Source organism: Microcebus murinus, chromosome 5 (genome assembly GCF_040939455.1).
Source record: "Microcebus murinus isolate Inina chromosome 5, M.murinus_Inina_mat1.0, whole genome shotgun sequence".
NCBI classification, from domain to species: domain Eukaryota; kingdom Metazoa; phylum Chordata; class Mammalia; order Primates; family Cheirogaleidae; genus Microcebus; species Microcebus murinus.
This window is the reverse complement of record NC_134108.1, coordinates 112,118,236-112,256,254: the sequence shown is the minus strand read 5'-3', so window position 1 is coordinate 112,256,254 and position 138,019 is coordinate 112,118,236. Positions and strand designations below refer to the sequence as shown.

The 138,019-nt window shown below is 52.3% G+C and overlaps 6 protein-coding genes, 1 long non-coding RNA gene and 1 other non-coding gene across 14 annotated transcripts; 2 read left to right on the top strand and 6 right to left on the bottom strand.

Moving 5' to 3' along the window:
• Window positions 1–51,023: 51,023 nt before the first annotated feature.
• LOC142871001 (uncharacterized) lies at window positions 51,024–56,050 on the bottom strand. Its single transcript, XR_012919351.1, has 2 exons — window positions 54,577–56,050; window positions 51,024–51,671 (listed from the first exon to the last, which is right to left on the bottom strand). It is a non-coding gene; the product is annotated as an uncharacterized LOC142871001 (long non-coding RNA).
• A 15,913-nt stretch (window positions 56,051–71,963) lies between these two features.
• Window positions 71,964–73,375, bottom strand: C5H6orf15 (chromosome 5 C6orf15 homolog). The gene is made up of 2 exons (XM_012740982.3): window positions 73,237–73,375; window positions 71,964–72,977 (listed from the first exon to the last, which is right to left on the bottom strand). The coding sequence occupies exons 1-2, from the start codon at window positions 73,301–73,303 to the stop codon at window positions 72,145–72,147; spliced, it is 900 nt and encodes a 299-aa protein (XP_012596436.2). The 5' UTR covers window positions 73,304–73,375; the 3' UTR covers window positions 71,964–72,144.
• A 3,217-nt stretch (window positions 73,376–76,592) lies between these two features.
• Window positions 76,593–84,281, bottom strand: CDSN (corneodesmosin). 2 transcript variants are annotated; one of them, XM_076002756.1, is made up of 2 exons: window positions 83,683–84,281; window positions 76,593–78,231 (listed from the first exon to the last, which is right to left on the bottom strand). In XM_076002756.1, the coding sequence occupies exons 1-2, from the start codon at window positions 83,991–83,993 to the stop codon at window positions 76,782–76,784; spliced, it is 1,761 nt and encodes a 586-aa protein (XP_075858871.1). In that variant the 5' UTR covers window positions 83,994–84,281; the 3' UTR covers window positions 76,593–76,781. The 2 variants fall into 2 exon arrangements, with proteins under 2 accessions (XP_075858871.1, XP_012596601.1); XM_012741147.2 differs by lacking the exon at window positions 83,683–84,281 and adding an exon at window positions 80,158–80,355 and having other exon boundaries at window positions 76,593–78,235.
• LOC142871182 (U4 spliceosomal RNA) lies at window positions 81,607–81,745 on the top strand. Its single transcript, XR_012919447.1, has one exon. It is a non-coding gene; the product is annotated as a U4 spliceosomal RNA (small nuclear RNA).
• Window positions 84,282–101,520: 17,239 nt separating the features above from the next.
• Window positions 101,521–105,771, bottom strand: PSORS1C2 (psoriasis susceptibility 1 candidate 2). Its single transcript, XM_012741157.2, has 3 exons — window positions 105,636–105,771; window positions 102,906–103,006; window positions 101,521–102,280 (listed from the first exon to the last, which is right to left on the bottom strand). The coding sequence occupies exons 1-3, from the start codon at window positions 105,677–105,679 to the stop codon at window positions 101,925–101,927; spliced, it is 501 nt and encodes a 166-aa protein (XP_012596611.2). The 5' UTR covers window positions 105,680–105,771; the 3' UTR covers window positions 101,521–101,924.
• On the bottom strand, window positions 105,699–117,853 carry CCHCR1 (coiled-coil alpha-helical rod protein 1). Of its 4 annotated transcripts, none has more exons than XM_012741146.3 (18): window positions 117,741–117,853; window positions 116,643–116,709; window positions 116,353–116,566; window positions 114,812–115,115; window positions 112,739–112,902; window positions 112,497–112,632; window positions 112,232–112,342; window positions 111,861–112,010; window positions 111,207–111,317; window positions 111,006–111,112; window positions 109,151–109,263; window positions 108,918–108,963; window positions 108,612–108,754; window positions 108,327–108,515; window positions 108,134–108,235; window positions 106,517–106,668; window positions 106,232–106,403; window positions 105,699–105,984 (listed from the first exon to the last, which is right to left on the bottom strand). In XM_012741146.3, exons 2-18 carry the CDS (start codon window positions 116,656–116,658, stop codon window positions 105,866–105,868), a joined length of 2,349 nt encoding a protein of 782 aa, XP_012596600.2. In that variant the 5' UTR covers window positions 116,659–116,709; window positions 117,741–117,853; the 3' UTR covers window positions 105,699–105,865. The 4 variants fall into 4 exon arrangements, with proteins under 4 accessions (XP_012596600.2, XP_075859642.1, XP_075859641.1 ...); XM_076003527.1 differs by lacking the exon at window positions 117,741–117,853 and adding an exon at window positions 117,009–117,648 and having other exon boundaries at window positions 106,232–106,361; XM_076003526.1 differs by lacking the exon at window positions 117,741–117,853 and adding an exon at window positions 117,009–117,648 and having other exon boundaries at window positions 111,234–111,317.
• A 224-nt stretch (window positions 117,854–118,077) lies between these two features.
• TCF19 (transcription factor 19) lies at window positions 118,078–122,261 on the top strand. 2 transcript variants are annotated; one of them, XM_012741152.2, is made up of 4 exons: window positions 118,078–118,306; window positions 118,740–119,308; window positions 120,497–121,025; window positions 121,517–122,261. In XM_012741152.2, the coding sequence occupies exons 2-4, from the start codon at window positions 119,071–119,073 to the stop codon at window positions 121,755–121,757; spliced, it is 1,008 nt and encodes a 335-aa protein (XP_012596606.2). In that variant the 5' UTR covers window positions 118,078–118,306; window positions 118,740–119,070; the 3' UTR covers window positions 121,758–122,261. The 2 variants fall into 2 exon arrangements, with proteins under 2 accessions (XP_012596606.2, XP_012596607.2); XM_012741153.2 differs by having other exon boundaries at window positions 118,667–119,308.
• A 1,290-nt stretch (window positions 122,262–123,551) lies between these two features.
• On the bottom strand, window positions 123,552–137,226 carry POU5F1 (POU class 5 homeobox 1). 2 transcript variants are annotated; one of them, XM_076003525.1, is made up of 7 exons: window positions 137,041–137,226; window positions 131,694–131,825; window positions 131,451–131,483; window positions 125,081–125,201; window positions 124,665–124,795; window positions 124,239–124,397; window positions 123,552–124,078 (listed from the first exon to the last, which is right to left on the bottom strand). In XM_076003525.1, exons 1-7 carry the CDS (start codon window positions 137,167–137,169, stop codon window positions 123,812–123,814), a joined length of 972 nt encoding a protein of 323 aa, XP_075859640.1. In that variant the 5' UTR covers window positions 137,170–137,226; the 3' UTR covers window positions 123,552–123,811. The 2 variants fall into 2 exon arrangements, with proteins under 2 accessions (XP_075859640.1, XP_012596603.2); XM_012741149.3 differs by lacking the exons at window positions 131,451–131,483; window positions 131,694–131,825; window positions 137,041–137,226 and adding an exon at window positions 127,842–128,258.
• Between the last annotated feature and the right edge of the window lie 793 nt (window positions 137,227–138,019).

The following is a 138,019-nucleotide window of genomic DNA, read 5'->3' as shown; positions in this document are numbered from 1 at the left end:
GGCACACCGGGGCCAAGGGAGGGTTATATGGGAGCCTCCATGTGACTGTCATTAGTCTTTTATACACACCGCTATACTAACAAGAACCACGTTTCTTTCAACTCTTCTGTAAGTTTAAAATTATCTCAAAATAAAGTTTTAAAAGTTCTCAAGTAAAAAAAACAAAAAAGTCTCATAGATTTGTACATTAGGAAGGGTGAATTTTACCACATGCAAATTACACCTTTTGACTTACAAAATAATGTATTTTCCTTATGATAGTCTTTTGAAATATATTCATTAGCTATATTAAATACATACAAGTACTTTTTTTTGAGACAGATTCTCACTCTGTTGCCCAGCCTAGAGTGCCATGGCATCAGCCTAGCTCACAGCAACCTCAAACTCCTGGGCTCAAGCAATCCTCCTGCCTCAGCCTCCTGAGTAGCTGGGACTACAGGCATGTGCCACCATGCCCAGCTAATTTTTTCTATATATATTAGTTGGCCAATTAATTTCTTTTCTATTTTTAGTAACCAGCTCAGGCTGGTTTCGAACTCCTGACCTAGAGCGATCCTCCTGCCTTGGTCTCCCAGAGTGCTAGGATTACAGGCGTGAGCCATCTCGCCCGGCCTACAGATACTTTTTCTTTTCCTTCTTCTTCTTTTTTTTTTTATTTCGGCATATTATGGGGGTACAGATTTTAAGGTTTCAATAAATGCCCTTTCGCCCCTCCCCCCACAAGTCTGAGTTTCCAGCATGACCATCCCCCAGATGGTGCACATCTCACTCATTATGTATGTATATACCCGCCCCCCTCCCCCCTGCCCAATCCCCTATTACTATAGTTCCTATGTGTCCACTTAGGTGCTGCTCAGTTAATACCAGTTTACTGGTGAGTATATGTGGTGCTTGTTTTTCCATTCTTAGGATATTTCACTTAGTACTATGGGTTCCAGCTCTAACCAGGAAAATATAACATGTGCTATATCACCGTTGTTTCTTAGAACTGAATAGTACTCCATGGTATACATATACCACATTTTATTAATCCATTCTTGGATTGATGGGCACTTGGGCTGTTTCCACAGCCTTGCAATTATGAATTGTGCTGCTATAAACATTCCAGTGCAGGTGTCTTTTCTGTAGAGTGTCATTGGATCTTTTGGGTAGATGCCCAGCAATGGGATTGCTGGATCAAATGGTAGATTCACTTGTATTGCTTTAAGGTATCTCCATATTGCTTTCCACAGAGGTTGAACTAGTTTGCAGTCCCACCAGCAGTGTAGGAGTGTTCCTCTCTCTCCACATCCACGCCAGCATTTATTGTTTGGAGACTTTTTGATAAAGGCCATTCTCACTGGAGTTAAGTGATATCTGATTGTGGTTTTGATTTGCATTTCCCTGATGATTAGAGATGTTGAGCATTTTTTCATGTTTGTTGGCCATTCTTCTGTCTTCTTTAGAAAAGATTCTGTTCAAGTCCTTTGCCTACTTTTTAATAGGGTTATATGATGTTTTTCTTGCTGATTTTCATGAGTTCTAAATATATTCTAGTTATCAGCCCCTTATCGGATGTGTACGATGCAAAAATTTTCTCCCATTCTGTAGGTTGTCTGTTTACTTTCATGACTGTTTCTTTGGCTGTGCAGAAGCTTTTTAGTTTCATCATGTCCCATTTATTTATTTTTGTTGCTGCTTTGACTGCCTTTGGGGACTTCTTCATAAACTCTTTGCCTAGGCCGATGTCTAGGAGAGTGTTTCCAACATTTTCCTCTAGAATTCTAATAGTTTCATACCTTAGGTTTAAGTCTGTTATCCAGCGTGAGTTGATTTTTGTGAGAGGTGAAAGGTGTGGGTCCTGCTTTAGCCTTCTACAAGTGGCTATCCCATTTTCCCAGAACCATTTATTGAAAAGGGATTCTTTTCCCCAGCATATGTTTTTGTCTGCTTTGTCAAAGATTAGATGGCTATATGAGGATGGTTTTATATCAGGATTCTCAGATCTGTTCCACTGGTCAATATTCCTATTTTTGTGCCAATACCAGATTGTTTTAATTACTATAGCTTTGTAGTATACTTTGATATCTGGCATATTAATACCTCCCATTTTGTTTTTGTTGCCTAGAATTGCTCTTGATATTCGGGGTCTTCTTTGATTCCATACAAAGCGTAAAATTATTTTTTCAATATCTATGAAGAATGCTGATGGGATTTTAATAGGTATTGCATTGAATCTGTAGATCAGTTTGGGTAGTATAGACATTTTAATAATGTTGAGTCTGCTGATCCACGAGCATGGAATGGATTTCCATCTGTTTACATCCTCTGCTATTTCCTTCCTCAGTGTTTCATAGTTCTCCCTGTAGAGGTCTTTTACCTCCTTGGTTAAGTATACTCCTAGGTACTTTAATTTCTTTGTTGCTATTGTGAAGGGTATTGAGTCTTTAATTTGGTTCTCAATTTGATTGTTGTTGGCGTATACGAATGCCTCTGATTTCTGTGTATTGATTTTGTATCCTGAGACTTTACTAAATTCATTTATCAGTTCCAGGAGTTTCTTGGTTGAGTCTTTGGGGTTTTCTAAATATAATATCATATCATCAGCAAACAGTGAAAGTTTGATCTCTTCTACCCCTATTTGGATACCTTTAATTCCACTTTCCTGTCTGATTGCTGTAGCCAAGACTTCCAGCACTATGTTGAATAGAAGTGGAGATAGTGGGCAGCCTTATCTGGTTCCAGTTCTAAGTGGGAATGCTTTCAGTTTTTCCCCATTCAGTATGATGTTGGCTATGGGTCTGTCATATATGGCTTGTATCATTTTTAGGTATGTCCCTTCTATGCCTATTTTCTTAAGTGTTCATATCATGAAAGGTGTTGAATTTTGTCAAAAGCTTTTTCTGCATCTATTGAAAGAATCATGTGGTCTTTGTTTTTGCTTCTGTTTATGTGGTGAATTGCATTTATAGATTTACGTATGTTGAACCATCCCTGCATCCCTGGGATGAAGCCTACTTGGTCATGGTGGATTATTTTTTTGATAAGCGTCTGGATTCGGTTAGCTAAGATTTTGTTGAAAATTTTTGCATCTATATTCATTAGGGATATTGGTCTATAGTTTTCTTTTTTTGTTGCATCCTTTCCTGGTTTTGGTATCAGAGTAATATTCGCTTCATAAAAGGTGTCGGGGAGGTTTCCGTTCTTCTCGATGTTGTGGAATAGTTTCTGCAAGATAGGTACTAGTTCTTCTTTGTAAGTGTGGTAAAATTCGGGTGTGAAGCCATCTGGACCGAGACTTTTCTTTATAGGGAGATTTTTTAATTGCTGTTTCTATTTCAGCTGTTGAGATTGGTCTGTTCAGGGAATCTATTTCTTCCTGATTGAGCCTAGGGAGGTTATGTGTTTCTAGAAATTTGTCCATTTCCTCCACATTTTCCAATTTCTGTGAATAAAGATTTTCGTAGTACTCATAAATTATATCTTGTATCTCTTTGGGATCAGTTGTGATATCTCCTTTTTTGTTCCTGATGGAGCTTATTAGAGATTTCTCTTTTCTGCTTTTCGTTAGCTCAGCCAGTGGTGTGTCAATTTTATTTATTTTTTCAAAGAACCAACTTTTTGTTTTATTAATCTCCTGAATAGCTTCCCTGTTTTCAATTTCGTTTAGTTCTGATTTGATCTTGTTGATTTCACTTCTTCTGCTGGGTTTGGGGCTAGTCTGTTTTTCTTTTTCCAGCTCTTTGAGTTGTTTCATTAGATTGTCTATTTGTGATCTTTTTGACTTTTGGTTACAGGCATTTGTGGAGATAAACTTTCCTCTCAGAACTGCTTTAGCTGTGTCCCAGAGGAGTTGATAACTTGTCTCTCCATTATCATTCTTTTTTTTTTTTTTTTTTTTGCAATCACACAAGAGGAGGTTTATTTTCTGGCTAGCCAGGGTCCGAGCCCCAGAGCACCAATGCAGTGGCCACTCTCAGGCAAGGACCCCGACCGGAACAACGGCATGCCTTTTATCCCCATGGTGCACAAGCTGCGCACAAGCTGATCACGCATGGATCATGCGTTGACCTTTAAAATGATTGGTTGCCCACTATTGCCTTTTGAAATAATTGGCAGGTTGGTTGCCCTCTATTGCCTGATGGGCCAGTCGTCCGTGCTTCAGTGACCTCATCCCATAATTCCCCCTACAGCGGTGTAGCAAGCAAGCAATGACCAGAAGCAAAGGTTTGCGGTTAGCTCATTGCCCCACCCAAGTAAATTCCCGACAATTGGAAAAATTCCTCTGCCCTTCCTCTGCCCTAAAAATTCCTCCGCCCTTCCTCTGCCCTACATTCCCCCCTTTCTCTAGGTAGCAGACGAGCACTCCTGCTCGTCCTCAAGGTCTCTTAGGTGCTCTAGTTCTATAGCACTTGACCACAGCTGCTGATGTTGTTGTGCAGTACTAGTAGCTGGACAGTGCTTATCCGTTCCTTCACAAAAGCTACTAGTCTATTAATTACACACAGCCTGAAAGTAAGGACTAGGATTAGCATAATGAGTGGGCCTAGTAGGGTGGATAGTAGCGTTGTTAACCAGGGGGAAATGTTAAACCAAGGCTCAAACCAACCTGCTTGCTGTTCATATTCCCGTTTGTGGCGGGCAAGCCCTTCCCTGACCTTAGCCATAGATTCTCTAACAACTCCCATATGGGCTGCGTAGAAACAACATTCTTCTTTGAGGGCAGCACATAGTCCTCCTTGCTGGAGGAACACTAGATCTAACCCCCTCCGGTTCTGGAGCACTACCTCGGATAGGGAGGTTAGTGACTTTTCTAGGTGTGAGATTGAATCTTCTATCCTTGCAATATCTTCATCAACAGCTGCCCTCAGAGTATTAAACCCTCTTTGCTGAGTTGCCAGAGAAGAGATACTAGTTCCTGCTCCTATTGCCCCTAAGCCAAAAAGAGTAGCCAGGGTTATGGCTGTGAAGGGCTCTCTTTTTCTTTCAAAAATTAGGTTGGTGACTCTTTGCCCTACTATGCCCTTATACATTGTCTCTTTAGTGTGGTATATTATTTTTGGGAACACTCACACCATTATACAGTAATCTTTAGACCCATGTAAGGTTATGGGGTTGGTGGGGGTTCGGGGCGGTAAGTACAGCTGTAGGTCTCCATCCCAAAAACATTAGACCCCCAACAACCAACCCCCACCGCGACCCGTCCATGTTTGTTGCCCAGTTTAATCTTTAGATGCCACAACCCCCAGTCTGTGTCAGCAGTCCTGGGCTGTCACCGCCACGCGGGTCAGTCTGGTCTTCAGAGGATTCTTCAGGTCTGCAGTCGCTTTCCACTGGTCCTGGCACCACTCCCGGTCTTTTTTATTAGCAGGTCTCACGTGGGCGTGGTGTATTTAGGTCGCTATTCTACCGACCTTAAGAGCAGTGGGGGTAACAAGAATAATTTGATAGGGGCCCTTCCACCTTGGCTCGAGGGTTCTGCTGTTATGCCGTTTCACCCACACCCAGTCCCCCGGCTGGTGTGGGTGAAACGGGTGTCTGGCACCCTCCTCCTCTGGCCGGTAGATAGCACGGAGGGCCGGCCATACTTGACTGTGGACACGTTGCAGAGCCTGCACCGCTTGGAACACTTCTTTGGGATGTCCCAGAAGAGCCTCAGGGCTCATCCTAGGAACTCCAGGAGGGGGTGTGCCGTACATGATTTCAAAAGGGGTTAAACCCAAGTGATAAGGGGTGTTCCAGGCTCAGAACGGGTGAAGGGAAAGAGGGTCACCCAGTCTCCGCCAGTCTATAGGGCCAATTTAGTCAGGGTCTCCTTTATTGTTCTATTCATTTGCTCTACCTGCCCAGAGCTCTGGGGATTATATGCACAATGTAATTTCCAATCTATCTCCATAGCCTGGGCCAGCCCTTGACTAACCTGACAGACAAACGCAGGTCCATTATCTGATCCTATCCCTCCGGCAGTCCATACCTGGGGACTATTTCTTCTAATATTTTCTTAGCTACTGTCAAAGCTGTTTCTCCTTTCGTAGGGAAGGCTTCTACCCATCCGGAAAACGTATCTACCATGACCAGTAAATATCGGTACCCGTATTTTCCTGGCTTGACCTCTGTGAAATCCACTTCCCAAAATAGTCCTGGCTGCCTCCCCTTTTCCCTTGTACCTGCGTGGGTCCCTCTGGTCCTCCCCGGCTGCATGACCTGACAGGCTCGGCAGCTTCTGACGATGTCATCTGCAACCTGTCCTTGTGACTTGAACCTGAGTTGAGCAGTGTCCAGCAGTTGCAGCATCTTTCTCTTCCCTAGATGTGTGGTCTGATGCAGGTGTTCCAACAGGTGGCGTCCTAAGAGTTCTGGCACTATTAGGCGATGCCCTTCATCCCGAAACCAGCCATCCTCGCCTTGTGTCGCATACAACTGTTCTGTAACCCAGGCTTCGTACCGTCCCAAAGGCATAGCGGCTATCAGTGTACACTGTCAGCCTTTTCCCTTGGGCCCGACTAAGAGCCACTGTTAGTGCTATTAGTTCCGCCTTCTGTCCTGATGTCCCTTGCGGAAGGTGTGCCGCCCAGATAAGTTTGCCCTGGTCATCTACTATGGCCGCCCCTGCGTACCTGCGTCCGTCCTGGACGAAACTGCTTCCGTCCGTGAACCAGGTCAGGTCGCTGCTTGGAAGGGGGCGATCCTTTAAGTCTCTCCGGGCCATCTGGGTTTCAGCCAGGATCTCCAGGCAGTCATGCTCAGGCGTGGCTGAATCGGGGCCGGGCAGAAGCATGGCCGGATTCAAGGCGACACGTGTTCGGAACTCAATGCGGGGGGCGTCCGACAGAAGCCCCTGGTAGTGTGTCAGCCTCACGTTTGTGATCCACCATCCCGGTGGCTGCTTCAGGACCCCCTCTATGGCGGGCGGGGTGGTGATCTGCAGCCGCTGCCCTAGGGTGAGCTTATCAGCGTCCTTGACCAACAGGGCTGTGGCTGCAATGATTCGCAAGCACGCTGGCCACCCCGCCACCACCGGATCTAGTTTCTTTGACAAGTACGCCACCGGTCTCTTCCAGGGTCCCAGGGCCTGCGTGAGTACCCCCTTGGCTATTCCCCTCTTCTCGTCTATGAACAGCTGAAACTCTTTTGTAGGATCAGGGAGTGCTAGGGCCGGGGCTTCCAGCATGGCTGCCCTCAGGGCCTGAGAAGCATCTTCCATTGCACAGTCCACTCCCATGCTCGCCCCGCCCTACACCCTTCATACAGAGGTTGAGCCTTTCCCGCAAACCCTGGAATCCAGAGGCGGCAGTAACCCACTGACCCCAGGAATTCCCTCAGTTCTCGGCCCAGGCTGGAGTGGGTATCCCCAACACAGTCTGCTTCATTGCCTCGATTAGCCACCTTCGGCCACATTTTATTTTATATCCCAAATAGGTGACTTCATCCTTGCAAATTTGAGCCTTCTTTGCACTGGCTCGGTACCCCAACTCGCCTAATACTTTGAGTAAGTCTTTGGTGCCCTCTAGGCAGGCCCGGGGGTTAGGTGCAGCTAACAGCAAGTCATCCACGTACTGCAGCAGAGTCACCTCTGGGTGATTAGTTCGGTACTCACCCAGGTCATCATGGAGGGCCTCGTTGAACAGGGTAGGAGAGTTTTTAAACCCCTGGGGCAGTCTCGTCCACGTCAGCTGCCCAAGAATTCCTCTCTCATCGTCCTGCCACTCAAAGGCGAAAATCTCCTGGCTGCGTGTCGCCACCGCCAGGCTAAAGAAGGCATCCTTTAGGTCTAGGACGGTATACCAAGACAGCGTGGGAGAGAGAGAGCTCAACAGAGTATAGGGGTTAGGGACTGTGGGGTGGATATCCAGGGCCCTTGCATTGACTTCCCTGAGGTCTTGCACAGGCCTATAGTCCTTACCCCCCGGTTTCTTCACTGGCAACAGGGGGGTGTTCCAGGCCGACTGGCATTTCCGGAGAATCCCACTGTCCAGGAGTCTCTGAATGTGGGGCGTAATTCCCACTCTGGCTTCCTGGGACGTGGGGTACTGTCTGACTCGGGCTGGCTCGGCTTCAGGTTTTAACTCAACGTAAAGAGGCGGCTGGTGTTTTGCCCATCCTGTGCCCCCTGTCTCGGCCCACGCCATGGGAAATTCACAGAGCCATTGCTCCATGCCTTCCTCTCTGCTTTTTGTGGGCTGGTACAGTCTATATTCATCTGCCTGTGTCAGGGTCAGGATCTGAGTGACCCGGGGGCTGTTGATGAGATTGCCTTTATTATCAGTTATTATTACTCCCTCTTCTTCAAAATGAATTTGAGCCTTAAGCTTGGTAAGAATGTCTCTTCCCAGTAGCGGCGTGGGGCACTCAGGGTTGACCATAAAGGCGTGACTCACTTGTCCTGAACCCAAATCCAATCTCCGCTGTGTGGTCCACTGATATAGTTTGGCTCCTGTTGCCCCCTGCACCCAACTGGTCTTACTGGACAATTTTCCTGTGTCTTCCGTTAGTAACGAATGTTCTCCTCCTGTATCTATGAGGAAGCTGACTGGGTTCCCCTCCACTTGCAAAGTTATCCTAGGTTTGGGGAGGGGGACCAAACCCCATCTTCCCTATTCGTCTGTCACCTGTCCTGCAACCATGACTTTTTCAGGACCTCCAAGTCTTCGCCCCCCTTTCTTTTGGGGCACTCTCGGGCCCAATGCCCATGCTCCTTGCAATTGGCACATTGATCCTTGCCTAGCCTCTCCCTCGGGGGCCTTTCCCTCTCCTCTGACCCTATCTGCCCCCCTCTTGTGGCGGCTAGCAGGATTTTAGCCATCTCTCTGTTTGCTTTCCATGCTTCTCCAGCTTGGAATTTCCTATCTTCTATCCTGATCCTCTCTAACCTCTCTTCTGGCGTCTCTCTATTGTTATAGACCTTCTCCGCCACTTCCAACAGGTCCTGCAGAGTCTTCTCGCCCAATCTATCTATTCTCTGCACCTTGCGCCTAATGTCGGGGGCTGCCTGATTGACAAATGCCATCATAACTGCGGCTTATTCTCTTGCATTGTGGGATCTATGGGGTGTACTGCCGGAAGGCCTCTATGATCCTCTCTAAGTATGCTGCCGGGCTCTCTTCCGGCCCCTGACGAACGTCTCCTACCTTGGCCAAATTAGTTGGCCTTCGAGCCGCCATACGGAGACCGGCCATCAGAGTCTGGCGGTAGACCCGGAGACGCTCCCTACCTTCAGCCTCATTGTAGTCCCAAAGCGGCCGTTCAAATTCGGCCGATGGTTTGCGGGTTTGTAGTAGGTCTGCCGTTCTCCCCGGGAACCAGCTTCTGCCCCTCCCCCTGAATCCTTTCTCTTTCCTCCTTGATGAAGAGCCACCTTAAGAAACTTCTGGCAATCATCTCAGGTGGGCTGATGAGTAAAAGGAACAGAGTCTAAAAGATTAATTAGGTTTCTCAGATTCTCAGAGAAGTTCGAGTTTTGAGATTTCCAATTATAGAGGTCACTAGTAGGGAAGGACCAGTATTGGCATGTCTGTGCTCTGTCCTCTCCCAGGAATCCCACTGCCCTCAGAGGGAGCGCCTTTAGGTCTGGGTAGAGATTGGAGTCTGGCAACACTGGCGTCCCAATGGACAGTGGACTCCGCACCCCCTCCTTTCTGACTTCTTTAATTTCCAGAACTTCAGCCTTTCCCCTCGGGGCAGGTAGGAGGGCCTTCAGCCATGGTGGCGGGTCTAGAACCAAGTCTTGCCAGACCACAATATAGGGGATCTGATCAGGGTGGCCGTGGTGGCCAAATACCACCCCTTTTACCTTTTCGATCAAGGAGGCATCAAACAAGCCCTCCCTGGGCCACCCCACTCCAAACATGGGCCGCTCGGCCTCACAAAGGGTAACAAACTTTCCCTTCTTGACCTCTAGGGACAGGTTGTGTGCCCTTGCCCTGACATCCTTTAAGTGGCTCACCAGGATGGACAACGGCGTTGTTAGAGCCTGTCCCATGGCTAGTCAATAATAGGCAGATGTGCAAACCGATATTCTGCAGTTGGGGCCCTGGGGACAAGGATCTGAATCCCTAGCCTTTCACACTCCCTACGGAGGTAACGGCCGTGCCTCTCCCGCACTAGCCACTCCTGGCATGGGCGGCAGGAGATCCACTGTGTGCTGCCAGCCCATGCAGGGGAATACTCACCTGGAGGTTCTAGTCGCCCCTGCAGATCTTTTCGTGGGTCCCCTGATTCCATGGCCCCAGCCGGAAAACCCATGCAACCCTGTTGGGTTCTCGGGCTGAAACCACAGAACCCAGAGACTCCAACAAGCCAACGAGAGATGTCACACTCACTCACACACACACAGAAAGCCGGCGACAGACAAAGCAGACAACAGACAAGTGGACAGTGAGGTAAACAGACAACCTAACCTGGTCTGGACCTGCTCCCCGGTCTCCTCCTGACCAAGCCCTTGGCTACTAGGTCAGCTCCGGAGTCCCAACGGGGCCAGAGGATGTCTCCGCCTGGCTCCAACCGGCGACCCACCAGTGCATCCGCCTTGTCCTGTGCCGGCGTCCTGATCCAGGGTCCTGCAAGGGGATTCCACGTCCCTTGCCCAACACCACACCCGGCTAGTCCAGGGGTGGATTTTCACACTCCTCCCTCAGCCCTGAATTCTATCCGGTAGTCTGTGGGGAAGGCAAATCCCGGAAAGAGCCCCCAAATGTTAGGGAACAACCTTCCACAGCCCCACCAGATAGAAAAGCAAGAGACATTGAGGATGCAATCACACAAGAGGAGGTTTATTTTCTGGCTAGCTGTTAGAGACTAAGACCCTCAACACCCCAACAACTTGTCCTACACACGGGCCTCGCCCTGGAAAATTCCCAGGACGAAAATAAGCACGCAACCCTCCAGCTATAGCTCCGAGAAGAATGCATTCCATGACGTGCTTGCTCCAGGGTGTGCTACCTGCAATTGTTTGCTCCAGGGTGTGCTACCTGCAATTGTTCCCGACCCCCTGCCAGGTTGAGGTTGAGTGATCAGTCACAAACAGCTTCGATGCCGATAAGATGCTAATTGGGGCTGATTGACCCAAACCCGAGCCTCATCATCCCCCCACTCTATTTTTCTGTTCATACTTCCTTGTTTCTGTATGATTATAAAACCAGCAGAAAATCTAAGTAAAGTAGACCTTGACAACCATTTGCTTGGTCTCGTTCCTTTCTCTCAGCCATCTCTTTCAGGCAAGGTCCCCCTTGACCCCCGCGAGTAACAGAAGGTCCCTCAGGTCGGGAAAGCTAGCCAGGGTCCAAGCCCCAGAGCACCAATGCAGTGGCCACTCTCACAGGCAAGGACCTCCATTGTCATTTTCTTCATAGAATTTTTTTATTTCCATCTTGATTTCTTCATTTATGAAGTAATCATTTAGTAGGAGGTTGTTTAATTTCCATGTTTTTGTGTAGAAATGTGAGTTTCTGTTACGGTTGATTTCTACTTTTATTCCACTGCGATCTGAGAAGATACATGGTATGATTTCTATTTTTTAAAATTTCTTGAGGTCTACTTTGTGTCCTAGGATATAGTCAATCTTAGAGAATGTCCCGTGTGCTGATGTGAAGAACGTATATTCAGTGGATTTTGGGTAGAATGTTCTGTAAATGTCAGTCAGACCCAATTGTTCTAGAGTTTTGTTTAAGTCCATTATTTCTTTATTAATTTTCTGTTTGGAGGATCTGTCTCGTGCCATCAGTGGGGTGTTGAAATCTCCGGTGATTATGGAGTTGCTATTAATCCATTTACTTAGCTCCAGTAAGGTTTGCTTTATGAATCTGGGTGCACCTAAGTTGGGTGCATATATATTTAAAATTGTTATCTCTTCTTGTTGAACTGTGCCCTTCACCATTATATAATGACCCTCTTTGTCTTTCACTACTTTTGTTGCTTTAAAAACTAAATCATCTGAAATTAGAACTGCCATGCCAGCCTTCTTTTGGCTTCTATTTGCTTGGAATACTGATCTCCACCCTTTTATTTTTAGTCTATATGCATCCTTGCAGGTTAGATGTGTTTCCTGAAGACAGCATATACTTGGCCTGTATTTTCTTATCCATTCAGCCAGCCTATGTCTCTTGAGTGGAGAGTTCAAGCCATTCACATTTATTGCGAGAACTGATAGGTAAGGTAGATTACTGTTCATTCTGTTGGGTTGGATGTTGTTGCTATGATTTGTGTCTTGAGCCATTGTAATATGTGGCCTTTAATCTTTGGGTTTTAGTTGTTTTTATATTCGTGGGTTATTATTATGATGTTCCGTGCATAACACTGTTTTGAGTACTTCTTGTAGGGCTGGTCTTGTCTTGGTGAATTCTCTGAGCCTTTGCTTGTCTGAGAATGTCTTTATTTCTCCTTCATATATGAAGCTTAGTTTTGCAGGGAATAAGATTCTAGGGTGGGCATTGTTTTGTTTCAAAAGAGAGAGAATGGGGCCCCAGTCTCTCCTTGCTTGTAAAGTCTCATTAGAGGAGTCTGGTGTTATTCGAATTGGCTTTCCCTTGTATGTCACTTGCTTCTTTCATCTTACAGCTCTTAGAAGGGCCTCTTTAGTTGATATTTTGGTCAGTCTGATGACTGCATGTCGTGACGTCTTCCTGTTTGCATTGAATCTCCCAGGGGTCCTCTGAGCTTCTTGAACTTGTATATCGAGATTTTGAGCAAGGCCTGGGAAATTTTCCTCTATTATATCTTCAAATAGCTTGTCCAACCCGTGAGTGTTGTCTTCTTCCCCTTCTGGTAACCCTATGACCCTCACATTAGGTTTCTTCACATAATCCCACATCTCTTGTAGGCTTTGCTCTTTTCTCTTGTTTCTCTGCTCTATCTCTGTGACAGTTTTATTTAGTTGGAGGATGTTATCTTCAATCTCTGAGATTCTTTCTTCTGTTTGATCTACCCTGTTCTTGAGACTTTCCACTGTATTTTGTAGTTCCCTGAATTGATTCTTCATTTCCAGGAGTTCGGTTAAACTTTTCTTCATTGTGTCTATTTCTTTAGTGAACTTTTTTTCCAGATCCTGGAGGCTTTTTGTGGTTTGTTTGTGTTGGTTATTGAGTTGTTCTTGCAGGTCAGTGAGTGTTCTTATGATCCACATACGAAATTCGTCTTCTGTCATTTTGGTTGCCTGATTTTGGTTGGTGCCCATTTCTAGGGGGCTGGGGCTCCTCTTTGGGGGGGTGTTTTCCGTTTGGTTCTTCATATTTCCTGAGTTCCTTCGCTGATTTCTTCCCATGTCGATCAGTTGTTGTTTCTTTTCTTTAGGTTTTTGTTTGGGTATTCACACACCTTGTTTAGTTTCTGAGCCAGTAGGTGGTGTCTGTGGGTGAGATTCGACCACTCCCTGTATAATGAGTCAGTAGGTATCTTGAAAAGGGTGTGCAGGATGCTCTCCCTGTCAGTAGGTGGTGCTTGCTCAGAGGAACAGGCTACGCTGTTGTTTTTATGTCCTGTTATCAGCTCTTGTTCCTGTAGAGAGAACTCTAGTGCCTCAGGTGGTGGGTGGGGCCCTGGGACTTCCAGGTGTGTCCTTTTCTCCCCGTCAGTGAGGGCTGGACTAGGAGAGAGTCTGGGTGGAGCTGGGTTGGGTAAGCCTGCCCTCAGGCACCACCAATGTCTTAGCAGGGGTCAAAGTTCTGTTCTCTGCTTCCAGGCAAAGCTGTCAGGGAGGGGCTGGAGTGGCACTGCTCAGTCAGAAAGTCTAAGTGTGGGGTGGGGCTGTCTAAGACCCACAGTCTGGAGCGGGCCTCACTTCTTTCCACCCTCCCCAACTCCGAGGCTACTCCTGGGCCTCTGCCAGCAGGCCAGACCTCAAGCCACCAGGCCTCCCTGGACTGTGATGCCGGCGGGGAGGTTCCCTGCGCAGGAACGCCACCTGGGCTGGGCGTATGGCCTCCTTTTGGGAGGAGTGTTGCTCTCTAGGATGCTGATCTGCCCCTCAGGGCACACACACCTCAGAAGGCTGTTCACGTATAACCCTTCTGTGCCCTGGGCAATGCAAGACCTTGGTGCCAGGATCTGGTCTGCAGGTCTGACCTCTGGGTCCCAGAGTTCAAACTGTATCCCCACCAGGGAGAGGCATGCCAGTCCCAATTCACCCACAGGGAGCCCAAGCTGGGTCTATGTCTCTCAGCCTCAGAGTCTGCCCCATTCTCCTGGGATCACCGTGCCAGCAGCACCTGGGAGAGCTGGCGGGTAGGGAGCTCACAGTCTGAGTTCCCCTTAGTCAGCTGTAGGGTCCCAAAAGGGAAGGTCCTGTTCCCTGTAGGTGCCTCCGGGTGGTGGCTATATTGTCTCTCTGGGCAGCCGTGGGTAGGATCGGCGGAGGGGAGGAGGAGGCACTATGGTGTCTGCCGAGCGGCTCGGGTCTGTGCACATGGAGGTGCCCTGAGGGAGTTGGGAGCCTGGTGCCGCATCCACTACTGGCTTACCACTCACTGGCAGCGGCCGTCGCTGGGCTGGTGTCCGCAGGTCTCTCCACTCGTTGGGGAGCCCACCAGCAGTCCGGGATGCAGGGGAGGAAAAACGGCCGATCCACCTACACTTCCCGCTGGTCTCCAGGCTGCTCCGGGGGTCCCAGCTTCCAGTTCTCCTCCATGACCTCCTCCTGTGGAGTCTCCCGTGGTCTCAGGTACCCCTCCTTCCAACCCTCATCCACTCTATGCTCGTCTGCTTGCTTCTTTCTTCTAATTTCTGCTAGAATCTGTCTTTTCTGCAGAGACACTCTGTCTGGCGGTGTTTGTCATCCGCCATCTTCTGGGCACCCCTTCATATAACTATTTAATTATTTCTCAACAAATACACGGTAGTCTCAGAATAACACCACCAACATTGCCATAAACAATAGAATTAATTTTAAAAGTTTATATTTTGGGGGTGGGGGCGCAGTTCTTTTGTCCTGGGTATAGCCCAGTAGGGATAAACAATAGCCCAGTAGGGATAAACAGTCAAATTACTGTTTTTTTTTAAATTTATTTATTTTATTATAGCGTATTATGGGGGTACAAGTGTTAAGGTTACTTATATTGCCCATGCCCCCCTCCCCCTTGAGTAAGAGCTTCAAGCATGTCCATCCCCCAAACGTTGCACATCTTATCGTTGTGGTTGTATATACTCATCCCCTCCTCCCCCATTTACAGATACTTTTTAAATGTGTCTAAATAATGAGGACTGAACTCTAATTTTTTGCTAAAAACTCCTTCCTAAGGAGGCCAGCTGGGTTAGACTGGCAAATGGTAAGGAGGCCAGCTGGGTTAGGCTGGCAAATGGTAAATTCCCACTAAGCGGCTTTTGTTAACCAAACGAAGCAGTGGTTTACTTCCTGACCTGATTCTGGTATGGCATTAACATCACCTAAAAGATAAGAAGCCCCTGTCTTAACTCAAGCATCCTAGCAGATGCCTATCATAAATTTAAAATGTCTTAACTCGAGCATCCTAGCAGATGCCTATTCTTAAATTTAAAGCATCTTAAAACATCCTAGCAGGCGCCTATCGTAAATTTAAAATGTCCTCCTGTCTGGACCTCCCAGAGTGCCCACAACCTTATCTTAAAATAAGCATATCCTTTCTGGTCTTCTAGATAAAGTCTAACTCTCTCAGCCAATTGCCAGCCAAAGAATCTTTAAACCCACCTATAACCTGTAAGCCCCCGCTTCGAGATGTCCCACCTTTTTGGGCCAAACCAATGTATGCCTCTCATGTATTGATTTGTGACCTTGCCTGTAACCTTTGTCTCTCTGAAAGTGTATAAAACTGAACTGTAACCCAGCCACAGTGAGCCCACTTGCTCAAGGCTTCTTGAGAGTGGCTCCGGGTCATGGTCCTCAAATTTGGCTCAGAATAAACTTCTTTCAAATATTTCAGGGCTTGGATTTTTTCCGTCCACAATTATATGTTAGGCTGGGTGTGGTGGCTCACGCCTGTAATCCTAGCACTCTGGGAGGCCGAGGCGGGCAGATTGCTCAAGGTCAGGAGTTCGAAACTACCCTGAGCAAGAGGGAGACCCGTCTCTACTATAAATAGAAAGAAATTAACTGGCCAACTAATATATATAGAAAAAATTAGCTGGGTATGGTGGCACACACCTGTAGTCCCAGCTACTCGGGAGGCTGAGGCAGGAGGATCGCTTGAGCCCAGGAGTTTGAGGTTGCTGTGAACTAGGCTGATGCCACGGCACTGTAGCCTGGGCAACAGAGTGAGAATCTGTCTCAAAATAATAATAATAATAATATGTTAGAAAATATTTAACACATTTGAATAACATCAGGGGTGAAATAGTCAATTAAGTTTAGTAAACTGGCCATTGGTGGAGCTGACTTTCAGGAAGTCGGCTGCCTCCTAAGAGGGAAACAGGTCCCAACCCTCATGTCACTCCGAGCTCCTCTCTAAGTGAGGAGGACAGGGAAAGAGAGCGACCCCCAGAGGGCAGGAACTCTGAATGAAAACAGGAACCAGCCACGACTTTGGACTTTGAGCAGTGTTGACTGCGCAGCGATGGGGTCCGACGGCCGGAAGGGGTGTGGCCTCCTCACGGCCGGAAGGGGTGTGGCCTCCTCACGGCCGGAAGGGGTGTGGCCTCCTGACCCCGCCACAGGAGCGCTGGGCACCACCCGACTTTGGGAATCCTGCGAGACTTGCTGGGATGGCAGCACTCAAGTAGGCGAAGCGAGGAGGCGGATCCGTGGGCCGGGACAAGCCCAGAAGAGGACTGGGTGGATGGCCGAAGGAAGGGGGCAGCACTCAGACACAGGTGTGCGCGGCCCCTCGCGAATGCTCCTCCCTTCTGCCGAGGACCAAGTGCTCCCGCCCTCTGACACCGGCTCTCCTCCTTTCAGGCACCACCCCCGGGCAGGCCTGGCCGTGCCCTCCTTGGTCACCGGCCTTACCAGCCCACCTGTGGAAAAGGAAGGCAGGGCCTGGGGCTGCGGCAGCGTGTGGAGAGCAGTTTGCCTCTCCGCGACCTGACGCGCTCTCGTTGACGAGCTCGATCCCCTGCTACTGCTTGACTCGGGCTCCGGAGCCGAGAGCCCCTTCTTGCGCGGTGACATCCTCTCCTGCCCTGCCAGCCGCTCCCTGCTTCCCCGGAGCGACAAGCAATGGAGCACGCCCTCCCTGCAGGAGGGAAGACCCGGGGGCCCTGGCTTCCCGGCAGCAGCATATAAACCCACAGCCCGGCGGGAGAAGGAACGAGGGAGAAGAGGGTGAGCGAGGAGGGAAGAAAGGGCTTCCTGCTTCCACCCGTGGATTCTTTTGATTAGAAAAGAAGAAAGTGCGCGGCCGCACCCTCCTGCTGCCGCTGCTTCTCCCAAGGTGTTCGGAGCTGCTGAGGGACTCGGTTTCAGACAGAAGGACACAAAGGTTCCCAAGGCCTGGAGAGATGGCGTCAGGCCCTGGAGAAGGAACCTCCTGGGACTGAGACAGAGCCAGCGCTGCGCGGAGGTACAGACGGTGCCTCCCGCCTGGGGAGGCGGCCTGGCCTCCCCTTCATTCTTCCTCAAAGCCCCCTAAAGAAATGCTCTGCTTTGGACTATGCACAGTTCATTTTAGTTTCTTTATTTCTACTCTGCTTGAGAAATGGATGATTTGAACCCTGTTAGAGGAATTTGGGGCATTAGCACAGGTAGAGAAGAATCGTTTTGCGCAGAGACCCCAAACTCCAGCATGTACGCCCGTAGGCTGCACTTATTCCTAAGGGTATAGACTGCAGCCCTGGCCTGCGGGGCCTGGGGATGGGGATTGAGGGGTGGTGGGGGTGAGGGGTAAGGGTGGGCATGAAGGGTGGTGGATTTGAGGGTGGGGGTGAGCTAGGGATGAGGGATGAGGTGTGAGGGGTGGGGGTGAAGGTGGTGGGGGTGAGGGGTGGTAGGGGTGAGGGGTGGGGGTGGGCGTGAGCTGGTAGTGCAGGTGGGTGGGGCTGAGGGGTAAGGGTGAGGGGTGAGGGTGGGGTTGAGGGGTGGTGGGGGTGGGGTGGAGGTGAGGGGTGAGGTATGGGTGAGGAGTGGGGGTGGGAGGTAAGGGGTGAGGGTGGAGTTGAGGTATGAGGGTGGGAGGTGAAGGGTGGTGGAGGTGGGGGTGGGGTGAGGGGTGAGGGTGGAGTTGAGGTATGAGGGTGGGAGGTGAGGGGTGGTGGAGGTGGGGGTGGGGTGGGGTGGGAGGTGAGGGGTGAGGGTGGGAGTAAGTGTGGTAGTGAGTGATGGTGGGGGTGAGGGGTGGAGGTGAGCTGGGGGTGGGGTGGGGTGAGGGTGGGGGTGCCACTGTCAACCCCGCTAGAGCACCCAGCATCCCTGAGACTCCTCCCCAACCCCCCCAAACCACCTCCCATCTTACCTGCCTCCACCCCTGCCTCTTCAGCCCCACGCCTGCCCCAGTGTCTGGTTTGTAGTCACACATGGAGCCATGCCTGAGTTTAATCTCCACTGTGAATCACAGCTTCTACCCCGCTGGCTGGCCAAAACCCGTCACTGGATGTGAGGGGACACATACGAACATGGGGCCAGTTCTGAGACACCAATTCAGAGGGGTGGGAGTGCGGAGGAGTCACACGTACTGTTCCGTGAGCAGAAAGGACAGAATCAAAGGCCTGGGAACAGGCCCTGTGGGGCCGGGCTTGGCTCTGGGAGCTCAGTGTGGTGCACAAGGATTCCTTGTGCAAAATGTTCACCAAATTAAATAAAAACTAACAGATGATCCTTAACGCAAATAAATCTAACCACACTCCCCTGGGAGAAGTGTCATTTAATGGGAGGAGAGTTATGAAAAAGACCAAGCAGACCAGGTAAGGATAGGAACTCACAAGCCATATTACATGAGATTGTTTCTGAATAGGAATCAGCCAAAACATTTCCACTCATGGCTCAGAGACCAGCACTGAAGACCTGAGACAAGAGAAAATGATGCTACTGTAGACCCAGGGACCACAGAGGATGATGTCACCATAGACCCAAGAACCACTGAGGATGATGTCACCACAGACCAAGGGACCACTGAGGACCATGTCACTATAGACCCAGGGACCACTGAGGATGATGTCACCACACATGCAGGGGCTACTGAGGACCATGTCACCACAGACCCAGGAACCGATGAGGACGTTGTCACCACAGACCCAGGGACCGATGAGGACGTTGTCACCACAGACCCAGGGACCGATGAGGACGTTGTCACCACAGACCCAGGAACCACTGAGGACGTTGTCACCACAGACCCAGGGACCACTGAGGACGATGTCACCACAGACCCAGGGACCACTGAGGACGATGTCACCACAGACCCAGGGACCACTGAGGACGATGTCACCACAGACCCAGGGACCACTGAGGACGTTGTCACCACAGACCCAGGGACCACTGAGGACGATGTCACCACAGACCCAGGGACCACTGAGGACGATGTCACCACAGACCCAGGGACCACTGAGGACGTTGTCACCACAGACCCAGGGACCACTGAGGACGATGTCACCACAGACCCAGGGACCACTGAGGACGATGTCACCACAGACCCAGGGACCACTGAGGACGTTGTCACCACAGACCCAGGGACCACTGAGGACATCACCACAGACCCAGGCACTATGGAGGATGATGTCACCAGGGACCACTGGGGACGATGTCTTACCACAGACCCAGGGACCACAGAGGACCATGTCACTGCAGACCCAGGGACCACAGCAGATGATGCCAGTAAACCTGATGACACTTGCCCTCAGGGAACAGCTTTGGTCAGAGCAGTGAAACCCACCCTGCTGCTGACAACCACGGGCATTGTCCCCACATCCCTGGCTGCCACCACAGTCACTGTTGCGCTCTTTGTTGGACGGGGCTTCGTCGTGGTGGTGTGTGGCCTGGGGACCTGCAGGCCATTGTGGGAATGAGCCTTCTGGGGGCGAGGAGGTGGCCTGAAGCTGACTTGGAAGGCACAGAGTGGCCAGGGTGAGGGCGGCTGCAGGGCGAGTCTGTGGAGACACAGAGAGGCGGAGCGGGGAGGGAGAGGAAGCTGGAGAGACGGGGGAGCCGGAGAAGAGGGGAGAGGACAGGGGGCGAGGAGGCAGGCAGAGAGGTGGCGCCACTCCTCAGATGGATGTACAGGAAAATTAGGGGCTGGGGATCAGAGAAGTGCAGGAAATGGAAACACTTTGGATGGTCCACTCATGTCAGAAATTACATATTTTTGTGTTAATTACTACCCACTCTGGAGTTCTGCAAAAGATTTTTTAAAACCAAAATTGGGTGGATTTATGAGCGTGACTGCTCCGTACTGAAGAGGCAGTTTGTCGCGGCTCTCGTAGTGGGGCTCTGGGTGTTTTCTGTCTCTGAGGGCCTTGCTGTTTCCCCAAGAGGATCCTTTACGGCTTCCGTGCCAGCCCCGTGTGCTTTGTCCCACCGAACCACAGCTGGAATTGCCCCCAAAGCCATGGCGGGGGTGTCCCACAAGACAGTGCCCCAAACCTTGCCGGGATGGGGCCGGTGGGGACTCCGGAGGGAGAAGCACTAAGTGCCGGGCGGCCCTCGGCAGTGTGCACGAGGGAACTTATGGGTGGAGTGCTGCAGTCGTGCTCGCGGGACACCGAGTCCTGCCCTAGGCACGTCCGCAGTGGGGTCGGGTATGGAGTTTACAGGAGAGTTTAAGGAATGTGGCTCAGGGCCACCACCAGTTTCTTCCCGTGTTCTGGGCAACAACCGAGATACCTTTGTCAGTGCCTGCGACTGTTCAAGGCCCTGGCTTGGGTTCAAGCCTGCCTGGAAAACCTGCAGCTGGCTGATCACAGAGCACTCAAGGCACTCTGTCATTTTGGGTCAGGACACAGAAAGAAAGCTGGAGGGAATGGGGACCCTGCGCTGCGGCTTCCTCTTGCTGACTTTGGGTCGGAAACCCAGGCCTTCCACTGCTGGCCTGCTGCTTGGCGGGGGAGGGCCAGCCCTTTCTGCCACCCTGACCTAAGGATTAAGTGCATGCTGGAATTTTAACAAGTGACGGCTTGCAGGATTAGCCAGCTCATGAAGCTCATTAAAGTCTTGTTAATTCTTGTTGGTCATTGATGCCATTGTGCCCCAACCTCTGCCCCAAGAGGCAAACCCACAGGTCTGGATCAGTTTGCAGGTGTGAGTAAAGCCAAAAGTAACACATTGTACAGTTGAGGTGCTCACTTAGTTCCACCAAAATGACAGCATGAAACTAGAGCATTCTGAAGGGTACCAGCTACTGGAAAATGAAACAGAAGCTTCCACAGGACTTGACTCGCATGAGTCATGTTCAATTTTCACCAGCAGAGGGAAGACCTTCTGGACATGGCTGCTGCCCCAAAAGAGTGGATTTCTGGTGACATAGATCATGAAGAAAAATCAGACACCCTTGCTCTAGGTTGAAGGATACTCTCCTTCCTCCAAACCAGGCTCCTAAGCACCAGTGCAGAGTGGACACTAGCAGTGGCACCGTCTTAATCTCTTGTAGAGACTAAAAAGAAGAGATGTTTCCAAAGGCTAGGGTACAGGAAGTGGAACGTCTGTGTTTCCAAACTCGCTAAATTTTTAACTTCTGGCACAAAAAGTTTTCAAAATAAGAATTATCTCTATTACTATCTCTTTCCCCAGTTCCATTTACCAAAATGGGTTTTTTGCCTGCATGACTTCAACATTTTTGGAAATTATATGTCTCTGGGGGTTAGTGTCAGCGTCTGAAGAAAACAGTGACATGCGGGGAGTCGTGGAGTCAGGGAGATGGGCTGGGGCGATCTTGACAAATTGCAAACCAGCAGGGTTAAGAGAGGAACAGAGTCTTAAAATCAAACCGCTTTCTTCCTTCCTAGAAAAAGTGTTTCCTGCGTCCATTAAATACGACCACCGGGGGTTATTTATAGTCCCCATGCCACGGACTGGCATGTGCCGTAATGAGAACCCCAGCAGTGACTGCAGTCGGTTCCGGTCAGACCAGACCCCCGTCAGCCTCTGCAGGACCATGAAGCGTGGCATGTGTCCTCGGCTTCCACGCCCCTCCCTGGCGGGAGCCCTGGGACCAGTGAGGAAGGCAGCTGGCCCTGGGAATGGGCGCACCAGGGACACGCACAGGAGCCATCTGCTCTGAGCATCCCCTGAGTCTGCCTGGCCACGGTTACTTCCTCAGGAAAATTGTCTATACCTGTGTACCAGGTTTGGTCATGAAAATTATTTAGGGGAGTTACACACAGCTCAGATATAACAGATACTCATAAAGTCTGATCAAATCAATAAAAAAAAAGTTTATTTCTGTCTGGACCACATCTCCACATCCATTCATTCAACAAAAGAGTTAAGTGCCTGGCTTGGGCCAGCGCTCCATGCCTCTCAGTCTGCCCACCTCAGCCTATCTGTCAGCTGAAGGATGTGACTCTCTAGCCTCTCAGGAGGGCTGTGCCCAAGCTCTCCCAACACCCACAGGGTGCTGCCAACTGCTCATCCTGCAAACGTGCGCCGAGCACCTCTGTGGCCCGGCCAGCCAGCAAACTGGGGTTGCATCTCAATTATGGTGGGAAACCAGGAACACAAAGTGCAGACCTGACTTCAGACTGAGAGGACACGTGTGCCCCACAGAGGGAGGGTTCCTTCCCTTGCAAAGGCCGTGAGTGACGGCTGAGACTGCTGATGAGGCCAGAGCATTGAATAGCAGGATGAGGAGTTCAGGATGAAAAGCAAAGGAGCTTTAAAGATTGTTGGTTATTGTTTTGCTTGTGATTTATGCTACTATTACCAGCATTACCACCACTGCTAAATAGTGGGATTATAGTGTTATGGTGTAGAGTCAGAAACACAGAATCATAAAATAGTAGGATCCAGCTTAAGTTTGTGTTTCCACACCTTCTACCACACCTATTACCATCCAGGCATTGTGGCTACTGGCTGACTAAGATTCAAACTGCCTGCTGGACAGTGCTGAAGACAGGCACGTACAGCGATCCTGTCTGCAGATGACAAGGCACAGCACTGGCCCATAAGTGCACTGGGGCGCCGAGAAACCAAAGACTAGAGATTCATCACCAGCCAGCGGGGTACCCTGGAGCAAGTCCCTTCACTTCCCAGAGCCTCATTTCCAATCTGTAAAATGAAAAGAATTGATGGATTAAATAAGTATTAAATGGGTATTTCTCAAAATTATGTGATAAACCCTTTTAAAGGAAAAGAGATTTTTTTCTGAGAACTCCCAGTGCTGGCTTAAAATAGTTTTATTAAATTACATAAATATATAAAAACAGAAAATGAAGTATAAATTCCTTATGCTTGTAGCACTACTGTTCCAATAAAGTTAGAATAACAGCAGTAATTTAACGTGATGCATGATAGTCTTTTGCTAAAAATTCCTTCCTCCCTATGGTACCGATTGCTACAGAACAGTCATGAACATCTCCTGTGGAATGCACTGTCTTCTTTCTTTCGTGCATTTTCTCTGTACGAACTCTCTCCAGACCTTCAGTCTCTCAGCCAGCCGTGGGATTATCTGGCCCTCACTTAATGAAAACGCACCATTTAAATTTTAAGGCAGTCCTTATTCTACTCTAACTAGGCTGTGACAATTGTAAAGGCTAGTCATTTCTATTAGCTTCATGTTGGTTTATATCGGCTATCAGTAGAGTCTAAGAATGCTTGTGTTATGGGATTCTAAAGATCATCACCAAAAAGAAAATGTGTGGCAGAAACAGCTCGTTGCCATCCGACTCCCATTCTCGCTCTTCCATGTTTGCGAGCGGTGGCCACGCGCCAGGTGAAGCCGCCAGTTTCCCAGTCTCAGTGCAGCCGGCAGTGAGGAGGGGCAGTTGTGGCCAAGGCCATGTAGGCAGAAGTCTTTGTGGGTGGCGAGTCCCTTCGAGATGATGAGGCAGAGGCTCACAGGGAGAAAGCCCTTACCCCCTCTCCCTGGCTCTTCGTCCTGCCTGGAGCGCAGGTATGCGACCTGGAGGAGCAGCAAGCCATGCTGCGGCCACAGGAGGCACTGGAGGGTGAAGGCCTCCCTGCTGAGGGTGGGCAGGAAGCGCTGGCCTGCATCCGGCCGGCCTCACCACGCCCGAGGCTGCGCCTCCCGGGCAGTTTGAGCGTCTGAGATCCTACTGATGTGACACATCCTTTCAAAACATCATAGAGAGCATGTGACTTCTGAGAATACCTCCATAAACCCATTTGGGAAAACACTGTGTAGGTCCTGTCTAGTGCCAGGAGGTCGAGGATATGTGGACTACTGGTGGTGAGTGGAAGAGTAACAGTAAAATGACCTCCTTCTTCTGCCCCCACGGAGGCAGCAAGCAGCAAAGGAGAGTTCTGTGATTTGAGATAGTGGCAAGAATATCAGTTTACTGCAGGAAGGAAGGGTAACAGAAAAGAGTCGCTTAGACAGGAAAAGTCAGATGTGTCTCTATAAAATCCTGCGCCTGCAGTTCAGTCCGGGATTGGGAGTTGAGCATTCATGAAAGGGCACTGGCAAGCAAAAGTGATTCCAAAGTCTGCCTGGCCTCCCGTGGGGCAGGACTTTGCAGTCTCAGCACACGCTCTGTTTGAGCATAGACAAAGCATTCGCTGGAGCTACAAATTCTAGCTGAAGAAGTCTGTGTACTTGAGTTTCTCCACCTCCAGGACAACTTTGAGTAATTGTAGAGACCATGAAATCTCTAGAAATAGCATAGCTCTGTGACTCTTAGCCTAGAAACTTTAGCATGCAAAACCACTAGCATACCAAAAGCTTTCATTTCATTTGAGTTGATTTCTCCTCCTGTCCCATTAGAGAGAAATTAATCTCAGTCCTTTTTGCTGTTCTCCAAAGATCCCAGAGTCATACATAGGATTGAGGCATAAAGGACACCATTAAAGTCAACAGCACGTAATCTGTGCTAATTACTCCCGAGATACCCATGTCCCTTTGTGTCAGCAGTTTTGCCAAAGGCACAGGATCTTTGCTGAGCTAGTCTCCCTCAACTCACCATGGAGCCTTTTCCAGAATGTGGTACTAGGAGGGAGTACGTGATTTTTGCGTTTGAAAACCCCAGAGAGATGCTTGGGCATGTGGTCTCTGGACAATATTGAAAGTAGAAAAGACAAAGAGAAGAAGCTGCAGAAACATCCAGAAGAAAAAAAAATGAGGCCTCAAAGAATCAGGGAAATATTAATACTTCCCTGACCACTCCTGGGACTTGGCAGTGGGCTCCCAAATCATATTATTCGCATATCCATATAACACTTGTAATTTGTGACACACATCTATGCATGCCATCTCTTTGGTGAATGACACAGCCCTTGCCCTCAAGGACAAGAAAACTAATGATGACAGTGCACACGCTCAGTGCTGTGCTATAGGAACATGCTGGCTGGGCCCAGAGAAGACCTCGCTCAAACTGCAGACCCAGAAAGCCTTCCCCAGGCACGAGGGAGCTGACCTGAGACCTGCGGTGCCTGGGTGTGGCACTCTGTGCCACTTTCACATTTGTGGTTGCTTTTCATCCTTATATCAGCTCTGGAAGGTAGGAAAACTATCTCCTCTTAGAAATGCAAAGATGGAGGCTCAGAGAAGTTAAATAAATTGCCCCCAAATCACAATACTGCTAAGAGCCAGAGTTCGGAGGGAGCAGGGGAGTTAAAGTCAGGTCTCTGGGCTCCAGGATCACTCACTTCTTACCTCCTCTGAGCTGAAGCTCAAGCGATGAACGCTCAGCACCATCTTGGTAAAAATCATTCATAGGCGTGAAAACCGTCACCCTTCAATCTTCTCTTCTTCAGTCTGGCAGTGACCGCGTTGGATCTTTCTCTGTATCTGTTTGGGGTTCTAAGCCAAACAAGAAAAACCAGACACAGTCCCCATGCTTGGGAAGCCCCCAGTCTGAAAACAAGTTGCAGACACACAGGAAACGAATCCTTGTGACATTTATGGCATTTATTTGCCTTTACTAGTGAGTTCTGCTTTTTAAAATATTTGCAACATCTCAGGCCTCACCCTTGAAACAATATGAAGACTGGACACAGCAGAGACGGTTCATTTCCTACTCAGAACCGCGGCCTGCATGTTTGGGGCAGCAGCCCCAGATCCAGTCGGCTCCGAGGTGTTCGTGCGTTTCCCCACCAGGAGAGCGTTGTGCGCCCATCTGTTGCTTTTTATCTTTTTAGTGTGGCTACTAGAACATTTTAAATTACATATGATTTGCTTTAATAGAGAAATATAAAAACATATAGACACATAGCACTCTCATAGATCATAAAGCATTGAGGTCACAGATCATAAGTTGGGATGTTTCTCCTTCAGAAAGTGGTTCATTCTCATTTTGAATCGTCCTAAAGAAGATAGATCCTAGTAGATGGGGCAGAAGCTGGACAGAGGGGGAAAACTTCTTCCCCTTTTTGGACCAGAACAAGGCCAGAGATGGCAGCTTGTATTTTGGGTGGGGAGAGTGGGGGTGTGAGCTGACCCTACAACTCAGACCCTGGGGCGGGGGAGACGCTTCCAGTAGGCAAGTCTTTACAGGGAGTGCTGGGGGCTGATTCTGGCGTTCTGCCTTATACTAACCACTCACTCCAGCCCGTGATGCCCGTGTGCTGCCTGACGCAGTGGCAGTCAGCGTTGTCTTCAGACGCGGTTGCCGCCTTGTGACTTGATAAGAGGCCTGAGTCGTTGCACATAAGCAAATGCGGAGGCCCCCGTGGAGGGAGTCTGGAGGCCATGAGAACAAGAAGCACTCTCCCAAGAACTGGCCCCGATTGATGGTGGGTACTCAGTGACGGGTAAGACTCCCCATGGGGGGGCGACCTAAGACAGACAGGACTGTGGGGCCCAGGGAGGAGCCGCCGCCTGGGACTGAGACCAAGAAGCACTTCACATGGCTGCATTGTTGTATGCTGCCTCTCTCGGCCTTGGCCTTTGAGCCCTGTCCGGCACCTTAACTTTAGTTACCGTTAGAGGTCTGAGAAACAGCTCCGGAATTGACTGATATCGCTGCTATGCTCAGATGCTCACGTAAAAGGAACTAACCTTGGGTCTGGGGGGTATAAAAATAAAGCGACCGGTGCATTGGTCACTCGAGTCATTGTCACGTCCGTGTCTGTGTCGTTATTTTATGTTCTGTGTCATCCCCCGTCCTGTAATCGGGCCATGTCAGGGAGGGAAACAGCCATATCTAATTTCCAGTTCTAAGTGTTTCTGGATTTCTCTTTCTTTTCCCCAACTCTTTAAATGTGAGCCTGGGACAGCTGTGGGAGCAGAGGGCGGAGTCGGCCCACACTGGCTTCCCGCCGGCCAGGGCTTCGTCCCCAGCAGGTGGCGATGGGAGTCCGGCCACCTTGCTGCAGGTTGCTGCTGTTCTTGTGCTCTGTTAGACTCAGACACGGTGATCCCGCTGCTGGGAATCCACCCAGCTCTCCACTGTGGATAAAGCTTTATAAGCAATGTCCATTATAAATCCCTATCTTAACAAAATATTGGAAGTGGCAGAAACACTTAACAGGAAAAACCACATGGACTATGCCCTCCATGCACCCTTGGGAGCCACTTATGCGACATTCATTAAACCTTGCATTAACAAGGGATATGATAGAGTCACAATAACAAGTTCTTTAAAAGGAATAAACAGATACATAATTGTACACATGATTGGTGACAATAATGTACAAACCCTCAAAAAAAAAGCCCTTGCAAAAAGCAACAACAACCTAGCTATAAGAAAAGACGAGAAACAGGTTGGCAAATGGAACCATGACTGTATTGGGGTTCTCCAGAGAAATGGAACCAAAAGAACGTGTTGTGTAAAGGGCTCTCCGGAAGGTGTTCAGCCTGTTCATATTACACGGCTGGATACTTTCTGGACAGCCCTTGTATAGTTACAGAGATAGATGTAGATGCAGATACGGTCATAGGCATAGAGAGAGATTTATTTTAAGGAATTGGTTCACACAACTGTGGAGACTGACACGCCCAAAATTTGCAGGATCAACCAGCACGCTGGAGACCCAGGACGAGTTGATGCTGCGGTTCACGTCTGCAGGCAGAACCCCTCTTCCTGGGGGAGGCTGGTATTTTTTCTGTTAAGGTCTTCGACTCACTGGACGAGGCCTTCCCACACAAGGAAGGCTGATCTGCTTTACGCAGAGCCCGCCAATGTAAATATTAATCTTGTCTTTAAAATACTTTCACAGAAACATCTCGAGTAACATTTGACCAAATATCTGGCCATTGTGACTTAGCCAGACCAATACACAAAATTAACCTTCACAATGACCTAGGGTTTAATACTTTCTGATTTACTTGTTAAATACTTTTCTGTGTTTTCCAGTACACATATGATAATAATAATTCCCTTAGATGATGGAAAAGGCCTGTAAACACATTTTAAAATGCAGCCTCCTCGGGGCAGCCCCAGACTCCCAGGTGCTGGGCGCTTCCCCAGGGGTCCCAATTCCCCTTCTGACAGCTCCCTTAGCTCTCCCACCGCTGTCCTGTGTCCTTCCTATCGTGTCCACAGGTATCTTCCTCTGCTAAATGTCAAACTCCCAGAGGTCAGTAACCAAGTCTTATTCTGTTTTGAGTCTCCCTCAAGCATGGCAAACTCTCTTTTCTTAATAATTAATTGTCAGCCAGGCGTGGTGGCTCATACCTATAATGCTAGCACTCTGGGAGGCCAAGGCAGGAGGATCGCTTGAGGTCAGGAGTTCGAAATCAGCCTGAGCAAGAGCAAGACCCTGTCTCTACTAAAAATAGAAAGAAATTAATTGGCCAACTAAAAATATGTAGAAAAATTAGCTGGGCATGGTGGCGCAAGCCTGTAGTCCCAGCTACTTGGGAGGCTGAGGCAGGAGGATCACTTGAGCCCAGGAGTTGGAGGTTGCTGTGAGCTAGGCTGATGCCGGGACTCTAGCCCGGGGAAACAGAGTGAGACTCTATCTCGAATAAAAAAATAAAAATAATAATAATTAATTGTCAAGTTGAATTGAATTAAGAACTTCAAATATTACCTCCTGTAGGAGACAAAGTTCAAAGAAATTTTAGAAACTGGGGTTTTTGTTTTTTGAGACAGGGTCTCCGTTGCCCAGGCTGGAGTGCAATGGAGTGATCATAACTCACTGCAGCCTGGAACTCCTGGGCTCAAGCGATCCTCCTGCCTCAGCCTCCCGAGTAGCTGGGACTGCAGGCTGGTGCCACCACACCCAGCTAATTTTTTTGTTTTTTTAGAGATGGGGTCTCCCTAGGTTGCTTAAGAACTCCTGGCATCAAGCAATCCTCTCCCACCTCCGCCTCCCAAAGTGCTAGGATTACAGGCCTGAGCCCCCATGGTGCCCTAGAACTGGGCTTTTAGAAATGGATGGAGGGAGATGTGGCAGCTGTGGGAGCCTGCCCAAAGGCGTGGATTCCAGCCCTAGTTACGTGCTCATCCCTCGGAACGCCCTCCGGAGGGGAGCAGATGTACATGTGAAGGGAACTCATGTTCCAGTTTCTTTGCAAAAATCAACTTGATAAGATTCCCCTCCCTTTGTTGAAATTGCCTAAAAATTATTAGCAATATCTCATTTGATTTTCTCTGATGTTTCCTGCAATTCCTTTGAGTTTTAGTTTATTGCACATGCTTTTTTTTTTTTTTTTTGAGACAGAGTCTCGCTTTTTTGCCCAGGCTAGAGTGAGTGCCATGGCGTCAGCCTAGCTCACAGCAACCTCAAACTCCTGGGCTCAAGCAATCCTGCTGCCTCAGCCTCCCCAGTAGCTGGGACTACAGGCATGCGCCACCATGCCCGGCTAATTTTTTTTCTATATCTATTAGTTGGCCAATTAATTTCTTTCTATTTATAGTAGAGACGGGGTCTCGCTCTTGCTCAGGGTAGTTTCGAACTCCTGACCTCGAGCAATCCACTCACCTCGGCCTCCCAGAGAGTTAGGATTACAGGCGTGAGCCACCGCGCCCGGCCTATTGCACGTGCTTTAACGTGCCATTTAATGTCTTGCTTAATGTAATTGTTAGTACAGTTGGCCCTGGAACAGTACCGGTTTGAACTATGCGGGTCCACTTACACGTGGATCTTTTCAACCAAAAGCAGATTGGAAATACAGTCTCAGGATGTGAAGCCCACGCATGCTGAGAGGGCTGACATTACATGTATATAAATGAGTCTCTGGGTTCCGCAGCGCTGGCTGTGGGACTCTGTTGCGGCAGTGTGTACAGCTAGCCTTTGACGGGGAAAGAACCGAGTGGCACACGAAGAGTCGGAGAACAGCCTTTATTCTTCTACAGCAGGATCAGCACAGCTCTCTTCATGTCTTCCGATGTTCTCTGGATGTTTTCCCCTTCCTGCCCTTCTGCCCCTGCTTTTATACCCTTGGTAGGGCTCAAGAAGCGTGCAATCAACTACAGGCTTTAACATCCAATCAGCAACAAGCTTTAACATCCAATCAGCAACAAGCTTTAACATCCAATAGAAAACAGTGGGATTCAAAAATTACCCAATCAGGATCACGCAAGCAGCGTGGCCGGAAAGAGGCCCAGGCACGCGGGGGCCGGCCCCAGCAGCGTGCCTCTAACTGGCCAGGCACAGCACTGGCCCCCGGAGATGCGGAACTACGGGGAGGCGGCAATCGGCCGCATCCCGGCACCCGACATTTTCCAAATGAACTTGAGTATGTGTGGATTTGAGTATTGGGGGGGGGTGTCTTGGAATCAATCCCCTGAGTATACCAAGGGACAGGTGTATATCTGCTTCATTTATTTCTGATAAGTTTCCATAAATGAATGGAATTTCTATAAACTAAATCCATTTTCTGTTGATTTTCCATATAAGTTTGGAAATAATTTTCCAAAGGTAAAATATGCTGCTCTCAATATATAAATAAAATTTTACTTTAAAATGATGTCAATTGCTCTATATACAAACATTTAAAGGAATGTATGGGATGACATTAACTGTAATAGTACACTGTGATAAAGAACTTAAATGCTATAAAATATATAAGAAACGGATTTTTGGAACAGTACTCAGAGGATAAAATGAAGATTACCAACTGTTGTCTGGCCCCTTAAACTTGCCTGGTGGCCCTATGTCTTCTTTAAAGAGCTTCTTTTCTGTGGGCATCTCAAGTGCTTGGGATTCCAAGGAACTTTAAAGGCCACTTACCATAAACTCCCACTGAAAGCAATATTTTTTCCCATTACATCCCACATAAGGATCTTCCAGTCTCTGCCCAAAGACCTCTAGTGACAGGAGGTAGAGACTGGCTGAGGGTGATGAGAGAAAAAAAATCTAGGAACCTAGGCCGGGTGCGGTGGCTCACGCCTGTAATCCTAGCACTCTGGGAGGCCGAGGCGGGCGGATTGCTCGAGGTCAGGAGTTTGAAACCACCCTGAGCAAGAGCGAGACCCTGTCTCTACTATAAATAGAAAGAAATTAATTGGCCAACTAATAGATATAGAAAAAATTAGCCGGGCATGGTGGTGCATGCCTGTAGTCCCAGCTACTGGGGAGGCTGAGGCAGCAGGATTGCTTGAGCCCAGGAGTTTGAGGTTGCTGTGAGCTAGGCTGACGCCATGGCACTCACTGTAGCCTGGGCAACAGAGTGAGACTCTGTCTCAAAAAAAGAAATCTAGGAACCTAAAAGTCTGGTTGCTTAAAGAGGAAAGAAGCTCAGAATTAGGGAAAGGAAGGGGAATCTGGAGATCAGGAAACTGCACAAGAGGGTCTAGGAAAGGCTTTGCGTGGTAAGTGAGAATGGAGGAGACCTGGCGCCAGCGTGGCCTGCCCAGGGGCGGTGCTGACAGGGCGCTCCCACCCACGCGCCGCTCGGGGCTGCACGAGCGCCGCAACTGAGCTCTCGAGGGTCCTATAAGAATCTGTAAATGACGGAAATGGTTTTTCCCAATGACCCAGCCAGCTTGCTCCATCAGCCCAGCTCAGCTTACCCAAACAAAAGAAAAACTAAACTCCACTATTCCGCAACTGCCTGTGGTTTCTTCCCTCCTCTCTCTTTTCTAAGTCCTATTTTTGTCTTCAAGTGTCAGCCATCAAGGTGACCCAGCTATTCTCTATGCCAACCTTTTTACTATTCACTTCGACTTGCTCTGTAAGGCCTCCTCTACCCCTAACTTCTGGACTTCGATTCCCCATTCCAATTCAAGGCTCTCTAGCCTCCTCCTCCTCATCATCACCAAGAACAACACTGTCACCCTCACACATTGATCACCGTCATCACCATCACCATCATCATCACTGCCATTCAGTGCCAGGTTGTTGCTGTGACAGCAACAAGTACGTTTAACCCTTACAGTACTCTCAAGTAAGTGCTGCAATTCTGCTTTGAGAAAACTGAAGTACAGGAAGGTGAAATAATTTGTTCAGAAGTAAACATTTGGTAAGTTTGGTAGTTACGAAACCAAGATTCAAAGCTAAGTTTGTTGAATTCCAAAGCCCAGATTCTCATGCACTACAACAAACTGCTTTCAAAATTCTCTTCCTACTGCCAGCCACTTCTTATGTTCCTATTTCTTAGTGTGGATTCCTAATAGGAAGAATCTGGATGATTTAACTCAATTTCCAGTGCCACACCACGTGACTGGTCACTGGCCAGCCTACTGATTGGCTGATGCTGAATCAGGTGCCCACCTCTGGATCAATCAACACAGGGACACCTGCTCCAAATTGCATCTTGGCAGGTGCATGTATGGACAGGCAGTGACTGGCATGGCTGGCGTATGTGTATGTCCCACTCTCTCTGAGAGTGTGTTGAAGAGAAGGACAACTTTCGGTGTACATTTACTTATACTTCATCTCTTCCAACAGATTGTTTGCAAAGACTTATAACCAAAACACAAACAACTAATTAATAATAAATAAGTATATATGGAAAATTTTAAAGCAATAAACCAAAGAAAAGGAAACCAGAAATATTCCGAAGCTTAGGAATGATAATATTGAGGAACTTGAGAAAGTTGTTGTTTTAAGGTTTCTGGCGACCAGAGCAAAAAGAGGAATATGAGCAAAAGGAAGCAAATGAAACTTTGCCCAGCAGTAAATTCTAAAATAAATTTCTCATATAGTGTCTTTCATAAGGGACACTGGGTAATGTAGAGGTTAAAGTTCAGCAAACTTCTTTGTTGATCTGTAGCTGGAGTGTAAATGTATGAATTGCCCTAGGGCAAGAATAAGACTCTGTAATTAAACTTGTGTTGGTGTTGCAAAAAGAAAGTTTAGCAAACTTTCTGTAGCAAACTCAATAATCAATTTCATATATTTTTCACTAGAGCAAACTTGGACAAAAAGAAAGTTAGAACATGAAAACATAACTCAGTGGAAGAGATTCCAGGAGGGGCTTAAAAAAGTACAAAGATATACATGTCTGTTATCCATGGAGAGAATTTAGAGAACTTAGAGGTAAGAGCATTGCATGCTTACATAATCATCTTTAAAATATCTTTTATCCCTGCTGAACTTTTCTTTTTTCCCCCAAGAAAGAGGGTCTCATTCTGTCGCCCAGGCTGGAGTGCAGTGGCACAATCATAGCTCACTGCAGCCTTGAACTTTTGGGCTCACATGATCCCCCTGTCTCAGCCTCCTAAACAGCTAGAACTATAGGCATGTGCCCCACATCTAGCTAATTTTTTAATTGCTATTATTTTTTTGTAGAGATGACTTCTCACTATGTTGCTGAGGCTGGCCTCAAACTCCTGGCCTCAAGTGATCCTTCCACCTCTGCTGCCCAAAGTGTTGGGATTACAGGTGTGAGCCACCACACCCAGACCCTTTTGGAGCCATATGCCAGCAATCCTAGTTCGCACTCCCTATTAGGGAACTTTAAGATGTATATTTTCTGTTGCTGCTGAGATTTGTGACCTTTTCTTAAGAACGCAGCTGGGCGGGCAGCAGGTCTACGTTGCCCCATGGAAACGGAGGCACTCGGCCTGTGCTCCCTCCTGGACAGGGGCCACCCGCCTCGCACGGGGATGCTCTGCAGGAGTCCGTGCAGAAACAGCAGAGCCAGGCATCCTGTAGAAACCCGCCAGGGGACCTCTCCGACTTATGAAACAGCAATTGCCTGAGCCACTGGCCACTTCATAAAGCATTACTGTAACTAGACAGACCTGGCCTCGAGCCTCATGTTGCTGCTGCAGAACTAAAGTCATCCTTATTTGGGGAGAAATAAAATCAAAGCAGGTACAACCAGATGCCTGCCACAGACACAGAAAAACCTCAGAAGTTACTCAATGGATCTCCTGAGAATAGCAACTGATTTCCCAGGGACCCCTGCAAATGTATGCCATTAATTTTCCATATACTTACTTGACATATAGCAAATTAATTACAGAAAGTCTTTGCCAAAGACTATTATTTTACTTCCTATAATAACAAATGTCGTGGCTGTTTATCTTATTTAGTTATCAGCACCATCCATCTTTTAACCATCCTTTCCAGTTAAGCAGATGAATCCACCAGCCCACCGAAGCTCCACAGCAGCGCTTCGGACCCACTTCAGTGAAAAGTATGTTTCGATTGTTCAGCTACTGGTTTAAAAAAGGAATTAGAGATTTTTTAAAGAGGAAATGATTCAATTCTTCTGAGAGTGTATAAAATAAGCACTCAGATACAGCCATCCCTCGGTAGCCACGGGGCTTTGTCCCAGGACGCCAGGCTTACCAACACCCACAGTGTCATGTGCTGTAGGGCAGACGAAGGGCAGAGGAATTTTTCCAATTGTCGGGAATTTACTTGAGTAATTGTCGGGAATTTACTTGGGTGGGGCAATGAGCTAACCGCAAACTTTTGCTTCTGGTCATTGCTTGCTTGCTACACCGCTGTAGGGGGAGTTATGGGATGAGGTCACTGAAGCACGGGCGACTGGCCCATCAGGCAATAGAGGGCAACCAACCCGCCAATTATTTCAAAAGGCAATAGTGGGCAACCAATCATTTTAAAGGTCAACGCATGATCCATGCGTGATCAGCTTGTGTGCAGCTTGTGCACCATGGGGATAAAAGGTATACCATTGTTCCGGTTGGGGTCTCTGCCTGAAAGAGTGACCACTGTGCTGGTGCACTGAGGCTCGGACCCTGACTAGCCAGAAAATAAAACTCCTCTTGCGTGATTGCATCCTCGGTGACTCTGTTTCTCTATCCGGTAATGCTGTGGGTATCCCAACTCTAACATTTGGGGGCTCGTCCGGGATTTGCCTTCCCCTACAGACTACTGGACAGAATTCGGGGCTGAGGGAGGAGTGTGAAAATCCACCCCTCGACTAGCCAGGTGTGGTGTGGGGCAAGGGAAGTGGAATCCCCTTGCAGGATCCCGGATCAGGACGCCGGCACAGGACCTAGGCGGACGCGCTGGTAGGTCGCCGGTCGGAGCCAGGTGGAGATGTCCTCTGGCTCCGGTGGGACTCCAAAACTGACCTCGTAGCCCAGGGCTCGGTCAAGCGGAGACTGGGGAGAAGGTCAGGACTAGGTTAGGTTGTCTGTTTGTTTTGTTTTCTAGTTAGGACTAGGTTAGTTTTGTTTGTCATGTCATCTGTAGTGTCTGTTGTCTGCTTTGTTATCCGCTTTCCGTGTGAGTGTGTGTGGAACGACCCCCATTGCCTTGTCGGGGTCGCACATAGGTTTTTGGACTGAAGTAATAGAATCCAGAAACCCTCGGAAAGATCCTCAGGGGCAACTAGGGTTCCCGGGTGAACAACGCAGTGTTATCGCTGTAGACTGTGCCAGGAGTGGTGAGTACGGGAGGGGCATGGCCGGTACCTCCGTTGGGTAAGTATAAAGAAGAACATTCCCATTGTGGAAACAGTTGTCCTGGCGGACCACTGGAGGCCCCGTCCATAAACTCAACATAAGGTATGGGGCAGGCTCTAACGATGCCATTGTCCATCCTCGTGAGTCATTTTAAAGATGCCAAGGCAAGGGCACACGATCTGTCCTTAGAAGTCAAAAAGGGGAAATTTATAACCCTTTGTGAGGCCGAGTGGCCCACGTTTGGAGTAGGGTGGCCTAGGGAGGGCTCATTTAATGCCTCCCTAATCAAGAAAGTGAGAGGGGTGGTATTTGGCCACCACAGCCATCCCGATCAAATTCCCTACATTGTGGTCTGGCAAGATTTAGTGCAAGACCCGCCACCCTGGCTAAAAACTCTCCTGTCTGCCCCAGGGAAAAAGGTGGAGGTTCTGACTGTTAAGGAGGTCGGAAAAGAGGAGACACAGAGCCCAAGGTCCATTGGGCCGCCCGTGTTGCTGGACTCCAATCTCTACCCAGATCTGACAGGCCTCGAGTGGAACACGCCTCCGCTCTACAACCCTGGGGCAGCCTGTGCGGTTCCTGCAGCCCAGGGGAATGCGGGACCCCCGGCAACAGGGCCGGCCTACGGGACCAGGCAGCGGGCTGCCCGGACCCCTGACCCGGAGCCTGTGAAGGTGGTGGGGCCCCCCGGGAAGGACAGAGAGCAGATGTATCAGTACTGGCCCTTCTCTACCAGTGACCTCTAGAATTAGAAATCTCAGAACGCAAACTTCTCAGAGAATCTAAGAGATCTAATTAACTTTCTAGACTCTGTTCTTTTCACTCATCAGCCCACTTGGGATGACTGCCAGCAGCTGCTTAAGGTGCTCTTCACAACGGAGGAAAGAGAAAGGATTCGGGGGGGGGGGGGCGCGCGGAAGCTGGTTCTGGGGAGGACGGCAGACCTACTACAAACCTGCGAACCATCAACCGAACTTTTCCCCTTGAACGGCCGCTTTGGGACTACAATGAGGCTGAAGGCAGGGAGCGTCTTCGAGTCTACCGCCAGACTCTGATGGCCGGTCTCCATATGGCGGCGCGAAAGTCTACCAATTTGGCCAAGGTAGGAGATGTTCGTCAGGGGCCAGAGAGCCCGGCAGCATACCTAGAGAGGATCATGGAGGCCTTCCGGCAGTACACCCCATAGATCCCACAATGCAAGAGAATAAGCCGCAGTTATGACGGCGTTTGTCAATCAGGCGGCCCCTGACATCAGGCGCAAGGTGCAGAGAATAGATAGATTGGGCGAGAAGACTCTGCAGGACCTGTTGGAAGTGGCGGAGAAGGTCTATAACAATAGAGAGACGCTAGAAGAGAGGTTAGAGAGGATCAGGATAGAAGATAGGAAATTCCAAGCTGGAGAAGCATGGAAAGCAAACAGAGAGATGGCTAAAATCCTGCTAGCCGCCACAAGAGGGGGGCAGATAGGGTCAGAGGAGAGGGAAAGGCCCCCGAGGGAGAGGCTAGGCAAGGATCAATGTGCCAATTGCAAGGAGCATGGGCATTGGGCCTGAGAGTGCCCCAAAAAGAAAGGGGGGCGAAGACTTGGAGGTCCTGAAAAAGTCATGGTTGCAGGACAGGTGACAGACGAATAGGGAAGATGGGGTTTGGTCCCCCTCCCCAAACCTAGGGTAACTTTGCAAGTGGAGGGGAACCCAGTCAGCTTCCTCATAGATAGAGGAGCAGAACATTCGGTAGTAACGGAAGACACGGGAAAATTGTCCAGTAAGACCAGTTGGGTGCAGGGGGCAACAGGAGCCAAATTATATCAGTGGACCACACAGCGGAGATTGGATTTGGGTTCAGGACAAGTGAGTCACGCCTTTATGGTCAACCCTGAGTGCCCCACGCCGCTACTGGGAAGAGACATCCTTACCAAGCTTAAGGCTCAAATTCATTTTGAAGAAGAGGGAGTAATAATAACTGATAATAAAGGCAATCTCATCAACAGCCCCCGGGTCACTCAGATCCTGACCCTGACACAGGCAGATGAATATAGACTGTACCAGCCCACAAAAAGCAGAGAGGAAGGCATGGAGCAATGGCTCTGTGAATTTCCCATGGCGTGGGCCGAGACAGGGGGCACAGGATGGGCAAAACACCAGCCACCTCTTTACGTTGAGTTAAAACCTGAAGCCGAGCCAGCCCGAGTCAGACAGTACCCCACGTCCCAGGAAGCCAGAGTGGGAATTACGCCCCACATTCAGAGACTCCTGGACAGTGGGATTCTCCGGAAATGCCAGTTGGCCTGGAACACCCCCCTGTTGCCAGTGAAGAAACCGGGGGGTAAGGACTATAGGCCTGTGCAAGACCTCAGGGAAGTCAATGCAGGGGCCCTGGATATCCACCCCACAGTCCCTAACCCCTATACTCTGTTGAGCTCTCTCTCTCCCACGCTGTCTTGGTATACCGTCCTAGACCTAAAGGATGCCTTCTTTAGCCTGGCGGTGGCGACACGCAGCCAGGAGATTTTCGCCTTTGAGTGGCAGGACGATGAGAGAGGAATTCTTGGGCAGCTGACGTGGACGAGACTGCCCCAGGGGTTTAAAAACTCTCCTACCCTGTTCAACGAGGCCCTCCATGATGACCTGGGTGAGTACCGAACTAATCACCCAGAGGTGACTCTGCTGCAGTACGTGGATGACTTGCTGTTAGCTGCACCTAACCCCCGGGCCTGCCTAGAGGGCACCAAAGACTTACTCAAAGTATTAGGCGAGTTGGGGTACCGAGCCAGTGCAAAGAAGGCTCAAATTTGCAAGGATGAAGTCACCTATTTGGGATATAAAATAAAATGTGGCCGAAGGTGGCTAATCGAGGCAATGAAGCAGACTGTGTTGGGGATACCCACTCCAGCCTGGGCCGAGAACTGAGGGAATTCCTGGGGTCGGTAGGTTACTGCCGCCTCTGGATTCCAGGGTTTGCAGAAAAGGCTCAACCTCTGTATGAAGGGTGTAGGGCGGGGCGAGCATGGGAGTGGACTGTGCAAATGGAAGACGCTTTTCAGGCCCTGAGGGCAGCCATGCTGGAAGCCCCGGCCCTAGCACTCCCTGATCCTACAAAAGAGTTTCAGCTGTTCATAGACGAGAAGAGGGGAATAGCCAAGGGGGTACTCACGCAGGCCCTGGGACCCTGGAAGAGACCAGTGGCGTACTTGTCAAAAAAACTAGATCCGGTGGCGGTGGGGTGGCCAGCGTGCTTGCGAATCATCGCAGCCACAGCCCTGTTGGTCAAGGATGCCGATAAGCTCACCCTAGGGCAGCGGCTGCAGATCACCACCCCGCCCGCCATAGAGGGGGTCCTGAAGCAGCCGCTGGGATGATGGATTACAAATGCGAGGCTGACTCATCACCAAGGACTTTTGCTGGATGCCGCCCGCATCGAATTCCGGGCCCCTGCGGCCTTGAATCCGGCTATGCTTCTGCCAACCCCCGATGCAGCCGCACCGGAACATGATTGCCTTGACATCCTAGCCGAGACCCAGACGACCCGTAGAGACTTGAAGGATCGCCCCCTCCCAGGTAGCGACCTGACCTGGTTCACAGACGGAAGCAGTTTCATCCGGGACGGACGCAGGTACGCAGGGGCGGCCATAGTAGATGACCAGAGTAAACTTATCTGGGCGGCACGCCTTCCGCAAGGGACATCTGCTCAGAAGGCAGAACTAATGGCGCTGACGGAGGCTCTTAGCCGGGCCCGAGGAAAAAGGCTGACGGTGTACACTGACAGCCGCTATGCCTTTGGGACTGTGCACATATATGGGGCCCTCTACAGGGAAAGGGGCTTCATCATGGCAAAGGGAAAAGAAATTAAGCATAAGCTTGAAATACTCCACTTACTGGAGGCTGTTTTGCTGCCAAAGGCAGTGGCGGTAGTCCATACCCCGGGACACCAGAGCGGGGATTCCATGGAAGCACGGGGCAATCGGAGAGCGGAGGCTAAAGCTAAGAAGGCTGCAGAAGGCACTCCACAGCCAAACATCCTGCACCTTAGCCTGCCACCCCCAGGCATGGGATGGTTGCCTCCTCTGCCGGACTATTCCAGTGCGGACGAGGCCTGGGCCTCAGAGCAGCTACATGTAAGTAGAGGTAAAGATGGCTGGTTGCGGGACGAAGGGCATCGCCTAACAGTGCCAGAACTCTTAGGACGCCACCTGTTGGAACACCTGCATCAGACCACACATCTAGGGAAGAGAAAGATGCTACAACTGCTAGACACTGCTCAACTCAGGTTCAGGTCACAAGGACGGGTTGCAGATGACATCGTCAGAAGCTGCCGAGCCTGTCAGGTCATGCAGCCGGGGAGGATCAGAGGGACCCACACAGGTACGAGGGAAAAGGGGAGGCAGCCAGGACTATTTTGAGAAGTGGATTTCACAGAGGTCAAGCCTGGGAAGTATGGGTTTCGTTATTTACTAGTCATGGTAGATACGTTCTCGAAATGAGTAAAAGCCTTCCCTACAAAAGGAGAGACTGCTTTAACAGTAGCCAAGAAAATATTAGAAAAATAGTTCCCAGGTATGGACTGCCAGAAGGGATAGGATCAGATAATGGACCTGCGTTTATCTGTCAGGTTAATCAAGGGCTGGCCCAGGCTATGGAGATAGATTGAAAATTACATTGTGCATATAATCCCCAGAGCTCTGGGCAGGTAGAACAAATGAATAGAACAATAAAGCAGACCCTGACTAAATTGGCCCTGGAGACTGGGTGACCCTCCTTCCCTTCACCCTGTTCCGAGCCCGGAACACCCCTTATCACTTGGGTTTAACCCCTTCTGGAATCATGTACGGCACACCCCCTCCTGGAGTTCCTAGGATGAGCCCTGAGGCTCTTCCGGGACATCCCAAAGAAGTGTTCCAAGCGGTGCAGGCTCTGCAACCTGTCCACAGTCAAGTATGGCCGGCCCTCCGTGCTATCTACTGGCCAGAGGAGGAGGGTGCCGGACACCCGTTTCACCCACACCAGCCGGGGGACTGGGTGTGGGTGAAACAGCATAACAGCAGAACCCTCGAGCCAAGGTGGAAGGGCCCCTATCAAATTATTCTTGTTACCCCCACTGCTCTTAAGGTCGATAGAATAGCGACCTAAATACACCACGCCCACGTGAGACCTGCTAATAAAAAAGACCGGGAGTGGTGCCAGGACCAGTGGAAAGCAACTGCAGACCTGAAGAATCCTCTGAAGACCAGACTGACCCGCGTGGCGGTGACAGCCCAGGACTGCTGACACAGACTTAGACTGGGGTTGTGGCATCTAAAGATTAAACTGGGCAACAAACATGGACGGGTCACGGTGGGGGTTGGTTGTTGGGGGTCTAATGTTTTTGGGATGGAGACCTACAGCTGTACTTACCGCCCCGAACCCCCACCAACCCCATAACCTTACATGGGTCTAAAGATTACTGTATAATGGTGTGAGTGTTCCCAAAAATAATATACCACACTAAAGAGACAATGTATAAGGGCATAGTAGGGCAAAGAGTCACCAACCTAATTTTTGAAAGAAAAAGAGAGCCCTTCACAGCCATAACCCTGGCTACTCTTTTTGGCTTAGGGGCAATAGGAGCAGGAACTAGTATCTCTTCTCTGGCAACTCAGCAAAGAGGGTTTAATACTCTGAGGGCAGCTGTTGATGAAGATATTGCAAGGATAGAAGATTCAATCTCACACCTAGAAAAGTCACTAACCTCCCTATCCGAGGTAGTGCTCCAGAACCGGAGGGGGTTAGATCTAGTGTTCCTCCAGCAAGGAGGACTGTGTGCTGCCCTCAAAGAAGAATGTTGTTTCTATGCAGCCCATACGGGAGTTGTTAGAGAATCTATAGCCAAGGTCAGGGAAGGGCTTGCCCGTCACAAACGGGAATATGAACAGCAAGCAGGTTGGTTTGAGCCTTGGTTTAACATTTCCCCCTGGTTAACAACGCTACTATCCACCCTACTAGGCCCACTCATTATGCTAATCCTAGTCCTTGCTTTCAGGCTGTGTGTAATTAATAGACTAGTAGCTTTTGTGAAGGAACGGATAAGCACTGTCCAGCTACTAGTACTGCACAACAACATCAGCAGCTGTGGTCAAGTGCTATAGAACTAGAGCACCTAAGAGACCTTGAGGACGAGCAGGAGTGCTCGTCTGCTACCTAGAGAAAGGGGGGAATGTAGGGCAGAGGAAGGGCAGAGGAATTTTTAGGGCAGAGGAAGGGCAGAGGAATTTTTCCAATTGTGGGGAATTTACTTGGGTGGGGCAATGAGCTAACCGCAAACCTTTGCTTCTGGTCATTGCTTGCTTGCTACACCGCTGTAGGGGGAATTATGGGATGAGGTCACTGAAGCACGAACGACTGGCCCATCAGGCAATAGAGAGCAACCAACCTGCCAATTATTTCAAAAGGCAATAGTGGGCAACCAATCATTTTAAAGGTCAACGCATGATCCATGCGTGATCAGCTTGTGCGCAGCTTGTGCACCATGGGGATAAAAGGCATGCCGTTGTTCCGGTCGGGGTCCTTGCCTGAGAGTGGCCACTGCATTGGTGCTCTGGGGCTCGGACCCTGGCTAGCCAGAAAATAAACCTCCTCTTGTGTGATTGCATCCTCGTGACTCTGTCTCTCTGTCCGGTAACGCTGCGGGTATCCCGACGCTAACGGTGCCTGGTACAGAATGGCATTTGCACATGGCCTGCACCCGCCCCCACACACCTCACACCATCTCTGCATTACTTCTGACACCTCATACAGCATAAATGCTATGGAAATGCTTGTTATGCTGTATTGTTTTTTATTTGTGTTATTTTTTATTGTTGTATTGTTATTTTTTCCCCAAATATTTTTGCTCCATGGTTTGTTGAACACACATTTTATTGAATCTGAGCTGTGGAACCGTGAATGCAGAGAACTGACTGTGTAATACCAGCGGGAAGTACAAATATTCTGACAATAAATACCAAGAGGTTTTATTTACAAGAATATTTATGGTAGCATTACTTATAATAGTGAAACAGTTCACGAGTCTAACAAAAGAGTATGTTATATGGTGTTATAATAGCAATTTAAAATTATTTTATGAACAATTTTTAAAGGTAAGATATTGTTTATGGCATAAAGTTAAGTAGAAGCATATGTCCAATTTTTAAAAACAAAAAGGAAAAATACCAAAATGTGAGCACAGTTTATCTCCATGTATTGGGGTTAGAGATTATTTTCATTTTCTTACACTATGTATATTTTATCCCTTAAAATTCCAAACCCAATAAATGTTAGTATTTAATGGAAGGAGTGTCCCGACCCGCGGGACCTTCTGTTACTCGCGGGGGCGAGGGGGACCGTGCCTGAAAGAGATGAGCGAGAGAAAGAAACGAGACCAAGCGAATGGTTGTCAAGGTCTGCTTTACTTAGATTCTTAGTAGGTTTTATAAGCATACAGAAACAAGGAAGTAGAAACAAAAAATAGAGTGTTGACGATGAGGCTTGGGTCTGGGTTAATCAGCCCCAATCAGCGTCTTATCGGTATCCTGTTTGTGACTGGTTACTCATCTCCAACCTGGCAGGTGGTCGGGAACAATTGCAGTCAGCACTCCCTGGAGCATCCCGTGGTCAGCACGTCATGGACTGCATTCTTCTCGGAGCTATAGCTGGAATTTTCCAGGGCGAAGTCCGTGTGTAGGACGAGTCATAGGGGAGTTGAGGGTCTTTGAGGGTCCTTGCCTCTAACATCTCCCCCTCTCCTTATTAATATGAGGGAGGTTTATATAAGTTGGTGGAGAGCCTGTCTTAGGCTACGCGATGTGCTTCCGCGACCAGCACCCCAAATATAAGATCTGGCGATTAATGTGAAGGTGAGGCCTCTGTCTTAGGCTATGTAGGTGGCATCCAGCTCCGGCACTTCTGATTATGAAGTGTGCCCCCGGGCATGGACCTACAATATTCCCGTCATGGAGTTACCTCACAGCTGGCGGGGGTGTGCACCTGGTACACGGCATCGCGATAATCCCGTCATGGGCGTCTCCACAGCCTTTGGAACCAACTGCGTTCCATGTCTGAGGCAAGGTCTGAGAAATTTAGACCCTCTGTGGCTGAATGGGGAGACTCTGTATGGAGGTCTTCTCTGGAGCCTCTTTGTTCTAGACGTTGGTAAAACACGGAGACCGATTTTTGTGTGGCTGCGTCTACCTGTGACTTGTCAAAGTTGGTTAGTTTTTTGAATGCCCAAGGCCCAAAAGTGAGAAGCAACAGAAAGCCTACAAGCGGCCCTAAGACACTGGGAAGCAATGTGGATAGCCAGGGGGATGTGGAAAACCAATTTTGATACCATGCCTCACTTTGTTTTCTCTGTTTCTTTCTATTTTCAAGGCTTTGTCTAACTTTTTCAATGCTATCTTCTACCAGGCCTGTTTTGTCTGCGTAGAAGCAGCATTCTTCTTTGAGTGCTGCGCACAAACCTCCCTCTTGGAGGAACACTAAATCTAAGCCTCTTCTATTTTGTAACACTACCTCAGAGAGTGAAGCGAGGGACTCCTTAAGATATTTTAGACCTTGCTGTAGCTCTCGGAGGTCATTATTGATGGCTACAGAGAGCTGTAGGTATTGCTGGTTGGAGGTGACCAGAGAGGCTATGCCTGTTCCAGCCCCTGTGGCACCAAGGCCTAGAACAACTGCGAGTGTTATGGCCGTGATGGGTTTTTTCTTTACCCGGGGCATTGTGGTGCCGCGCTCCCAAAACTGAAGTAACTCATTAGCAGGATGTACAGTGAGTCTGGGAAAGAGCATGACTAACACACAGTATTCTCTATGCTCAAGAAACGTTGCAGAGACTACATACGGGGTAAGGCCGGAAGAACAAGCAAAATAAGAGGTGTTAGATGCCTGAATATACTGAAAAGTGGAGTTGACAGTAATTGACTGATTACATATTTTCTCTAAGGGTGCGGGGGGAAACATTCTTGGGCTAAGAAGGCAAAGGCCTAGGCCTGTGACTTGGCTGAGTGTTAGGCCATCATGAGTCTTTAGGCCCCATCTGAGTCTGCTGGTGTCGTTAGTAAATAATGGCTGACCAAAAGTAGCGACGCCTTCATAGAAGGGAGGCCGGGGGGAGTAGCATACCCAACACTCCTGATATTCTGAATTGTTGGCCTCTCGGATGGTCCTGACAGAGGCGTTGACTAAGGAGAGAATTAGTTCTGCAGAGGAGGGGGGCCCCTCGGGCAGGGTAGGTTGGTATAGGGAGGTGCTGAGCAGAGGAGGGGACACAGTTGGGGAGGAGGGTAGGTCCCTGGAGGGACCGTGAGGTCGAGGTGGGTGTAGGTCGTGGTTAGGACCTATTGTGACTGTAGGACCTCTGGGGAGGCTTTTAATTAACTTGATTTTAAATGTGAGACCAATGTTTTTTCTAGATGTGTAAAGTCTAAGTCCCCACTCAAATCCCCTGGACTGAGCCCAGGAAACCTTTTTTCCAGCTTTGGTGAATGAAATCACCAGCGCCTTTTCTTGGGGAGTCATTGTATTTCTGGAAGAGAACAGAATTAAGAATTCTTCTTAGGGGATTCCCTGGGTGGGTTATATAACTTAATCGCTCTCTCTGGTAGCCATCTGGCGTTTCCTGCCTGGGTATCGTAGATACAGGCATGTCCTTTTCCCCATATGAGGACAGGTCAGGCCCCAGCCATTTGCCTGTAAGCGGCTCCTTCCATAAGGCCTGTGCATAAGTATCTGTGGTGGATGGGTGCCAAAGGCGGTCGGCGGCCGTTTTACCGGCAGTGTCAAAGGTGAGAAAGTTTAAAATGAACAGGGCATGATTAAGCAGGGTTTTGGAATTACCTGTTAAAGGGTACAAAATTCCTCCTCCCGATTGTAGTTTGGAGAGCATATTTTTTAACGTCTGATGAGCTCTTTCTACAATACCTTGGCCCTGAGGTTTGTATGGAATGCCTGTAATATGCTTAATGCCTAGCTGAGCACAAAAGCTTTTGAAATTGGAACTGATATATCCCGGGCCATTGTCAGTCTTAATAACTTTAGGCTGAGGGAGGGAGGTGAGACAGGCTATAATATGGCTGATAACGTGGCGGGTGGCCTCGCCTGTTTGTAGGGAAGCAAAGATAAATCCACTGCAAGTATCTATAGAGACATGTATATATTTAAGCTTTCCGAAAGGGGGGTAATGAGTGACATCCATCTGCCAGAGCTCCCCAGGGATCAGGCCGCAAGGGTTGACTCCTAGGTGTGGCTCAGGGAGAAGGGTAAAACAAGCCCTGCATTGGCGGACGATTTCTCTGGCCTGTTCTCTAGTAATGGAGAATTTAAGCCTGAGGGTATGAGCATTGAGATGGTGTAAATCATGAGCCTGGCGTGCAGCGCAGACAGGATCAACAGTGATACTGTGAACAGCGCCTGCAACGCGAGTAGCCTGATCAACAAGATTATTTCCAGCTACTAGAGGCCCAGGAAGGCCAGTGTGGGCGCGAATATGGCCTATAAAAAAGGGCGCGGAACGGGAGTGAATGAGCCCTTGTAGTTGCTGGAACATTTGAGTGGTATTGTTGGAGGGCCGAATATGAGGCACAGTTTCCAAAGTGGCGACAGCATGAGCAACATAAGAACTATCAGTATACAAGTTAAATGGTGACTGATCTACGTATTTGAAGACTGCGACTAAGGCTGCTAACTCAACGAGTTGAGCAGAGGAGAATCTGGTGGGAAAACTGCGGACCTGGCCATTAATGCTATAGGCCGCGGTGCCTGAGGAGGATCCGTCGGTAAAGACTAAGACGGCTCCTGGAATGGGGGAGACTCTTGTTTTTTTGGGAAATATTACAGGTGTCCGATAGAGGAACTGAATTAGTTTATCGGGGGGTAATGATTATCTAGTTTGCCCTGGAAAGATGTACAGTTAACCGCCCAATCATCATCAGTTTGTATTAGCCACTGAATTTGAGAAGCATTATAAGGGAGTATTATGATATCTGGATCCTTTCCAAAGAGCTTAAGGGAGTTTTCTCGCCCCAATTGAATAATTTTAGCTACTAAGTAAGGGTAGGTGGGAAGGACTTTAGGGGAGGAAGCCGATAGGTGAACCCAAAAAAGAGGCTTGCCCTGCCAAAAGAGTCCTGTGGGAGAAAAGGGGGTGGGGAGGACAATGAAGTACAGGTGGGAATCTGGGGAGAAGTAGCCAATGGCCTGGGCATTTATGGCCTGCTCGACCAAATTAAGCGCTTGCTGCCCTTCTTTAGTTAGGGAGCGGGGAGAGGTTGGGTCAGTATCTCCCTGCAGGATGTCAAATAGGGGTTTTAACTGTCCTGTGGTGAGTTTTAAATATGGGCGAAGCCAATTAATGTCGCCTAGAAGACGCTGAAAATCATTAAGGCATTGAAGAGAGTCTTTTCTGATCTGTACTTTTTGGGAGAGGACCTTATTGGGGAATAATTCAAAACCTAGGAACAGGTGAGGGGGACAGACCTGAATCTTTTCGGGGGACAAGCGGAGGCCTCGAGCTTGTAAGGCCAAGAAAACCTGTATAGTAACTTGATGTAAGGTTGCCTCGTCGGCTCCAGCAAAAAGAATGTCATCCAAATAATGAATTATATATATTTGAGGATGTTGAATTCTAAAAGAATCAATTGTCTGAGCTACATATTTTTGGCAAAGGGTAGGGCTGTTGGCCATGCCTTGAGGCAATACTCGCCACTGGAAACGCGGGGAGGGTCCTATACAATTTACTACCGGGAGACTGAAGGCGAAGCGCTTACAGTCATCTGGGTGCAATGGTATGGAGAAAAAGCAGTCTTTCAGGTCAATGACTATCTTATAGTAGCCTCTGGGGATAGCTATGGGCGAAGGCAAACCAGGCTGGAGTGCCCCCATGGGAACCATAGTTTGATTAACAGCCCGCAAGTCTTGTAGCAGCCGCCACTTGCCAGTCCTTTTTTGAATGACAAAAATGGGGGTGTTCCATGGTGAAGTAGAGGGCTCTATGTGTCCGGCAGCTAATTGTTCCTGCACCAACACTGTAGCTGCGGCTAGCTTGTTAGATGGGAGGGGCCACTGATCGATCCAGACAGGTGAGTCACTTTTCCAAGTGATTTTATCTGCCTGAAGTGCAGGGGGATCAATGGCCCTTACAAAAAATGTTCTTTGAACCCTAGTCCTGATCTGTCTGACTTAGGGGGGGTGGTCAAGGGTGCTCTTAGTCCCTGACCCTCCTTGCCTAAGCCCTGTCCTGGGAGGAATCCCTGTTTAAGCATTTGGCTGGCTACAACTTCATTGGGGCTGCACATAATGACATTCATTTGTGCAAGAATATCACGCCCCCATAAGTTAACAGGCAGGTTTGGGACTACAAAGGGTTGGGTGGTGCCTTTGTTTCCCTCAGGGTCTTCCCATGTTAAAATTTTGGAGCTCTGGAGAGTATTATTAGACTGTCCTATACCTTGTAAGTGCGTAAGGGAAGGCTGCAGTGGCCATGATCGAGGCCAGGCGTCCTGGGCAATAACTGTGGAATCGGCGCCAGAATCAAGAAGGCCTTCAAAAAGTTTACCATCTAACTTTAACCGCAGGGTGGGTCGTTTTTTGGTGATAGCTTGGACCCAATAAACATCAGAAGAGCCAGGACAGGAAGCACCTCGGTTAGAGGTGATGGCTGGGAAGGACGTATTAAGGGGCAAGGGCAACGCCTGAGCTAAACGCTGTCCCTTAGAGACACACACAGGGCCGGTAAGCGCGCTGGCTAAGATGTTAATCTCCCCGGTAAAGTCACTATCTACTATGGAAGGGTGGACTATGAGCCCTGCAAGAGTAGAGGAGGCTCGGCCCAGAATAAAAAAGAACATGTTAGCCGGTGGGGGTCCAAATGAGCCAGTAGGCAAAATTTGAACACCATCTTCAGGTTTTAATATTGTGTCGGAGGAGGCACACAAGTCCACTCCTGCGCTCTCTGTGGTGGCTCGGAGGAGTCTGGGGGCTGGGGATCCTCTTGTCGGCTGTTCCCCGAGGCCGACTGAAATTGAATAGGACAAGGGGCCCGGGGCTGGCCCCTCAGGCCGTTTCCCGAAAGGGGTGGCAAGGGATTTCCAAGGGCATCGGTCTTAGAACGGCACTCACTAGCCCAATGGTATCCCCTCTTGCAGCGAGGACAGATGGAGGGGGGCCGAGTTGGCCTGCCTGGTGGTCCACTGAGGTTAGGGGCAGCAGAGGAGGTGGCTAACGGACATTGCTTCGCAAAGTGCCCTGGCTGACCGCACTTAAAACAGCCTTTCTGTGCCGCAGTGCCTTGAATGGCAGCCCTGACCGCAAGCTGCACAGCCTGCGACACCTTATGGGCGAAGGGGTCAGCATCATTACACATTCTAATCATGTCATTAAGGTCTTTGTTTTTAAGTTTGCCCCTGAGGATGGCCCTGCCAGCGCTGTTGGCATTTTCATAGGCCAATTGTTTAATAAGCCTATTATTCTCATCCTCGTGCCTGAGGGTTCGTTCAGCAGACTCTAAAAGCCTGCCCACAAATTCACTAAAGCCCTCTTGAGCTCCCTGGGTGATTTTTGTCAGGGGAGTGAGAACAGATCCCGTAGAGGGAAGTGTTCGCCAGGCGCCGAAGGCGGCTGCAGCGGTCTGAGACAGAAGCCCAATCGGGAGTCCCCTTTGACGCTGTTCAGTGGCAAACTTCCCTTGTCCGCTAAGTTTTTCAAGGGTCCAAGAGGCAGAATTGGGGTTTTTTAAATTATTATTAGCCGTAATTTGACAACGGTCGAGAAAATCGGCCTTCCATGAGAGGAACTGCCCACGTGAAAGGGCTGCTTGAACCAGCTTGGTCCATTCTCCGGGGAGCAGGTAGCCGCTTCCCGAGGCTGCCTCTAGGAGGGAGTAGGTAAAGGGTGCATTGGGCCCATACGTCCTAACAGCGGAATTTAATTCTTTTAGAGTCTTAAGTTTTAGTCTGCGGAACTCAGTGGGCTCTGCAGTGGGCCCCGGGACTGCCTCCTCCGGGGGGTCATCACTATCACTTTCTCTTTCTCTCTCCTCTGCATCCTCATTATCTGAATCTTAGGGCGGGGACTGGCTCGAAGGAGGGGTGGTAAGGTCTCCTCGCCTATTAGACCTGGTAACTACCGGGAATGCTAGGGCTTTATGGGAGGATTTTAAGAATTTCTTATGTAAGGTGACGTGAGACTGGGCGGTCTCATGACGTGGGTGGCTAATGAAAACCGAATCTTTAAGCGTATCTTGGAGGGAGGACAAGTCTTTGGAAAGCTGGGCAAACTTTTTCTGAAGTTGTAAAACATCCTTTAATTGCGTAACCCTTTGACTTAAGTCTTCTTTGGTACGCAAAAGCAAGGGCATTGTAAGGGGAGGCATTAACGAAGGTGCGCAAATTTGGGGCGCGTAAGGAGGAGCCCATTCGGGATTGTGATATTGGGCCGCTTCCTCTCTGACGGTTGCCTCTTCGGCGGTGTCGAGGGACTCTCGGGGGGGTTGTTTTTTGAATACCGGGTAATTGAATGCATGAGGAGCCGTAACCTCGGGTAAGGGAGGGTAGAGGGCCTTGGTGTCTGGCCTATTAACCGGGGGCTTGTCTCTAGATGTCTGGAGCTCAACTGAGGGGTCTGGAGGGGGCATATTAATACAAACTGAAGGGCAAGGGGAAGGGCATGTTGATCTTTTAGGATTATCGGGGGGGGGCCGACCCTTCGGCCGCTCCCAAAGACGTTTTCGAAGCGGACCGCGACACGGGTCGGAGGCAGAATTCTGCTACAGAGAGCAGCTGCTTTTTATTGGGGTCTGAATCTGCCCCTTCAACAATATCTCTGATTAGTCCCCAGTACGAAAAAACAGATCCAGGGACGGCATCTGGGCCCTGACTTAGAAGTAAATCGTTTAAATCTCTACCTACTTTTTGCCATTTGTGTGGGTGGATCTCAGGTCCACCAATAATAAACCAAGGACAAGCACGATCAATGAACACAAAAAACTTTACTAGATCCTTTTTCTTAACTCTAATTCCTCTCTCTCTGAGTGAGGCCTTAAGATCCTTAATAAAAACGGCCTCTTTAGACAATGAATGGCCCATCTCGATGGGGTGACAATGTAAAAATTTACTCACCAGACCGTCGACTCTGTGAGCGGCAGAACGAGGGTCTCTGTAGGGTTTCCTTCGGCCGAAGAGCACTCCGTGGCGTCACCCGACAAAGGTCCGTACCTCGAGCCCCACGTTGGGCGCCACTTGTCCCAACCCGCGGGACCTTCTGTTACTCGCGGGGGCGAGGGGGACCGTGCCTGAAAGAGATGAGCGAGAGAAAGAAACGAGACCAAGCGAATGATTGTCAAGGTCTGCTTTACTTAGATTCTTAGTAGGTGTTATAAGCATACAGAAACAAGGAAGTAGAAACAAAAAATAGAGTGTTGACGATGAGGCTTGGGTCTGGGTTAATCAGCCCCAATCAGCGTCTTATCAGTATCCTGTTTGTGACTGGTTACTCATCTCCAACCTGGCAGGTGGTCGGGAACAATTGCAGTCAGCACTCCCTGGAGCATCCCGTGGTCAGCACGTCATGGACTGCATTCTTCTCGGAGCTATAGCTGGAATTTTCCAGGGCGAAGTCCGTGTGTAGGACGAGTCATAGGGGAGTTGAGGGTCTTTGAGGGTCCTTGACTCTAACAAAGGAGGAAATTTTTGAGCAAAAGAGAGTTTCTTTGCTGTTCTTAGGACTGCTGCCAGATCCACCTGGTCACTCTTTCTGCAGTCCTTGCTTTTGGCAGCAGTATAAAAGTGCAGGTATTTCATGAACATCCATAGCAGAGACTGTAAACTAGCTGACTATTTTGGCTCTGTTTTGCTTCCAATCATTAGTCAGAGGCCAGCAAAAATAAAATGCAAACCATAGACTCTTGTTGTTCCGGAAGACCTCTCCACAGGAGGGCACATCATGCAGAGTTCTTGCTGTCCCTCTCCATAGGAAGGAAGCCTGTTGGAAATGCAGCTGGCTCACACTGAGCAGAGGCCCAGTGCCTCCTGGGGAGAGGGCAAGCCCCAGAAAGCAGAGGGAGATACAAAGAAAGGCTTCCTGCCATCTGCTTCCTCTCTGTGCCCACAGTCCCCACATCCACCCCACAGGCACAACTGGGCCTCTGGCCTGAAGGAGGCTGACCGACACAGCCACTCTGCTCCTACTGGAAACCCCACTGAAACCTGATAAAGAGGTTTTAAAAGGCAACAACCTACAAGGACAACAAACAAACAAAACAGGAGATTATACAACATAAATAAATAGATAAGTAAGTGAGTCAGCACATGGACGAATGTCTTAGCAGACTAGAGAAACTTAAAGGCCAGTGTCAGCGGGGGATCCCAGGAGCAGGCTGGTTTCACACGGCAGAGCCTCAGTAAGGAGGGAAACACCAAGTACCCTGCATGTGGGCATGCCAGAAGGCTTGGAACCAGAAGGTGACAGTCTATATGAGAAGCCACGAGAGCCCCAGACTCCTGACTCACCCCACATGGCAGTGCAGTCCCTGGTATTCCACACTCACACGGGTATAGGGGACTGACATATATCTTCCTAGTTTAAGAATTAAATTTAGTAATGTACATGCTCTATCCAGAGCATTTAAAAGTAATATGTTCCGGACAAGGCCCCTGTTGCCTTGAGGCATAACAAAAACAAGGTGTTGCCTAGAGGCATAACAACGGACCTGAGTTGCAAGTAAGCAAGAGCTGCCCCACGGAGTCTGGAGGCCACACAATAAACACACTGTTCCTGTGATTTTTGTGTACGCCCCATAAGATGGCTGGTTAGTCCATGATGGGTAAGACCTCTCAAGGGAGGGGCGACCTAAGCCATGCACAGCACCAGGATTCAGCCGAAGATCTTAGGGGGTCACCCTAAAAGAAGCTGGGCATGAGAAATGCCCCCTGTGACTCGCCTTGCCCATCCTTGCTAATCTCGGTCCATGATCTTTGCCTGGTGCCTAGAGCAACCACCTACAGATTCTGAGTCAGGGGACATCTGCTTCCCTAAGGCTATTCTGGAATTTATGGCCATTGCTGCAATGGCTGGGTGGTTACGTACAAGGAACTAACTTTAATTTTTTAGAGTATAAAAATTAAAACTGACCCAGTGTATTATTACTCGAGTCAACCGTCTATATGTGTGTCTGCGTTTTTCTTTGTGTTCTGAGTTTGTATTTTATGTTCTGTGTTCATCCTCCATCCTGCAAACGGGCCATGACACGCTGGCTTTTCTCGCTGGAGAGACTGGACCATGCCATTGAGGTCTTGGGGGCCACACTGAAAATTATTCAGGATAAAGTAGAAGCCTTCCTCATCCCTTCCCCTCAGTGCTGAGAACTCCGGCAGCCAGACTTGCCCCAGGCAGATTAATGGAGAAACCCTCTCCAGGGAGAGTGCCCGGACCAAAGGACCCTCACGGGTGTTCGGCCACTGTCCCAGCTCCAGCAGCGCTCTGCTACTGCCTGCTGGTCCCTTCCGCGGCCACCCCATCGGGCTCAGCGGGCGGATGCGGGCTGGGGAGGAAGGTGCTAGCTTCCTGTTTGCTTCCCACTCTTGTCTGCAGCGCCCGGCCCAGCAACGACAGCTGGTCCCAGTCCCAGTGGCTGGTCCCAACTCGTGGCTCTGTCCCACTCCCGGCAGGTCATATCACCACAGTGATTCCAGCTCACCGCAGGGTCCCTCCTCCCTGGGGTGCGAATTCCAGGTGCCCAGGGCCCTTCCTCCCAGATTCCTGCAAGAAGCAAGCGCAGCCAGCGCAGCGCGGCCCTCGCGCCGCCGCAGGGAGGCACAGCCGCCACTGCCGCCCGGTCCTCCTCCAAGCTGCTGCTGCGCCCTTTACTGTCCTTTTAGAGCTGCGTATGCAGCTAACAATCCTTTAAAGCTATCTCTGCCCAAATATTTGGAGTTTTCTCATCCACCTGACGCGACCGAGCGCAGAGTCGGAGAGGCAGTCCGCGCAAGCGCACCGTGGCGAAGCCGCCGGCAGCCCCACCGCGCGGGACTTCCCGCACAGCAGCCCGAGGGCCCAGCCAGGGCTGCCGCAGCACCCGGGCCGTGTGGGGACCGAGCCAAGCCCTGGCTTGAGCGGGGGGCTTAAAAAGAACCGCTGGCTGCCGGGGGACTCGCTCTCAAGGCACAAAAGGATCTCTCCAGAATGCCCCGCGGCCAAGGGACGGCGCCACGGCGCTCGCGCGGCAGGGCCGCGCAGCCGGACGCAGACGTCCCTCCGGGCGCGGGGAGGCCGGACGCGGACGTCCCTCCGGGCGCGGGGAGCCGCGGGGCGCGGACGTCCCTCCGGGCGCGGGGAGCCGCGGGGCGCGGACGTCCCTCCGGGCGCGGGGAGCCGCCGGGCGCGGACGTCCCTCCGGGCGCGGGGAGGCCGGGCGCGGACGTCCCTCCGGGCGCGGGGAGCCGCGGGGCGCAGACGTCCCTCCGGGCGCGGGGAGGCCGGGCGCGGACGTCCCTCCGGGCGCGGGGAGGCCGGGCGCGGACGTCCCTCCGGGCGCGGGGAGGCCGGGCGCGGACGTCCAAAAACAAAGTTGTGAGCCCTTCCACTGAAATATGAAGTTCCTCAGGTGCGAAGTGCAGCGGGACCCAACGCTGTGTCCCCAAGGCTGGGTGTCGGCCGCGAGCCGGCGGGCCTCGCTCTCCTCGCCTGCCGGCCACACCGCCTGCGAGAAGCTGCCCCGGAGAAGATAACGTCCCCGCGCCCGCGGGCTTCAGACCAAACACCCCAAGTGCCCAGAGCGACAGAAAGAAAGGAGGGCACACACACCCTGTGTGCGGACAAGAGGCGAGGCCGCGGCCTGGCGCGCCAGCCGCCAGCTCCCGGCCGCCCAGGCCGAGGCCCGATGCCTCACCTAGAGAGAAAGGAGGCTGCGGCCCTCGGGAGCTGCTTCGCGGCTTTGGCGCCGGAGCCCTCTGGGCAAGGTGGGAGGCAGCGGGACTCGGCAGCTCGGGACGCCAGGCAAGCCGGAGCTCCGTGCCCCGCCGCGCCCAGGGCAGTTTTCAGGGCTCAGTGTGGCGCCCTGCCCGGAAGGGCGCCCTGCCCAGCCCCTCGGCCGCGGGTGGGCCAGGGCGCCGGGGGCTCGGGCGGGGCTCGCGTACGGGACTGACGGTCGTCGCCAGGAATGTCGCCGCAGTCGGCTGGGATCGTGGGTCTGACGCGCCGCAGATGTGAAAGGCCAACGGTGTTCGCCCCCTTCTGCCTGGAGAGGTCCGAGTGGGACCAGGGGACTTCCGGGTTGCGCAGCCGGGAGAACCCACAGGCGGGGAGTCCAGGCCCTCAGCCGCAGTGTGGAGACCAGCCGGGGTGTTCATGGGAGAAAGGCGTGGGTGGATGTAGGTGTCCTTGCGGGCAGAGTCGCAGACACGGGAGCTGTGCCCACAGGGACCTGGCGCTGCGGTGACTTCAGGCGCAGAGGGAGCGGGCGCAGCAGGTGCCAGGACGCGGCGGCGGCAGCGCGAGAACGGCGGAGAACGGCGGAGAACGTTGGAGAACGGCGGAGAACGTTGGAGAACGGCGGAGAACGTTCGCTCTCACCGGCCCTCCCGCTCCCGGCCAGGCGGGCCGAGCGGTGCCGCCTCGCCGCCCTCTAGCGGGACCCGCGGGCGGCGGCGTTAGTCAAGGTGACTAATCCTACCGCCTCACAGCTGCAGTGAGGATAATTAACGCTTGCAGTCTTGGCAGTGATAGGGATGACTGCGCTAAATGATCTGCGTGAATCGCCTGGCTGAGTCCACGCAAAGAGGGGTGACGTCGCCGTCCCGCTGTGCCAAGGAAGAAACCAAGCTTGGGAGCTGCTCCCCGCGGGTCAACGCTACTGCCGCCCAGTGCTGCGTGCTGGTCCTTTCCTGGTCTTCGGTCGCTGTTTGTGGCGGATGGGTTTGCCCCATAAAATGAGGCTCGGAGTTGCAGGCTGCGTGGGCAGGCGCTCCCTTCTGAGCTCCAGAACAATGCCCCTGATGGGACAGGCCGAGATGACTGCTGCGTCTCCAGGGCAGGAGCCATGTCGCTCCTGAGGCGAAATGCGGAAGTGCCCTGGGTTGGGGAGGAGATGCGGTCCTGAGAACATCTGTGGGCGGATGTGTATGTTCATCGGATCCCTGGTGAATAGCGCATATGCAGCGATAATAACGATCATTCCATGATGGCTCCTACGTGGCGGTAACAATACAGCGTAATACTGTTGATGCAGAAAATGGCGGGCGCCGGGACGGGCTGCTTGCCACCTCCCCGGCCTCCCCGTCCGCGGGCCAGCGCTGCAGGTGGCTGGTTGGAGGGCACCTGCTGGGGCCGGTCCGGCAGAGTGCCCCACCGCCGCCAGGCCCTGCGCAGAGCCGCCAGGCCCCCAGCGGGAGTGCCCCACCGCCGCCAGGCCCTGCGCAGAGTGCCCCAGGCCCCCAGCGGGAGTGCCCCACCGCCGCCAGGCCCTGCGCAGAGCCGCCAGGCCCCCAGCGGGAGTGCCCCACCGCCGCCAGGCCCTGCGCAGAGCCGCCAGGCCCCCAGCGGGAGTGCCCCACCGCCGCCAGGCCCTGCGCAGAGACGCCAGGCCCCCAGCGGGAGTGCCCCACCGCCGCCAGGCCCTGCGCAGAGCCGCCAGGCCCCCAGCGGGAGTGCCCCACCGCCGCCAGGCCCTGCGCAGAGTGCCCCAGGCCCCCAGCGGGAGTGCCCCACCGCCGCCAGGCCCTGCGCAGAGCCGCCAGGCCCCCAGCGGGAGTGCCCCACCGCCGCCAGGCCCTGCGCAGAGCCGCCTGGGCCCCCAGCGGGAGGGCCCCACCGCCGCCAGGCCCTGCGCAGAGTGCCCCAGGCCCCCAGCGGGAGTGCCCCACCGCCGCCAGGCCCTGCGCAGAGTGCCCCAGGCCCCCAGCGGGAGTGCCCCACCGCCGCCAGGCCCTGCGCAGAGTGCCCCAGGCCCCCAGCGGGAGTGCCCCACCGCCGCCAGGCCCTGCGCAGAGTGCCCCAGGCCCCCAGCGGGAGTGCCCCACCGCCGCCAGGCCCTGCGCAGAGTGCCCCAGGCCCCCAGCGGGAGTGCCCCACCGCCGCCAGGCCCTGCGCAGAGACGCCAGGCCCCCAGCGGGAGTGCCCCACCGCCGCCAGGCCCTGCGCAGAGTGCCCCAGGCCCCCAGCGGGAGTGCCCCACCGCCGCCAGGCCCTGCGCAGAGCCGCCAGGCCCCCAGCGGGAGTGCCCCACCGCCGCCAGGCCCTGCGCAGAGACGCCAGGCCCCCAGCGGGAGTGCCCCACCGCCGCCAGGCCCTGCGCAGAGTGCCCCAGGCCCCCAGCGGGAGTGCCCCACCGCCGCCAGGCCCTGCGCAGAGTGCCCCAGGCCCCCAGCGGGAGTGCCCCACCGCCGCCAGGCCCTGCGCAGAGACGCCAGGCCCCCAGCGGGAGTGCCCCACCGCCGCCAGGCCCTGCGCAGAGTGCCCCAGGCCCCCAGCGGGAGTGCCCCACCGCCGCCAGGCCCTGCGCAGAGACGCCAGGCCCCCAGCGGGAGTGCCCCACCGCCGCCAGGCCCTGCGCAGAGCCGCCAGGCCCCCAGCGGGAGTGCCCCACCGCCGCCAGGCCCTGCGCAGAGTGCCCCAGGCCCCCAGCGGGAGTGCCCCACCGCCGCCAGGCCCTGCGCAGAGCCGCCAGGCCCCCAGCGGGAGTGCCCCACCGCCGCCAGGCCCTGCGCAGAGCCGCCAGGCCCCCAGCGGGAGTGCCCCACCGCCGCCAGGCCCTGCGCAGAGTGCCCCAGGCCCCCAGCGGGAGTGCCCCACCGCCGCCAGGCCCTGCGCAGAGTGCCCCAGGCCCCCAGCGGGAGTGCCCCACCGCCGCCAGGCCCTGCGCAGAGTGCCCCAGGCCCCCAGCGGGAGTGCCCCACCGCCGCCAGGCCCTGCGCAGAGTGCCCCAGGCCCCCAGCGGGAGTGCCCCACCGCCGCCAGGCCCTGCGCAGAGACGCCAGGCCCCCAGCGGGAGTGCCCCACCGCCGCCAGGCCCTGCGCAGAGTGCCCCAGGCCCCCAGCGAGAGTGCCCCACCGCCGCCAGGCCCTGCGCAGAGACGCCCCAGGCCCCCAGCGGGAGTGCCCCACCGCCGCCAGGCCCTGCGCAGAGTGCCCCAGGCCCCCAGCGGGAGGGCCCCACCGCCGCCAGGCCCTGCGCAGAGTGCCCCAGGCCCCCAGCGGGAGTGCCCCACCGCCGCCAGGCCCTGCGCAGAGTGCCCCAGGCCCCCAGCGGGAGTGCCCCACCGCCGCCAGGCCCTGCGCAGAGTGCCCCAGGCCCCGTGCTGCCGCCTGTTTCTGGGCACACCGCGCTGCTTGCTGCTTGCATGGTCTTGGTTGGGTACTTTTTTAATCCCGCTATTTTTGATTGGATGTTAAAGCTTGATGTTGATTGGATGTTAAAGCTTGTGGTTGATTGGACGCTTCTTGAGCCCTACCAAGGGTGTAAAAGCAGAAGAGCAGAAGGGTCAGAAGGTTGGAAGACGGAGGAGGGCTGTAGCACCAGCTACGCGGAGCCTGCTGTGGAAGAATAAAGGCTGTTCTCTAACTCTTTGTGTGCTGCTCGGTTCTTTCCCCGGTCAAGAGCTGTAACACTAGCTGTACACACTGCCGCAACACTATAATAATAATAATACCCCTGTACTGTAATATAATAGTCAGTTACAGAAACTGTTGTGCTCAATCAAACAGACCATAAAAGCAAACTCATACAAAAAGTTTAGATGGGAGCTGGGAGAAATTTCAAAGAAGAATGTTAAGGTTGACTGGGCGCGGTGCGCGGTGGCTCACGCCTGTAATCCTAGCACTCTGGGAGGCCGAGGTGGGCGGATTGCTCGAGGTCAGGAGTTTGAAATCAACCTGAGCAAGAGCAAGACCCCGTCTCTACTAAAAATGGAAATAAATTAATTGGCCAACTAATATATATAGAAAAAATTAGCTGGGCGTGGTGGCGCATGCCTGTAGTCCCAGCTACTGGGGAGGCTGAGGCAGGAGGATCGCTTGAGCCCAGGAGTTCGAGGTTGCTGTGAGCGAGGCTGACACCAGGGCACTCACTCTAGCCTGGGCAACAAAGTGAGACTCTGTCTTGAAGAAGAAGAAAGAAAGAATGTTAAAGGTTAACACTTGCTGTTTCATCAGTGCCCCCTGGAAGGGCACCAGTGAGGCAGAAAGGCAGCGGACATTGACGGGAAGATGATGGAGGTGGCGCTGGGGCAGGATAGAGCGGAGCTGGAGAATCAGGGTTTGGTTCTGCTGCTGGAGGGGGAGCTCATCACGGAAGTCGGTTTCTTGAAAAAAGTGTCTAAGGTTGCTGGCACAGCCTTTTTCTTTTCTCATCATAAACAGCCTTGTAGCAGCTGATGTTCTTGCTAACTGCACAGTAAACCTTTGTAAACTGCTCAAGCTTAGGGTCTTGGTCCTGAGGCTTAGCAGATCCTGCTTCATGGAGACAGAGGCTTCAGCTCATTCTTTTGCTGTACACTTCCTTGGATCTGGATCTTCTGATCCTTCGTGTTCTTGTGTTTCTACCAGCTGCTTCTCTGTCTACCTACGAGACTAGCTGCTGCATAAGGATGCCACACCCACAAACTGCTTAGCCATGCAGATTTGTTTACATGCATAGGAGAAACCAGCTCCCAAATTATTTATTTAATTATAAATTATCCTTATGGGGAAACTTGGGAGCCTGTTCCTAAATACAGAACACCCTAAGTCAGGTGGTCTGTAACCAGGGGACTGCCTGGACTCTTGTCCGTTACCTAGGGTGCCCGCCTTCTGGAAGCAAGATGCCTGGATGGAAAGGCCGACTGCCAATCAAAATGTTGCTTGGTGACCAAGAACACAAAGTCAGGAGAGGTAGATATTTTGGGAGTATTTCATCCAAGTCATAGTAAAACCAGAACTGGAATAAAACCTTGTATTTATTTATACCAGACTTATTTTAAACATAATCTGAAATAGCCTAAACACGATATAATACAGTAGAATGAAAATTACAACTGGGGCAAATGAAGAGTTAGAAAAATCAGATAAAACCAATGACATTAGTATATATATGCTGGGAGGGGGTAACAAATTTGGAACTGTAGCAGCAGGTTCAGAAAAGGGAACACAATCGTTACATGGCTCCCAACATCTAGGGTAAAAAGAGAGGAGAGTCTCAGAAGCAGCACACTGTTCCTCTTCCTGAGGTCAGCAGGCCGTGCTCCTCTGGTCCCCATGGGTTGGAAGTGGTACGATAAAGTGAGTGTTTGAGATGTCTCAAACACATCATTACCATAAATACAAGTTTCATTGGATTCATTCATTTCTTCCAGTGTCCCTGGGACAGCTTCTGGCACCATGTTCAGGCAGAATCACTCGGAACAATGCGATCCCACGCTGTGGATTCTAGTATAATCATGAAATAGTGGTGCACATATTCTTCCAGCAAACTGACATAAGAAATCCCTCTCGCCATCCATCTTCTGATATGTAGAGCATTACTGTGAGCTCATTGTTATTATACACTTGATGTCACAGCTATCTGGGGCTGCTGACTAAAGAATACCCATGCCTGTCTCTCTGCAAGGAACAATGGCTAAACAGCACATGATTCTTGTTCTTGGCCCCTTCCTAGATTCCATAAAGGCCATCCTCTTCTGCAGCCACATTCGTTCTTCGGATGGAACCTAGTACCATGGATTCAATTTTTGCTTCCTTTGTTGTAGTCTCCATCCATGCATGCTTACTCAGGGTTACCCTTTGATTGGACTAACTGACTCCCCAATTTCCTCAGCACCATCTGCAATTCCTTCCCCAGACGGCACTTCTCATTCGCTGTGTGCAGATTCCCCATAACTTGCATTTGTGGCTGATTAACTTCCATCTAACTTCCTGGGAAACCTTCACTAGCTGCGTGACTTTAGGCAAGTTACTTAATCTCTCTGAGCCATATTTTAATCATTTATAAAGCTGATAATGCCAATGTTGGAGAGTTGTTTGCAATTAATGTAAACTGTAATAAGAGTAGCAGCAGCAAAAGCTTATTGAGTTCTTATCCTGCCAAACACTATGTAACATGCAAATGTTTGGCTGAGTCATCTCAACAACCCTACCACATGAGAACTCTTACTACCCCCACTTTACAGATAAGGAAACTGAGGCTTAGGGAGCTCAGTGCCTATGTGTTACAGTAGTTACAACCATAATTATTCAATGTCATGAGAATGGCATCAGGGGCTTGGGAGTTCAGTAGGGGGTCAGTAAGGACTTGAACAATGAGCCATTTGTAGATGAATGGGCTTTTTCTGTTTGTTAGCTTTGCTTTTACCCTAACCCTGGCACTGTATACGTTCCTTGTAAAGCACAAACAAAACATTGAAAAGTCCTGAAAGCTGCCACCAAGTAGTAGCCGCTGAATAACACCTTGACAGATCTTTCCCCGCAACTATACGTGTTTTTTTTTTTTTTAGAGACAGGTCTTGCTCCATCGCCCAGGCTAGAGTGTAGTGGCATGAGCATAGCTCACTGCAGCCCCAAACTCCTGGGCTCAAGCAATCCTCCTGCCTCAGCCTCCTGAGTAGCTGGGACTACAGGCATGCGCCACCACGCCCGGCTCATTTTTTTATTTTTATTTTATTATTTTGTAGAGACAGGGTCATGCTATGTTGCTCAGGCTGGTTCTGAACTGGCTTCAAGCAATCCATCCACCTCGGCCTCCCAAAACTCTAGGGTTAAAGGAGCAAGCCACGGCACCTGGCGACATGGAGTGTTTACTAGGCAGAGAAGGAAGAGGTGGGTGAAGCACAGGAGCAAGGTGCAGAGTGGCCACGGGCTCAGGGCCTGGCACAGGGTGGGTTGGTTGGCAGTGGCCTGGTGCACCCATGCATTCATTCGCTGGTTTTGCACAAATTCACTGAGGGCCACCCTGGCGTCTGCTTGGCAGAGAGCAGGCGGGGGTGAGGACGAGGAGTGGAGGCAGGGAGAGCCCCCAGAGGCCGTCAGGGGCTCCTGAGCGACCTTCACCCAAGCGCCAGGCTCCGCAGCCAGCCAGGACCCAGCAGGGAGCTGTCAAATGGGCTGCAGTTTAGGGCCGGCTGGAGGAGGCTCTAGGAGAAGGCAGAGCCCAACAGGGAGGCAAATCAGGACTTGGCGGCCAGCACTCAGGCCAGAGGCCGTGAGGATCTCCATGAGAGAAAGGAGGCATAAACAGGAAACAAACTCGAACAGGAGCGCTGTCCTCGCCTCCCGGGAAGCCCCCGCAATGCCAGGCCCTGCAGCCACCGGAGGGGCCACTTCCTCTCCTGGCAGCTTGCCTGCCTTGGTTTGCCCTGAGTGCACTTAACCGCCCTTTTCTTGCCTTTTTGAAGTCCCCAGATCATCAAATCTGCCTTTCCCTCGGCCACACTTACCCTCCTCCAGTCTCTTCGCCATCCAGAGAAATCATTTTAAAAGGCAAATAAATAGGATCCTGTTTCTCTCCTGCTTAAAACTTTGAATTCCCGTGGCTCCCGTGAATTCCCAAAGCCCCAGATCCCTAGAGGGCCTAGAGGCCGAGCAGGGCTGGCGCCTAAACCTGCCCGGCCTCCAGCCTGCCTGCCGGCCTGCGGAGCCTCCCGCTCTGCATCTGGCCTGGAGCTGGCCTGGCCACACCACACCCTAAGCCCCCCACACACTGCCACCTCCCTCAATATGTTTTTTTTTCAGAGACAGGGTGTCGTTTTGTTGCCCAGGCTGGAGGGCTGCAGCACCATCACGGCTCACTGCAGCCTCCAGCTCTGGGGTTCAAGCATCAGAAGAACAAAGACAAGCGGTTTGAGGAGAAGGAAAGAAGAGTTTGTTAACTCATGGAAAAATGAGGAGGACGGAGACCCATGTCTAAAATGTCATCGTCCTAATCGTAAGTAGAAATATAGAGCCTTTTAAAGGGAGGGTTTTCAGTGTCAGGCTATTGTGATCAGTCCCATCTCCGGAAGACAGTCTCCACCCAGACGCCCACAATTCCGCCCAGACAGGTCCCACTGGTATCTCTGGTAGCACAAAGAACAAAGGACACTTCCTGCCCCTCCCAACCACTGGCCTAAGGCAGGGACACAGGTTTTCCTTTTCCAAAAGAAGTGGGGGAGGTTTTCTGGAGGTTTTAAAGAGACAAAAAACATTTTTGCCCTTTTTCAGGCCATTCTCTCTGTTACATAGGCACACGACACCATGCCCAGCTAATTAAATTTTTTTAAATTTTATGTAGAGACGGGATCTCACTATATTGTCCAGGCTGGTATTGAACTCCTGGTCTCAAGAGATCCTCTGGCCTTGGCTCCTCCTGTAGCTAGCATTACAGGCGCACCAAAGCGGCTGGCTCCTTGACATTCCTTGTGTACGAATGCCATCATACCTGTCTCCCCTGTTGGCCTGTAAGCTCCAGGGGAAAGGACCGTGTGTGTCTTGCTCCCTCCTATGGCCACAGTGCCCGGGCGTAATAACTATGGAATTATTAATAGTTAAATGAGGGAATAATGTAATCTTGCTCTCAAAGAAGTGTCGTAAAGTGGTTTGTACTTGGTTGCAGGTGACAGGTAACAGCTCAGGTGACCCTGCAGTGGAGGCTGGAGGGGTGGGCAAAGGGGGAGCGGCAGAGGGTTCCTAGTGGGCCAGGGCTGCCTAGCGAAGTGCTCACGTGGGCAGTTGTTTTAAACAACAGAAATTTGTCCTCTCAATGTCCTGGAGAAGAAGTCTGGAATGCGAGATGTTAGCAGGGTTGGTTCCTTCTGGGGCCTTGACAGAGTCTGTTCTGGGCCCCTCTCCTTGCTCTGAAGCCTCAGCCCCCTTGGCTTGTAGATAGCCTTTCCCTGTTTGTTTGTTTGTTTGTTTGTTTGTTTGTTTGTTTGTATGTGACAGAGTCTCACTCTGTTGCCTGGGCTAGAGTGCCGTGGCGTCAGCCTAGCTCACAGCAACCTCAAACTCCTGGGCTCAACCAATCCTCCTGCCTCGGCCTCCCAAGTAGCTGGGACCACAGGCACGCGCCACCATGCCCGGCTAATTTTTTCTATTTTCAGTAGAGATGGGGTTTCACTCTTGCTGAGGCTGGTTTCCAACTACTGAGCTCAAGTGATCGTCCTGCCTCGGCCTCCCAGAGTGCTGCCATCGGCAAGGGTGTGGCCACCACGCCCGGCCATCCCTCTGTGTGTGTCTGAGTCCAAATTTCCCCTTTTCATAGGGACACCAGTCCTATTGGATTAAGGCTCCTGCTAATGACTTCCTTTCAACTTGATTTTGTCTTTAAAGACGCTGTTTCCAAATAAGATCACATTCTGAGGTACAAGAGGTTAAGACTTCAATATACTTTTTAGGAGAATACATGGTCACATCCCAAATGCCTGCAGCTCAACAGGCCCTAACTAGGTGAGAATGTCAAGTGGAAAAACCCCTGAGCAGTTCCTCTATTCCAAACTGATGCCTTCGAAACCTCTACAGCGCTGCGCCCCCCCCCACCTGGGGTGCTGCCTGATTCACACCCTCAACCTCCCCCACTCCTCGTCAGCCTGCAGAGAGCCCTTCACGGCATTGCCACGTAAAGTCTATAAACTCTTGTCCCGGGTTGCTGCCTCCTGGTGTGGCAGGGACGCGGGAAGCCTTCACGGCTGAGGACGCCACCCACTGATAGAAGCAGGCTGGGGCAAATGTGGCAGCTATTACGCCCAACGTCAGGGTCTTGAAAGCAGCCAACAGAGCAGGTGGCGTTTGTGCCACCAAGGCCCATGCGGACCCCGGCGCCCAGCCTTTGGTTTCAGATACTGTTCTCCACTTAGGGAAACTGGCCCCTTCAGCTGCAGAGCTTATGTGGTAGCTGACCCCATGTCTCAGGGAAGGATCGGGACAGGCTCTGGGTGTGCCCGGGTTGCCAGAGAGCAAGGCCTTCAGGAATGTCGAGGAAAGTGCTAAAAAGGACAAAGAAGCCAACTTAAAGGAGCCCCCATTGCTCAAGTGCAGACAACTGAGCATGGAAGAAAGAAGATGGGGAGGAGGAATAATAATTATGATCTATTGAGGCAAATTTAGGCTGCGAAGACCACGAGATCTTTATGACTCTCAAAAGATAATATTAATGAAAGGGCACCAGAGGTGGCTGTAATATTAATACAAAAGAGCGGAGTTTCAAAAATTGATTTTATTAATAATAAAAAGGCAACTGTTCATTTTGTCTCTTCTATTAATTATGTGTCTGTTTGTAAGCGGAGATAGGTGCTGACTTTTGTCTATGGAAGAGAAAACACAGCCACGAGGACGCCGAGAAAGCCAAGTGGCCCCGCTACAGGCGCGGGCGCTGCGCAGTAAGACTGTCTGGCGAGGGGGCGGCGGCAGCAAGAGAAGGCAGTCCCGGGGCAGGCGTCCGAAAGGGAGAGCTGGCCACGTCAAGCCAGCTCCTCGTCTCCCAGAAGATGAAATGTCTAAATTGCCCTACTAATTATAGTAAAATGCAAATGAGGAATGTATAAGACTTAGTAATATCAACAGATCAAGTCAGCATATCAGAATGAGAGAAAATGGATTATGTAATAATTGTCAAGACAGAGTTTTAAATTATATTTGGGGGAGAAAATCGGTCGCAAAATACTAAAACCTATGTGAAAGATGTGCACCTAGAAAGGGTTACATTCCCCAGTGAGAAATCACGTCATACCCACCAGGCTGGCTATAATAAAAAGACAGATAATAGCAAGTGTTAGCAAGGACATGGAAAATTGGACCTGCCATCCACAGCTGGTGTGCGGCATGCAAGAAATGTGAGATGGTGCAGCCACTTTAGGAAACAGTCTGGCAGCTCCTCAAAAGGGCGAGTGTGGAGCTACCATGTGGCTCAGCAATTCTACTCCTACGTTCGTAGCCCAGAGAAATGAAAATGAGTCTACGCAAGAACTTGTTCCATGAATGTTCATAAATAACACTATATTCATAATAGCCAAAACAATGAAAAGAGCCTACGATGTCCATCAACTGATGAATGGAAAATAAAATGTGGTATATCCATCCATGCGATGGAACAAAAATGAATTTGAAAATAAAAAGGAATAAAGTAGCTGGTTCATGCCTGTATTTCTAGCACTCTGGGAGGCCAAGCTGGGAGGATGGCTTGAGGTCAGGAGTTCAGGACCAGCCTTAGCAGGAGCTGAGACCCTGTCTCTACTAAAAAATAGAAAAATTAGCCACTGTGGTGGCTTGTGCCTGTAGCCCCAGGAGCTTGAGGTTGTTGTGAGCTATGATGATGCTATTGCACTCTAGCCTGGGTGACAGAGCAAGACCCTGTCTCAAAAAAAAAAAAAAAAAAAAAGGAATGAATTAGTGACATATACTACAACATGGATGAACCTTGAAAACATTGCACTAAATGAAAGAAGCCAGTCACAAAGGACCGTGTGTTATATTAAATATGATTCCCTCTGGGAGGCCGAGGCTAGCGGATTGTTCAAGGTCAGGAGTTCGAGACTAGCCTGAGCAAGAGCGACACCCCGTCACTACTAAACAAGTAAAAATAAATCAGCTGGACAACTAAAAAATATGTATATAAAAAAATTCCCCAGGCATGGTGGCACATGCCTGTAGCCCCAGCTACTCGGGAGGCTGAGGCAAGAGGATTGCTTGAGCCCAGGAGTTTGAGGTTGCTGTGAGCCAGGCTGACGCCACGGCACTCTAGCCCGGGCAACAGAGTGGGACTCTATTTCAAAAAAAAAAAAAGTTTTATTGACTTAACTATCCTTCTTCAATTAGAGGGAGGAGGAGGAGGAAATGATGGAGACAAAGGAGAAGAAGAAGGAGGAAGGAAAGAGAAGGGAAAGAGGAGGTAGAGAATAAAGAGAAGGAAGAGAAAAAGGAGAAGAAGAAGAAAGTGTAGCAGCTCATGCTGGTGACCAGCCACCCAGATCTGAATTCTGAGCTGTGCAAACAGACCTCATGTCAGCCAAGACACAAGTGGTCAAAATGCAGATCCTAAGATTACTGAGACCTCAGGATCATATAAAAATAAAAAACACTGACATCTTAGAAAGGTAACTCAAGAATAGAAGAGGAAAGGGAAGAAGGAGGAAAATGGAGAAATAAGTTTAAATCTAAGGTAGTATAGCCGGACATGGTGCATACCTGTAGTCCCAGCTACTCTGGAGGCTGAGGCAGCAGGATTGCATGAGCCCAGGAGTTTGAGGTTGCTGTGAGCTAAACTGATGCCAAGAACTCTAGCCGGGGTGACAGAGCAGGGCTCTGTCTCAAAAAACAAAACAAAACAAAACAAAAACTAAGGTACTAGCCTTTGGTAACTGATTTTTAATAGAAGTGTGATCAATCTTGTAATCATTATAATAATTTTTGCATTTGTTTGCTTCTTGGTGGTTTAAGACATTTAAAAGACTCCTATAGATTAGATTTGAGATTTTAATTAAATGATTAAGTGAGTTTAAGTCTAAAATCAATATTTAATGTTTGAATAAATTTTATTATTAAATTAATATGTTTACATGTATTAGTTATGTAAGTAGCATGTGCATAGAGGAATATTGTTTAATGCTTACATGCTAATTGTTTAATAAATTCTTAAGAGTAACAAATTTTACATTAAACAGAAATGTCTTAACATCCTTCAGACACTGGGAGGGTGTCCCAGGAGGAGGGGGGAGGGCACCTGGGTTTGCAGGCTGGGGGACAGACGGTTAAGGGACCACTAGCACAGTAGATTGGTTTTTCTTTCTAAACTCATCATCTTCACCCCTAATCACTGACAGAGCTAGTTCTTCTGAATTCATCATATTACAATGTCTCAGTGGACAGAGAGACTCAAAGCAATGGGATTCAGGGGTGTGGTTTTTTGTGGCTTTTTTTGGTTTTTGGTTTTTTTGAGTCAGGGTCTCACTATCACCCAGGCTGGAGTGCAGTGGCAGGATCACAACGCCCTGCAACCTCCAACTCCTGGGCTCAGGGGATCCTCCTGCCTCAGCCTTCCCAGTAGATGAGACTACAGGCATGCGCCACCGTGTCCGGCTAGATAGGTGGGTTCTGACGAGGTAAGGGAAGGGGGATGATGGCCCTGGGTAGCCAGGGAGTGGTCTGAGCATGGGGTGTGGAGAAGGAGGCAGACGGACAGAGAGAGGCGCTAAAGGAACAGCCTCTGCCCCATCAGTCATGACTGCCACTGAGGCCAAGAAGAATGGCCTGGAAATTATTTCACGTCCTGTTTATACCGCCTTCCCACAGTGGGACTTGTCTGGCAGGAGACCATCTAGAACCGAAATGAACCCATAGCAGCCCAGCCCACTCCTCAGAACAGACGACAGCTGCAGGCAGGCTCGCACCCACCTCGGGCGGACCACAGCCACGCCGCTCCTCGCGGACCTCCGCTCCAACAGCCGTTGCCCGGAGGGTGCGGACGTGGTCCACAGCTACGCCCCGACAGATGCTCCCGTTAACCGCCCATTGTTCCTTCCTCTGTACTGCACAGGCTACTGTGACCAGGGCAACACCCTGGCGTGTGACGGGTCTTCCCGAGGGCTGGTGCGTGTGCCCACGTCATGTGAAAGATCACCGGTTAGTAAAGGTGAGTGTCTTGGGAGCGTGCTCGCCTGTCCCCGAGAGCAAAGGAGGTGCCGACCTAGAAGTGGACAGGAAGGAGTCAAGAGAGGACAAGCCGGCCGTCGCGGTGGCTCACGCCTGGGATCCTAGCACTGTGGGTGGCCCAGGCAGGAGGATCGCTCAAGGTCAGGAGTTCCAGACCAGCCTGAGCAAGAGCAAGACCTGGTGTCTACTAAAAATAGAAAAAATTTGCCTGGCATGGTGGTGCATGCCTGTAGTCCCAGCTACTGGGGAGGCTGAGGCAGGAGGATTTTTTTTTTTTTTTTTTCTGAGCCAGAGTCTCGCTCTGTTGCCTGGGCTAGAGTGTCGTGGCATCAGCCCAGCTCACAGCAACCTCAAACTCCTTGGCTTAAGTGATCCTCCTGCCTCAGCCTCCCGAGTAGCTGGGACTACAGGCATGTACCACCATGCCTGGCTCATATTTTCTATATATAGTTGTTGGCCAATTAATTTCTTTCTATTTATAGTAGAGACAGGGTCTTGCTCTTGCTCAGGCTGGTTTTGAACTCCTGACCTCGAGCAATCCGCCTGCCTTGGCCTCCCAGAGTGCTAGGATTACAGGTGTGAGCCACTGCGCCCGACCAGGAGAATCTCTTGAACCCAGGAGTTTGAGGTTGCTGTGAGCTATGATGATGCCACAGCACTCTAGTCTCACTCTGTCTCAAAAAAAAAATAAATAAATAAGGCATGCTTCCAGCTGAGCAATGCAAGGAAGACAGAGGGTAGTGTCTAGTCTAGAGGAAGAGACAAAACCAAGACCAGACTGCTGACCTTCAGGTGACATGGAGAAGAGAGAAAATGGACTTGCTGGAGAAGACTCCAGGTAGCGACTAAGCCGTCGGGGCTGGAGAATCTGACTCTCTCCTGCTCTGTGCAGCCTGCCCTCCCATGCTTGTGGTTTCCAGATGGGGCCATGACCACGCTCCACCGCTTATGGCTGCGTGACCTTGGGCAAGTCACCTGAACTTCTGAGCCTCAGTTGCTTCACCTGTAAAATGGAAATAATAAGAGTAAGTACACCCTAGAATTGAAATAGCCCTGTAACACATTTACTTCACGGTAAATGGATGAAAGAAGCTATTATTGTTATCACCCACCAGTGTGTGTACAAGGGGAAAACGTCTGACTGAGTGCAGTTTGCTTAAGGAATGAAATATTTAAATGAGAAGCCAACTCTCCCTGCTTGGTCCTGGAATCATTTTCTCGAGAGCAATTCCCCATGGGAAGCATCACACAATGCTAACAATCTACTGCGAAGTCAACTCGGGGCACAGTAGCAGGCCAGCCTCGCACCATCGGGCTAAGAACTATCTTTCTATGGTCCTGCGGGGACCGCCTCACTGGGACAAAGTGCTGCACTAGGACCAGCCTCTTCTGATGTTTCTAAGGCACCATATCATTGTCTTAATTAGACTTTCTAACAACCCTGTGAGGGAGGCTGGACATTTGCTTTCATCCCATTTTAGAGATGAGAAGACTGAGGTCTGCAGAGTCAATGGCTTGCCTAGGCTAACCTGGTAGAGAAGGCGTGTGGAAGAAGGGGAGCCCTGGTCTCCCAACTCGTGGCCAAATGCTCTTTTAGGACAGGAGAAATGCCTCCCGCTACTCCGGGCACCACTTCTACCAATTAACCACTAACGAAGACGTAAAGATCAGCGTGCCAGCAGCAGTCTCCATGGTGAACTTTAGGGCCGTTATTGTATCACAGATTACTGACCCCTCTCCTCCTCTTTTTCTAAGCAACAACTGACCTTAAACCAAAGACCACCCCGAGGGAGTAGCCACAGCTCCCCAAGAGCTCTGCTGCTGCAGGCCAGCCCCAGCCGTCAGCGCCCAGCGCCAGGCACACTTGGCTCCTGCGCGGGCGGCCGTGTGTGAGCGCGTGTGCGACACGCTGGAAGGGTGTGTGTGAGCGCCTTGTCGGGGTCAGGCCCCGTGACAGAGCCAGTTGGTGTTTCTGTCCATTGCATGTTGTACTTGAACACTCCCTGGACAGATAATGAGAAAAACTAGGTTTGAGTCACTGCCTCAGTCACTGTGACCTTGTGTGAGTTACTTAATCTCTCTGACTCCCAGTTGCTCCATCTGTAAAAAGAGCCTTTTAATACTCCTGGGCTAATGAGGGGCAAATGATGAAATGCACGGAGCACGTCCTGCGCCGCGAAGGGCTCCAGCAGGTTTGCGGGAGCCGGAGAGGCTCTGGGAAGGCCACCTGCAGAGTGCAGGCTGGCTCTGTGCAGGCCTGCGGCTCAGCAGCAGGGCAGAGGAAGAGAGGAAGCTTCGCGAGGGGGAGAGACGGGGATTGGGCCGCTCCCCCCATGCTCACCGAGTGCTGCTCCAGCCCGCGTCCTGCTGCTGGGTGCAGCCGTGGACGAAAGGGACAAAGCCCTGTCCTCATGGCAATACATCCTGAGCCTGGGGAGCAGCGCAGGGCCTGCTGACACAGAGGTTAAAAGTGCAAATAGGAGTGAATACAGAAGGGGCACTAGGAAAGGGGACACAGAAAGGAGAGCCCAGGCCTGGGAGAATGGGCTTGGGCTTGCGGAAGAGGCAGGCACGGAAAACAGGCACTCGCCCCCCACCCTAGGTCGGAGGGACCAGGGGAGTCCGAGGAGGGAAAAGAATGGGTGAGGAGGTTGAGGTGATGGAGACGGGAGGCTGGCTGCGGGGAAGGTGTCCCGAGAGGGGATCCTCAGTCAAGGCTGGAGCCACGCACAGACACAAGGACAGAGACTCTCCTCGGAGGACACCCATGTCCCGCACAAGCCAGCAGGCAGCCCGCCCCCCGCGGTCCAGGTGTTTCTCCTCCTGCCTCCTCTCCCACAGGCTGCCCAATTCTCGGGGCCCTGGCTCATCCCAGGGCGCGTGGAGGGCGGAACACCTGGACCACTGCGGGCGGGTCGGGCACAGGGAAGAGAGAATCGGAGCCACCGCCGCCACCCCACTCCTGCCAGTTCTGTCAGCGCTTTCGTAGCCCGACCCTTCGCTGCCCTCTATCCAGCCCCTGGAGGGGACACCGAGCCCTGGGAAAAGCAGAAGGAGGGCAGGAGAGAGACGGCGAGGCCGAGCGAGAGACTGTCCTGGCGTGGGAATAAATACATCAAAGGCTGCTGCAGGTGGCATTGTTGGCTCCAAGCTATTCTCTCCCTTTCCCTTCTCCCTTTTCTCTTTTCCTGTATGAGGCCTGTGATTTATTCAGCAAGGGTTCAAAGTCTGTGGTTCTCTGGAGCACAACGTGCTCAGTGATGCATGTAAGGGAGGAGATCGAGGCATTGCCACTTCTAAGAAGCATGACCTTCTGGGGAAGAAAAGATAAGTGAAGTGTAGAAACTGTGACCACTCTCTGTGTTTCCATGAATTGCAGAGTAGTTATCCCACCTGCCCTGTGCCACCTTCTGGGACCTGCCCTCGACCCATGGGGGCGGCAGGTGCCAACCCACCTAGTCCTACTGCCCCTCCTTCCCCTTTCAGATTCCGGGACAATTCTGGAACCAGCTCTCCTGTCTGGCCAGGGTGAGAGCATGAGACTCCACCTCAGGCACCTGGGCTTTGATCCTTTGCAAGGGACGGGGACAACAAGAGAGCATCTGCAGGGGCCCCTGGACATGGAGGTGGCTAGGAAATGGGAACGTACAAAACTCCCTTCGGTTTATGCCCAGAAAGAAAGACGTCCAGAGCAGCGAACTCAGCAACTGCTGGTGTTTATTGGAGACCAGCCTGGGGCTGCGGGGCAGGGCGAGAGGTGGGAGAACGCTGGAGACGCGGACTGGGCCTCGACCGGCTCATCCTGGCAGCTCGGCGCGGCACGGCAGGGCCCCCTTCGCTGACGCTGCCTTGGGGCTTCACTCCGTCTGCTCTAGCCCCACTGCAGCCCGGGGCTTGGGGGGCTGGGGAAACCGGCCGGGCCGATCCAAGAAGAGCCAGGAGGGCGGAGCATTCTGGGGGGGAGCTGATTATTGACACCTGGGTATAGATGAACGTTCCCCCAGCCCGTGCCCGGGTAGCGGCTAATACCCCCCCAGCCAGTACCAGGGAACGGAGTGTCGCTACCCCACATCCCTGCAGGGTGTGGCATGGGCCTCGTTCCCCATCCAGTCCCAGGACCTCCCCCTCCCCAGGACACACCGGGACTCAGGGTCCCCCAGGGGTGACCAGACAGAACCCTGGGGATGAGAGACCAGGGTGGGCGTCGGGCGAGGACTTCTCCCTGGGCTCCTAGCGGGTTAGGACGAGGCGGCCGTGTGGACCCGGAGTCCTGCAGGAGGAGCGCGGCCTCGGCTGAGGGGCCTGCGGTGCGTGCAGGGAACTCCTCAGGCGGGGGGCCGCTGCCCAGAGGGAGGGCCGCTGCCCTGGGGAAGTACGACCGGCCTTCCGGCAGCAGTTCCCTGGGACCGTCCTCAGCTGCCAGCACCTGCCAGGGATCCTCCGAGGGCCAGGAATCCAAGGCGGGCAGCCCCCCAGGTGGAGGCCATCTCTGCACCGCCGGACGCCCCGCAGGCTGGGAGCTGCCTGGCACAGGAGCGCGGAGCTTCAGGGGAGCCCGCGCCCAATCGCTGGACCTCGGCGCGGGCTGAGGATGTTCAGAGGTGGAGGGGCCAGTCAAGGACGGGTGTCCAAACAGAGGCAACGTGGACCCCGAGTCCCGGGGAACTTTCTCCTCCACCACACTGATGCTCCGGGAGAAGAGGCCTGAGGGAAAGAGAAGATAAAGCGTTTGCTCCGTAAAATTTGGATTCAATCAAAAGACTGCACTCAAGGATCCAGAAGGCCACATGCGACCCCAAGGCCCCAGGTCCCCTACCCCTGGATATGTGGTCCCCACGCCCTCCCTTCCCTGGTTCCCTAGGAGAATTCAATGTGGCCCCTCCTGCCTTCACCCCTTCCCTTAATTTCAGTTCCCCAGGGAACCCCAGTCCCCTCCTGCCCAAGGTCGGGCACAGCCTTGCACCTGGGAGAAGAAGACAGAGCAGCAGCAGGCCCCGGGGGGCCCAGCTCCCTGCCACTCGGCCCTGCATTCTGCTCAGCTCTGAATCTCCCTGGCCCCAGACAGCTGGCCCTTTATCCTGCTGGTGGGGCGGGCAACGGCAGGAACAGGCTGGGCCGGCGGTTGTGGAGACAATAAATCTCCGCATCCCACCCTCATTCCTGATACGGTCTGTGGCAACAGGTGCACTTGAATGTCCCAGAGGAAGCTGGGCGTCTCCCCGCCTGGCGCCTTTCCTGCGCGACCCAGGCGTCCTGGCTCACAGCTCACCCTGGCTGCTAGCCCTGCCCTCCCTGGGCCCAGTCTCTGCGTGGCCTCTCTCAGCAACGGAAGCACTAGGTTCTGTTCTCTCTTTGGGATCCAGATCTTTCTCTCCCAGCACCCCCACAGCGCCTTTGCCTGGACTCCACCCTGCAGGAGTTTTGGGGTGCAGAAGTGGCCCCCTCTGAGGAGCTGCTCCTACGTGAGAGCCTGGGTCTCGGGCAAGCCCTGTTCCCGTCCGCACGAGCAGTGACCGTCGCCACAGACTTCCAGCTCCCAGCAACGCAAATGTGTTGCCTTGCCGTTTGGAGACCAGCAGCACAACCCGGGGCTCACTGGGCTGCAATCGAGGTGTCCTCAGGGCTGTTTCTTTCTGGGGCTCTAGAGGAGAACCCCTCCCTTGCCCTTTCCAGCTCCCAGAGGCCGCCACGTCCTTGGCCCGCAGTCCCACCCTAACCCTCAAAGCCAGAAACAGCAGGCTCTTCTCCCCTTGCCTCGGCCTGACCTCCTCTTCTGCTCCCACGTCCACATTTAAGTCCCCACGATTGCACTGGACCCGCCCAGATAATCTGGGATAATCTCCCCATTTTAAAAGCAGATGCCTAATAACCTTAATCCCATCTGCAACCTTAATTTCCCTTCGCCACATAACCTAACATGCTCATAGGTTCTGGGGATTAGGGTGTGGGATTCTTGGTGGCGCTGGGGTACGGACACCATTCTGCCTACCGCAGATGGCCAGGTGTGCCCCTAGAATATTAAAAAATACTGAGAGAAAGTGACTGTTTACAGATAACAGTAGAGGAGGCCAACCACGGTGGCTCACGCCTATAATCCAGCACTCTGGGAGGCCGAGGTGGGAAGATTGCTTGAACCTTGCTAACCCTAACCCTAACCCTGGAGTTCAAGACAAGCAAGAGCAAGATCCCATCTCTACTAAAAATAGAAAAATTAGCCGAGCAAGGCAGCACGTGCCTGTAGTCCCAGCTACTCAGGAGGCTGAGGCAGGAGGATCGCTTGAGCCCAGGAGTTTGAGGTTGCTGTGAACTAGGCTGATGCCACGGGACTCTCGCCTGGGCAACAGAGTGAGACTGTCTCAGAAAAAAAAGAAAGAGAGCAGTAGAGGAGGACATTTGGGTGCTATTGTCAAATGCCCATGATTTGATCATTGTTGGAGCTGGGTGATGGAAACATAGGGACTCACTAACCATCTTGTCTATTTTTAGAAATGTTTGAGTTTTTAATAAAATATTTTAGATGCCTTTGTTCTCTCCATTGCTTCCAGGAGGCCCCCAGAGGAGGCTTCCCACCTGAGGTCTGACCAGGAAGCGTTAGCTGATTTTACTGTTCCATCTCCACCCCAGGCCCTGCGAAGAAGAGTGAAGAGCTCCTCTGCAGAATGGGCCAATGGGTGGAGACCAGTGGCCTTTTTGAGTGACATCCACTGTTTACCCTGGAGCACGCCAGAGACTAGAGGAAGCCCCACATGGAGGGCGTTGCCCCTTTCCCAAAATTCCCACCCATGGAGCCTCCTCAGGCCTCGATTCCTGCCCTTGGCCACAGTCCAGGGGCCAGATGCGGGACCAAGGGTGATGCAACAGTGCTGACAGAAACAGGGCTGTTTGGAGCCATGCTGTGTCTTCAGTCAACCCTGCAGGTTGGCTCAGCTGCCCCAGGTCATTTCGAGTCACTGTTAATACATTTCTTCTGGTTCTGGACTTGGAATTTCAACAGTTCTAAATTTGGGACCAGCTAACACCATCCCATTAGAGCAAATGGGTTAGGGCTGTGCTGGGGAAGGGCTGAGTTCCTTCGCAGCCGAGCAGAGGCCTGAGAGGTGGCCTGTGCTCCGAGGTGTCACTCTTCCTACAGGGACAAGCACAGCCCACTGTGCCCTCCTTGGGGCATGAGAACAGCCTCGGCCTCAGCCGCTGCCCTGCCTGTCTCCAGGATGTAAGTGGCATGCTCCTCCAGGTCTCCCTGTCCTGCCTTCTCCACAGAGGCCACCTCCTCTTCTCCACTGGAGCGTCCCCAGGGGAAGAATCAGCGTCTGGTGGAGCAGAGCGGTGCCCTGGCTGGTGGCCGCTCTCGCACCCCTCACCCGGGAGCCACAGGTCCGCAGCTCTCGGCTGGGAGCCCTGCAGAGGCAGCAGGTGTGCGGCCGGAGAGGAACTGGGCTCTGTCCTGCCACCAGCTGGGCTTACTGATTTAGGCGGTGAGCCGCCTCGCTTGGCTGCTCTCTCTGCCCCACTCCCATCCCTGTCCTCCCCTTTCCGCCCCCAGCTCCCAGGACGGCGCCCGTGCAGATCCCGCTCAGTTGACAGGAACCCTGTCTGGGTTGCTGTGCCCCAGCCTTCCCAAGGCCTGGTGTCCCAGAAACCCAGGAGGCGGAGGCTCGAGCCTCCCAGAGAGGATGGCGTCCAGGTGAGGCACACCGACGGGAGAGGAGTCTGGGTGGCGGGAGGCACCCGTGAGGGCTCCATGCGAGGGCAGGGCAGGGCCTGGGGCTGGAGGAGGGCTGGGCACAGAACGGGCTCCCTGGAGCAGTGCAGGGAGGCTCCGGGACACCAGGTGGCCTCTGCTTTCCGGCCAGCAGGCGTTTGCTGTCCCCCTTTGTGGGAGGGGCTGTAAGGCAGCTGTGAGAGAAGTGCAGGCCAACTCACTGGTGAAAATGGGGTGCACGGGGCCTCCAGAGGAGGCGCAGGAGGGCACCACCAGGCTCTCCCAGAGAGGAGACGCAGGACTGCAAGAAGGCAGCAAGTCTGCGCTGAGCACACACAGTTTATTGAGCCGGCTGCCCAGGGCCCAGAGAGGGCAGGCGCCCTGGGTCTCCCTCACCCAGGGAAGCTCCTGAGCTTGGAGAGGAGTGGCAGCCGGGAACGGGGCTGAGATGGAGGCCTTGAGGGGAGAAGGGTGTTTGGAAACAGTGATCTCGGGGGCCTGGTGAGCTCTGCAATGGAGGTGGGGTGGAATCGGGACTGAGAGCCCAGTGGCACATAGGGTTGGTCGACCAGTTGGCAAAGAGAGGTTGGCGAAGAGTGGTCACTGTTTTCAGGTAATGGTTTGACTTTGCTTTATTTGGCAAAGAGAAGAGGAAGGGATAACTTACCAGGGCATCAGAGGGGATGGAGGAAGTAGAGCAGCAGTCTTGGGCGGGAGGAGGGAAACTGAGCTAACCTACGCCTGGGCCCTGGAGATGGGAGGTGGTGTGCGCATGTGCCCGCCCAGGCACGGGCGCAGAGCCTGACCTACGGGCGGTCCAGCGCCTCTCCCTGGGGTAAGAAAACTTCAGGGTCAGCTAGCTGGGGCCCCAGAGGCTTCACTTGGGCCAGGACATCCCGGATGGAGCGGCAGGGGATCCTTCCAGAGCTGCTAGAGCCACAGGGCTTGGCGCCAGTGGACGGATCAGGCTGGGGAGAGCCCTTGGGACCCCCAGTCAGCACCGAGGAGGAGACAGAAAGGCAAGGGTGGCCAGAGGAGCTGGACTTGCTGCCACAGGGCTGAAGGGCGATCGTACCACCTGACTGGGAGCTGGAGCTGCCACCCAAGGAGCCGGGGCCCGGGGGGGAGCAGGGCCCCGGGGAAGCGCCGCCACAGGGGTGGTGGGCAGAGCCGGAGCTGCTGGAGATGCTGGGAGTGAGGTGGACTCCAGGACCGGAGGGGGAGCAGGGCCCCTTGGAGCCCGCGGAGCCGACGCCACAGAGCCGGACCCCGCCAGCACCCACTGGCTGGAACACAATGGCAGAAGCAGCTCCCAACGGCCGGGCGCTGGAACCGGAAGAGCTGTGGCTGGGGATGATGGGGTTGCTGGAGAAGTATTTGCCCTCGGAGATGGGGGGCCCCGCTGCAAAGGAGGGGACACCGGGGGAGCCTTTGACAGGGTTCTCTTTGGTGAAGTAGCCCACAGGGTAGATTTTACCCTTGCTGTAGGTCATGCCTGGCACCAGATAGCTGTCCGAGGAGCCGCCCACCACCTCGTAGCCGCCGTGGGGCTTGTCCACAGAGGTGATGGGGGGGCAGGGCTTGCCTGGAAGGCCACCGCTGCTGCAGGGGACACCTTGAACCCCTCCGGGGCCACCAGAGCCGTGCTGCTCCACCACCACCACCACAGGCCGCTGGCCCCCTGACACTGAGTGGGAGCTGGAGATGTAGGAGCCCGAGTGCGAGACCACGGGCCCGCCGCTGCAGGGGGAGTCGGGGACGTCTGAGCTGCAGGGACGAAGGCTGGAGCTGGCGCTCTGGCCTCTGCTGCTGGACACACTGGAGCTTTGGGAGAAGGAAGAGCTTTCTCCAGACTGGGAAGAGCTTCCTGCGGGGGAAGAGTCGTCGTTGGTCGGCAGAGCAGAGCCATGCCCTGGCTGGTAGTTGACGAGCTCTGACTGAGAGCTGCCGCTTCCCGACGGGGAGGAGCCAGGTGCGCCCTGTAGACTGAAGCCGGGTCCGGATCCGGAGGAATAGCTGCTCTGGGAATATCCTGTTCCTGGCTTAAATAATGAAGATCCTGAAGAACCGCCCTGGGCGACACTGGATCCACTGGACCCACCGCTGGAGGAGCCAGAGCTGGAGCCGGAGCTGGAGCCGGAGCTGGAGCCGGAGCCACCGGAGCCGCCCTTCCCGGCGAGGCAGGGGTGGTTAGGGGAGGTGATCCGCGTGGGGTCCTTGCAGGGATCTGAGAAGGTCGCGACGCTCTTAGCCACGCTCCCTGGGAGGAAGGCAGTGGTTAGGAAGGCCCAGGAGTCTTGGCTTCTCCCCCTGCAGCCCGTCTCAGTCACCTGCCACCTGAGTTCTCCCAGGAGGAGCCCCGGGGGCGTCCAGGTGGGGAAAGGAGGGAGACCTGGCTGTCGTTGCTAAAGCACACGGAGATGGCAGAACAAGGGCAGTTCACTGCTGGGGGGCAAACTCCAGAAAAACGGAAAATGAGTCTCCGAAGTGGGAGGCCTCGAAGAGGTGCGCTGAAGACAAGAGGGAGAGAGAAGCAGCAGGAACGAATAGGACCATAAGGAGACAGAGTGGGGAAACTGAGGCTCTGAGAAGTGGGGGCATAAATCCTGAGGGAAATCATCCCAGGCCAGACCGTAGGGCCAAAGGGAAAGCAGAACATGGAGGGACGAGAGGAAGGGAAATATAAAGAAGAGAGACTCCGGGGAGACAGAAACCCGTGGCGGTGGGGCGGAAGTAGGGAAGGACACTTGGGCCTAGACCCGCCGCCGGCCCCCATGAGAGTCCACGCTTGGGCAAAGGATGGGAAGTCTGTCTGGCGTCTCAGCGCTGGCCATGGCCAGGATGTGGGGTCACCACCTGTTGCTTCAGAACCTGCCAGTACCAGTGTGACGGGAGACCACACCCTGAGCCGCCTGCTCTCGCTGGCCCAGCCCAGGGCACGGGGCGAAACCCCACGAGCCTCCGAGGCTCCTCCAGTATCAGCGTCATCTCCCCGCCCAGCCAGCGCACCCCGCCCCGCCCCACCCGGCCGCCCACCACTGCTGCTGCCTTTGCTCCCCTGGAGGGTGTGGGACCCCTGCTTCCTTGCCCGCCCCGTGCTCCCAGCCCCAGGCCCAACTTACCCCATCCTTCCTCCGCAACTCTCTGCCACCCCAAACCCTCCAGGTCCCGAGTGGCGTGGACAGAGCCACATGCACATGCTAGCAAGTCACTAAAACCTCTCTGAGCTTTAATTGGTACATTCAAAGAACTGGAATCTGCCCTGCTTTCTCACAGTGCCACTATGAAGACTGAGGTCATCTACATGGAAGATGCTTTAAAAAACACAAAGCGTTAGATGTTATGGTTTATTACGGCCACTCATCCTTGAACCCTTCACCAACAACCAGATCTCCATGATCTGCAATGTCTCCACCCTCTCCTCAAAAAGCAATTCTCTGTGTGCTTCTCCATGCCAGACCCCAGCTCTGTCCCCGCCCCTTCGCTCCTCTCCCCTCCTCTGTTCCCCCAGACACCACCCACCCACCAGACCAGGGAAGGTTGCAGAAATTCCACAAGAGCTGTAAATACTGGTGGTCAATGGCACGGATCCGGGTTCACTCAGCCCGAGGTTTGAACCCTGGCTGTATTGCCAGGGTTCAATACAGTGGTCGTGAGCCACTAATGTGTGGTCTTGAGCCAGCTAATTTCCTAGCCTCTCCAAGACTCTGTCCTCATCTGTAGAGTGGGAATAACAGATCTCTCATATGACTCGTATAATGATCAAAAGTGCTGATGTATGTATGATCAAAAGTGTCTGGTTCATAAAGGGGGCTCTAAACATGGTAGCAATTATTACTACTATTAAATGCCCAATCTTCATCGTCTAGCACTCCCCTAATAAGCATGATAACAACCACCACCACCATTTACAGAACCCTCTAGAATTTCCAAAGCACCTGTCACATACATTATTTAATTTGAGATACACAGAGAGACTAGAGCTAGGTGTTATTATAACCCCATTTTAAAGTTTCAGAAACTGAGGCTGAGATAGTTGAAGTGACTTGCCCGAGGCGACAAGGCAGTGAGCAGCAGCCCCCGTCTCAAACACCAGCCTTCAGAGCCCTGCCCTTCAAGCTTGCTGGGTCCTCTCCTGGACCCCCCCCCCCCCCGCCCTCCCACTCAGGGCCCCAGCCCTACCTGGCAGCAAGAGACCAGCCAGCAGCAGTGCCATCACCCTGCGCCCACCCACGTGCCCCATCCGGGGTGCCCAAGAGCAGCCCATCTTGGAACGGCCTTCTGACTGACAGGAGCTGGAGGACAGCCGGGCCTTTATGCCAGGGCTGGACATTCCCTGGGCAGGAGTCACTGTGGGGAGGGGAGCAGGGGCGGAGGGGGTGGGTGCCCGGGGGAAGCTGGCGTGGCGGGAGGAGCTGCAGTAATCAGCCTGGAGCACCTGCCTACTCAGCAGTGTGGGGTGCCACGGCCACAGGTCCTGCCATCCTGCCGCCTGACTGGCCTGTCCCGGCTGCTCATTGCCTAACCCGGAACCAGGCACTCTGCCCAGGCTCCCACCTCCCCCGGCTGGCCGGTGACTCCCACCCTCCTCCACTTGCAGACATGGGCATTTCAGCTTTCCCTTCTGCGCTCAGGTGCCTGCTCCAGCCTCCACCCCATCCGACCCCCAAGCCCCCATCTGCTCCTGTCCCTGGGACCCCATCACTCTGCCTCCACTTTCCTCCTTCAGGCGTGAGAGCTGCCCCCGCCCACACCCCGTCTCCCCTGCTGCCACTGCCCAAGTGCCAGGCTGGCCACACGCCTAGCATGTGAGCCCTCCCCTCTCAGAGACCGGGCGTCCGCTTCCCAGAACCAGCGCCCAGCCCTCGCTCCTGGGAGCGCCCGGGACAGCGTGGGGTGCTGGGGCCCAGGCTGGGCTGGGGACCCCTGTCAGAGCTGGTGCTGGGTACTCACAGGCCACTCGCAGCCCCTCCCCCTGGGCTGGTGACCCAGACCTCAGAGGGTGAGCAAGAGACTAATAAGGCTAATTGGGGAGGTGGCGGCCCCGGACTGGTGAGTGAGCAGGAAGCAGCAGCCCGCTCGTGCTGGGCAGAAGAGGAGGGCCGGGCCAGTGTGGCCCTTAGATGCAAGGCAGGCCCTGGTCTGCTAAGAGCGTGGTGGTGTCCCTCCCTCCTGCTTTGGCTCGGCCCCACCTCAGCCAATTAATTGCTCATTAGTATTACCAAGAGTATCAGTATCGGAGGGAGGAGCTGGGATCCGTCAACCTGTCTTCCCTTCCTCCCCCAGGCCCGGTCAGACAGCTACCTGGGGGAGCCCCTGGCGCCCTCACCCAAAGCCTTGGCTTCTAGAAGTTCCCACCCCCTCACAAAGGCAGCTCTGTCCCTGGAGCCCTTGGGCTGGTCTCTCCCACTCTCTCCTCCTGACCCGCCTGTCACTCCAGCCCAGCGCCAGGATAGGAGTGTTCCCTGTCTGCTCTGTCTGGTAAGGTAGACACTGCCACATGTGGTAGCGGAACCAACTGAGGAACTGAATTTTGAAGTTTACCTAATTTAAATGTGGATGGCCACAAGCAGCTGGCGGCTGCCATCTAGTCCAGCCCTCGGCTTGCTGGTGGCACTCAAGGAGGGTGGGAGCTTTGCGCAGTGGCAGTGTGACAGCCAGTGAGGTTTCTGCGAGGCACGGCTATTGCTAATTGAAAGATTTCCCAATGCCCCGCATGACAGTTTGCAGTGCAGTGGGCACTGGGGATTGTTGACAGTCTCTATGGACAGAGTGAAGGAAGCGGGGCTGTGGGAGTCACAGAGAGAGGAGGCGATGGGACAGCGTCCCTTGAAGAGAGCTGATATTCGGGGGAAAACAAGCAACAAAACAAAAAACAGCAGCTTCAGAATGAAGATGACATGGATTCAAGTCCCAGTTGACCCCCTGGCTCTGGGCAACTCAGCAAACCTTTCTGAACTTCAATTTCTTCATCTCTAAAATGGGCATATTTTGGCTGGGCAAGGTGGCTCACGCCTGTAATCCTAGCACTCTGGGAGGCTGAGGCGGGTGGATTGCTCCAGGTCAGGAGTTCGAAACCAACCTGAGCAAGAGCGAGACCCCGTCTCTACTATAAATAGAAAGAAATTAATTGGCCAACTAAAAATATATAGAAAAAATTAGCCGGGCATGGTGGCGCATGCCTGTAGTCCCAGCTACTCGGGAGGCTGAGGCAAGAGGATTGCTTGAGCCTAGGAGTTTGAGGTTGCTGTGAGCCAGGCTGATGCCACGGCACTCTAGCCCGAGCAACAGAGTGAGACTCTCAAAAAAATAAATAAATAAAAATAAATAAAATGGGAATATTTTATATAATTAATTTATTTTTTGGAGACAGGATCTCACTGTCACCCAGGCTAGAGTGCCGTGGTGTCATCCTAGCTACAGCAACCTCAAACTCCTGGGCTCAAGCCATCCTCCTGCCTCAGCCTCCTGAGTAGCTGGGACTACAGGCATGTCCGGCTAATTTTTTATATATATATTTTTGGATGTCCAGATAATTTCTTTCTATTTTTAGTAGAAACGAGGTCTCACTCTTTCTCAGGCTGGTCTTGAACTCCTGACCTTGAATGATCCTCCTGCCTCGGCCTCCCGGAGTACTAGGATTACAGGCGTGAGCCACTGTGTCCAGCAACAAATGGGAACATTTTAAATAATCCTGCCTTGCAAGGTTGTGTGAAGCTCAAACAGGAAATTGTCAGAAAGAGGAAATGGGACAAGGGGCACAGTCCCCCAGCACAGGCACCAGGCAAGCAGGATGGGCTCCTCCCCCCACCCCAACCCCTGCAGAGTCTCCTCTGCTCCCCTCCTGCTGCACACAGAGCAGCAGACACAAGAGTGACATGGGGATGCCATTTAAAGAGACCCTGCCCCTCTGTCCCTCCCAAGTGCCTCCCTCGGCCTCAGCCCGGCTCCCTGCAGGGAGGAGGCTGGGCCAGCAGTGGGTGTGCAGAGCCCGTGGACTGGAGCGTGGGTGGGAGAAGGCCGGGGAGCAGCGGGGCCTGTGGCTTATTCTTTTCCCACACAAGCTTCTCCGGACCGGCCAGCGGTGGCAAAGGCTGTCTTGTTTTCTTTCTCACGTTCCTGCGGCCAGCGTCAGCGCCAGCGTTTGGCCGGACAGCAGCGCTGGAGGAGGCACAGTCTCTCCCGGCCTCTGCCAGGTCTCCAGTCACCCACGCGGCTGGCAGTGTGGCCACACTCCTCCTCCCGCTGCTGTCTCCTGTCCCCGATGTCCACCCTGTCCGTCATCCTGCCTCCCTGTGCCTCCCGCGTCCTCGACTGTCCTGCCCACATCTAGGCCCTCTGAGCTCCGCCGCGCTGCCAGTTTCCTGCCGAAACCTGTCTGCCCTGCCGCGGCTTGCTCTGGTGCTCACCACCAGCCTCTCTCCCTGTGCAGGCAGGGGGCTGGAAGCTGACGGGGCTAAGGAGGAAAGGGAGGGACACGGGCTGAGTGCCCACCTTCTGTGAAGCTGCCGGTCTGGTGACGACCACAGCAGCGCAGGGGGTCTGCTGCATTCCGAAGCAACAGTCTGCCCCACCCTCCCAGCAGGTGCCCGGCACGATGGACGGACGGGCTGGCAGAAAGTGGGTGGCACGCATCCACCCTTCCCCACTCCCCACTGGAGAAAACCAGCATGAAACATGCCTTCTGTAGGCAAGAGATGGGGATACCTGCCTTGTACTATGAAGAAGGCAAGTCTCTGTCCCCTCCGGCAAGCCTGTGCTGCTGTCTTTTCTGTGCCAGGCACCGGCTCCCCTGCGTGGCTTGTGCTGTGCTTTGGGAGTTGCACTGAGGAAGAAGGTGACTGGCTCCTTGCCCTGCAGGAGCTGCAGTGCAGCTGGCACACGGCAGAGGGAAGGCTAACATGCAGAAGGGGCAGGCTTGGCTTCGAGGCGAGGGACTTTCCCTGGGCCTTGAGGAATAAATAATGCGGAGCCGGGGGCAGGCCACTGAGACTCAGGTCCCTGGCGGTGCTTCCCATACAGGTAGCATGAGCAGATGCCTTGGGCTGGTGAGGGTCACAGGTGCAGGGGAATAGTGGGTGGGAGAATGGACCGGCTGCTGGGAGCAGACTGTAGATGCCACAACACCAGACTAAAGGAACTTGGATTCTATAGAAATGGAGTAGACATAAGAGGATGCAGGGAACCGAAGGGCTTTGAATGGCCAAAGAGGAGGCTGAAGCCGGGCGTGGCGGTGGCCCACCTGCAGTCCCAGCTACTTAGGAGGCTGAGACAAGAGGATTACTTGAGCCAGGAGTTCGAGACCAGCCTGGGCAACACAGCAAAATGCCGAAAAGAGGAGGCTTGGGGCATGAGAACACCGTTACTGATTGCCCACTGTGAGCCAGACACTGCCCTGCATTTGGATGTGTCTTGTCGTCTCCATTCTCACAGCAGCCCTACGGCGTTAAGTGCTTTTTCTCCTTATCTCACAGATGAAGAAATTGAGTTTAAATTATTTGTCCAAAACAACTGCTAACAAGCAAAAACAGTTTGGAAAAGACTCAAACCCAGTTCTGTTGGACTTCCAAGCCCACCAGACCCCTGTATTCTGTGCCCCTGACACCATGCTGTAAAGGGATGGCAGGGGGTGGGTCTTCACCGTCCCTTAAACCCTGAAGAGTACATGCAAAAAAGTTCTTGTGTGTTGTCTAGAGAGGTTTCCACTTCCACCTATAGGGGACTGACATATATTTTCCTAGTTTAAGAATTAAATTTATGCAGACTTCACTGTGTCTGAAGAAGAATAAAGAAAATTTAAAAAAAATAAAAAATAATTAGCCGGGCGCGGTGGCTCTCGCCTGTAATCCTAGCACTCTGGGAGGCTGATGCAGGCGGATTGCTCGAGGTCAGGAGTTCGAAACCAGCCTGAGCAAGAGTGAGACCTCGTCTCTACTATAAACAGAAAGAAATTAATTGGCCAACTAATATACATAGAAAAACTTAGCCGGGCATGGTGGCGCGTGCCTGTAGTCCCAGCTACTTGGGAGGCTGAGGCAGGAGGATTGCTTGAGCCCAGGAGTTTGAGGTTGCTGTGAGCTAGGCTGACGCCACGGCACTCACTCTAGCCTGGGAAAACAAAGTGAGACTCTGTCTCAAAAAAAAAAAAATAATTAAAGTTAGTGAGTAATGTATGTGTTCTGCCCAAAGCGTTTAAAAGCAATGTGCTCTGGACAAAGTCCCTGTGATAAACAGGGCTGTTGCCTAGAGGCATAACAAAGGACCTGAGCTGCAACTAAGCAAGAGCTGCCCAGCCCACGGCAATGGGGGTCTGGAGGCCACACGATAAACACAATGTTCCTATGATTGCTGCTTGACTCCCATAAGATGGCTGGTTAGTCAATGACAGGTAAGACCCCTCAAGGGAGGGGTGACCTAAGCCATGCAAAGCACCGGGGTTCAGCCAAAGATCTTAGGGGGTCACCCTAAGAGAAGCTGGGGATGAGAAATGCCCCCTGTGGCTTGCCTTGCCCATCCTTGCCAATCTCAGTCCGTGATCTATGCCTAGCGCCTAGAGCAACCACCTGGAAATTCTGAGTCAGGGGATATCTGCTTCCCTAAGGCTGCGCATTCCAGAATTTATGACCATTGCTGAAATGCCCGAGTGGTTACGTACAAGGAACTAACTTTAATTTTTTAGAGTATAAAATTAAAACTGACCCGGTGTACTGGGACTCGAGTCAACCATCTGTATATGTGTCCATGTTTTTCTTTGTGTTCTGCATTTTTGTTTTGTGTTCCGTGTTCATCCTCCATCCTGTAAATGGGCCACGACAAGTGGCGCAGCGAGCAGGGTCTGCGTCATTTCGGGTTGGAGGACCAGGCAGGTGCCCCTTTGGCTACTGGTAAGTGGCGTCCAACAGGGGACTCTCAGGGAAAAAATGGGAACCAAGAGGGCACCTCTTTGGCTAATGGTCACCCAACAGGGGACTCTTGGGAAAAATGGGAAATACCCCCTCCGCCACAGAGCGGGAATACAGAAAGTTAATTCAGGGCTGTTAAACTCTGTGGGGGGGGGGAGTTAAAGAAGGAACCTAAAGCGGCTGTTTGCTTTAGTGCAGAAACACTGTTACTGGTGTCAATCTCAATCGCAAGCTCACTAGATTTACATAGCTGGCAGCAAGTTGTTACAGCCTTGCGTGTAGTTCATCAGCAAGGGGATATTAAAGATTTGGTCATGTCAAAAAAAAAAAAAAAGAAGGCCACCGCCGCCACCTCCTCAGTCACTGCTGCACCTGCGGCAGGGCAGCGTCTCCACCGCCACTTCTCTGTCTAACATCTCGGTGCGCATGGTAGTCGGCAGGATCGCCGAGAAGACTCAGGACCGCCTAAGGAGCAGGGTGGACTCGGCGCCAGGCACCCGCATGGCCCTTTTAGGCCTCCAACTCCGAGCTTCTCCTTTGGCGGGACTGGTGAGTCCTCCTGAGATCCGGACCTCCCGTTTTTGGTTGATGGTCTTGCTTTATTCTGAGCTGGTTCTTTTCCTAGGAATTGTGTTTGGGATCCTAATTTAGGTTTGGAGGTGCATTCTAAAAGGTCTTCTCCATTGTCTTTTTATCCTAAAATTAATCTCAATTGGCTTTTCTGTAAAAAAAAAAAATGGAAAATCCTTTAAAAACAAAAAAAAGAAAATAACTGTTGGGCACCCCAGTTGGTTTGTGGCACCTCTACTTGCAAGTATTTTTGTAAATAAAAAGATTCAAAGGCATGCCAGGTTTTCTAGGGCTCCAGCTGGTTATCGCTAATTCTTGTCCATAAGTTTTTACAAAAGGGCAAAATTACATCAAAAAAAAAAAAAATTCAGAGCTAAAATGGTCGACCTACCACTTATTAAAATGTCTCAAGCTTATTTCTCTCTCTTCTTTTCTGGCTACTCTAAAACCTGCTAACTTTTTCTATTGATGTTAAGATAACTCATCGTTTACGGTATTTACAATTAAAAGGCTACCTAAAAACCTTGCAGTCAGTTCTAGCTAAAACGCTAACACTAAAAACTCATTTTTAACTAAAAAAAAAAAAAAAGAAAGAGAAAAAAAAGGAGGGGGTAAAGATTAAAAAAAAAATCAAATTGCTATAAAAACTGCTTTACCCAAAACTTTGAGCCACAGGCCTAATTAGGTTACCTATCAAAAAGGCAACTAAAGTTTGCCATGTGAATAAGTTCCAGTCTCATCAAAAAAAATTTAGATCCAGCTTTCTTTTACAGACTTGGTGAGTTTGCGTTACCATTTCATGACTAGAGTTCTAGCATAAAATGTATTAGAGCTTTGTGTGTGAGTGTGTGTGTGTGTGAGAGAGAGAGAGAGAGAGAGTGTATATGTTTGGGTATGTTTTATGTCTGTCCATGTATTATGTGTTTGTGCTTATATGGTTCCAGACTGGTTTAAAATTAAGGGAGCGCTCATAAATTAAACCCAAATGCTTCACGTAAATTTAGTAATCTTTAGTAAATAAACTGTTATTATTTAAAAAATAAAAAGGTGTTATTTGTAAAGTAATAGTAAAAATGCTTTCAAATTGTCAGCATACATTTGTTTTTGCCTGAGTTTTACTAGATATTTTTAAGTTCTTAAGGTGTAAAGATTTGATATAAAGGTTATAAAAATGTAAACTCAGCCAAAACAAAATAATGTGTGACTTTTAATAAGTAAAGTAAATTTAATATTTGGTCAAATGATAATCACTAAATCTGGGTTACCAACAAAAATACTTATGTGTTTAACTTTAAAAATGCAAATGTGCCTAAGTGTCAACAAATTAAAATAAATAAAACACCAATAGAGCAGAAAGCCAAATTTAATCGTCCAAGGTTTATAAAAAACATTTTGGTTTTGGTCTTTTAATCCTAACTGCAGATACAGTTTACTTCCACTAATTCAATGCCTGTAAAGAGGTACACAAGGTGTGTCTAACTCACTATCATCTAATATTAACAGTACTTTTAAAAATACAAAGTTGTCCTAAAAGTTGTAGTTACAAAACTTAAATCAAAAGCTTTAGTTTTCCCTTAGTCTGGTCCATTTTTGTCCTACTCTTTACAAGCTAGCTGGTTATGTGTGCATTATGTTACTGTAACGGAGTTTTTGCCTAAAAAAATTTTTTCAAATGTATTAATTTTGTATAGTAACATATTTTAAGATAAAAAGCAAATGATAATTAAAATCCATAAAAATATCAAAGCAGTCTTACTCTATAAATGTGCTCAAGTTTATACACTAAAAAAATTGTTTTGAGACTATTTAGATTGTTTTTTAAAAAACAGCTTGATCTTAATCCTCATGTAAAAAGCATGCTACCACTTTGTATCATTGTTTGAGGTGCTAACAATTAATGCTAAAAGTTTTTTTTTCCTCAGTCTACAGGCAAGTGATCTTATGTTAATGGGATTCAAATAACTAACTTAAAGGCTTAAAAATATTTTTTTTCTGACCTTGCCTGCCTCTTGTGCAAATTCCTCCCTAAAGTTAGCATAAAATGTAAAATTATTCTATGTCAAATGGCCATAAAGTAATTATCTGACCTACTTTGTTTTTACTTTGTTTTACTATAAAATCTCATGCCAAAAAGGGCTTTGTCCTATACCCCCCCAAACAAAATGCACACTCAAAAGGCCAAACAAAATTTAAATATAAAAAGCCTTGCTGGGCCGGGCGCTGTGGCTCACGCCTGTAATCCTAGCTCTTGGGAGGCCGAGGCGGGCGGATTGCTCAAGGTCAGGAGTTCAAAACCAGCCTGAGCAAGAGCGAGACCCCGTCTCTACTATAAATAGAAAGAAATTAATTGGCCAACTGATATATATATATAAAAAATTAGCCGGGCATGGTGGCGCATGCTTGTAGTCCCAGCTACTCGGGAGGCTGAGACAGAAGGATCACTCGAGCCCAGGAGTTTGAGGTTGCTGTGAGCTAGGCTGACGCCACGGCACTCACTCTAGCCTGGACAACAAAGCGAGACTCTGTCTCAAAAAAAAAAAAAAAAAAAAAAAAAAAGCCTTGCTGGTTCTGCCACTAAGCCTGTGCTATGTTAAAACATTTGATAACCACTATCCTCCTCACAAATTGTATTCCTTTGTTGTCCAGGCTAGCTAGAATGAGTGCCATGGAGTCAGCCTAGGTCTCAGCAACCTCAAACTCCTGGGCTCAAGCGATCCTCCTGCCTCAGCCTCCCAAGTAGCTGGGACTACAGGCATGTGTCACCATGCCCGGCTAACTTTTTCTATATATATTAGTTGGCCAATTAATTTCTTTCTATTTATAGTAGAGACAGGGTCTCGCTCTTGCTCAGGCTGGTTTCGAACTCCCGACCTCAAGCAATCCACCTGCCTCAGCTTCCCAAAGTGCTAGGATTACAGGCGTGAGCCACTGTACCTGGCCTAGCTTATCAAGCTTTATCTGCTCCTACCTTTTTTACCAATGCTTCCAGCACTTGCAAAACCGGTTATTGGAGTTCCCAGGTGCAAAAGGTTGTTATCTCTCCTTTTCCATCAGTCCAGCAAAGTAAACTTTGCTAAAAGCCTTCAACAATGATTTTCTCTCTCTAGAAAACAGGCTCGTGCTATTGTCCACTCCTGTTCCCCCTGTGCTCCTCTCGCTCTTCCCTCCCTCTCCCCTGGGTGCAACCCACGAGGGTGCGTAGTAATCATATTTGGCAGGTGGATGTTACCCACGTCACCTCCTTTGGAAAACTTCGCTATGTTCATCATACAATTGACACTTATTCTCATTTTCAGTGGCTACGGCTCATAGCTCTGAAAAGGCTGATGCAGTTATTACTCATCTTTATTCCTGTTTTGCTGTCATGGGACTTCCAGTGACATTAAAGACAGATAACGCTCCAGCTTATACCTCTCAAAAACTGCCAGCTTTCTAACACTCTATTCCATTCAACACATTACTGGAATTCCTTTTAACAGCCAAGGGCAAGCCATCATTGAGCGTGCCAATCGTACTCTCAAGCTTCAGTTACAAAAACATAAAGGGGGAGTCAAGGAATCTCCTCACCGGCATTTACTCCATGCCCTCTGTACACCTAATTTTTTAAATTCTTTTTTTTTTTTTTTTTTTCTTTTTTTGCGACAGAGTCTCACTTTGTTGTCCAGGCTAGAGTGAGTGCCGTGGCGTCAGCCTAGCTCACAGCAACCTCAAACTCCTGGGCTTGAGTGATCCTCCTGCCTCAGCCTCCCGAGTAGCTGGGACTACAGGCATGCGCCACCATGCCCGGCTAATTTTTTATATATATATCAGTTGGCCAATTAATTTCTTTCTATTTATAGTAGAGACAGGGTCTCGCTCTTGCTCAGGCTGGTTTTGAACTCCTGACCTTGAGCAATCCGCCCGCCTCGGCCTCCCAAGAGCTAGGATTACAGGCGTGAGCCACAGCGCCCGGCCAAATTTTTTAAATTCCTGGCAGGACCTGCATGCCTCGGCAGCAGAGCGTCATTGCGCCTCTTCCCCTCCTTTGCAAAAGGCCTGTGAGCCCGTGTTTGCTGCCACTCCTACTGGAGGATGGGTTGAGGGAGAAGTTCTTCACTGGGGTCGGGGATATGCTTATGTTTCCACAGGACAAGGTTGTGAGTGGGTTCCTGTACGCCGGCTCAAAAGGCGATGTCCCAGTCAAGATGCCGCACAAGATGACAACACGACATCTAAAACTAAAGAAGAGAAAGCAGTTGGTAACGCTGGCAGTGCGGCTGCCCCTTAGCCTACCTGCCTTTCCACTAATTTTATGCTCCTCTCTGGTTGATCAGGTTATTTCTGCTGATGCTCAGCATGTATATTGGGCTTATGTTCCCTATCCCCCCCTTTTTAAAGCGGTATCTTGGGGGGAGCCTGACGTCCTCGTCTATACTAATGATTCCAAATGGCTGCCTCCTCCTTGTCAATATCAATCACCGCATCCCGGGCATGAAGGGAGACTGGGTTCTAATTACTCTACTTATGCTCAAGGGTATCCCATTTGTTTTGGAGCAGGACAGCATTGTCTGGTACCCTCTACTCAAGCTTGGGTCTGCAATATAACACCTCTACTTTTGCAGCCCGCACTGTACTATTATCTATGAAGGGGTTTAAAGGGATGCCTTCTAACGCAACTGAAAGACCTCCATCTCTGCCCCTTTGTTCTATGCCTCACACTGAACCTCCTGTAGCTCATTTTGATTGGAGCGTATGTAGAGGTAAAGTTCTAAAAGAAGTACGCAGTAATCCTAAGATTGTTGACTGGAGCCCCTATGGCCACTTTAAGGAAAAGTGTTCTGCTCACTCCTTACGCTGGCATGTTTATGAAGACACTGTCGAGGCCATTGCCAACGACGGTTATCTGGCATGATAAAGGCCCTTCCCCTCCACAGCCTCACTTACTCGGGGCTCAGAAAAACAAGGGCACATCTGGAAACTCTTGGCTACAGGAGGAAACCTTAAAATCTGGGTGGGGAATATGTCCTCAGATGAGAAGGGAGGCGTAAAGTACACCTCCAGCGTCGCCATTCTAAACCTTTACTGGCATGCGTTCCTTATCCTTATCTTTTACTCTGGGAACTGTTTATTGGAATCAGTCTACAGGACAGTTGACTTGCCCTGGAAATTGTGCCCTATTTACTTGTGTAAACTTCACTCCATGGGCTACTTTTAACAGATCCTTACATAGTCTATATATCCTCAAGGCTCGTACAGAGATATGGTTGCCTGTTTACCTTTCCCGACCTTGGGGCGATTCAGCCCTGGTCACCAGTCTTTTAAATAAAATAACTTCTCTGGCTCGTAGAACACAAAGAGTCATTGGGCTGATAATCACGGCAGTCGTTGGCTTAATAGCGATTGCTTCCTCAGCTGCTGTCCCGGGGTTGCTCTACATCATTCTGTGCAAACGGCTGATTTTGTTCGTAAGTGGCATGAAGATTCGCATAAATTACGGCAACATCAGCAAAAAAAATGGATACTAGCCTAAAAAGCAAAATTATTCAGCTACAAAATACAGTTCAGTGCCTGGGAGACCAAATTCAGGTTTTGACAACTCAATCTTTTCTCCGTTGTGATAGGAATTCTTCCCGTTTTTGTGTCACTCCTATTCCTTTCAATAGTAGTCGACATTGGATGTCATTATGAAAATTGTTAAATGGAGGCCAAAACCTAACTGGTGACCTCCAAAAATTAGAACAATAAATCATCTCTGCTTTTCAAGACAATCTGCCGGATTTTAATAATGATGAGTTCTTTTCTGGCCTGGCCAGTGGATTGTCGCAGGCCTACCCTTTGGCTTCATTAAAAACTATGCTTAGTAGTATTGGGAGTAATTTGGGTGTTCTCCTGCTTGTATTATGTTTTGTGCTTTTAACCTACAGGTGCTAAAAAAAGGGCAAGCAACTCAGTGACAGCAAAAATGAAACGTCATGGCTGTGTTCCAGCGTGTTCGCCTTCAAAATTAAATAAGATAGGGGGAGATGTAGAGGACTGACATATATTTTCCTAGTTTAAGAATTAAATTTAATGAATAATGTACATGTTCTTCCCACAGTGTTTAAAAGCAATGTGCTCCGGACAAGGTCCCTGTGATAAACAGGGCTCTTCCCTAGAGGCATAACAAAGGACCTGAGCTGCAAGTAAGCAAGAGCTACCCAGCCCACGGCAATGGGGGTCTGGAGGCCACACGATAAACACATTGTTCCTGTGATTGCTGCTTGAGCCCCATAAGATGGCTGGTTAGTCAATGACGGGTAAGACCCCTCAAGGGAGGGGCGACCTAAGCCAGCACAGCCACCAGGGATCAGCCTAAAATCTTAGGGGGTCACCCTAAGAAAAGCTGGGGATAAAAAAAATACCCCCTGTGGCTGCCTTGCCCATCCTTGCTAATCTTGGTCCGTGATCTATGCCTGGTGCCTAGAGCGACCACCTGGAAATTCTGAGCCAGGGGATATCTGCTTCCCTAACGCTACGTGTTCCGGAATTTATGGCCATTGCTGCAATGCCTGAGTGGTTACGTACAAGGAACTAACTTTAATTTTGAGTATAAAAATAAAACTGACCTGGTGTATTACTACTCAAGTCAACCGTCTGTATGTGTGTCTGCATTTTTCTTTGTATTCTGCATTTTTGTTTTATGTTCTGTGTTCATCCTCCGTCCTGTAAACGGGCCACAACACCACCCAAGCTTCAGCAGTGAAGAAGCCCTAAGTCACCAGCAATGAGGTCCCTGCACCAGCTTCTGTCCCCTGTGTTGCATGGACCTGGAAATCAGGAGAAGCCCTGGACAGGTGCTCCACTCAGGGGCCCTTGACAGACCTGGGTCTTAGGCTTGGGGGAAAGGAAAGGGAGTGAGCACAGATAGGGGGAGACAAAGCCTGAAAGAGGAGCTTACTTGTAGTGGGGAGAGGAGAGAGGTCACCAGAGCCACTCTGGGCTCTTGCACATGTGGTCCCAACCCCCGTTTGTTCCTCCCTGCTCAGCTCCAGTACAAGGCCTTTTTCTCTCCACCACACCCACGCCAGGTGGACTCATCTCTGCAGCCCTAACACCGCCCCTCTGCTGTAGGCGCTGATGCGCCCGCCTGGCAGGGCTTGTCCTCTGGGTTGTTCTTCCTGTAGTGGGGAGGGGTGGCCCTGAGTCACCATTGTGTTCACCTGGTTCCTCTGGTGGCCAAGGACACAGAAGGCAAGAGCGGTCCCTACCGTGCAGCTCCTAGTCTTCCTTGCGGGCAGGGACCCTCTTTAGCCCATGTGCTCCCAGGAGGCGGGCTAAGCGCCACGGGGCAGCGTCCGTCTGGCTTCTGCGTTCCTCTGGGGGCGCCCTGCTCCCTTGCCGGGTCTTCCCTGTGGGGCGCCCAGGGCCCCGCTCCTTTGCCATCTTCCCAAATGGAGTCTGCTGCGCAATCTCCGCAGCACCCCACGTCTTCAAAATGTGGCAGAAACCTTCTCCCCTGGACCCACACCACAGAGCCGGCAAAGCACAAGTGCGCTCCTGGCGTTTTCGGCTCTTAGCCTTAGTAGGAGCTTCAGCGCTATTTTGGAATAAAAGAATAAATGAATGTGTCAGGCAACGCTTCCCCTTCCGCCTCACCAGGGACACATCTCCTCCTCTCTGGTTTCCCCCTGGTGCAGCCTGCCCGCCCAAGCACGCCTACGGGGCGCAAAGCCCCGGGGTGGGGGTGCCGCGGGGCGGGCGGGGGACACGTGCACTGGGCTCGGACCAGCCGGCACACGCCTCCCGGCTCACTGTCGGTCGCGGGCCTTCTGTCCTGCCCTCGTTCCTCATGGCGACTGTCCCCTGGCCGCTCCTCTCCCTACCGGATTACCACCCTTTGAGGGACGCGGCACAGCAGCACACTTCCACTGCGCATGGGGGGAGCACTGGGACCCCCCCCTGCCCGCTGTGGACTTGAAAATCCCCAAGGGGACTCTGCTAGGTGCCCCCACTGCAGCACAGTGCGTTGCTCCTCGCTGAGAACCCCTGCTCTGGGGAGTCTGCGCCCTACCCCTCTCGGCGGAGTATCCCGCGGTGTGGGCTGTGCTCAGCTCTGCCCTTCCTTCCTTCTTCCCTGCTCCGCTCCCTGCCCAGTCTGTCGCTCCATCCCCCACAAGTGTCCTCCTGGGGCTTGGCTGGGTCAGCCTCCACTTGCCATCTTCCCATGCCCTGTCCAAACCCTCCCGGCAGCCCTGCTGGCCCCTCCAGTGGACCCAGGGCACCAAAGACGGCACATGGGAGTGAGCACTGGGGGCAGAGCCAGGTGTGTCTTCAGGCCTTGAATCCAGAAAGAAGGATTCGGCAGGTGGAGGCTCTGCCCACCAGGCTATCTGCACCCCAATTCTTTTCACTTCACCCCTCCTTCCCAAAAGCAGCAGGGAGTCAGCTGAGGGACAGTCATGCTCCCTGGGCCCAAGCCTCCATTGCTCTGTTTAAGTAACATCTGATTTGGCCACCAGCCCTCTTGTCTTGTGAGGAGGTGCATACAGAGGCTGTGATTAACTCTCGGTCACAATAATATTTTCTTTCGTTCTGTGTTGCGAGTGCTAGGGAAAATAGCACTCACCGCTCATTATGTGCACCTAAGAAATAGTCATTGTTTCCACTGGCGCTATTAATGCTTTTTATTGCTATTGGTCACCTAGAATTAGAGACCCAGCTCCCTCGAGAGGGTGACAGGGCCAGGGTGTAGTCTGAGTGTGCTCTTAAGAGAGGCCGGAAGGACCTGAGTAGGAGGGCCTGAGTGGCCCCGGAGCACCTGGGGACGGGCTCAGCATGGGCCTGTCTTCTCTCCTGTCTTCTGGGCCGTCTGAATGCCTCTCAGTGAGAGCCCCTCCCGGTGAGAGCCCCTCTCGGGCAGGGAGCTTCTCTTCCCCAGCATCTTCCTGGCACCTGATGCAGCACAGCAACAGAGGTTTCCAGTAAACACAGAGTCCCTGCCGGAGAGGCCAGCATCTGTCCCCAGCTCTGTCCCCTGGGACCCCAGGGCTAGCCTATCCCCACCAGAGAAGGGCGCCGACTCCTTGCCAGCGTGTAACGTTCAGGTTATTGCAAACATCTGCACACGCGGGATTTACCTGGACTCTCTCGACGACCCTAGGCGACAGGGTATTTGCCCTTTGGAGTTGCAGACACGAGTTCAGGGAGTTGAGCCTGATGCCCACTACCAGTGTCTGGGGACTCTACCCTGCAATCTGGGCGCTGTGCTGTGCGCACTAGGCCACGCTGGTTTTGCCTCTTCTCCCTAGATGGTCCCATGGCCTGGCTCGGGCCCTCACGCCTTGCAGGGCCTGTCGCCTGTCGCCTCCTCAGACTGCTAATGCGCGCCTCACTCCCTCCGCTCCGCCGCCTCTCGCTGCCTCGCGGCAGGTGCCGCCGCTAGAGCGCGGGCCTTGGCAGGGCCGGCAGACCGCCAGCGCGGGACGCCGGCGTCACGGGCGTGTGCACCGCTTGGCGGGCAGCCTGTGCCGGAGCTTTCCTAGGGCTCGGGAGCAGGCCTCGCCCCGCCTCGGGCGCCGCGCCCCCTTCCGGGGGTCGCCCTAGGGAGCCGTGACGTCGGGGCGCAGAGCCAAGGCCCGTTGGGCTGCCCTCTGGTGGCAGAGCTGGGGACTCCCGCACACCCTCCGGGAGCTGGGGGTTGGTGAAGAAATCCCCTGAAGTCCCATCCCAAGGTCACACCGAGACAGATGGCAGAGTAGGACAAGAGCCCAGGTCACAGTCTGACGGTCTCACCACGCTCTCCTGCCTGCCCCGTCGCAGGGGCTGAGATTGCTGCGAAAGAGAAGGCTTGTCTGGGGACGGGACTGATGACCGCCTTTGAGCACATTGGAGAAAAAAACTTAGGAGGTGGATTTGGCTTAATTTAACAAGTTTTTTAAACCAGTGCCAGGCACCTCGTGGGCACTTAATTAAAGATTAGAGGGAGAAAAATGCACAGTAGAAGAACTTGGTTTATACCAAAGCAAGTCTTTTTTGGCCAAATGAGTTTGAAACACGATATTGGATATTGGCTGAGGAGTTAAGACTTCTCCCTGGGGCTCCTACCTCGGGAGTGTGCCCCTCTCTCATTTAACCTTTATCACGTGTTGTTGCCATGATTTATGTTTGTTTCCTCCCTAGACGCAGGGCTCCTAGAGGGCAGGGAGGACTGAAGTTGCTTCCTGGGACTGGCAGCAGGACCCAGCACCCCACACAGCGGGTGCTCAGAGAATACCGTCGTGCGGCAAACAGATGAACGAATGAGTGGTTTGGAGTTTCCCTGCCTGGAGAGCATCAAAGCAGGACAGATGCTACCTGTTCTGTCTCGTCCAAGACCTCATTCCTGCCCAAAGGCTGAGGGCTGTGCCAGATGCTTTCTCAAGGCAACTCAGCTTCTATAATTACGGTTTACCATGATACTAGTTCTAGGTTCTTTCTTTTCACTGGCCAAACATTTATTCACTATCTGCCATGCCCCAGGTACTAGGCTATTGTTCTGCATGTCTTTGACCCTATTCTAGTATTTAATTCCATGAAGTGAGATGTGAAGGTGCTCCTGTCACAGTCACTGCTGGGCGAGGTCAGCCAAGGCAGGCGGAGAGGAATGGGCCTTGTCTGAGCCGAATGAAAGTTGGCACCGTGGGTTTCCCTGTCTGCCGCTCCATGCCATCCCGGCCCACTCAGTCTCCTCCCCAGGTGCCAATACCCACTGCCTGTTAGTAGGTACTAGAATCTCCAGGGACCTCGTGCCTCCCCCTTCCCTCTTACTCACTACCTGTTGTGCTGGACGGGAAGAACTGATGTGGAGCCAGGCAGCCCTGCATCCAGCCCTGACTTTGGCACTTGTGACATGTCCTGGACTGGTGAGTTACCTCTGTGAAGTGGGCCAATCCTTTGTTTTATTGGCTGCCTCCCGGGCCAGGCTAGGAGAGGAGTAAGGGAGACAAAGACAGACAAGGACAGTCCCTGTCCTCAAGAGGCTCATCCCTGACAAGGAGAGGAGGGTGTGGGAGCCGCACAGTGCTCCGGAGGGAAGGCAGGCGGCGTGCCGTGAGGAGCCCTCCCTTCCTACCTGGGCCTCTCCAGTACTCAGTTCCTTTTCCTCACTGTCTCTCTTCTTCAGCGGTTTTTTCTCTTTCTTTTCCCAGCTACCTAATCTCATTGGCGTGGGGGATTCAGACCTTCCTCCCGCCGCACAGCCCGCGCAGTTCTGCCGAGAAGAGAGTTTCAGAAGGACCTTCCCTGGTTTCTCCCCAGCCCCGTGCGTCCAGCAGGGTCTTTTGTCCAGGTTATAGACCCTTTACTCCCACCATTTCAATCTACTCTCTGTCGACCACATTTGCCATTCATTAAAGAATTCACCCACTCATAAAACACATATTAGTGCACATGAAGGCCCAGACCCCAGTTCTGCCATTTGTCGCCTGTATGGCCTAGCATGAGTCGCTGTGCCTCGCCAGGCCTCTGTTTCTGTTTTAGGCAAGTGCTGATAGTGACAGGGTTATTGTGCAAAGTAAGCAGGAGCCTACTCTGCAGAGCATTTGGCAGCAGCCCCCAGAGCAGGGCGGGCGCGGCGGGGAGCAGCTGCAGTGGCACTTGCGTCTTCCCCAGAAGCAGACACTGCCCAAAGATTCAAGTAAGAGAGATTTATTTAAAAGTGATGAGGGAGGCCAGCGTGGTGGCGCACGCCTGTAATCCTAGCACTCTGGGAGGCTGAGGCGGGCGGATTGCTCGAGGTCAGGAGTTTGAAACCAGCCTGAGCAAGAGCAAGACAAGTCTCTACTAAAAATAGAAAGAAATTAATTGGCCAACTAAAAATATATAGAAAAATTAGCCGGGCATGGTGGCGCATGCCTGTAGTCCCAGCTACTTGGGAGGCTGAGGCAGGAGGATTGCTTGAGCCCAGGAGTTTAAGGTTACTGTGAGCTAGGCTGACGCCACGGCACTCACTCTAGCCTGGGGAACAGAGTGAGACTCTGTCTCAAAAAAAAAAAAAAAAAAGTGATGAGTGCAGAGAGGAGTGGAAAGGGAGTGGGGAAATGGGACCCGGGCGGGGAGTGAGACAAGGGTTGGGTGGGACGAGGTGGGGGTTGGGAGCTGGCGGGGAAGACGGGAAGGAGGCCAAACAAATGAGCAGACACAGCACAGTCTCATGCGGACGACCTGGGCTCATGGGGCTGGGCATTGACACCTTCCTGTTTGCGGTCATCAGTTAGGGCCTGGGGTCGGCCAGGCAGTAAGAGGGTGGGGGCGTGTGAGGATGTGGGAGAGACAACATTTCCAGGTGATTCTAGCACTCTGCACCAGGAAGAGGTCCAGCTGCCCCAGGCGTAGGGACTCTGGGAGTGACACAGGCACAAGCACGGCACAGGGATCCAAGGAGGAACGTGCGGAACGCAGTCTCTGCCCTCCAGAGGCTCCAGGCCTGGGAGGGGAAGAGACATGAATCAATAAATCATGGTTGTCGGGATGACCCGGGTGGGCAGTGGTCACGAAGAGTTGTCCCTGAGACGTACAAGCGGTCTGGGAGAGGAAGGCCATTCCAGACGTAGGGAACAGCTCACAGGAAGGTAAAGGCAGGCAGGCGTGACACCAGGTGGGAAGGTGCCGCTGCCACCCCGCCACTCCCACAGGGCAGCTTCTGGGCCTGCTCTGCCCTTCCGGGACTGTCCCCCGCCCTCCAGGTCCTGCTCTGGGTCCTCCTGGAAGCCTCCCTTGACCATTCCAGCTCACCATGACTCTTCCGAACTCACGGCCTCTACCGCTAAGGCCACTGCCTTGGTGCTCGCTCAGGCAAGTATGCAGTTATATGCACCCTCACCGTCTGTGACGTTATTTAGCCGTGCCTGAAAATCCTGGCTCTCCCAGCTAAATTTTAAGTTTCCTGCGAGTGGAAACTGCATACTTTTATTGTTTCTATTCTTATATTCTCCCATGGCACCCAGCATTGGTGGACATATTAAAGTTATAAGATAATGAATGAATGAGTGAATCCGGTCTACTTTGGAGCCTATTAAATTCTACTAGGCTCACCCCTACAATTCTTATGTATTATAAGACTATTCCTAAACCCTAAGCTTAGTTTTGTTTCATTTGTGCTACGTGTAGGGTTTTTATTTTATTTGGTTGGTTATCATGAGACAGGATCTTGCTTTGTCGCCCAGGCACGGATCATAGCTCACTGCAGCCTCAAATTCCGGGCCTCAAGCAATCCTCCCTCCGCCAAAGTGCTGATATTACACCTGGCTACGGGAGGTGTCAACAGAGTTACCACTTAAGCAAATGGGATCCTTGGAGATGATTTTTAAGGTTTTACACCCTCAATTTCTTTTAGCCACTCTTCAAACCCACTTGACTGACACTGGGCCATGGAGATGTCTGGGATCCTGCCCTTTGAATCTGACTGCTTCCTTAAAAGATTTTGAAAAACTATGCCCCTTGCACATTAAGCCAACATCTAACATTTGTAATCACTTAAATATTATTGCAAAGGGCATGCTTCCCAGTGAATTGTAAGTATTTATTAAATATCACATCACATTTTTAAAATTTTATTATGCTGTCAGAGACTACACATTACTCTTTTAAGGGTAGCAAATGGAATATAATGCACTTTCACATCTGTTAACACCCTTTAAGAAATATGTGAACAAGCCCTTTAACCAGTCAGAAATTTTACCTTGTTCCTTTTTCTTTTTAGTTTGTTTTTATTCCACTTTCCCTATAGAATTTTATCTTAATGAAACAATTTTTTCATTGTATATCTCTTTTTTTTTGTATTTTATTGTATATCTTTTTGGAAAGTCTTTTATTATATGTCTAACAAAAATATGTATATAAATTGAAATTTATTTCCCATGAAAGTGTTAAAAATAAGGCTGGGCGTGGTGGCTCATGCCCATAATCCTAGCACTCTGGGAGGCTGAGATGGGAGGATTGCTTCAGCTCAGGAATTCAGACCAGCCTGAGCAAGAGTGAGACCCGTCTCTACAAAAAAAATAGAGAAATTAGCTGGGTGTGGTGGTGTGTACCCGTGGTCCCAGCTACTCAGGAGGCTGAGGCAGAACAGCTTGAGCCCAGGAGTTTGAGCCAGGTTGCAGTGAGCTATGATGCCATTGCACTCTACCCCGGGGGGACAGAGTGAGACTCTATCTCAAAAAAAAAAAAAAAAAAAAAAAGTGTCAAAAATAGTTATTCTGTACTAGGTTTATATTGCAATTATTACAATTAGTCAAAACTACAGGCCGGGTGCGGTGGCTCATGCCTGTAATCCTAGCACTCTGGGAGGCCAAGGCGGGTGGATTGCTCGAGGTCAGGAGTTCAAAACCAGCCTGAGCAAGAGCAAGACCCCGTCTCTACTATAAATAGAAAGAAATTAATTGGCCAACTAATATATATAGAAAAAATTAGCCAGGCATGGTGGCGCATGCCTGTAGTCCCAGCTACTCGGGAGGCTGAGGCAGGAGGATCGCTTGAGCCCAGGAGTTTGAGGTTGCTGTGAGCGAGGCTGATGCCACAGCACTCACTCTAGCCTGGGCAACAGAGTGAGACTTTGTCTCAAAAAAACAAAAAACAAAAAAACTACAAATACTGACAATGCTTAAACATAAAAAGTAAACTTTTGCTGAAAATACATCTTAATGAGATGGAAAGGGTTTGTTTTCCTTTGACCTTTGGCCTCTCCAAGAAGGGCACCCTGGTCAAGCTCAGGGTGGGCAAGAGATTCATTTTAGGAAGGGACACATATACATCTGAAAGTTGATCTACCCATACGCTTCTGGGAAAGTTTGCATGTACCACCGGTGGCATCCAAATCATAGGCCGCTGAAGTGACTTGTTTTCCCACCTTTGATACAAGGGTCCCAAGTTTGACGTAAGGAGGGTGTGGGCCTGCCCTTACAACCAACCCTCCTCCTGCAGAGCCCCGCAGCCTCACGCACCGCACACGGGCAAGCTAGGCACTCAAATTCTGTCCAGATCTCTGTAAGGTTAGGGCTGTGAGCAGGGCATCTTAATATTTAAAAAACCTAATCATTAGTAAAGAAGCTGCCTAGAGTCAGAATTAAGTAAACACGGTTTTTATTTTCCGTTTCTTGGAAGCACCATCATTGTCTGCTGTTAGTTCCCAGCTGCAGGCCGCCAGGTGGCACCGGGGGACACAAGGCTGGCAGCCCTGCCCCGGCGTCCCGGGTGGGGCAGAGGAGATGGGAAGCGGGCAGGGGAGGACGGACACGAGGTAGGAGTGTACTTAGGCTGTCAGAGAAAAAGAGAGGGGAAATGTGGGGGCCAAACACAGATCTCGGGAGGAGACAGAAAATTCTGACAACACTCTCTGAGTTCAGAATAGAGTTGAGGGAATGAAGAAGGGACTTACAGAGGTAGGCTAAACTGGGAAGATTTAAGGGGAATCAGAGGGTGGAGTCGGGTGTGGGTGCACTCCGCCTGGAGACGCCTGGGAGCAGGGTGGCTCTGGACTTCCTGTTATCTGTGCTCTTCCCTGGGTGGGTCAAGGTCTGGCTCCTCTGGAGATCCGTGGTCCACCTCAGGGGCAGGGGGCCAGGGGTTTTCTGGGGGCTGGGGTCCTACTGGCCAGGGGTCATCGGGCCGGGGAGGTCGAGGAGGATCAATTCTAGGGGGCTCAGGGGGCCAGACTCCCGATTCAGGCAGGTCTCTCCAGGGATGATCGGGGCCTGGAGGTGGAGAGTCCTTAAAGAGAGGGGGTGCCCCTGGCCAGGGGTCCCCAGGAACTGGAGGACCCTGAGGAAATGTGGGGGAGCCCTCTTCCTCTCGGGCCTCTGTGGGTGGGGGAGACGGGTGGCCTCCACTGCCTGAGATGCCTGGAGAGTAGGAAGGAGAAAGGTGAGAGGTGGGCAGGGCCAGACCGCTCTCCCCACCCATCCCAGGTACAGACCCAGGAGGCAGAGCCTAGACACAGCCTGAGCTGATCCCACAAACAGACCTCAAAAGTCTCTCAGAGAGCTTTCTGCACACTTACAAATACTGGAATGATCTTAAAATGACATGACCCCTACCACCAGCACTAATCTGAACCATTACCTTGACCGACTGTAAACTGACAAGACCTCCATCCAACCGTGGTCAGGCCACCTCAGTGGCATGACCCCCAGGCCAGCCTGCATCCCAAAGGGGCCTAGACCTTGGTCCCATTGGTACCCAGACCCCATTTCTACAGTGACTCCAACCCGCTTAACAAGGCCCTGGCTCCGATGAATGGTTGCCCCACACACCTGAATCCGGACTTACATCCGAACCAGCAAAACATTTATTCTGAGCCTAAACGCCCCTTCCTGCATCCCCTTAACTCTTCCCCTAATGCGAATTTCCCAGATCTCCCCCACCCCGTGAGTCCAGTTCACCCCCTTCCTTCTTAGCAGTCACGCTCACTGGCCGCGACCATCCCTTGCCACCCAAATTGCACTCCTGGCCTCTGTTCCCGCTCACCTCTCGCACACAGGCAAAGGAGCAGGACCCCCAGTAGCTTCCAGTTGAGCATCATGGCTATCTCCTGGCCCCCAAAGCCAGGGTGGGCGGCGTCTGGGTGCCTGGGAACCCAGAGAGGCTTTATAGGGGAGGAGGGAGAAGAGGAGGCCAGTCTCTGGGGAGGGCCTGGCCCAGTGACACATGGAATCCCATCAGAACCGAACTGGTCAAACCCGTTTGGAAGGCCAAGGTTAATGTGTAACCTCTGATGGTGGCGTCCCTCATTTTAGTCACCCAGCCCAAGCCCCAGCTGCTTGGCTCCCCCTACTGTGACCCAGACCCTGGGTCACCCCACTTTTGTTTCACACACCCCCATCTACACTCTGCAGCACTCAATACCCACCTGGCAGCTCCATAATCATAGGGATGTCCACCTTTCATAATTTGCAGCTATTGGAAGCCAAAGAATGGGAGCAAACTAGCGTGGGGAAGGAGCCATAATTGCAGGGGCCAGGAGGCAGGACGCCCGGGTGTGTCTTCCCACCCACCCACCCACCCACACGACCAATCGCTCCACCGCTCCAGCTCAGAGCTTCCTCCTTTCCCTGGCACTTCCCGCCCGCCCACCCTCCCCAGCCCCAGGCATGCTGCTCTCCAGCATGTGCCTTCTTCAGGCATGCAGGGCCCTCCCCAGCAGAGACGGCTGAGGAATTCCTTCCTGGAGCCACCTGGGTGACTACAGAAGAGGACGATGATGTGAGGATCTCTCCGTTCCCTCTCCCCACCCAGAGCTGGTTAGTCAGTCCCGCCCAGAGGCTCAGGAAGAAGCCACCTCACTTCTATAAGCTCAGCCCCTTAGTTCCTCCTCCCTCAGGGGTCCTCCTCTCTGTCCCCTGGCCCAGGCCCTGGTGCTTGGCTCCTCCCTCCCCTCTTCCTCTGGGTCTCAGCTCCCCTGTCTTAGTCAGAGAGCCCCCTAGAACTTTTCCCTCCAGGGGAAAAGTTGGTTTTATTCCCCCTCCTCTGCTTGGATGTCCACAGACCTCTCTGAGGGAATGTGTCCAAAACAGAGCTGGATTCCTCCCCAGGCTGCTCCCCGCCTGGTCTGCTGCCCCTGCAGTAGAAGACACCACTGCCCCTGGGGCTCACCTCATGTTGAAACCTTCATTCTCCCCATCCACCTGCAAGCCCTGTTGCCCAGCATCCAAACCCAGCTCACTGGTCCTGAGCCACTGTCTCTCCTCCAGCCTCCCCTACCCTTCCAACTGGCCTCCCTGCTCCCACCCAAACCCCCACACACACCCAAAGGATTTCTTTAAAAAGATATGGAGGGCTGGGCACAGTGGCTCACGCCTATAATCCTAGCTCTCTAGGAGGCTGAGGCGGGCGGATTGCTCAAGGTCAGGAGCTTGAAACCAGCCTGAGCAAAAGCGGAGACTTGTCTCTACTATAAATAGAAAGAAACTGGCCAACTAAAAATATATATAGAAAAAATTAGCCTGGGGGCGCATGCCTGTAGTCGCAGCTACTGGGGAGCCTGAGACAGAAGGATCGCTGGAGCCCAGGAGTTTGAGGTTGCTGTGAGCTAGGCTGACGCCACGGCACTCTAGCCTGAGCAACACAGTGAGACTCTGTCTCAAAAAAACCCAAAAGTATATGGAATTATGTCAATTTTTTTCTGATTAAAAAAGTAGCTCTATACCTGTAATCCTAGCACTCTAGGAGGCTGAGGCAGGCAGATCGTTTGAACTCAGAAGTTTGAGACCAGCCCGAGCAAGAGCGAGACCCCACTGCTACTAAAGATAGAAAGAAATTAATTGGCCAACTAAAAATACCAGTATATAGAAAAAATTATCCAGGCATGGTGGTGCATGCCTATAGTCCCAACTACTTGGGAGGCTGAGGCATGAGCCCAGGAGTTTGAGGTTGCTGTGAGCTAGGCTGATGCCACGGCACTCTAGTTGGGGCAACAGAGTGAGCTTCTGTCTCAAAATATATATATATATATGTGTGTGTGTGTGTGTGTGTGTGTGTATATATATATGAAAAAAAAAGTAGCTCTACACCTATAATCCTAGCACTCTGGGAGGCCAAGTCGGGAGGACTGCTAGAGCTCAGGAGTTTGACACCAGCCTGAGCATGAGCGAGACACTCCCCCCACCTCCAAGTCTCTACAAAAAAATAGAAAAATTAGCCGGGTGTGGTGGTGCACACCGGTAGCTTCCCAGCTACTTGGAAGGCTGAGATGGGAGGATCATCTGACCCCAGGAGTTTGAGGTTGTAATGAGCTATGTTGATGCCACTGCACTCTAGCCAGGGTGGCAGGGCAGGGAAACATTGCGTCCAACAAAAAACAAAATAAAAAAATACTCTTAGGGCTTTTTTTTTTCCCAAGAATCCTAAGTCAGTCTCTATCATATGATTGTACTGTACTTCCTCTTCCTAGCACTTATTGTTTGAAACGATCTTGTTTGTCCATTTAGATCCTGTCTATGGTAGGCCTCTCCTACCCCAGCCCACCACCATGGCCCCAGGCTGGTGCAGTGCCTGATTCTGACATTCCTGTTGAGTGAGTAATGTTTTATCTTCCCCACTCCTGGCATTTATCATCTTCCAAAGGAAAAGAGTTTTAAAACAAAAGTTGAGAATAAAGAAAAACAGGAGCTTTTCAAAAAACTTTCAAAGCAGCTTAGGAAAGGGGTTTTGAAAACGGTGCCATCTAGAGAAAGAGCAATGTGTGGGATCACTTCTCACCTCTCCAGGAGAGGAGGGTGCAGGAAGAATTCCCGTGTTCCCATAGATGACACTGCCAATGGCTCCTACTGTAGTCATCTTTATTTAGTGCAGGAGGATTCAGACTTGGTGGCAGCTCGTGTCCCCAGTGCCAGCCGCTGGGTGAGGAAGGGGCTGGGCCCTGCCCCTCTTCTCCAGGATCCTCCAGCCCCCAGGCTGGCTTTCCCTCTGGGCCTCTGCTGCTCAGCTGCTCAGCGTTGTTGTGGGACTGGAGCTGGAGAGTTCTGGTTGTCTCCTTGACAAATAGCTTCCTCTTTGGAAATGGCCTCACTCAGGCCCTGCAGGTTGTCAAGCAGGACAGAGAGGGACCCTGGGAAGGTAAACAGCACGGGACGGGCACCAGACAAGAGAGGGCTCTTGCGGTTACTGTGCAGAGGGAACAGGGCTGGCACAGAATATGAGGGTTAGCGGGGAGAGGGTCTTTGGTCCAAGGTGTGTGTGAATAAAAGAGGCTAAGAGCCTCCAAGGATCACGGAGAACAAGCTCATGAATGCAAGAGCGCCCGAAGGAGAGACTCCTGCAGGCCCCCATTTGTCCCTCTGTGCTCAGCCAGTTACCTCTTACGGATCCCCTGGTGGGCTGCGCTGCTGCTGGAGGTGGAGGTGCTGAAGCCGCCGGAGGCCTGGCGCTGGGTCCCACAGCCTTCTCCTTACCCAGCAGGGAAGGAAGGACCGCCAGCAGTCGCTGCTGCTTGTAATGGGAGAGGAGACCCTCCTGCTGCAAGGTGGCCTGGGAAGGAGAGGTTGAACGCTACCTAGCCCGGGCAGAGCCTCCCTGTCCTCCTTCCACACTTCTATCCCCCAACCAGCCCAACATGGGCCCTGGTCTCTACTGCCCCCTACCAGCATGAGGTTCTTGTCCCTCTCTAGCTCCTGCACATGCCAGGTCAGTCGCTGCACCTCCTCCTTCCGAGCTTCCTCCTGCAGACACCTGAGCTCCTGGTTCCGCTCCTTTTCCCGGGTGGCTTTGCGCTGGATCTGGCGCAGAGAGACCACTACAGAGAAGCCAGGGCACAGAGAGGACAAGTGTGAGTCAGCCAGGCCCTCCCCAGCAAGGAGGCAGGAAGGTTGGACCAGCAGCTCTGTGGGTCTGCTGTCTCTTCCGTGCCATGAGAGGGCTGGGCTGCGGCTCTAGGGCCCTGGGAATCTGTGACCCTAAAGTGCCTTCCCGACCCCCAAACCACGCCAGATCCCTAGAGGAAATCTGAATATAGACTGGATATTAGATTTTGTGCAGTGTTCATTTTCTTGAAGTATGATAATGGCATTACAGCGACATACAAGAATTTCCTATTTGTGGAGATGCCACTGAGCAACCACGTTTGCAACTTACTTCAAATGGTTCCAGAAAATATATAAACTTGCAGAGATAAGAGATCAAGTGTGGCAAGTGTTACCTGCTATGCTAAATTAGGGAAGACATATGAATATTCATTACATAATTCTTTTTTGTTTTTTTGAGACAGATTCTTGCTCTGTCCCCCGCAGGTAGAGTGCCGTGGCGTCAGCCTAGCTCACAGCAACCTCAAACTCCTGGGCTCAAGCGATCCTCTGGCCTCAGCCTCCCAAGTAGCTGGGACTACAGGCATGTGCCATCATGACTGGCTCATTTTTCCATTTTTTGTAGAGACAGGGTCTCACTTTTGCTCAGGCTGGTCATGAACTCCTGAGCTCAAGTGCTCCTTCTGTCTCGGCCTCCCAGAGTGCTAGGATTATAGGTATGAGCCACCACACCCAGCCCATTATATGATTCTTTTAACTTATCTAGGTGTTCCAAATTTCTACTGGGGAGGGTAATTGCTGACGTTAGACGTCCAGAAGGTGATGGCCTTTGTGGAGGGGCAGTGACTGGGGTCGGGCCAGGGGCCTCTGGAGTGTGCTGGCTACGTGGCTCACCAAGTGAGAATTCATCTGCGCTATTCCTCGATATCTGTTACTTGCATATTTCAGTAAAAAGCTTTTAAATAAGAGTTTGAGGGAAGCCAGGCGCAGTGGCTCACGCCTGTAATCCTAGCACTCTGGAAGGCTGAGGCAGGAGGATCGCTCGGTCAGGGGTTTGAAAACAGCCTGAGCAAGAGCGAGACCCTGTCTCTACTAAAAATAAAAAGAAATTAATTGACCAACTAAAACTCTATATACAATTCATCTGTCTTGGCAACTCCTTAAATAAAAAAAAAAAAAAAAAAAAAAAAAAAAAAAAAAAACTCTATATACAAAAAATTAGCCGGGCATGGTGGCGCATGCCTGCAGTCCCAGCTACTCGGGAAGCTGAGGCAGGAGGATCGCTTGAGCCCAGGAGTTTGAGGTTGCTGTGAGCTAGGCTGACGCCATGACCACTCACTCTAACTGGGCAACAAAGTGAGACTATGGCTCAAAAAAAAAAAATGTTTCAGGGGAAACAACAAGCTATTTCTTAGCCCGTCTTCCCGGAAGGGGCACGTCCACCCCGGAAACTCTCACCAGCCTTCGCATGCTCCCTGCGAGCCTCGTTCAGTCTCCTCTCCGTGTCCGACAGCTGCTCCCGCAGCCGAGTTTCCACTTCAGCCACCTTCTCTTGCAGAGCTGGGGGGAGGTACAGACCAGAGCATCAGGAAGAGCCTCTGTTCATGGTTCCCACCCCGCCTGCCACGGAAAGCCCCCTCTGCCCCCACACCTTGCCCATAGAGCTCCTGCTGCTGGGTCAGCTCCTGCCGGAGACTGGCAGCCTCCTCCGTGCTCTCCTGCTGTCCCTGGCGAGCCGTTTCCAGCTGCAGCCCCACGCTGGCCAGGGACTCCTGGGTCTGCTGCAGCTCCTTCTCCAGCTGCTGGGCCACCTTGCTCAGCTGCTGCCGCTCCGCCTCCCCTGGGAGGAGGTGGCGCTGGCTCAGGCCTCTCCATGCACCCTAGACCCCAGGTCTTCCCTCCTCTCTATCCCGCCAGACTCAAGGACTGGGTGTACCTTGCTCCCGGGCCCGGCCCACCTCCTGCTGGATGAGGTGGGCACTCAGCTGCAGCTCTGCATCCAGGCGGTTCCGTTCTTCCCGAAGCTGCTGCAACTCAAGGCTCAGGTCTATGACTGGTAGGGGTGGGCGTGGGGGACAGCTGGGACAGGGGAGAGAAGCAGAATCAGGGGAGAGCACCCTGCTGACTGACCTCTAGTCCCCCATCCCTCCTGAGTCCTCATGGTTTTGGGTCCCAGCAGCCAATACCCTAAGCCCCCACCCCCACCCACCACCCTGTCCACCTCCAAGTGCCCAAACTTCACCTCTCCTGGCGCAGCTGAGCAAGGGCCAGCTTTCGAGCCATCAGGCCTGGGAGGGAAAAGGCAGATAGCAATAGAGACGAGTTTGCAAGGGTGAAGGGGAGACAGGAGAGTGAGGGGGAAGAAATGCAATGACTGCCGAGAAGAGGACGGTAGATGGACGTGGATCAGAGAGCACGGGGCCAGGAAGAAGAGGGTGAGATCCTGGCGGGGCGGGGGCAAGCTGCCCTACCCACCCTGAATGGTGTGGACCTTGCGGATGGCATAGCTGAGTCGGTTGCTGAGGCTGGGGAGCCGGGCTGCAGCCTGTTCCATCTTAGCCACGGTGCTTTGGACCCAGATCTGAGAGCTGCAGAGGGCACAGGTCACTGACCCTCCTCCCTCCCCTCTTTCCCAAAGGACGCACTGTGCCTTGCACAGACAACCCCTATCCTGTACTGTCATACTAGTGAGGGACACATAGCTTTCGTCGATTTTCTAGGGGCCCTTGCCCCAAGAGTGCACTAAATAACTGTGGATCTTTCCAAGCAACCTGTGAACCCTGTTTGGCATAACCTGTGTTTTGTTCACTATTGTGCATCAAAGTTACCCTGTCCAACAAGCCCAGGAGCACATTCTCCAGCACAATAAGGGCAGGTTCATGAGCTTTATCAGCTGGCTGTGCCAGAAGCAGGACCAACAGGGCTCACAAACACTGGGAAGCTTAAACGGGCACAGGGAGGAGGCCAAAGGAGTGTCTACGGGGACAGCTGGGACTTCCTCAGCAGAGTCCAGGGCTGTATCGACAGAAAAGCAAGTGAGGACAAAGGCTGGCAGCTGGATCCACAGCAACACAGCAAAGATCACTTTGGCCTGGAAACTGTTTAAGTAGGTGCTTCCTGTGGCCACTTTCTGATAAGTCTCCAAGTCACCAGGGACTATCTAACAAATCTGGCATCAATCTGAGTTTGGATTGCTTTAAGTCTGGAGGGCTTCTAGCAATGAATCATTGGCAAGAGCATTTCTGTGATCTCCTAAGACCAAAGTAAAACCCTGTCCACAGCGTCTCTCTGTTCTCCTGCAGGTACGAGGCACATGCAATGGACAGACTCTGGGTGGTGGTACACCACAACGAGTTTAATTCCATGTACATTTGAAAATTTTTCATAATTTTTAAAAGCTCAATGTTTCCAAGGTACAAATCCAAGAGAAGGAAGTAGTGGGCAAAGACTCATCCTGCACTATAATTTTGCCAAACCAACAATTGTTATCTGACCAATCAAGAAAAGCCTCATGGTAACAGTAAATATTACAGGACGCAAACTGTAAGCCAGCTACCATGCTGAGTGCTCTACACGGACGACTGGCCTCAGGCATCTCAATGTCCAAGGCTGAGGGGAGGTCTTTCTAGAGGTTACATAACATTTGTCAGGGCCGGGCGCCGTGGCGCACGCCTATAATCCTAGCACTCTGGGAGGCCGAGGCAAGCGGATTGCTCCAGGTTAGGAGTTCGAAACCAGCCTGAGCAAGAGCAAGACCCCATCTCTACTAAAAATAGAAATAAATTGGCTAGACAACTAAAAATATATAGAAAGAAATTAGCCGGGCATGGTGGCGCATGCCTGTAGTCCTAGCTACTCGGGAGGCTGAGGCAGGAGGATCGCTTGAGCCCAGGAATTAGAGGTTGCTGTGAGCTAGGCTGATGCCATAGCACTCACTCTAGCCTGGCAACAAAGCGAGACTGTCTCAAAAAAAAAAAAAAAAAGGGAAGATCAAGTATCCACAGTCCCATCCTTGAGCAATTCTGAAGGTGAAGATGCTCCCAGGTGCTGGATTTAGCTCAAACTGTTACTAGACTGCACTGCGGGAGGAAGCACAGCCTCACCTCCAGCCCAACATGCAGCGAGAACTCGTTAACAAGTGTCCACAGCACCAATGTAGAGGGACAGGCTGGTCTCAAACTCTGGGGCTCAAGCGATCCTCCTGCCTTGGTCTCCAAAAGATTACAGGCATAAGCCACCATGCCTGGCCCTTCCTGACTCTTTAACTCCAAGGTGCCCAGGAAACTGGGAGGCAGAAATACTACTTCGCTCATCCCTCTACCCCAGATACCTGCTGACAACATTGGCCAAAAGCCTTAGCTGCTCCTCAGCCACGGCTGTCTGCTGCTGCCACCGGCACCTGGCCTCCTGAGCGCGGCTCAGCTCCATCTGCAGGGCCTGGGGAATGTGGTGAAAGACAAGGTCCCTCATTGGGGACCGGCCACCCTCCCTCAGTCTCCGCCTGGCTCAGACACCTGGCCCAGACACCGACCTTGGCACCCATCCGCTCCACCTCTACCTCCGTAGCTTTGTCCTGCAGGGAGCGCTGCAGGATGGCCTGCTCCTGGCTGTGGGTTGTCATTTGTTCCTGGAGCTCTGCCATCTGGGGAGAAGAGGGAGCTGGGCAGGGCTCTCCAGAGCTGAAAGCTGAGGGGACAGTGGGAGTGAAAGGGCAGGTGCAAAGGTCTCTGCAGGAATGCCACACAGGGAGACAGGAGCTTAGTTTCCTGAGAATGGAGTCTGGGTCCAGTGTTCCTTCCAGAAGCACTTTCCATGTACCCACACCTTGAGCAACCTCCCCCTGACCCTCCCACAGGACCCAGCAGCTCAGACCATGCCACCCACACTCAGATGTTGTCACCTCCTCAGAGAGGCTGTTCCCAACTATCCTACCTGAGGGTGACCCACCCTCAGTCTCTGTCACAACAAATTTATATAATTTGGCATTATCTGTTTATTTGCTTCTTCTGAGTCTCAGCTCTAGAATGCAAACTGCGTGAGAGCAGGGACTTGTCTGTTTTGTTCATGGCTGCGGGCACAGCATGTGGTAACCACTCAATAATATTTGTTGAGCGAATACCATCTGTATGGAAGGAGGAGGGAGCAAGGAGCTGGGGGGAATGTAGGGGCCAAAGAGTGCAGCGACCTGTCCCTTCAGCTGCTTAACAGAGTCCCTGTGTTCCAGCTCCTGGGCCTTAAGCTGCACCATGAGGGCAAACACCTTCTCCCGCCAGCGCTTCAGCAGGGACTGGCACTTCCTGGTAAACTCGGGCTTCAGGGAATCTGAAGGTTGAACCTGAGGGTGGAGGAAGGGGAGGAAAGTGTGGGCTCCTGGGGGAGTAGATGAAGGAGGTGGCATCTGTGTTTCTTTTCTGTCCTGCCCAAGGGAAAGGAGAATCAGCAAGAAGCGTTCACAAAAGAAAGGTCCGGGCGGGTTCCGGGGCACACAGGGAGGGAGGCTATGGACAGCAGGTGTAGGGTCCAGCAGAGGGAGTGGGGCCTGGGGAAGGGCCCTACCCTCCTGGTCAGCTCCTCCTCCTGCAGGGCGAGGATGTGCGTGAGGCTCTGCACCCGCACCTGCAGCAGCTCGGCGGTGGCGTGCAGGCCGTCCCGGTCCTCCTGCAAGTGCTGCGGGTGGGGAGAGCAGCCCCTCTGTAGGGCCCCCAGGCCTGGGGACTGTGCTCCACACTCTCCTCCAGGTGCCACCCCTTCCCATAACCTGGTCCTGAGCCACATATCCCGCTCCCGGCCCCAACACAGATGCACCCCTGCACTCTCTCACCTGCACGGTTTCCAGAAGCTCCTGTCGCTCTGGTTCCCACGCCTGGCTGTGGACCTCGGGAGGAACTTGCTCCCCCACATATTTTCTTAGATTCTCAACCAGTGTTACCTGTGCCTCCAAGTCTTCTTGGGTCTTGCTAGAGTTGGGGTGGGAGCAGGGCAGCCATCGGTGGGGGGCCCTGGAGACCTGCCACAACCCCAACTTCTGGACCCCCCCTTTGGTGCCTACCCCCAGCCACCCACCTTAGCTGCTCCCGCAGCTGCTCGGCCTCCCCCTGGGCCACGGCCAGCTCCTTGGCTTCCCCTGCCTGCCTGGCTTCCAGACTACCCAGAGACTTCTCCAAGCCCTTGGCCTTGTTGGTCAAACTGGAAAGAGCCTCCTGGTGAGCCTGTGTCAAGGAGGACAGCTGCAGAGAGGAGAGAGGGCTCAGCAGGGCCAGCCCCCGACACGGCCTTCCAACCTCCCCTACCCCCACCCTGGCCTTGTCCCTTCACGCCTACCTTCTGTGACCTTAGAGAACAACCCTACCAATCACCCAGTTGCACATGGCAAACAGAGATGGTCCCTGGCACCTCACTCTCCCTGGTCATCCCCCAACCCATCAGCAGTTCCGTCAGGCCTCCCCCAAACATATCTTCACCTCTCTGTCTCTCCATCTCCACTGCCACCAACCTAAGGTAAGCCACACTCCTCTCCCGCCTGGACAACAGCAACTGTCTCCTAACTAGTCTTCAAAACCTTCAGTGGCTCCCCCACAGCATTCAGAACAAGACCCGGACATCTCCCCGCGCCTGTGGGGCCAGGTGACCAGGCCTCTGTGCACTGCCTGAGCTCACCCTCCTGGCTCTGCCACCACTCCCAGCTTCCACCACAGGAGTCTACCAAGAACCGGATACCTCGTCTTGGCTCCCCAGACCCTGAACGACGGCCCGTCCTCAGGGAGGCCTCACTGGGCCCCTAATCCCTCACACTCTGCCCTGATCCTGTTCCCCTCCAGAGAACGCAGCATGTGACAGCACCGTGCTCACACAAGCGTTCACCATCCGTCACGCTCTGTGAATGAGGCTCTAGGAAGGGAGGAACCATCTTTTGCTCACCGCACCTTGGATGGTCACAGGGGTATCAGAGCCACCAAGAGACACAGGATAGACAGGTAAGGAGGGCAAAGTGGCCACCCTGCTTCCCAGTCTGCCCCTCTTTAGCCCTGTCTCCGTACAATAGTAAAGTGACTTGGGGGGAGATATAAATCACAGAACTGGTCTTTTCAGTCACAAAATCCAAACCTGACCACATCATTTTCCCACTGAAACCTTTCCTTGGTTGCTCACTGCTCCTAAGATGCAGTGTCAAGTTCTAACCTAGCCAGAGGCCTGGCACCTTGTCCCAAGCGGCAGCACATAGGCGCCTCTCATGCCTGCGTTCCAGCCCTCCGGCCCCCTACCCCTCACCTGCCCGTGCCACCCTGCTGAGCGCCCACCAGCTCCCAGCGCCACCCACACGCCCCTTCACCTGCCGGCGCCTATCCAGCACAGATGTGGCTACTTATCATGGAGCTTCGCTCATGAATGTGAAGGTCGTTTATATGTTCTCTGAACTGTCCCTTGTCTGTTTTCTGATTGGATTGCTGCTCTTCCCCTTACCAATTTCTAGACACATATTATATATTAGGGATGGTAGCCTTTTTCTGTGATATAAGCTATAAATATTCTTCTCTAGTTTATCATGAGTCCTTTTAATTTTTTTTTGTCATTCCTGTTAATTTTACAAAGTCAATGTATCAATCTTTTCACCCCAGACTAACTTTGGACTCCCTTGTCCTTCTCCTTCAAGGCACTGCTCCCAATCGCAATAAATTAATTATGATTAAATTAAATGTGGATACGTGTGTCCTCTATGAAGCTGTCAGCTCCATCCACGAGGGCAGGGACTCAGGCTAACTTGGTCACTGAGTTTCAGGGATGGCAAAGAGTAAGCTGAGTTTGTAGACTGAATACTCTCCCCTCTTCTGTCCACCATAGCACCCCACAATGCCCCCAGGTGAGCCGGTACCTGGAGTAAAGCAGGGAGGAACACTATCTCCTACTGGGAGGGGAAGGAGGGCTTCAAGTGATGGGAGCTCACCTGAGTCCTGGGGAAAAAAAGTGCAATCTGAATAAGACAAAACACCCAAGTTCTCCTCCTTTCCAGGCCACTTATGTTTTTCTCCTTGCTCCAATGCTCACGGGAGTCTCTTCTGCGACACCTGCTCCTTGCTGGGAAGCCAGTGCCCAACTCTCCCTGTTATGAATCTGAATCGCTCCTGCCCCCACATTCACCTGCTCTTGGTGCAGCCTCTGAATCTCCTCCAGCTCCCGCTTGCTTCCCTCTTCCAGGTTCTTCCGGACAACCTCGGCCCCGGCCAAGGCAGCCCGCAGGCCCTCAGCCTCTGCTCTGCCAGCCTTCTCTGCCCGTGCCAGAGCCTCCAGCTCCATGGCCTGGGCTTCCAGCCTCATCTTCTGCTGCAGCGAGGTCTCCCGCAGGGCCCGGACCTCATCCTCCAGTCGCCGCAGCTCTTGTAGCTGCCGAGAGATCAGCTCAGCCTGCTGGCTCAGGGCCTGTGACCCAGCCAGCTCCAGGGATCTTCAAAGACAGGTTGGCACAGGTGAGACTTGTCTCCAATGCCCAGGGCATAAATGGAGACAAAAGGAAAAAAGGACCCCTCTGTTCCCGTGGGAGGAGGTAGGGGGATGAAGCTGGGGCACAGAGATCTCTGTATTTACATCATCACCATTCACCACACCCTATGCACACTAGGTCCAGTGCCTGGGCTCACAGGACTAAAGGCTAGCTGAGATCATGGAACCTGATCTCTCTAGAGAGCTATATACAAGCAGAAGCATTAAAACGTCAAATGTGCACATCATTAGGCCACATATTCTAAGTGGAAAGGTTAGAAGAACACACAGAGGCATCTGAATCCTGATTTAAGGGCGAGGAGAGGTTTGAGGGCGGCACAGGCATGAGCTTCCAATATCAGTATGGTGAGGCCAGGTAGGAAGTTAGAGGCATTTATTGAGGGTTAGGTATACTTTATGAGGAGTCTGAGAGAACAGTACATCAATAAATAACATAGTGCCAACCTTTGAAGAACAGTCTACCTGTGTCATGTAAAGTTTAAACCAGCTTAGACGAAGGCTGAAGAGACAGCTTTCCCTCTGAGACCCAGTACCAACCAATTTTTTTTTAAGTAGCTAGGGAAATGAAGTGACTCGCCAAGGTCCCCTAGCTGGCAGCCAAACCAGAAATAGAGTCTCTAGATCCTGACAGTCTAATATCCCCTTTTTCATCATGCTGTTCCTCTTTGATGTAATCCTACTCTGGAGCAAAATGGCAGAATGACATTCCAGTACAATTGAGAAAAGATATACATGAAACAACAAAAATAAAACTTTTTACAGACAACACACTGACAGCCAGCACGGCCAGCTCCAGTGGCACGTCCTCTGTAAAGGCTGTCTTCAACTGCTCCATCAGAAGGAACCCACACCAACACAGTGCTGGGTCTCTGCTTCCGTTTGTACGTCTTCATTTTGTCTTCTACTATGCTTTACAATTGGCTGCTGGTCAATCTAGCTCCTCTCTTCGGATATTAAATTCCTTATTAATAAGTTTTAAGTTAGGATTTGTCTTATTATCATCTTCATCTCTAGCACCTAGCACACTGCCTTATTATTTATGCATCATAGGTACCAATAATTGCTTATGTAGAACTGAGTAAGTTAGGGAACCAAGGGCTAAAATAGGGTAATTAATCTATTTCAATGAAGAAGGATCACTAGCCAGCAAGTTTGAGAAAAGGGCAATGACTGACCCCTACCTGCCTCTCCACCCTGGCTCCTGCCTATCACCAGAAACATCCTGTTCCCTCATGGTCACTTGAGGTCTCTGGGTGTCCCGTCGCCTTTCTGAGATGTCTTGATGGGCTGGGGGTTGGACCGGGGGAATGTCTGAGACCCAGGAGGGAGCCATTCTTGGCAGAGTTGAAAGGGGCCGAGCTTGGAAGTGGGAGGGGGGAATCAGCCCCATGGAACCTGAAGAATCAAAAGCAAAGACCGTCAGTTTCCCAGACAGTGGCAATCACCAGTCCCCTCACCTGGTCCCACTGACCTGAAGGTGGAAACATCTCGACATTTTTTGAACACTCTAGATTCTGTCTCCAGCCATCTATGTTCCCCTGGACAATAGGAGAAACAAGGACACTTCAATTCAATGTTCAGGCCACCTTCCTAAGAGAAAGCCCCCACAATAACAAAGTTATGATCCATAAATTACAGCCAGGTCCACCTGACTCTCGGCTCCTCTTTTCCTACTTCCTAAAAGAAGTAGGAGATTCCCCAAGATAACTAGCTTGTGCCCAGATCCTAATAGAACCCAGGCAATAACTATGACATAGAGAGAGTTTACTGAGAGACAGGCTTAGGGGGAGCTCTTAGGCTTTACTCATACTTTTAGGATTCTGGGCAGTACCTTTACCTTCCTCCTTAAGTTTCTATAGTCTCTGCTGCTCCTGGCTGGAGGTGAGAAAGGAGGTAGGGGCCCAGAGCCCAGTGTCTGGAGTTCTCTCCATGGCTCAGCAAGCCCTGGGGGGAGCCCATCCAGACACCACCAGGCCATGACTCTCCTGGGTCCTTCCCTATTAAAGTGCTGGCCCAAGGCCTGGACCCAGATGAACGTGGCCACATGTGGGGTTTGATCCTGGGCAGAAAAGCCAGCTTCCTGACATCTCATCTAAATCTTGTTTGCAGCTTTCCTCTCAGTTTCTTTCTGTTATCCCCTTGGCTTCCATTCCTGTTGCCCACCTCCTCTTTCTAGAGTCCTAAAGCATAGTAGGCTCTTCAAGATCTTCCTCCTACCCAAATTCATCTACGTTTTTACTCAAATCTGAGATTCCTAACCCGTCCCTTCCTACATCCTAATCTGTTTTTTTCTTGAAGGAATTATTCTGGACCCTCACCCTCATCGCTCAACTCAATGGCCTGCGCTGGCCTCCCTGCACTCTAGCCGGGTCTCTGTTCCCCCGTCTCCTCTCCCACGGACATCCCTGTGTCTTCACCCTGCTGGACGCTGAGCTCTAAGGCTGTTCTGACCTCATCTGTCCCTTTACCCGGCCCCTTTTCCCTTCTTCCCTATGGATCCCCTGAACCCCCGAGGACCCCCCTCTCAGACCCTTCCCGCCCCCAACCGACTCCTGCGAACGCCTCTTACCCAGCGCGAGAGCGCGGTCTGGGGCCACACCCCAACACCTCGCTCCGGGCCCGGCCTCCGCCCCGACTGCGCCTGCGCACGGCGGGCAGGCTGGCGGGCCGCTCTAAAGCCCGGGTTCGCCCCGGAAGGAGGAGGAGCAAAGGTGCACGCAGGCGCAGTGGCGTCTACAGCCGGGTCCAATTGATGCGTCCGGGCGACTCCGCGCTCTGGCCGCTCCTCCCCACTCCGGGAACCCGGGAAAACTTGTGAACTAATCAGAAAAAGCAGAAGGCGGGAAATTAGCGACCCTCCCAGCGCGCTGTCCAATGGCGCGGAGGAGAACAAATGAGCTGGCCAATCAGGAACGGGATGGGGACGGGCTCGCTCGGCGCGAAGTTCGGACCCGGGAATTCCGAAGGAGGGGTCGGCGCTGCGCGCGCGCCGGGGCCGCGCCCCTCCCAGCCCCGGCTTCTCGGCTGTCAAACAGCTGCGGGGGCGCCGGCTCCGGCAGAGGAGCCCTAGAGGTCCCGGGCCGCCGCACGGCCTGGCACCGCCGGAAGAGACCACTTGGAGACTGCACCGCGCAGGTAGATCCGAAACTGGCCTGGGGCTGGGAGGGAAAAGGCCGGGTCTGCCTTCCATGATCGCGGGGGCTCCTTCCTCTGTTTTTATCCCACCCTGAGAGGCCGGGAAGCAGGGGTTTAGATCCGCTCTGTTGGAGTACATAAGGCCTCGTTTGTACTGCCTTTTGGAGGATGACAGTGGATTAATTTCCCTCTGGGGTTCAAACTAACTAGTTATGAGTGAAGGATGGGCCAGAAAAGGGGGCGCGGGCCAGCAGGAGGGGTCCATTATTTGGGTACGCAAGTTTGACAGGAAGTAGCTGCTCTTCTCCAAATTACACGGAGTGATAAGTTCTTATTGTACGTTATATGTTTGTATTACAGGACCCCCCTACACACGCACACCTCCAATTTTTATTTCCCCGGAAGCTGCTTAATGTGTCGTTATCTTGCACAGATCGGAGGTTTCCCGAACATTTTGCGGCCTGAGGACCCAGTTCTGCAGAGATGCTATAGGATGTGTTCCTGTCTTTGCATTACATCAAGACCTTCCTGGAATTTTTCCCTTGCAAGTCTGCTTAACAACCAATTTTGCACTGAGCGCCTATGCTGCTTGCCATCTGAATTTGCACTACTCAGGTAGTGTGGTCAAAATTGAAATTGCACACCGCACAGCTCAAGTCTGCATCAGACTGGAAAGAAAACATAAGCCAACAGTGGATGGCCCAAGAGTGGGAAAGGTGATAGATGCCTGAAGTGGAAGAGGTGGTGCAGAGGGGGCACTGCCCATGCTGCCCTGCTTCCAGCTGCTGCGCATAGGGGGCGGCAGAGGCGGTGATCTCTACACCTTCCACCCCCCCACCGGCACTGGCTGCACCTATCGGTTGGGCCACAGGGCTGACCTGTGTGATGTGGCCCTGCGGCCCCAGCAGGAGCCTGGCTTCATCTCTGGGATCCATGCTGAGCTGCATGCTGAGCCCCAGGGTGATGACTGGAGGGTCAGTCTGGAGGACCATAGCAGCCAAGGTGAGCAGTGAGCAGTGCAGCTTTGCCCCTGGGCAGTCAAAAGTTCCTAGATGGAATGAGTAAGGGGCTCCACAAGGACCTTGCCACCTGCTTCCTAAACTCCGCATAAGGTTGAATGGATGGTCATGGTCTAGACCAGGCGTCCTCAAACTACGGCCCTCAGGCCACATGCCACCTGCCTAGGACATTTATCTGGCCCACTGGGTGTTTTTGCCGCAGCTGCCTGTCCTGCTTAGCAGCCAACTCATCCTGGGCCCAACAGTGCGCACTCTCCGATGGTCTGAGGGACAGTGAACTGGCCCCGTTTAAACAGTTTGAGGACCCCTGGTCTAGACCTCCGTCTTCCCACCAGAAGGGTGCAATGTCAGAAGCTATCTGCAGGAGTGATCCTTGTTGGTCCTGTGTAGCTCATACCCGGCCTGGAGCATCATCAAAGAAGTGTCACAGTGGGAATGTTCTGGAGCCATTGGGGGCCAAGTTCAGACTTGATTCAGTTTCCAGCTTTGCTGAGGCACTGTTTCTGGGTTAGGGCAGTTATATGTTGAATTATGTTTTAATGATCTGGGCATGTGTCTTTCTCCCTGACTTGGGGTAGTCAGCCTCTGAAGGCCTGGATTCACATTTGAGTTCTGCCACTGGCCCCTGGCAAAGCCTCTTGGTAGAGTCAGCTTTGGGGGGGGGGGGGGGAGATGATTAGACTATAGTTAGCCAACATTCATTTAGTGCTTACTATTATAAGCCAGGCACTGTTTTAAGTGCATTGAATGTAGGTGGCATTAATATCACCCTCATTTTACAGTCAAGGAAAATGAGGCACATAGAGGATAGGAAATTTGTCCAGGATCACATAGCTGGTAAGGTTGTAGAGCTAGGATTTGAACCACTGCACTGTTCAGAGCTGGAGTTGGGCAAGAGAGCGCATGACTGAGGATTGGACCTCAGGAGAGTGAGGGAGGTGTCCTTTGTAGGAAAGCATAGGAAAAATAAACTTGTTCCCAGTAGACAATAAGCTTATTACCTGGTATCTATTATCTGCTGAGGGGCTTAGAATGTGAGGGAGAATTTGATGAGAATGTCATGTTCTTCCCCATGTTCCCCAGAAATCAAACAGAGTCAGATTTCTCCACTCCTGACTCTGGACATTTCTGTTTTTGTCTTTTTCTGTATCTGGTGCCCCACCATCAACAGGGACTTTGGTCAATAATGTCCGACTCCCAAGAGGTCACAGGCTGGAGTTGAGCGATGGGGACCTCCTGACCTTTGGCCCTGAAGAGCCCCCAGGAACCAGCCCCTCGGAGTTCTACTTCATGTTCCAGCAAGTCCGAGTCAAACCTCAAGACTTTGCTGCCATTACCATCCCACGGTCTAGAGCAGAAGCTGGGGCTGGGTTCCAGCCCGTGCTGCCCTCCCAGGGCGCTCCACAGAGGCCTCTCAGCGCCCTCTGCCCTGCCCCCAAGGCCACACTGATCCTCACCTCTATCGGCAGCCTCAGCAAGCTCCAGCCCCAGCCCCTCACCTTCTCCCGGAGTGGGGGTGGGCCAAAGAGCCTGTCTGTTACCACCCCTCCTGCCCCTCCCCCACGAAATCGCAGGAAATCTGTTCACCGAGTGTTGGCAGAACTGGATGACGAGAGTGAGGATCCTGACAGCCACCCACCAGTCCTTATGGAACCCAGGAAGAAACTCCGTGTAGAGAAAGCCCCACTGACACCCAGTGTGTAAGTGGAGAGCCCTTACTTGTCCCCTTTCTCTCAGTATCTCACTGCCCTTTGATTTCTTTTATTTCCCCAGGCTGGGAGGATGGCCCTCTACTTGAGATTTGGGTGTGGGAGGTGGTCAGAGGCAGAAGAGATGCTAGAATGGCAAGACCTGGGTTAGCTCTGACAGGATAGACAGCATAGATAGGAGGAAATGAGTTAGGTGGGGTGGGGACAGGTCAGCAGAGGTAACTTTTACATTCCTCGGGGTGGGAAACTTGCAGCTGACACTGCAGGTTTTCAGTGACTAGTTTCACACCCAAAGGGAGACTCATACCCCAGACCAAGGGAAGACTAGTTTCTAGGCCCACCCTATATGTTTTTAAGGATAGATTTCAGGCTCACATTAGTCCACTGAGTCGATCTGGGTTCCTCCTATGGTTATCCAGGGTAAAGTTCTAGGCCTTCTTCTACAGGTTCTGAGACGTTGATGTTTCTGTCACTTCTTTCAGAAGTCGGCGTGGCCGTCCTCGGAAGCACCCAGTCAGCACCCCCATGGCTCCCCCTGCAGGTGGGGGCGGGGAGTCCTGCGCAGCTCCTTGTTGCTGCCTGCCCCAAGAAGAGACAGTGGCCTGGGTTCAGTGTGATGGTTGTGACGTCTGGTTCCATGTAGCCTGTGTTGGCTGCAGCATCCAGGCTGCCAGGGAGGCTGACTTCCAATGCCCAGGGTGCCGTACAAGCATCCAGACCTAAGGTCTAGCACCAAGGCCCCAGAAGACAACTCCATGCTGCGGGTGGACAGTGGAGTGCAAATGGACCTGACAAATGCTTCCCGTTCTTCCCTTCCCTCCCCAGGAGGGAATGGCTACAGGGAATAAGGGTGGATTGCTTTGGATACTGATTGCATTGGATACATGGCCAAGGTGACAGAAGATGGTTTCTTGCCAAAGATATTGCTGCCTCTAAGAAGTTGCCAGTGAGCTGCAAATACCCACTGTTACGAGCTGTAAGGCCTTGTTGCCATGGACACAATATCTGTGGTCAGAGCACATATCAATTGCAGAAGCCATACCTGCAACTGATGTAAGGAGTTCTTAATGTGCTTAAATGGCATTTCCTGAGGCCTTCTGGGAAAACTAGGGGCCCAGACCTAAAACAGCTTTGCACTGTGGCTAGTCCTCTGCTGACCAGATCATAGTGACCTGCTTTTCAGAGCCTTGCATCTATTTCCAAGTAAAGAACAAGCAGTTCCATTCACTCCTGAGTATTTACTCTTCTTGTGGGTCTGATATTCCTTGCTTCCCAATTCTTGGGAGAATGGCATTTGGCAAAATGTGGAGAACTAATTCAGAATCTTTGGGGAAGTCCTTTGCTCCTTCTCCCCTCCCACTGCCTCACTTGACCAAACCAAAAAAAAAGAAAAAGGATCTCTGGGGAAAGGGAGGAGAGATGAGTAGAGAAATACAAACCTGCTCATTGGAAAAGTATAAATATATGGGATGAGCTGGAGGTAAGAGGCAGGAAAAAATAAATAAGATTTCTAAGTTTAAGTGAAGATAGATCCACTGCCATTAACATAAAGTAACAGATTTGGTCAGATTCACAGGGATTTTACAACCTTTAGGGGCTTCACCAGTACCATCAGGTAAATAGAAAAACCTTATCATTTAGCTCCAACAGATGTTGGCCTGGTCCATGTATAACCCAGGTATGGTACATGTGATTTGTTGCCGTGAGCCTTACACCAAGCCGATATTATCAAAGCACCATCATCTCTATGGTTCTTATTTGGAAAGCCTTATCTTGACCTGCTCTATCCCCTCCAACCTTGATTTACCAAATAAAGTTTTCTTTCACATCAAGGAAACAGCTCCCGAGCAAAGGCCCCTAATGAGCTAGTAGCAGAAACAGGAATAAAACCTGCATATCTGGTGTGTCACTTAGGGACATAATATGCTAAAACCTTAAGTGGAAGCCAAATGGACGCTGGTACCAAGAAAGCACAAAGTAGAGTTTCTGATTGGGGTGATATGCAACAGAAATAGTATCTGAAGACTTGATTTTTTTTTTGACAGAATTTACTCCGTTACCCTGGCTAGAGTGCTGTGGCGTCAGCCTAGCTCACAGCAACCTCAAACTCCTGGGCTCAAGCAATCCTCCTGCCTCAGCCTTCCGAGTAGCTGGGACTACAGGCGTGAGCCACTGCGCCCAGCCCTTGATTTCTTAGTATAAAGCCACTGAGGGCTGCCAGAGTACAGTGGGGAAAGAAGCAGCTCTTAAGTGGGTAATAGGCTAAATGGTGACTATCTGTGGGCAGGAGTATGGTGTTCAAACCCCCTGACAGAGGCTCCCAAGAACTAGCCTATAAGGGCCCTCTAAGAAAGAAACCTGGTTCTAATCCCAGCTCTCCCTCTGACATTGTGGGACCTCAAGCAGTTCAAATGGCACCTTGGTTTCAGGGTCACTTGGGTATGAGAGCAGTTAGGTATCACTGGATATCCCCATCCCCACCCCTCAATAACTAAAGGAGGATAAACCAAGGCAAAATTATCTATCTACTGTGTCCCAGGCTTCTTTATTTAAGAACAAAGTGATGAGTGATGTGGGGATTAAAATCAAGAGCATCATTGAACTTCATCCTCCTTCCAACCAGCTCCCCCAAACTCCCTGCCCCACCCCTTGTGTTCTCAATTCCTTCCTTTGTGATTGAAGAACGTAATCCCAAAAGCCCTGATACAAACTCCAGGTTCTCCCTTCCTGAGCTCCTTCCCTTGCCCGGCCCCCCCATTCCTAGAAGGGCAGGCACCTCAGTTTGAATGCATGGGAGAGCCCAGAGTGGTGACAGACACAGAGGGAAAGGCTTCCCCCTCAGGGAAAGGGACCGAGGAGTACAGGGTGGTAAAGTGAGGGCTCCCATAGCCTGGGGTACCGAAACGGGGCCCAGGGGCCAGGGGAAAGGACACTGGGCCCCCTGAGAAAGGAGACCCGGCAGCCTCCAACTCCTCCCGTTGTGAATAGTCACCGCTGGATCGCTTGCCCTTCTGGCGCCGGTTACAGAACCACACTCGGACCACCTGCGATGGACGACATAAGGGAAAGAAGCGTTAGACCGTAAGCTCTGAAGGGTGGGTCTGGCTCTGCTTAGTCATTTTGCCCACAGCCCACAGTGGCTGGAGGAGCCAGAGCTAGGGAAAGGGAGGAGGAGATGGAGGACGGCAGGAAATGGGCACTCACATCCTTCTCAAGCCCAAGCTGCTGGGCGATGTGGCTGATCTGCTGCAGGGTGGGTTTTGGGCACTGCAGGAACAAGTTCTCCAGGTTGCCTCTCACTCGGTTCTCGATACTCGTTCTCTTTCTCTTTCGGGCCTGCACTAGGGTCTCTGCTTTGCATATCTGAGCAGATGAGGAACAGAAGACAAGGGCAGGCTTTGGACCTGCTGAGCAATGGCAACATGGGGCAGTGACTAGATGTCACCAGAGCAAGGTGATATGAAAAAGGAGGGTCCTCCAAGGGTGGCTCTGGACCCTTCCCAGAACTGAGGAATTACACTCCATCCCATGGAGAACTACTGCCCCAAGAGGGAGAGCTACAAGCCAGGGATGGAAGCAATGGAAGCTGGCCGAGACAGCGCAGGCCCCGGCGCATCCCTCCACCCTCACCTCCTGAAGATTTTCATTGTTGTCAGCTTCCTCCACCCACTTCTGCAGCAGGGGCCGCAGCTTACACATGTTCTTGAAACTGAGCTGCAGAGCCTCAAAACGGCAGATGGTGGTTTGGCTGAACACCTTCCCTAGAGGAGGCCAATTGAAAGAGAAGCAACATGAGGTGGAACACTGGGCCCTGGGACTCCAAGACCCAGGCCACCCACCTCCTCCTGTGCTTATGGGATCCCACTCTGGGTCCTACCTCACCCCAGCGGGAGCTCAAGGCCCAACTGTCTCCTCCCCTCCCTCTTCGTGGGAGGGGGTGGAGCCTGCCCCCCACTCCATTGGGCGGAAGGAAAGGCCCAAGTTCAGGACTATTCCTCCCAGGGGAGATGTGGTCCCCATGGGTCAGAATGTGCTGCGGGACCCACCAAAGAGAACCCCCAGGGTGAGCCCCACGTCGGCCTGGGTGTACCCCAGGGTGATCCTCTTCTGCTTCAGGACCTTGGCAAACTGCTCGAGTTCTTTCTGCAGAGCTTTGACATCCGGGGACTGCATTTTAAAAAGGCAAAAGACTTGTAAGAACATAAACACACCACTTTATCTACCTCCTTTTTCCACGTGGGGTCCAAGAACCTGACTGTGGCCTCAAGGAATGGTCTGTGGGACTATCCCTGCCTCCCAAGCTGCCCACGTCACATCTGGAAATAACCTATCTACACCCATTCACTGTTCCCTGACTCGTGCCTATGACTAGGGGCTTCTCTTCCCCTAGAAACGGGTACATCCAGCTGATGCAGAGCACCTCAAATGCATGGGATGGTAGGCCCCGGCCGCAGTGAAAACACCTGTCAGGTTATGATGGTTAGGTTAGAAGCTCCCACCTGGCTAGCTCATTTAATACTCACAAAAGTCTTTTTTAACTCAAGTATCACCCCCAGTCTGAGGACGTTTTGAGACTACAGAAATAAAGAGCACTATGTCTCTCTGATGCCAAATTCAACACACTCTCCCCAGCTTGCTTTGGGGGGTCTCAGAAACTGTGACACGGCCTGCATATACACGAGCACAGTACACAAGTAGCAGGTGTCATAAGAGGTGTGAATAAAATAATTTATATGTACCTGGTGCTTGATTTTTTTAAATCTGATTATCCCTTATTTTAACCACATTTTTTTTGCACTATAGCAGCATTCTCACACTTTTAAATTCAAGAGATGTATTGAACACCTTCTATAAGCCAGCGGCTACCAAGTGGACAAAAGCCCTGGCATCAACATGATCGAAGTGCTATGGGAAAAGCAAGCAGGCTACTCAGCAGTAGGGTAAAGGTGGGAAGGAAATTGTGGAGGAGGATAACAATTTTAAATGGGACAGAAGGTGATATTTGAGCAAGAGACAAGACCAGGGGCAAGCCCAGCGTGGGTGGACAGGGTAGTGCCCCACAGTGCTCAGGGAGCCCAGCAGACCCTATGGAGAGGCCACAGTGACTTTGGTTCAGTCAGGGTGAAGTGCAGAGCCACTGGAGGGTTTGTGGAGTGAAATGATCTGACTCGCCTTTTAACACACAACTCTAGCCGCCGTGTTGGCCAAAGCCCGTAAGGAGGAGGCTAGGGTGTAGCTCACAAGGCTACTGCAGCAATGCTGGCAGAGACGTTGGGGGCTGGGGCTGGAGGTAGGACGGGCTTGGTTCAGGATATTTCCTAGGACAGGACAAGAAAGGAACAGAGGACGACTGGGTTTGGCCTTGCACAACGGGGTGTCGAGCGGAGCAGCTCAGGGAGCCATCCACAGGAGACAGAAAACGCAGTAGTCACCTCACATCTAAATGCTATTTGAGCCTTAAGGGTGAAAGAGAGGAAGGAAGGGTGGAGAGAGCAGAGGATGAAGGTCTGGGCCCTGGGGCATGACAATGAAGCAGCCAAGGGGACAGAGGAACAGCAGCTTTTGATAATAAACAAGGCCTTTTTGTAGTCCTGGAAGCCTTAGGGGAAGTGTTTCAAAGGTGATCGTGGTGATCAATCACATCCAATTCAAATAGGCCAATATTCATTCCCAACTTCTGCTCAGCCAATTACTTGAGCCTATAAATACCCTCAGCTGTCTTCCTGGATTTTCCAAAACCTATTTTGGGGATTTGGAACAAGGTAAACCCCAGTTCAAACCTTTGCTTCATCATTTAGCAGTTAAGACCCGTGAAATAGGCTAATAACACCTCCCCCTAGGAGATTTTGTGCCAGGTAATGAGATAATGATGTATAAACTGACCACCCAGCCAAGCACTTAGGAAGTGGACCCCAGTTGGCAGCCATTATTATTCAAGGCTCAGCAGTCACCTCCTGGGAAGAGTCGGGACTGCCGGTCCCGCCTGAAACCACTCACACCTTCTGTGAGGTCTCAAGGCTTAGTACTTGATCTCTGATTGCTTACACTTATTGCTTCGGAGGCCAGGAAGAGCCATGTTTAACAGTCCCCAGCAGGACTGGAGCCTTCAGTCCCTCAGCACCCCACATTTGGGAACTGCCAGGAGTAACTTCCCCACATCTCTTCTCCTTGTGCACAGCTCCTGGAACTGAGGCTGAACCTGATCAGAATCGGCCCGCCAGCTCTCCAGAGGGGTGCTCATGGCCTGGGGCAGGAGCCCAGGGAAGGCAGGCCCCAAACTTGACTGAGGTGAGCCTGCTCCCCACGTGCACACACCCAAACAGGAGCTCCTATCAGCAAGCAGTCACACCCTAGACCTTCAGGAACAACAACTCCGGGATAAGCACTGTTTCTACCCTCAGGCCATGCTTAACCCTAGGCCAAGATCCTGGGTCTGATAGGGTCAGGTTTTCAGGAAGGACTAAGGGTGGGAGAAGGGGCTCAAGCAAACCCCACACTGGGTCCGGTGTGGGCTGACAGTGAGTGACCCAGCCCTGGGCAGACCTAGGAAATGAGGGACCTACTTGACAAGGGCCATTCTGAACCAGCTTCCAGCTCCCCCAGGCCGCCCTGCCCTCACCTGTCCGGTTCTCACCTCAGCCCTGCCGCCCAGGACGGCCTGCAGTCGCCACACACCCCTGTGCCCGGCGGCCTCCCCTGCCTTCTCCTCTCGGGGCCCCAGGCCGGGCAGCTGCAGGTGACCACTCCTTTCTCTTGCTGCCCTGCCACCCGGGCCCTCCCCTCCCCGTCCCCTCTCGGCTCACTCACCTCCTCAGGGCTTGGCTCCAGCTTCTCCTTCGGCTTCCCGGCCGCGGGCGGGGCGGGGCAGGGCTGGGGGGAGGCCCCCTCGGAGCTGCTCTCCACTCCCGCTGCGGCCTCGCCCTCGGGCTGGGGGGTCTCCAGGCCGCCCTGGGGCACGAGCCCCACTCCGGCCTGAGGCGCGCAGTACGCCATCCCGCCACACAGCTCGTACGGCGGAGGGCACGCGGGGACCCCCCACACCTCGGAGCCGGGCCCGACCCCCGGCCCGATTCCTGGCCCTCCCGGAGGGCTTTGGAAGCTTAGCCAGGTCCGGGGGTCAACCCAACCCGGCTCCGGCCCTCCTGTCCCCTCGCCTCCACCGCCTGGCGGGGGCGAGAAGGCAAAATCCGAAGCCAGGTGTCCCGCCATGGGGTAGGAAGGCGCCCCAAGCCGGGGGCCCGGTGAAATGAGGGCTCGCCCGGGGACTGCTCAGCACCTCTCTCCCTCCCCAATCCCACCCACTAGCCTTGACCTCTGGCCCCGCCCCCTGGATGGGTGGAGGGGAGGGCGGTGGGGGTGGGAGAAACTGAGGCGAAGACTATTCACCTAATGGTGGCAGTGGTGTCTGTGGAAGGGGAAGGTTGGGAGACTCAACGGCGCCCCTCCGGGACCTTGGTGCAGGCCCCCCTTGGGGACGTCACTTTCAACTCCCAATAGGCCGCCAGCCCTCCCTCACGCTCTGCAAGTCTCAGAGCTCCTGGGGCCCTCAGACACCTCTGTGTGCTTCAGGACCCCAGGCCCTTGAGACCTGTGCAAGTGACCCCTCTCTGGAGCCCAGCCACTCTCCCAGTCCCTCAAACATTTATCGAAGGTGTCTGTGCCAGGTACTGTTGTGGCCAACCCTCAATTCACGAACAGCCATAGCACACCGGCCAGCTGGCCCCGTGAGGCTCCCACCAGTCACTGACCAGACCCGCAACCCGCAGCCTCGGGTGCCAGGCGCCCGTCTCCAGGGCAGACTGCCAGACCAGGCCTCCATGCCACAGCCCCAGCTTTCGATCGGACTCCAGAACTTGTCTGACAGACCCAGGGGATGACCCCCACTTCCCCTTCAAGGGACCAGGGTCTGGACTGACGAGGCCTGAGTCTCCCAACTTTTGTCCAGACGGGAGGATCTGATACCCCCTCACGCCAACCCCCTGCTCCAGGACCTGCATATCTGTCTCCTAGCTACCCCTGCTCTGGCACCCAGACTTCTACCACGGAGCAGGCCCTATTCTCCTCCCCCACCGCCCCAGCCCCGGCCTCCAGCCCTAGGCCCTGGGTTGGGAAACCAAAGGGTAGTGGGGGGTGTAGAAAAAAATATCTGACTTCAGGTTCAAAGAGGTCTGGGAGGGACTGGGGGAAGGGGGCAGGACAATGGCCTTGGCTGGACAATCCTGGTCCCCAGAGGGGGCAGCTCTAACCCTAAACAAGTGCTCAACCCTTGAATGGGCCTGGATGGCTCCCCTGGGGACAGCTTCCTGCCCCCCAACCCCCCAGACCCAATCCCCTCACAGAATCCTCCTCAGAGAGGCTGAAAGGAGCTCTAGCTACTCCCTCTCCCCACCCCCTCAAAGACTGAGCCTCAGACAGGCACCAAGGGCCCCTGTGGGGACCTAGGTATCCTGCCCCCCTTCCTCTGGGAACTCTAGCATCTTGCCTCGCCAGCCCCCCAGCCCCCCAGCCCCAAGGATGCACTCTGTCCAGGGGGGCTGGCTGGCACAAAGATGGCGAGGAGGTAGAGAGCGATCTGGGGAGGGGGTGTCGGAAGGCTGCCCTAAGCTCCACCTCGGGTGTTTCTCTGGGCCTAGCCTGAGTGTCCTGAGGGCTCAGGCTGCTGGCCTAGTGCTTGATTCTTTTTGCAAGCAAATAGCCCACGACTGCCTGTCTGTGAGGGATGCTGTTTGTCTGTCTGCTCCCAAAACCTGCCGTAATGGAGTTCAGGGTAAATCAGGGACTCCAGAAAGTCTCTGGACCAGAGCTCCCTGTAGCTTGGCAGGCCGGGACCCTGAGCTGGGATCTTGAGCTGGGAGCCTGACCTCTGTCACCTTAAGTAAGTCTTCTCCCCCAAAGGTTGCAGGCTCAGCCCTGCCTTGCGCTGCATCTGGGGTCCGTGGCTCACCTCCGCCTCCCCAGGGCTGGGTGTGCCATAGGGTCCCTCCAGACTGGGGCCAGCTATCTTCATCCTGGTGGCATCCGTGAGTCTTTTGAGCCTTTTCCCCCTTCTGAGTCTGTCACGCTGCCTCTCTTCCTGTACCCGTCACCCACCTGCGTAGACTTTTTGGACAACTAATTATATGCATATATTTTAATACTTCCCATAGGTCTGTTTGAAGATCTACAAGGCAGTGGGGTTGGAGCTGTGTTCACCTCTCAGTTGTTAATTGCCAAAAAGGCAGGTAGATTAAGGGGCTTGGTGGGGTAGGAGAGACAGGCTTTGGAACAGGAGGGACTCCTCCCCAGCCATCGCCTCAACCTCCAAGACGGAGCCATCGCGGCACCTTTGTCATGCGTCTCTCTGCTGTCTGCCCAGGAGCCGGCCTCCCAGAGGAGGGGGAGGGGTGGGCTGGGGACTCAGCTGAAATCCCAACCCCAGAGTTCTTCAGCTTGTCACCCTCTGGGTTCCCAAAGACCTCTCTTCCCAAGCCAGTCCAGAGAGCGCCTGCTGCCTGTTTCCCAGCTGCTCCTAACATACCTTTCCCAATCTCCCTACTCGACACCACCCTTTTGATTTTCGATTACAACTGATAGTCGTTCTAGGTGGTATGTTTCTGCCCTGGGTAAGAGGCCATTCCCAAGAGGGACCCAGAGAAGGGTGGGAGCCTGGGTCCCTGGCTACCTTGGCGAGCCTCCTGCAGGCTTGGACTCTGACTCACTGGCAACCTTAATGGCAAGTTGAATTTGTCTGAAACCCCAGCCAGCCCCCTCCTGGGGCGCTGAGGGCTGATGGGAGGCTAAAACTCGCCCCCTCTCCTTTTCCACCTTCCTGCTAGGCCTGAGGCGTGGGCAGCTTCACTTCTGCCTGCCCAGCTCTCCCAGGCCTGGCCCAGTGCTGTTGGCCCTGTTGGGGCCAGGGGCCTGGAAGCCAGGTGGAGTCATCAGATTGGCTCCTTGACATTTCTTGCTCTTAGAGAGTCCCCAAAAAACTTCAGGTTCCCAAAACCTATTTAGGACTAGACTCAGGGATGCTCCACATACCCCTTTATGACAGCGCAACATCAAGGCCCCTCACAGAGCACTGTGGGAGACGCAGGTGTGGGGCCCCACTGTGGCCCTGCTGCTGTCAGCCCAGCCAGCCCTCGCTAGGGTTGAAAACCGATTGGAAAACTCAGACGGGGGCCAGGGGAGACTTGCTCTGGACAAAGGCAAGGAAATCACTTATTTTGACTTCTGAGGTCTGTCAAGATGAAGGCAGAAGAAAGGGAAGGAATGGGGGGCTGGAGAGAGAGGGTTCAGGCTTGGGCCCCTGGGGAGATGATCTCCCTTAAACTCAATTCACGCAGATTCTACTGTTCACTGTGGACCAGCTCCCTCTTCCCCACAGCGGGCCTTCCCATCTCCCCTCAGACCTGCAAACTGTCCAGACACTCTTACCTCAAACACAGGAGTCAGCTCTCTGGTTGTAGCCTGCAGGGACACAGGGGTGAGAGCATGAGGGGGGCAGCTGGGAGGAGCAGAACCAGGTTCTGGGCCCTGGCTCTGACTCCCCTTCTGTGCCTCTATTTCCTTATCTAATAAAGAGAAATTGGACTAAATGAACTGTAAATTTCCTTCCAGCTCTGACAGAAAACTGCTGCCCCACTGCCATACCCCCTCCCGTCAACCCTCCTCACTTGCCATGCCAATGTAGACTTCTCTGCCCACCCGTGAAGAGGGATGGGGTTGGAGAGCGGGCAGAGGTGTCGGTGAGAGCTGGCGCAGGCCTCCCTGCAGCCCAATGCCCACCTCCAAGCGGCCTTCCTGGGAAATCTGGCAGGTTTGATCAAGAGGTAGATGAGAAGTTGGAAAGGAGCCAGGTTTGTTTGTTTGTTTGTTTGTTTGTTTGTTTGTTTTTGAGACAGAGTCTCACTTTGTTGCCCAGGCTAGAGTGAGTGCCGTAGCATCAGCCTAGCTCACAGCAACCTCAATCTCCTGGGCTCAAGCGATCCTCCTGCCTCAGCCTCCCAAGTGGCTGGGACTACAGGCATGCGCCACTATGCCCAGCTAATTTTTTTCTATATATATTAGTTGGCCAATTAATTTCTTTCTATTTATAGTAGAGACGGGGTCTTGCTCTTGCTCATGCTGGTTTCAAACTTCTGACCTTGAGCAATCCGCCCACCTCAGCCTCCCAGAGTGGTAGGATTATAAACTTGAGCCACCGCGCCTGGCCAAGGAGCTAGTTTTGATTTTGTTTTCACTGCTTGGGTACTTATAAGAAATATACTTCAGGAGGTAAAAGTTCTCATGGACAAGAGCAAGGCAGATAGGAAGGGAAGAACAGAGGGAGGGGAGGGGAGGGAGAGGGAGGAAGACAGAGAGGCACAGAGAATGTATGCCTGTGTTGGGAGGAGGCAACCCAGGTTAAAGGCTAGAGACAAAACAGGACCCCTAACCTACTCCTCCCTCTTTTCATATTCCGTAAATTGCTCTTCCCTACATCTCTTCTCTCCAGCCCCAGCCTCCCAGACAGAGAGATTCCAGATGATAATTAAGGTGGCTTCCGCTCTACAATCCTGAGCGTACCTGCCCGTCTGCCGTTTTTTCCACTCCTTCCAAAGGAAGGCACCTGCAGCTCCTGCAATGACCACCGCAGACGACAAAAGCCCACAGAATATGGGGGGGGGGCAGCGCTTACTCAGGGAGGCTCTGAAGAACATGTGGGGCACTGTCAGACCAGTTGGGCACCCCACCTTTCCACCTTTCCTGGCCCCCTGGCTGCTCATTTGAGGCCATGCAGAGACCTGGCATTTCGACCTGACACTCCACCTACAGGAGAGCCTCTACTCATTTTAAAGGGACCTTGGGGGACTGCTGGCTCTGAGCAGTGCCATCCCCCTGTGGGCAGGTGGCTTGAGGCCCCAGGGACCCGCAGGTTGGGGCAGGGGCAGCCCATCCTCAACTAGGCTAGATGGGCACGTGGAATCCCACTCACCGAGGGCGCTAGTGGGACAGGGAGGAGTGGTGGCAAAGGAGACCTCACGGCCTCCCAGGCCAAGCCAAAGCTGCCGCCTTGGATCTTGCCAGACTGCTGTGCATCCTCAGGCCACCACCCAGGCACCCTCCCGCTGCATTCCACGGCGACTGTCGCGCCCTGCCCTGGGTGCCTTTGGTGCTCAGCCTGGGTCAGAACTCGAACACCCAGCGGAGGAGAACGGGCTGACCGTGCACGTGTGAGAGAAGGGGGCAGAAGGGCTGGGGCGGTCAGCAGCAGAACTACGTTCACTCACACAGGACACGAGCGATGAAGTGGAGTCTGGGAGCTGCTGCGGCCCTGTGTTCCTAGCCAAGCAGTCTGCACCTGTCACGCCTGCGCTGGGCTGTCGCCCCACCCCGGCTTCCAGGTATTCCCTGAAAGGGCACAGCTCTGGGTGAGGAAGGATTGTTCCTTTCCCCCTCCCCTATTGCAGCGCTGCTTGTTTCTGGCCGGCCTTTGCTGGCAGTGAAAGACTCAAGTGTGCTGAGAAGGAAGTCCTGGCCATCACAGTTGTATTGGGAGTGTGCCCTGGTGCTCTGGTTCCCCAGCACGTCACAGGCCACCATGGTCTGGAGAGTGTGTGACTCTGAAATGACAAAGCCCCAGAACTCTAAAATTACAAGACAGCAAAACAGTAGCCCTCTCCACCTCCACTCCCAACACCTCCCAAAATGCCTGAAATTCCCTTCTCTGACTGATAAACCCTCACTCCTTCTCCAAGACATATCTTCCCGGCATGCACATCCCTGGCCAAGTCATGTGGCACCCCTCCCTCCCTCCCCTGCAGCAAGTGGCTCCCTTCCATGTTCCCAGCATGCAACAGTTCTGCCTCCTGGCCAACCGCGGGGAGCCCTCCTGAAGGCCCCGCAGAGCATCAGGTCTAAATCCCAGATCCAACTGCCACCCACTGGCTACACAACCATGGCGAATGTGCCTGAGCCTCTTCAAGCCTTGCTTTCCTCACTGGGGATTGGAGCTGATAGTCCTTACTCCACCAGTAGAGATTAAATGAGATAATGCATGCCAGTGTTCATGTAAAACCTACCAATAAGAGTTCCAGAACTAAGTAGCTGCCACCGTAAGGTGCACTGTTGGTAACAGCACTCACTAGGCCCTCAAATGTTTGCTAGATGAAAAAATGGTATAGGTTGGAATTATATTTTACTGAGGACCCTGACCAGGTCTCCAGGGTTCCTGTAACTTCTTAACTAGTGGGGTGGGAGGTGGATATGATGAGAAAATGCCCATTATTTTCCAGTTCCTGGCTGGCTAAGGTTTTTCTTCACCTGAAGGAGGCTTGGGGACTTAAGGACAATGGCTCATAGCTAAGAGGCTTGCTCCTTGACTGGAGGAGAGGGCAGGGTCTCATGTCCTGCCCTTTCCAATACCTGATATCCAGTCCTTTCGGCACCACTGGGTACCTAAAACAGGCTCTGAGCCAAGGGTGAAACCCCCCAGACAGAAGGAGAAAGTATCAGCGTGTGAGTGAGGACGGGGTCGTGCCTAGAGTGCCCGGCACTGTGCCCATGCAGAGCCAGGCAAGTCTTAGGCGAGCAATGGCAACCACAGCTTCGAGTCCAGGCCTGAGCTGAGCAGCTCCTCCCCTTCCCTGCTCCTCCCGAGACCCCAAGCCCCCAACCTTGGCTCTGGTTGTTCTGGCCATGATGCTCCTTAGGGTGATGCCAAGGCGCTGTGCTCTGGCCTTTAGTCTGAACACCAGCTTCTGCCAACCTCTCAGGTCCCTGGCCCGAGACTAGGGTGCCTAGGGCTCGACCCACCTGCCCTCCTTGCAGCCCCAGAAGGGCTGGTTGTCCAGGTAGCCTGAGACAAAAAGGGCTTCAAAAAGGGCTTGCCCAGGGCTGGGCTGGGGAGAGCAATGAAGTCGCAGTGCAGAGAACGGGTTGCGGAGGGAAGAAGGGACGATGGGAAAGGCGATCTCTAACAGGAGTCTTGCCTGGGACACGACCACCCAGTGTGACACGGAGAGGCTGTGTGGCTGCTTTTGAAGGCGTGGGGGAGGGGACAGTGAGTGAACACTGGGAAGAGAAACTCATTTCCCGCCAGCATCCGGGCTCCTTGCTGTGAAAGATAACGACTCCCAAATCTCTATGTCCCTGCACTGCACGTCAGTACATCCATCCACCTGTTGGCCATCTTGACCTGATGTTCCACATCGCCTCAAACTGGACACGTCTAAAGCTGAGCATGTCCTCTTAGCGCCCCTGCCATGGAACAACCTGCCCCTCACTCTATGCTCCCAGGGGTGGCGTCACCACCCCCGCCCACTCACCCGAGCCAGAACGCAGCTGTGGCGCGGGCAGTTGCCGACGTCATGGCAGCCTCCTGTGCAGCACATGAAGCAATCCCAGAGGTCATGGAGCAAAAAGGCTCACAGACCACATTAGGATGCTCAGATAACAGGGTTTATTAAATAAACATAAAACACACCGTGAGAAGCAAGAGGAAAGCCCCGGGCTAGGCTAACACGCTCGGGAGAGGGTGTGAGTGGGTGGAAGGATCACACGACCTGAAGGTGGGCATGCAGTGTGCATCTGTCCTGCCAAATTGAGACCTCATGAATATCGAGGGCCTCATGTCTCACGTATTTAGGGTATCGAGAATATTTAGTGCCTACTTGGTCTTTCCGTCTCTTTCTGTCTTTATTCACACAAATATGTTCTACTTCCTCATCTGACAGATTACTGACGCAGTTATCCATGTGTAACACTTCTTTCGAGTTCCCTCTGTCCCAGAGCTGGATGGTCCCAAACAGCCGGCAAGTGTGCTTCACACGGATGCTTACCCCAGAGCGCCGCCTCCCCCAGCGTCCTCCAGTTTCAGTCAGTAAGCCCTGCTCAGTCTTTACTTCCTATTTCTTTTTTTTTTTTTTTTTTTTTTTTTTTTTGAGACAGAGTCTCGCTTTGTTATCCAGGCTAGAGTGAGTGCCGTGGCGTCAGCCTAGCTCACAGCAACCTCAAACTCCTGGGCTCAAGCGATCCTCCTGCCTCAGCCTCCCACGTAGCTGGGACTACAGGCATGTGCCACCATGCCCGGCTAATTTTTTATATATATATCAGTTGGCCAATTAATTTCTTTCTATTTATAGTAGAGACGGGGTCTCGCTCTTGCTCAGGCTGGTTTTGAACTCCTGACCTTGAGCAATCCGCCCGCCTCAGCCTCCCAAGAGCTAGGATTACAGGCGTGAGCCACAGCGCCCGGCTACTTCCTATTTCTTGATTTGGACATTCTTCCACCCCCACCAAAACATCCCTAACCATGGTCTGCTCAGATTATAGCCAGGATCTTTCCAACTGTCTCCCTCCCTCCAGTCCTAACCACTTAAAATCCATCCTCCTCGATATAATCACAGTGATCTGTCCGGAAACACATGTCTGGCCATACCATTCTGCTGCTCCTTAAAAGCCCCCCCTTTTGTCCTCAAACATAGCTTCTGAGCTCCTCCGCAAGCTGAACAGGGTCCCGAAGGCTGCCGCCTCTGCCACTCCCTGCCGTCACCACACCCTCCCAGAATGAGGACACGCACGGGAGCATCTCCGTACTCCTGCAGTTCTGGTCCCACTGCCTCCCTGAGACTGTCCACTCTGAGGGAAGACCCACCCTTCCCTCCTTCTCTATAGACCAGCTAAGCCCCTTTGTTAAACTCTCACCTGGCCTCAAACCATCTCCCATGCTGCTGCACCCCTTTATTTCAGAGATGATTTCTGACTCTCACTCAGGGAATGCTGGGCTACTCCCAACACACGCACCCTACCGCTCTTCAATGTCTGGACTTCCCCTGGACTTCCCCCTCGGGCCGCCCCTTTGCCCGGCCAAAGCTAATTCCCTGCCTCTCCTGCTCATCCCCTCCATTCAGCCGAGAAGTCCCCTCCAGAAGACCAGCTCCCGAGAGAGCTGAGAAGGCACAGCGCAACACCGCCCAATCCCTCCAGAGCCTAGGAATCACCTAGGCTGTTGCCCCAGGCCTTTCCCCTGGAGAGTCTGACTCACAAGGGTTGGAGTTGGGCTGGCGCGGTGGCTCGTGCCTGTAATCCTAGCACTCTGGGAGGCCGAGGCAGGTGGATTGCTGGAGCTCCGGAGTTTGAGACCAGCTCTGAGCAAAAATAGCTCTGAGGTCATTTCTACCAAAAATGGAAAAAATTAGCCGGGCATGGTGGCGCATGCCTGTAGTCCCAGCTACTCAGGAGGCTGAGGCAGCAGGAAGTCTTGAGCCCAGGAGTTTGAGGTTGCTGTGAGCTAGGCTGATGCCACCACACTCTAGCCTGGGCAACAGAGTGAGACTCTGTCTCAAAAAAAAAAAAAAAAAATCAATTTGCCAACTAAAAGTATATAGAAAAAATTAGCCGGGCATCGTGGCACATGCCTGTAGTCCCAGCTACTCGGGAGGCTGAGGCAGGAGGATCGCTGAGCCCAGGAGTTTGAGGTTGCTGTGAGCTAGGCTGACTCCACGGCACTCTAGCCCAGGAAACAGAGTGAGACTCTGACTCAAAAAAAAGAAGAATCTGTATTTTTATCAAGCACTTCCGATGATTCTTTTGAGACATACCACTGTGGACAAGGTTTTAACTCACTGAGCCTCACATCCCTCACGCATAAAATGAGAAGGTAACACCCATCTCAGCGGATTAGCGGTAATACCAAGAACATATCTAGTAGGTATTTTAAAATAGCTTTTTATTTTACTTTTTTTTTTTTTTGAGACAGAGTCTCGCTTTGTTGCCCAGGCTAGAGTGAGTGCCGTGGTGTCAGCCTAGCTCACAGCAACCTCAGACTCCTGGGCTCAGCGATCCTCCTGCCTCAGCCTCCTGAGTAGCTGGGACTACAGGCATGTGCCACCATGCCCGGCTAATTTTTTCTATATATTTTCAGTTGGCCAATTAATTTCTGTCTATTTATAGTAGAGTCAGGGTCTCACTCTTGCTCAGGCTGGTTTTGAACTCCTGACCTCGACCAATCTACCTGCCTCGGC

Excerpts from the sequence above, each read along its gene's own strand:
- TCF19 (XM_012741152.2), top strand. The coding sequence starts at position 119,071 with ATGCTGCCCTGCTTCCAGCTGCTGCGCATAGGGGGCGGCAGAGGCGGT. Across the intron at positions 119,309-120,496 it reads GGAGGACCATAGCAGCCAAG|GGACTTTGGTCAATAATGTC; the intron begins GTGAGCAGTGAG and ends CACCATCAACAG. Across the intron at positions 121,026-121,516 it reads GCCCCACTGACACCCAGTGT|AAGTCGGCGTGGCCGTCCTC; the intron begins GTAAGTGGAGAG and ends CACTTCTTTCAG.
- CCHCR1 (XM_076003526.1), bottom strand. The coding sequence starts at position 117,263 with ATGAGATGTCAGGAAGCTGGCTTTTCTGCCCAGGATCAAACCCCACAT. Across the intron at positions 111,113-111,233 it reads TGCAGGACAAAGCTACGGAG|GCCCTGCAGATGGAGCTGAG; the intron begins GTAGAGGTGGAG and ends CACATTCCCCAG. Across the intron at positions 109,264-111,005 it reads TTGGCCAATGTTGTCAGCAG|CTCTCAGATCTGGGTCCAAA; the intron begins GTATCTGGGGTA and ends TGCCCTCTGCAG.
- CDSN (XM_076002756.1), bottom strand. The coding sequence starts at position 83,993 with ATGGGAAGCACCGCCAGGGACCTGAGTCTCAGTGGCCTGCCCCCGGCT. Across the intron at positions 78,232-83,682 it reads TTCTTCATAGTACAAGGCAG|CGTGGCTAAGAGCGTCGCGA; the intron begins GTATCCCCATCT and ends CCTCCCAGGGAG.
- PSORS1C2 (XM_012741157.2), bottom strand. The coding sequence starts at position 105,679 with ATGGGAACACGGGAATTCTTCCTGCACCCTCCTCTCCTGGAGAG. Across the intron at positions 103,007-105,635 it reads CACCCTCCTCTCCTGGAGAG|GCACCCAGACGCCGCCCACC; the intron begins GTGAGAAGTGAT and ends CTGGGTTCCCAG. Across the intron at positions 102,281-102,905 it reads CCTTTGCCTGTGTGCGAGAG|GCATCTCAGGCAGTGGAGGC; the intron begins GTGAGCGGGAAC and ends CCTACTCTCCAG.
- POU5F1 (XM_012741149.3), bottom strand. The coding sequence starts at position 128,243 with ATGGCGGGACACCTGGCTTCGGATTTTGCCTTCTCGCCCCCGCCAGGC. Across the intron at positions 124,796-125,080 it reads CACCCTGGGGGTTCTCTTTG|GGAAGGTGTTCAGCCAAACC; the intron begins GTGGGTCCCGCA and ends GGCCTCCTCTAG. Across the intron at positions 124,398-124,664 it reads ACAATGAAAATCTTCAGGAG|ATATGCAAAGCAGAGACCCT; the intron begins GTGAGGGTGGAG and ends TCATCTGCTCAG.
- C5H6orf15 (XM_012740982.3), bottom strand. The coding sequence starts at position 73,303 with ATGCAGGGCCGAGTGGCAGGGAGCTGGGCCCCCCGGGGCCTGCTGCTG. Across the intron at positions 72,978-73,236 it reads GCTCTGTCTTCTTCTCCCAG|GCCTCTTCTCCCGGAGCATC; the intron begins GTGCAAGGCTGT and ends TCTTTCCCTCAG.